Here is a 137500-nt window from a genome sequence, read left to right as displayed (position 1 = left end):
GTATAACCCATCACAGCACTCACTCAAAGCCTCGAGGTAGAGATGGACGAAGTTAATGCGGTCGTCCTCTACGGTCTGGTGCGGTTTCGCGGGAACGTTCAGGTAGCCATAACGTTCTTTATTACACACGTACATCTGTACCTCTGCAGCATCAAAACACACAAGATTTAGTCTCATTAACACACTCAGTGGCATAACATAACATACACCAAAAATATTACACACTGCAGCATCGAAACAACGTTGTGCATTAAGTGTGAAATGCGTGCTGCACAGAACACATACAGCACCATGCATGAGTATTAACCCCTTCATGAGTATTAACCTTCGAACTTTTCTACATTGTGTAGCGTTACAACCTGGAAATGAAGTGGACTTTTTGTACGTTTTGTACGTTTTGTACTCATTGTACGTCACGAATCTATGCAAATTAGTAAGAGTGTAACGATACACTCTGGGCATGATTCGATTCGAATCGATTCACGATACTGGTTTCATGATTCAATTCTCAGAATATTTTGAACAAAATTTGAATGAAGAAAAATGATGACTGAAAAGACTCCTGTTTTAATATCTGAATCATAAACAATGCAAAACAATGTGCAAATAAACATGTAAATAATGTAAATGAGTAAATAAAAAGTATTAAGTATTAAAATGTGTAAAACCATTCTGGACTCAACGCAAAGTGCTCATTATCCCCCTTGTGAAGCATGGTGATGGTAGCATCGTGTTGAGAGTTATCCGAGATCCATGTTGATGTATCATGGCGAAAACTATAGTAATGAATTTTCATGATGGATTTTTGTACCTGAAACTCTGCAGGAGAAGGCAAAGACGATGATGTCGTCGTAGGGCCAGGAGTAATCGGCGTGCGGCGGGTAGAAGGCCAGCTTCTTGGTGCCCTCCTTGCGCAGGTCCAGTAGAATGGTGGAGTGGACCATGGGAACAGGGTAACAGCCTTTCCGGTACCGGTTCCTGGTCGGGAAATATTCGGCTGTGCGACGATAGTAACCCTAAAATACAGCCATAATATATCTAACGAGACGTACCACAGACATCATCGATATAATTTAAGTTAAAGTGGGTGAGATCTACATAGCTGACTGACTGATAGCTAATTTTGTCCCAAGAAAGTGCGCTACCTGACACAAAACTGAATGCTGACCAAAAATATGATGAATTAAAAAAAAAAAACATTTCAAAAACATTTTATTTAAACAATGACACGTCATACTCTTTCTCTGCTTATAGTTCAATTTAATGTTCACAAAACAGGTTAGTTCCTGTTCTCGCTTAGGTTATAGCAGCTATAAACACTCGTTCAATCACCAGCCTCTCTTTTATCTCTCTCCTGAATTTAATAAGAAAAACGCAGCTTGTCATGTTACCGAGAAACCGCAAAGAAGCGTCAACTCCTCTGAAAATGTCAGAAAACTTCAAACAAGTTACAGCTTTACCTCTGACTGTTACACAGCGCTGACACTGGAGACTCCTTCCATAAATGTTAAATAAACATTTATTCTTTTTCTCATTTATTTATTTATTCTCATTTATTAAGAAAACGTCACCATATCAACCATTTTTTAATCTGTTTATGTGGAGTGTGCGCTGTACACATATTAGACCGAGTGCATTAATATAAACCTGCGCTACTGTCAGAGCTGCTGCTATAGAGAATTAATCAACACTTTCTGACCAATCAGAATCCAGAATTCAACACTGTTGTGCTGTAATGGTGTTTTACCTGAGGCGTGATGCCACACCAGTAGTTGGAGTAGGCCGACTGAGAATCCAGCATGGGGGCGATCACTGACTTATTCTCAGCCATGAGGAGGTTCAGAGTGTCCGGGTTGGTCAGGACGTTGTCTGTATCTGCAAACTACAGACCACAAATCACACACACACACACACACACACATAACATAAAATTACCCAACAACTCAGGTAACTGAGCAGAAGTGAGTATGAGAGTCACAGTACTGGAGATTTTATTCAAAATTCAAAGAGACGGTTTCTTTATTGTTTGAGACAGGTTATAGGAAATTAAAAACAGTATGTGTGTGTGTGTGTGTGTGTGTGTGTGAGGCCACAGATGATTAACTTTACCCTACCAGGACATAATCAGCCCAGCGTTTCTTGGCAAAGTTCAGCGCTGCCTGTTTGAGCCTCATGATGTGTTCATAGCGACCGTTACTCCAGTGTTTAGGCCCCATTTCGCCTGCATAAGACCTGCAGAGGGAGAGAAAACACTCACAACCCTCCACTTTATACACCACGGCTGAAGAAACGAGAAAAACACACAAGATGATGTAATTGTTTACCACCGAATAAATACTGAGACTCACACTGAGACACACACTGAGACTCACACTGAGACACACACTGAGACACACTCTGGCAGGTTAAAGCATGTCCACTCATTCCTGAGCTCAGAGAACAGAGCGAGTGAATGTCTGCCTCCCGGGGCAGCTGGGATACGACGCCTCAATCACTGACCCACTCAGACATGTTTTAAAGGAGGCGTGGCCTCTGTGTGTGTCGGTCTCAGTGAAGGAGGCGTGGCCTCTGTGTGTGTCAGTCTCAGTGAAGGAGGCGTGTCCTCTGTGTGTCAGTCTCAGTGAAGGAGGCGTGGCCTCTGTGTGTGTCAGTCTCTGTGAAGGAGGCGTGGCCTCTGTGGCTGTCAGTCTCAGTGAAGGAGGTGTGGTCTCTGTGTGTGTCAGTCTCAGTGAAGGAGGCGTGGCCTCTGTGTGTCAGTCTCTGTGAAGGAGGCGTGTCCTCTGTGTGTCAGTCTCAGTGAAGGAGGCGTGGCCTCTGTGTGTCAGTCTCAGTGAAGGAGGTGTGGACCTCTGTGTCAGTCTCACTGAAGGAGGCGTGGCCTCTGTGTGTGTCAGTCTCAGGGAAGGAGGTGTGGCCTCTGTGTGTCAGTCTCAGTGAAGGAGGTGTGGCCTCTGTGGCAGTCTCAGTGAAGGAGGCGTGGTCTCTGTGTGTGTCAGTCTCAGTGAAGGAGGTGTGGCCTCTGTGTCAGTCTCAGTGAAGGAGGCGTGGCCTCTGTGTGTGTCAGTCTCAGTGAAGGAGGCGTGGCCTCTGTGTGTCAGTCTCAGTGAAGGAGGCGTGGCAACTATTTAAATTGCTTCTCAGTAATATCTAGAGCATTTTCCTTTTTTTCTTTTTACAATATTGGCTAAACTACTCTTTTTTAATATAACCTACTCCACCTTCATAGTCTAAAATCTGATATTTATTTCCTGCATTTGAGAAACAGATGGCAGTGAAAATGAGGAAGCGTTACGTCGGCTTGTCCATGGGCCTCCACTCCACGTAGTGGTAGTACTGCTGCATGACGGTCAGCCATTCCCTCAGGACTGCAGTGGTGTTATCGATGTTGTGGTCTGTCGCCGCCCTGGTGTGGAACAAAGGAAGAACAGATTAGTGTAGCCTGCAGGCTGGCTTTAATATACAGGAGATAGCTTATAATATTAATACTAATTCATTAACTATATATACTCACTACATATAACATAATAGTGCTGCAGAACCTGCAGAAGAAGAAGTGTGGCTCCTTGTGCTTTTGCTGCATTTTACTATGGCTAAAGTATTGGCACCCTTGATGTCTTTCGGCAACAAATTTGTTTACCATAAAACAGCTCCGATATGCCTGGGCTTTTAATTTCTTGGGTAAGGAAAATCAAATTACAAGTTTACTGACTATTGCTTGTCACCGCCCACAATGTGTAGTGAAACTCCTCCCACTTTCACAGATACTGTTATGTGATTGGAAGCAGACAGAGACCCTTGATCTGGGTATGAGCAGCTCTGGATTCAGAATAGTAAATGCACCAAGCTGAACATTAATATCCAGTGGAAGGAAAAACACACTACTAAGTGCAGTTCATACACAAACACAGGGTTTTTTTAGGTATATGTGTCAGTACTCAGAGAAAAATACAGTGCATGATATAATTCCTGATTCCAACGGTCGTTTTCTATCTCCAAGGCTAATACGCAAGTAACACATTTGGTCCCATTTAAAACCAGATCTGGGTGATATGACGATATATTTTTATACAATGATGTTAACATCGTCGGTATCGTCATTGTCAGCGTCGGCGCTTTTATAACTTCACTGAACATTATAACTTCACTGTGACTCGTGGATTATAAGATTGGACATAAAAATTATTTTTTACCAACGGTTACATTTTCTCTCCTTATATTTCCTATTTTATGCTTTATCGTTAGGTTTTTCGATTTGTCTTTATTGAAAATCAACAAATCGTCTGTCATAACAAGCAGCAAACTAAAAATTTGATTGTACAAGACAGATTATGCACAATAAAGTTATTGACTCTTTATCCTTCTGTAAAGATGTAACTGCTCATTATGTGGCTTTACTCATTCTTGGTGTTTTGCTGGGGGGGAAAGAAACATGAAATATTGTGATACACTCTCAGAAATAACTACACCAAACTGTACGCTGTCCTCGTCGCTGAAGTAGACAGCTTAATGTACATAACTGCATTATAAGCATCACTGCTGTAAAAACAAACCCTTAATGGTACCATCTCACCCTTATTTCGGAGAGTGTAATACTGTGTACCGTGATAATGTATCATGTATCGCGATATGATCTTTCTGCCACATCGTGCCCCCCTGATTAAGTGCACAGATGAGGTGGGAATTAATGAGAAGGTCACACCGGGACGCACCGAGTTTGCTCATGGAAAGAGTGTAACTGGAATGTGAATTGAATATGAGCAGCTCAACACAGAGCAAAGTCCTGAAGCCCTGAAACCCTGAAGTCCTGAAGCCCTTGAAGCCCTGAAACTCTGGAACCCTGAATCCCTGAAGCCCTAGAGCCCTGGAACCCAGAAAACCTAAAGCCCTGAAACCCTAACGCCCTGGAGCCCTGAAACTCTGAAACCCTGGGGCCCTGAAGCTCCTGAAGCTCCTGAAGTCCCTGAAGCCCTGGAGCCCAGTCCTACCAGATGGAGATGCGCTCTTTGGGGTAGTTGAGTCTCTCCAGAGCTCCGAGGTAGAAGGGCAGGGAGTGCGCCGCGTTGCGCGCGATGATCGCTATCACCACGGTGGGCGCCTGCATCTCCGACTCCTCCGCGTAGTTCTCCTCCGAAAAGTAACCTTCTGCTCGGGGAAAAAACAGAGAGAAAAGCAACAGCCAGAGCCACATCGTGCCGGAGGTCTTCAGACACAACCCCTCTCTCTATCCGCGTCAGCAATCCTACGCTCCAAGTCTCAAAAACTCCCCCCACTACAACATCCTCCACTCTGAAACCCACCCGTATTCTCACTAACCCCGCCTCCTGTCCTGGGGTGCGTCTGACACCGAACTCACATGCTTCCTATCTCCTGATGAAGCTACTAATCAAGCTGATGCTTTTCGACTGACGAATTGCACATTGTAAACGAATTCTCTGCTCGTGACGTGAGCTCGGCGGTCTCAACGCGACATCATCAGCAGCCGATTGAATCCGGTTTTACGCTGTGCGATTCCAGCGCTCTTTTACGACTATACGAGACGATCCCAATAAAATTCCGTGCGTTAACGCGTGTTCTACGTGTCAGATTATACGAGGTCAGGTTATACGATGAGGATAGCTACTACGTTCTGCCGTACTGTGAGCTCAGCGCCGCAGCACAGCTTTCTAACTCTTCCGCCTGAAAGCATTAAAATCGTTTCACGCTGCAGTAACAGTAAATAAACTCTAGGACCAGAGCGTTCGCATGCTATTTAGCTAGCTACACACGTTTAAACTGTAAATAATCCTGTACTTCTGTCGTGTCCTGTCCTGTTTAAGGTGTGAGGAGACGTTATAGAGACGTTCTGTCTGCTGCTGCAGTTCAGCACACCGCTCTGCTTTCTGTCTTCTTCTCCACTTCTCCATCGCCTCTACTGTGCTTGTAGCTGCTCCGTGAGTTTTACATAATCATATTCCGTCCTCCTATTGGTGGATTTTAGACGAGTGTCATAGTAATCCACCGTAATCCACCAATTATACGTTCTAAGACCAACGATCTCAGCTCACGACCAAAGATGATCCTTTGCGATGTACGACTGAGCGTAAAACCAGGCTGAGTATCGCACGGCGTAAAGCCGCCGTTAGCTGATGTGACACTGAAATGGTCAGTTCTTGTTGAACATCATGTGCTTGGTTCTTATTACATTTCATTTTTAGAGCTTTTAGTGCCAACTTTCTAAGGAAACAACCTGAAATGGATATTCTAGTTTTTTATTTTTATTTTTTTGTGACCCAATCCTCAGCCTTTTGGTTTCTCCTTGTTATTTCCCATCACACTTCACCTCACACACATCAGCATATTTTCATGTTCGTTTTCTTGACATCTGTTCAATTCAATTCAATTCAATTTTATTTGTATAACGCATTTAACAATAACATTGTCACAAAGCAGCTTTACAGAAATAAATGGATTCAAAAAAATAAATTGTAAATGTATAAATTTATCCCTAATGAGCGAGTCAGAGGCGACGGTGGTGAGGAAAAACTCCCTGAGACGATATGAGGAAGGAACATTGAGAGGAACCAGAGTCAGAAGGGAACCCATCCTCATCTGGGTGACACGGGACCGTGCTCTGATCTGTTCATCAGAGTCACTCGATGATGTTGAGGAACTTGCCGAAGTCGATGGATGGAGACATTTGTCCTTTTTTATTGCTGAACTCCTTCGAGTGTCAGGATAGCGAATAAGACTGAAACAGCGTGTACACTCTTCATTTAAATGTGAATCTCAGTAACATCAACAAAATACATCTTCTTAGTTAGAGCGATATTTGTAATATTTGTAATATGAATATTCGTAAATAAAGAGGAGATTGTGAGTGAGTTTCTCTTATGACTCCGTTGGTTTATAAGCCACGAGACCAGGCATGAGGTCACGACCCCTAGTTTAGGTGTAATAATTAAAAGTTACACTTCATGCAGCTTTGTAGGTATAAAAGATGTAGTTCTAGTCTTGAAGTGACAAGGTTCCTGTTCAGTACTTTTTTTTTCTCCCCTGCATGATCCACTTTTCAGTTTCAGACGCACCCAAAGCAGACGCACGTTTCCAATTGGACAGTGTTTGTTTGTGGTGAACTTTAAGCCAATCCTAGCGCAGGAGGCGGGAATTGTCAGAAAACGGGTAGGGAAATTAAAAAACCCCAAAAATTCTCTGGTTTCCTCCGAGGAAAGCCGACGTGTGTGCGGGTTTCATTACGACTTCCGGCTGAGGGCTGAGCAGAGGGAGACGCCTCAGCCAGAAAAACGTGCAAATGTGGCATTTACACACTAAATCCATTAAAAAAAAATCCTGAAATGAAACGAATGAGAAATTATTCTAAAACTAACTCTAAACTTTAAACATTTCACACTTACAAAACTTTTAGTGTTTAAAAAATCCGAGACTCCAAGTTTGTTCCCAGCACAGATTCATTTCATCAATAAATCTCATCATTATAATGCATATGAAACAGATCTGTAGTCATTTATTTCATTTCTTTATTAATGCTAGCTGAACTTTTTATTTAATACAAAAAACATACTAAATTATTATTATTATTATTATTATTATTATTATTATTACTGATAGTTGGATTCAGATTACTGACTTTTATATAATTTATAATAATTAATATAATAATATAATAATTTTATATACAGATTACAACCAGTAATCTGCATATACACTCACTGTCCACTTTAATAGGAACACCTGTACAGCTGCTCATTCATGCAGTTATCTAATCAGCCAATCATGTGACAGCAGCACAATGCATAAACTCCTGCAGATGCAGGTCAAGAGCTTCAATTAATCTTCACATCAAACATCAGAATGAAGAAACGTGTGATCTCTGTGACTTTAACCGTGGCATGGTTGTTGGTGCCAGATGGGTTAGTTTGAGTTTTTCAGAAACTGCTGATCTCCTGCTGGGATTTTCACACACAACAGTCTCTAGAGTTTACACAGACTGGTGCGAAAAGCAAAAAACCTCCTGTGAAACACCTTGTTGGTGAGAGAGATGAGAGGAGAATGACCAGACTGGTCTGAGCTGACAGGAAGTCGATAGTAACTCAAATAATCACTCTTTATATCTGTGATGAGCAGAAAAGCATCTCAGAACACACAACACATCAAACCTTGAGGTGGATGAGCCACAACAGCAGAAGACCACATCAGGTTCCTCTCCTGTCAGCCAAGAACAGGAGTCCGAGGCTCTCATGGGCACAGACTCGCCCACACTGGACAGCTGGAGACTGGAAAAAGACCAGAGGATTTTTTTTATACACTATATAAATTAGATATGATGCAGTAAAGTGAGAAATCCAAACGATCATCTCGAACGATTCCTCGGACCGATCCTACAGTGCGTGTGGTCCGACGTTTCTTCAGTTCTCCATTCACAATTTTAGTTCCTACCTGCAATTAGTTTCCACAAAAACACAAGAGAAATGTCACACCGTGGTTTCATCTTCTCCTGTCATATACAGCCTCTTATTAAATGTGTATAGAGATGATATGAGGAAAAATAAAGCTTGGAAGGAAGTAGCAGAGATCGTTGGTGCTTCTGGTGAGTGTATGTAGCTAGTACAGTTAGCTCGCTTTGCTAATCTAATCTGAGAATGAAGCTAGTATGAAGCCAAGGGTGTAACATGTAACACTGGTTAGAGCATGCTTTAATTTGTGTTTAGGTTGTTAGCTTTAGAAGCTATATATATAGCTATTCCTGTTTCTCACTAGCGTTCTCACTGGAACGCTGAATTAGCCACAGCCACAAGCGACAAACTATAAGCGTCACGAACTTGTCGCTTATTCATTTTGTATGTACACATGCGACACGTAGCTGCGATTTCATAAAAAGCGGGAAGTGACAACTCAACAGCGCAAACAGATTTTCTCAATTCAGTGCAAATTGTGAAGGATGCATTACAGTAACGAACCAAACCTATTGGCCCGAATGATTGGCTCGTAGTAGATTCTTGTAAAATTGTAAATGTGGCTGGAATTTTTAGTTTGGCCATGAAAACATTTACACAACGATGACTGATAAACGATGCCCAACGTGTCAGGCTACATCGTCTCCGCCCATCAGTGGAGAGCGCAGTTAGAGACTAAAGCTACTCTTATGTCCTTCTCTGGGTGGATGGGGTAGAAGAGAGCTGGAACACTGTGCACAGCAATATATACGCTACAGCCAGCAGGTTTACTCTGATAATGTGCTCATGGCAGCTCAGTAAAGTCTGTTTCTCTGGTTTTCAATGAATTACCACAAGAGGGCGGTGTTGAGCTTGAGCAGTCTCAGCCTCCAACTGAGCATCATGTAGCATCTTCTGTGATTAAAACATCTGTGATTTTTTTTTTACTAAAAGAACCAGCAGAAATATTGCTTCTAGTTTAATCTCCAGTCAGTTGGTCATCAGGAGAAGATGTGACTCTGTGTCGGAGATGCAGAAGTGCTGGTGCGTCTTTACTTCACCCAGAGCGCTCACAAAATCTCTACATTGATTCGGTCTCACATTTATCACCGGCTGTCCACTCAGGAAGCTGAACAGAATTGACTAGCGGACATCGGCACTATTGAGAACTAAAGAATGCTGAGACACTAGGAAGGGACAAAGGAAAGAGGAAAAGCACGGCATGGTCTGAATCCGGGGAGAAAACCAAACCAGAGGAACGCTGAAGATGAAGAGATATACAGCTGACAACCAGTTAAACCAATTTCACTTGGCCCCCCGTCACACAATTGAAGCAGGACTGCGCTGGAACCCAGGCCGGGTCAAAGAGGGTGCCATTGTGGCACCTGCTCCCGCCCCTTTAGACACCACCCTGGTCCTGTGAGGGCACTTTCCCAGCAACCCCTGCACACCCACGCTTGAGAGAGTTCATGTGACTCATTGGTAACTTTTCACAGCTGGGTCAAAGGTCAGAGCAGCAGGGCAGCAGGGTGTGGCGGCCCAGTCAGGGCAGACAAGCTGGTCATCCTAACTCAAACATTTATTCAGCGCAGAGCAGAGGGGCCAGGAGGAGAGAGGCGGGGGTACTTTAGAGGGGTCCGAGCACTAGTGGGGGGTCTCAGTGATATAGCTGCTAAAACCACAGCTACAATGGCTGGGGGGTCGTGTCAAAGGAAGATGGTCCAGTGGTCAGCTGCGGCTCCTCTTTTCTTTGGTCAGTCCCAAATCCCTCAGAGGGCGGCAGGGATGCTCTGGGAAACTCTGGAACTGCTTATGGACACATTAATAATCAGCACAGACGTTCTCATGAGCTGTCAATAAGTCACTCCTGCTCCCACGGTCCGTCCAGTTCGAGAAAACTTAATCAGCTGCTCTCATCCTGTACGCAGGGACGAGCAGGATTTCAGATGCGAAATATTATTCTATAGGTTATATCTGATGATCAAAGAAAAATAATCAGTTTGTAACTAGTTAACTAGCAGCCTGTATTTTTGTATTTTTTTAGTAAGTAAACAGCAGATTTTGCTAGCTTGTGGAACAAAATGATTATTTCTGTCATTTTAAAGGAGGATTGAAAGAAATCAGGGTCTCATATTGACACAGAATATTGCAAACAGGACTAACAGTAACTGATTAGTTTCTTTCATGCGATCTGTGTGACTTGCATCACAGCGAATAAGACGTAAGATACGATAAAGACATCTAAATATCTAAATCCTCACCAGTTAAGTAAGGAATAAACCACTGTGCGTGCTGCTGTTGTAGGAAAATAATCAACAACCAGGTCATATGATGAAGTGGCGTTACTGCTGCCGCTCCAGCGATGATCATTTTCCTGTAACAGCACACACATTATTCCTTTTATAACACAGCAATTTGTCAACGATTACAACTTTTAATTTATTAAAGAACATGTCATATTTTTTATCTGTTTAAAGTTAGTTCGTGTTCTCACTTACGTTATAGCAGCTATAAACAGTTGTTCCCTCACCAGAATCACCAGCATCTTATCATGTTACTGAGAAACTGCAAAAGAAGCGTAAACTCCTCAGTCCTGAAGATCACCTCTGACTGTTACAAAGCACTGACACTGGAGACTCCTTCCATAAATGTTATCAGCGATTTGTGCTATAGAAACGATAACGGATTATAATTCGAGTGAGAGCATTCATATAAACCTGTGATTTGCAGCCTCGCTGGTGTCAGAGGTGCTGTTACAGAGGATGAATCAGTGCTATGGAGAGTCTTTATAGATGAATTGACTGGTGACCAGAACGACATCAGCACCTCCACATCCCCTGTGGTCAATAGTGCTGGAGAACTGAAGCACTCAGATAAAATGACCTCGGGAAACGTTTACAAGTGTTTCAGTTTGATTTGTTGGGTCAATAGCATGGATATAAAACAGCAAACCCTCTTTCTATGCATTGAATATATAAAAAAACTAGCATTAATTATTTTAATCAGGGTATGTAGTAAAATATACAGAAAATTCATGAATCATTTTAATGCGGTCAGAGAAGAGCTTGATAAAATATACATATTTATATAAATGTATCATATGTAATAATGTAAACTGTAAACTTTATATTACTTTATATTAAACAGTGAGGTGAAATTCTCACAATATTTCTCTTTTAATCTTAAGAATTCTTACACACTACACACTACCTGATAGATCACAAGATATTTTATGATTATTAATAAGTCCAGAATTATTTAATACAGTCTTCAGCTTAAAATGAATCAGAATGAATCACACCATAAATGTGGAACTAAAATCAGACTGTCTAAATGAAGCTCCAGGTTTGTAGATTATATATAATAAGGTGATGTTATGTATAGCTTTACAGGGTTGCATTTCATAATAAAAGACTTTTGCTCATATTTTTCAGTTCCTGAAAAAAAATAATGCTTTTTGTGGAATATCTTTGCATTAACAACTTCATAATCAATATGATTAGGTTTTTATTATAAAATGAGTAGCCTTAATTAATTAAGTAATTAAATAAGTGATTAATGGGACAGATTTTTTTAGATGTGAATAAAATCATGATCATTTACAATCTTCCACCCAGCTATATGTACTTGATATAATGGATATAAGCCATGCTCTAAAAAAACAAACAAATAAACACAGATCTAGAATTTATTTTAGTGGTATGTTTTAGTGCACGAGTGTTCAGGGTCAAGTCGTATAAAAATCCCCGACTATAAGCGGCTAACATTCTAACGTGATTAGTTAACGGCTATAAATAAAAGAATTTTGATGTTTTTTTTTTTACGCTGGTGTTTCATGTTACCACTTTTAACTAGTGCCGAGGACTCTGAACAGATGAGATATATCGGTTTTGAATTTGACATTGGGAGAATAAATGCATACTTTTCTGACCAATCATCTTTAGATGTTCTGTTTTTATTGTCCACCTTTTTTTTTTTAGACATGCCATGATGTCAGTTTGCTAATCAGACCAGAGAGGATAAATAAAATGAAAAATCTATGAAGGTGTGAAAACTCTCCCCTCTGTGGGCTCATGTCTCTTGCTATATACCTATAGCTAGTCTCTGGTCCAACTAGCTTCCTTCAGCTAAATAACATTAATAACATAAAGACACGTGATTGGTTAAACCACAACAGAGGATCTGCTACAGAAGCTGTGATGGATCGTGTTTAGAAAAATTGAGTCGCTGACCTTCAGCCGTTGATGTTTATCCACTGTTTTATAAAGTACTCAGTTCAGCTGAAACACTTTGCTGGGTCTGAAGCTGAAACCTGATCCGCTAGTTATTTATCTATGATATAAAAATGACAAGCAGGTCAGAAATTTCAGAGTAAACAGGCGCAGTAATGTCAGCTAGCTCAGCGTTTTCACTTGATATTAGCTGGCGGTGGGGGTGGGGTGACAAGACATTTTTCTCCTAACGCATTTTGGATTGCGATGTTGTGAAAAATCGGAAGACATTTACCCTGCGTCCATGCTCGCAAGCAAAACAAAGCGACAGGCGAGGGTTAATTTTCTATGTAAGTGCATGATACAGCGACAGGGAGACAGAGCAACAAGCTACATTTTAATTGCAACTGTTCAATTCTAGTTAGGTATGACACGATAAAGCGACAAATCCAAACATTAGTAAATTTATATTCGACAGAGGAATGTATGCATTTTGGCTACTACCATCACATATCAGAATTTTGAAAGGCGGACAGGCCACGCCCACAAGCGACATGAGCGACTTGCCTCTTGCTAGTGTGAAAGTTTACAGAAACATTTCTATGTCTTTTGAGTAAATGATACAGAGGAATTGAACGCAATATGATCAGCGGCACAAACTGAAATTATTTAGTTTTTTGGTTATAGTCGTTATTGACTGATTCTTGGTTATACAGTTACAGGAATGATATTATATAAAACAGGGGGACATGGTGGTCTTGTACCTCCAGGGTTGGGGGTTTGATTCCCACCTCCACCCTGCGTGTGCAGAGCTTGCATGTTCTCCCTGTGTTTGGAGGTTTCCTCCGGGTACTCTGGTTTCCTCCCCCAGTCCAAAGACATATGTTGTAGGCTGATTGTTTATAGTGTGTGAATGTGTGTGTGTGTATGTGATTGTGCCCTGTAATGGGTTGGCACCCGGTCCAGGGTGTCCCCCGCCCTCCTGGGATAGGCTCCAGGCCCCCCCACAACCCTGTGTAGAAATAAAGCAGTACAGAAAATGGATAGACGAATAAAATGGCTTACAGAATAATATTTTTTTTAAAAAAAGAAAGAAAGAAATGCTATGGAAGTTTGTTTTGTAATCAGAAGCACATGCAGCTTGTTCTATACCCACGTTAGGAACTCTGTGGATTCTCCCAGAAGACGCTTTAACCCGAGTCACCGCCGTTTCTCTTGCGGTCCTTGTTGCCTGGCAACCATCCAGCCACGGTGAAAGAATTCCTTTGCTTTCTTTTCCCCCCTCAACGGAAGGGATGACCGGGGAAAATGGACTAGAGAGCAGAGAGCAGAGAAGTTCCTCAGGCTGGGAGTTATCGAGTTCCTCCCAGTTTGAGTGCTGATTCAGGATCAGCTCCAGGCCAAACAACAATAATCGTATTTATGGGTCAAACACTGTTGCTGGATCAGCACTTTTTTTTTTTTGCTTTTTTGCTCTTGTAGTGTGTGAGTTGCAAACACACACACACACACACAGATTCTGCAGTTCATGTTGTGTTTCTATGACATACTCAAATATTCAGCAATGCAATTTATCACGAATATAAAACAAAACAAACAAAAAAATTCAAGCTTCTGCACCAAAAAGAAACAAAAGAAATTACTCCTTGTTATCAAACCTCTGATATAATTCTGGATCGTGATTGGTCAGAAGGCGTTGATTGATTTTCTGTAATTGAAGCTCTGACTGTAGTGCCGCTAACCCTAGTTCAGGACAGATGAGTTTATGCTTTGCAGTTTAACCGATTAAAAAAATTCTAAACTATATGGAGTATTGAAAAACTTTGGAGTAGCCATGTATTTAAAAAATAAAAAAGACTTCTCACACACACACACACACACACAAATATTTTCTACAGTTTGAACACATTTTCATTCAGCCTAATGGATATTTGACCATTTTCCCAAACCTTTCCAGGATTTCCAGGACCATGGGAATGCTGACATCCCAAGACAAGGCCCAAAAAGTGACAAGACCTCTCATAATCTCACACACTGCAGGTTCAGCAAATCATATTTCAAGTCTTGAATTGTTAAGATAGCAATTCCTGCTACAAACTATTAAAAAGAAAAGCTATTAGAGTAACGGATTCTCTCATGAAGTCATGGAGATGATGATACAGATCAATGAGAAAGACGGCCTTGGGCTGTAGTTTTCACTGTTTATACCCCACACTGTTTATAGATTGCACTTAATGCTGCTTTGACGGAATAAAAGCCGAGGGCGAGAAATGAAAAATAAACCGTGGACACTCTGTGAGAGGAGTATGGGTTTTACTGAAAACTATATTGAGTCGATTTTAGCCAAACATTACTTAAATGGAACAATCTCATTTTTCAGAGAATCAGTAAAACGTGTCGTCCACCCTCTGGGCTGATTTATTTTTATTTTAATTTTTATTTTATTTTAATTCAGACACAGAAGTGTTTACAGACGCAGGATAATGTAGATTTCTTTTCACAGAGCTAATGATGCACAGCCTGTGCGCTCACAGATGTGGAAAACGGCTACACTGATCCAATCAGGCGCTCTGTAGTACATGTGGCCCACTTGAGCTGCCTTAATCTAGAGGAGGCTTATGGCGGGATCCCCGGAGCCCATTGTGTTTGAGAGGCCGTTTCATTGCCCGCTCTGTGGATGTGGCCTCCTGTCCCCCACTGCTCCTTTCAGCTCCCGAGTTAAACATTTATCCATGAATGGGGCCGAGCGCAGCGCCGTGGCGAGTGGCCATCTACTGCTGTCTCTGTGTGCATGACTGGACACCAGCCTTCCCCAGTGGGGCTCGGACATCACAACTGCCTACACTGTGTGTGTGTGTGTGTGTGTTTCTCCATTCTGGCTTAAAAACACACCAATATGACTTCAATAATCTGACAAGAATTACTCACTGTTTAAATCCTAACAGCTAAAGGTCCAGAGTTGCCTTCCTCACCCTCAAAACTTCACACTTTTCCTTCTAACATCGTCATATTTAGTAAATAATTAATAGAAATCTAAGAGTTAAAAGTAAAATGAATCATTTACATTCAGTGGCATTCAAAAGTCTGAGACTACACTGAAAATCTGGGGCTTTTTCTTCTTTCATTTTTTCCAACAGAAAAGCGTTCGTCTTATCATCTGGAGATGCGCCACATCCTCTCTGTGTGGGAGGGGCATACTCTCTCTCTCTCCTGTCAATCACAGAGATGCAAGCCAATCATGAGGCTTCTGTGAGCTCATGTATGAGGAAGAGGGTCGATAGCGCTTTCCTCCGAGTGTGTTCCATTGCCCTGTGATGCAGCATGAGCAGCAGTTTTAAAAAATGTGTTTGGCTGGCTTTGGGTGTCTCAGAAGAAGCACATGTTAGCCTTCGCCCTCCCCAGGTATTAGCAGTCGTGTGATTGGGGGAAGACCTGGATGATGGGTGGGAACTGGCCAAGACCAGGTTATGGAGAAAATAGGGGAAACAAATAAGATGAAAATAAACATTTCGGGTCATTATTTGAAAGTAAGTAAATTTGTGATATTGTGATACTCGAGGAATAAGGTCAGTTTTCCTCGAATCTTATCTCTTCGACTCTGATGGATTTGATCTAACACGGACCGTCACGTGTAGCGTCCATGCCAACTCGAGTGCACGCTGTCTTTACAGCAAAAAATAATATTAAGAAAATCTGAAATTCCTGTAAATATTTCTACTTTTCACTGATAATATCATTTGTAATGAAAATGTTTGTATTAAATTAGAAATTAATGCAAAAGAGAAGCATTGTCATTAGTAATCTTAGACTTTTGGACGCCACTGTATGATTCAAAACCTCATACTAATGCTGCGTTCCACTTGGGTCTGATTTCGGAATTACGTAATTTTCCAGCTTGGTGCGTTCAGACTCCAACGTGGGGAAAAAACATGGAGCCTCCATGAAAGTGTGTTTTGTTAGCAAACTAGCCAGCTACCATTAGTGCTCATGAGTTTATGATGTATTTACTTTCTCAGAACATGAATTTTACAGCCAGTGTTAGCAATTTAACCAACTAATGCGTCTATGTTGCTTGATCTAAAGTTAATACTTCTGTAAGTAGTGAAGTGATATTTTATTTAAGGTTGGCGGTGTGAGCGGCCATGTTGACATGACATCATATGCTGAATTCGGGGTTAAGGAAACCTTTCCCGACATTCCGAGTAGGAATTCAGGAAGTTGAAACCTGCTTTTTTTCCCTAGCTGGATGCTGGAAATTCCAAGTTATGAGCTTTAGTCAAAAACAAACATAAAATTAACAGTTCAGAGTCCAGGTTCACTGCTGCTCTTAGAAGCGCTATTGTTTTTGTGTTTTTGATAGCTAGGTTAAACTTTCAATAATATTACTATATTTCAAATAAATATGTGGTGTTTTATATCATTTTTATGATGACTGGTGTAGGGATCCATTAACAAAATGTTTTAGTTTGAAAGCTGTGGGTTTGCTATTTATAGCGTAAACATCTTTCGATATGAAAATCGAATACATAAAAATACAAAACCTTAGCAGAGTGCTCGTTTATAATCCAAACAAAAAAAGTCTATGTGTGCCGCTAAACTATGAAGCAGTGGCTCAGTGGTTATGGCTTTGGGTAACTGATCAGAAGGTTCTGAGCTCAAATCCCAGCACTGTCTCAACTGTAAGTCACTTATAAATAAAAGCATTAGGCAAGTGAGCAAATGTCAGCGTGACAGTGCCTGCACCATCATCATAAAAGATCATGGTTTAGAAATTATTTGGTGCAGACGCTTATGTTGCATCTTGTCACAGAGATCTGTGGCTTAACAGGGAAATAGTCACAACTGCAAATCCCCATGTAGCTTCATATTAATGTAGGAAAGCGTTAGGTGAAAATAAACCAACAAATCCATGAAAGAAGTTTAAACCAAACAAGATGACTCAGAATTTCATTCCAGAATAAATCATGGCTGTTGTTCAGGGTGGATTTTTCTTTGATTTTGGGTTTCTCTGGGTCAGGAATAAAGAAAAACTCTCCCGTATGATGTTTTATGTATTTACCTGATGTGGTGAATATTTGAATAGCTGAATTATGTTAATAAAATTAATTTGTGCTCTGATCGTAAGAGGGTTCACTGAAAGGGGTTAAAATCAAATCCTGCCCTAAAGAGTGTTTTTGTTTTTTTAGTTAGTTTAGTGTCACAATGAACTGATGAAATGTTTCTCATCCTAAAAATCTTAAACTTAATGGAAATCCTTCAGTTATTTGTGGAAAATGGCTCCTCTATGGGATTGTTTATAGACACCTTTTTAAGAGAGTAGGTTGCCTAATTAAGGATCTCCTTAAGACTCTCGCTCTCGAGACCCAGTGAAGAGGCACACGGGGGAAAAGGAGGAAGTGGTAAGAGTCTCTTTTTTTCCTTCCCCAAAATGAGCAATGAATAGCACACGCCGGGGAACCACAAGGACCAGAAGAAGAGGAGGAGAACGAGGAGGAGGAGGAGGAGGAGGAGGAAGTTAAAACGCACCCACTTAAGAGATGAATGATGAAATGGGCTTCGTTCCAAATCACATGGCCTACTACTGTATGAAATATTAACTTTTGTGTCTAGTTCAGGCCTCCTGAGGGACCCTCAATCTAGGGACCCTGGATTGCCAGTTCCACAATTTCACACACACACACACACACACACTCACACACAAACAAACAGTAACACCCCTGTATAAATATAATAAATAGAACTTATATCAAAGACATGTAACAGAACATCCCCAAGTGTTTTATTCCTCGTATACCACAACAACTTATCAAAGATTATAATTTTATTATTTATTAAACAATAACACATCATACTTTTATGCATTTTTAGCTAATGTTATAGTACGCCTGTGAAACAAGTTCGTTCCTGTTCTCATGTAGCAGCTATAAACAGTCGTTCCCACGCTAGTCTCTTTTTCTTCTCTCTCTTGAAGATAATAAAACAAACAAACAAACAAACAAACAAACAAATGCAGCTTTGTCATGTCACCGAGAAATTGCAAAGAAGTGTAAACTCATCTGTCCTGAAGATTTCGTAAAACTTAAAGTCACAGCTTTACCTCTGACTGTTACAAAGTGCTGACACTGGAGACTCCTTCCATAAATGTTACATAAACATCTATTCTCTTTACAGAAGTTATGTGGAGCGTCCGCTGTACATGTCACTGTGAATGAGCTGTTACTATAGAAACGATAAAGTATTAGAAGGAGTGCATTAATATAAACCTGCACTACTGTCAGAGCTGCTGTTATAGAAAACTAATCAACACCTGACGACCAATCAGAATCCAGAAATCTGTAGCGCTGTAATATAAATATAAAAGTACCATCTAAACTACCAGGAAGAATGGGTTTCATGTAGAACCACTTTAGGAAGTTAAGAACCCTTAAGGAACCCTGTTTTTCTAACACTACCTAGTAATCACCAATGTAACATAATGTTAAAAATGTATTTTATTCTCAAATGTTTTACTCATTTTAACACAAATATTCAACACATGAATTAAACACTGATAATACAAAGAGTGTGCTGTTAATTAACAAAATGCCACCGTAGAATTAACACAGCACTGTGCTGGTTACCTGGTCTTAGTATTTACTAACCTGGACTTTTGGTTCTTTAAGGAAGGGGCGTGGCCAAGAGGCGTGTTTTAGCCAATCGTATATTAGGAGAGGAGGAGCGACAGCGCGCGAGGATGAGACGCAATCGTGACGCGTTAAAGGCAGAAAAATCCTGAACATTATTTTCATTTTTTATTCTTTTTTATAGATTTATTTAAGTGTTCGTTTGGTTTTTAAGTAGCAGAAAATATGCGTAATTATATACATCCTAGCTACGTCATTGCTTTTGAAATGCTGGGATACACACTGTTTTTTTTTTTAAATAATATAATTTTAATGTCGCTCATGAAAATGATTAAGTGTCGCACATACATGAGGAACTACTGTAAATTTATAGCTGTTTAAAATGAAAAAGCATGTGCACTAAATTCCCTAAACAACAGAAAACTGGAGGTGTTATAGTTTATTTCTCTAATAAATATCAGGACACATCCATCTGTTTGTTTCAGCAATATTTTCCAGTGTAGCTCCATTTGTCGGAGATGAATATTTATTAAAATGGTTCTGGTTCAGTGATTCACAGCCTGCTTCCTCTCTCACACTGCACACAGTCAAATGCACAAAATAAAATAAAAATACTTACATTTGTTTTAGTAAAGATTTAAAGTACAGAGGCCCAAAATAACACAAACAGCGCAGACAGCAAGAGTCAATTTACAGTTTACTCTCTCACACAATTTACTGTGAAATTTACACACTATTACCTAAAAACACTGAATAATAATAATAATAATAATAATAATAATAATAATAATTGTTGTTGTTGTTGTTGTTATTATTGTTGTTGTTGTTTTGATAGATATATAAATTAAAGCACTGTAATAAGGAGGATAAAATAAAGTTTCTCTGTATAACAGAGGTAAAAAATATATATTTTTTAAACTTTTATTGTAAAAGATTTGCTGTGTTTCGGCTACATATAAAAAGCCTATTAACACAACATGCATTTATTTTGCAAAGTGAAATGCTTCATCATGTGTCCTTGTCAGAAAAGAGTCAGAACATGCTTTGATATAATTTTAATGCCAAAACTTGCAAAAGAAGAAAAAAAAAAAAAAAAAAGAAAGAAAGAAAAGTGAAAAGCCTAAACCCTCAGGTCTGGTCAGTTGTAGTGGAATTAAATCAAATTCAATAAAACAGAAATATGGGGATTATTTTAATCCTGTTTCCGCGGTATAAACACAGAGAGAAAGCCGTGTAATCACACACACACACACACACACACACACACGCTGACATCAGGAGTACAGTTCTCGCATTGTTGACTACTCCTGAGTCCTGATGGTTTTTTATAGACGGATAAATGAATGTGAACTAACCGGCAGCACGCGCGTCAGATGTCAGTACCGGGTTACAGCATTGCACCGATGGAGAGAGAGAGAGAGAGAGAGAGAGAGAGGGAGAGAGAGAGGGAGAGAGGAAAAAAGGCAGTGTTCATGCATAACAGTGTTGTGATTGTAATCGGTGTCTTCGGGGCGGGGAGGAGGAAAACGGTGCCGTTGTGTCTTTAAGACTCGCTCGCGGGAGACGGTGGAGATTCATGACTCCTCCAGCACAATAGACATTCATCACAGCGCGCGCGGCGTTTTTATTCAAATCCGGTACCACGCGCTGATCGGCGCGCACTCTGCGTTGCGCCGCGCGCCGTGGCGCAGACATGCCCCGGTATTGTCTCTAGTGGAGAAGAAGAAGAAGAGGAAGAAAAAAGAAGAAGAAGAAGAAGAAGAAGAAGCGGATGCGCGCAGGAGAGACCGTCCCATCGAGGCGTTTTGCTAGTGTGTGTGTGTGTGTGTGTGTGTGCATGCGTAAGTGTGAGTGTGCATGCGTGCGTGCGCGTGCATTTCGACCTGCCCAAAAAGCGCCCCCTCCTTCCTCACTATACCCTCCCTTCCCTCCTCCTCCTCCTCCTCCTCCTGCTGCTGCTGTTGCTGCTGCTCGCGATTTCGCTTCTTTTGCCATTTTCACCGGAGCGCGAGGATAACCGACAGCGCGCGAGCTGCTTGCAAAAACAAGCGGACGGACCTCCAGAGAGAGAGAGAGAGAGAGAGAGAGAGAGAGCACGCTGTACCTTTTCATCACTGCACACATTCACTGAGGGGAAAAACAGGAGATACGAGCGGAGTGGAAGGGATTTTTTTTTTCTTTTTTGCGCAGTAGTTTGTTGGTGTTTGAACACAGAAGAAGAAGAAGAAGAAGAAGAAGAAGAAACCCTGTCCTCCTCCTCCTCCTCTTCCTCCTCCTCCTCCTCCTCCTCTCCTGACGCGGTGTGGAAGCGCGCGACTGTGCGACCTTTTTTACAGGTGCAGAAATGGCGAAGCGCTGCATGCATGCTCTACACAAATCTGGACTTTTACAAAAGAGAGAAAAAAAAGCTTACAAGGACCTCGATTGATTTGTTTGATCTTTATAAAGTGCGTGTTTTAGTGCTGCTGCTGTGCTTCAGTGCTGCATAGGGAAATGTGCGGAATGTAAAGAATTGTTAGAGAAAGAAAAATAAGCGCTGTGTGTAACTTACTCCAAACTTTGCACCATTTTTTCCAGCGCTTTGTGCCGCATTTCGGGGTGTTTCAGGCCTGTCTTTGAGCGGGACAGTGTGTGCAACAGGCCTGCTCTGGCTTTAGAGAAGTGCAGCATCCTTCAGGAGTGTTAACTTTCTTTACTTTCTGAAGAATCGCAGGATGTGGATTTCAGGCTGTGATAGATGAATTACAGAACTGATAACTAACCTTGCATTGCGCTTTACTGCTTTATATTCACTTCAAATCCTGCTTCACTTTTTAAAAGAGAATTCACTCAAATCGAAGGAGGATCAAATCTGTTTCATGCAGAAATAAATCCCAGAAATTGTTCATTATTCTACTAAAAAAAAAAAAAAGACAAGAAAATTTCACATGCGCGAATTTGAATTTTCTAAGCTGTATGTTCGTGTAAGCGTCTATACAGGAGATTCTCGCCCGTGTGTGTGTGTGTGTGAGTTTTTTTTGTAGGAAATGTCGTTTTATGACGAGTCCCAGAGACTGATTGTCCAAACGCAATTCTTGTAAAATATAAATTCAACCCAAGAATTGTGCCTGGACATCTGTTGCTGGAGATTCATCCACATCACCATCATCACCATCATCTTCATCATTATGATCCTCATCTTTATTCTGAAGGTTGAAAAAACAAAAGCAGGCCTTTTTTCACTTTTACATGTGATCTAAACATGACATTATTAAGGTAAGATGTCCGAGGGAAGATGCAGAGTGTACATGAAGTGAGATTTACTGTTGGATTGTTTTTAAATCATGAGCTAATGGAAAATAAAATGTATAATGCATTCTAAAAATACTTCCGTTTCATCTGTTTCGTGTGCATTTACATCTGAGAATAATGTGTCGATTTCAACAAGTATATTATCTGATTTTTTAATCTATTTTAATCCTGTTTGGGAAAGAGGACATGAACTTCTCTGAATTCTGCCCACTGTGCTGTTCAATTACTCTACAGGCCTGAGGTGTGTGAAAGCCCAAACACTGCTGTCTGATTATTCAGGTTCTAATGCATGGAGAGCCTTATTTATTTTACTATTATTATTATTATTATTATTATTATTATTATTATTATTATTATTTGCTTTTGTCAAAAGCTTTTCGTCTATCCCTTCAGCTCTGATTTAGACAACACTACGTTCAATAATTTAAAAAAAAAAGTCTAAAAAGGTGTCTTTATAACATGAGATAAAACATCAAATCATTTCACAGGGCAGGATCTTTTCCTTTCTAGCTCTCTAATACAGGCTGAAATATTCTTTTCATTTTCGTTTAATGTTTTATCTGAAACAAAATGATTTGTAGGTTTCATATGTATCTCAGAATGATCTGAAAAATTACAATAACACTGACTGTGTGTGTGTGTGTGTGTGTGTGTGTGTGTGGTGTAATTCAGCAGCACACAATTTCGGGCCTCCAGCTTCTTCTGGAAGTCACAGAGGGAAAAGTGAAAGTGTCTGATTTTGACTGGATTTCATCTTCAGTCTCAGAGTGTCGCTTGATTGTGCCGATAATCTGTCAGCAGCACGCGCTCCAAATCAATACACTGCTAATTACATTGCAAATGAGTTCTGAGTGACGCGCTTGAACAACCGACCACTGGAATTTGGGGAAGGAAAAAAAAAAACAGATAGAGAGAGAGAGAGAGAGAGAGAGAGAGAGAGAGAGTCAGCTGAAGGTGGGGGGATTTTCTTTCCTTTTCTTTTTTGAATGAACCTGAGGTTCTGAGTCGGAATCACTGCTGTCCTGAACAGCACACTCTCACAGATACAGCTTTCTTTCTTCACCTCGTCGCTTGGTGCATCTTCAGCACCTCTGGTGTGGAGGTTTTACCCGGAAAGTGCATGTGGTGAACCTTTAATCAGCTTTTCAGACAAGCCGTAATTAAGATCCAATTCTGCACTTCAGGTTTAAAAACAAAAACATAGTTCTAACTCTTAACTAGAGTTCATTTTAATGTCCTGTTTAAATACTAAATAAATACTACAGCACTCCAGTACTAGCTTACTATACTACTGTGACGGATTATTTATTCTAGTACTGCAGACTCATATCTATATCTATATCTATATCTATATCTATATCATATCTATTACATTTATAGTGTCCTGTGTAAATCCTGCCGCACTAAACAGTGTGTCAAAATAGTACTATCCTATACAAATACATTCAAAACCTGCTTTTTACTCTGTAAACCTAGTACCGTGATTATAAAACAGTAATGGTCATTTTTGACAGAAAAACACAGTCTATAGGTTATACATACACACACGTATAAGATATATATATATATATAATATAATATATTCGTCGTGGTTTATTAATATGAATTAAGCTTCACGGAGAGGTTCATCAGGTTTAATTCAGGTGAACAGGTGAATACAGCCAGTAAACATGACGAATAGTCGAGGTATATAATTCTAATATCATTTCTGAAACATGCCAAAGTGTTATTATTATTATTATTATTATTATTATTATTATTATTATTATTATTATTATTGTATTTAATGGAACATAACATAAACATTTTCCCCCCTAAAAACAATCAGCACTGGCACCTTGTCAATTCAGGTAGCTATATTAATTTGTGTCTGAAATTATTTCTCACATTCTGTAGTTGCAAGGAAACGAATCTCCAAACTATGTCACTCTGTGATGAAAACACTGTCATGACTCATTTCTTCCTCTCAGAATTAAAATAACAAACTAATCAATGTTTCAGGCTCTCTAAAGTCCACACCAACAGCCTTGTCCTGCCCTTAAACCATCTCCAACCAAAGATAAAGCCTAAAAAAATCTCAGATGACGTGTGTAACACCTCAGATTATTTATATAACACACAGTTATTACAACACAGCAGGCTAAAGTGGGCTAATATTAAAATATTAATTAGTCCAAGGCCTTGATGCTGACAGGAATGACCGCCATGACACCTCAGAGAACATCTCACGGTCTGAAATCTCACATTTATAATGTCCTCGAATTGAAATGAAGCTGAACTATGAGGACTGACATTAATCTTACTGTTATAGCTTCTCATATACTCCATATGGCTGGATCTCTCTCCAGCCATTTTGTTCTGGCAGTTTGCTGTATATGAATATGAATATGAATATGAATATGAATACCCCCACCCTGAATTTTACAACTTCACCACCTTCTAAATGAAGCAGAAACCATGGGCTAGGATTGGTGAGGAGAAGTAGGCTGAGAAACCTTCAGGGCTAATTATAGTTTAGCTTTCATGCTGAGGAAATGTCCAGTGTCCTATATAGAGTAGCCTATATACTGTATACATTACGGCTATGACGTAGGCTCCATAGTGTCACACTAATTTATTACCCTGAATTAAAAGGGCTGAATTATTCAGTTCACTTGTAAATGAAGAAAAATACCAGCCCTTCTATAACACTTTGTATAAACAGGATAATAGCCTATCATTTCCCCCCAAAAGCTTTTAATTAGCATACCTTTAGGGTTCTAGTCTACACAAGCTGTACAATACAGACTGCTGGAAAATATATTCACTATCAGTGTGCACCCAGTGGATTGGACCACAAAGCCCCACTCAGTATGTTTTTAATAAACATTTTGCAAATATACACTATTTATTTTATTATTATTGTAAGGCTATAAATGCAGCCTGTATACCAGGAGTTCTCTTTTTTTCTTCTTCAGACCCCTATTAGTGTAAAAACTAAATATATAAAAACTATACTTTATGACCATGTTTTATAAAATGTTAAAATATTAAGCATATGCATAGACTACCATCATGTTTCTTGGAGGCATTAAAGCTTATTATTCGTAAACATTTCACCCAATCCAGTTATCTTAAGTTAAATTTTTAAAAATGTACTAAAATACCAGTTAGATTAACATGAACATCATTTATGCTTTGGGTTAAACCCAATCATTCACCTGTACGTCAGTTAACGTCTATAACAACAACAACGATAGTGGTAGCTCTCAATCTCGGCCATTTTAAAATGTCATGGAGTGTTGTTCATGTTTCACAAACCCCTAATGGAGCTCTCTTGGAAAAGCCAGAGTACTGCAGATGTGTATGTTGTGGTTGTATTCGTGTTTGATGCTGTAGGCTAGCAGGTCACATACGGCGTTCGGCTTGCTGCATGGCCAGACTGTGTAAGCTTTATAAGCTCAGCTGTGTGGGTCTGACGGGTTTTGACTCTCTCAAGTCACCTTAGACAATCCACTTACAGCCAAGGGTACAAGATGTGTACCGTGATCATGTGTTAGCCTAAAAACCAAAACAAACTGAGAAGCACGAGAGTAGAACAGGTCGACATTAATATCATGTACAGGTGACCGAGTGCTGTGAAGTCCAGCCTGCTATTTTAGTCCAAGAAATCTGTTTATTTTCTGCACAGATCAATTTCACAGACGTCCCTCGTCCTCCTAATAGCCAGTAGTTGAGACTTCACGTTGGACTTATTTTATGTCACTTAAAAGCAGGTTCATTTTTGAGTTAGAATCCTTCAGACTGAAAGCAAACTGCTAAAATAAATAAAAACACAACTTTTTACTTTTGAAACCTCACTTTTAAAAGCCATAAAAGGAACTGGCTTTAATAATCAGCCGCCATTTTAACTCCTGACCTCCCTGACAGGTCACGCCGCAGGAGAACAATGTTTACTCTCTTCATCTGCCTGCGCACACACACACACACACACACACACACACACACACAACTCAAACACTGACACTGGGGTGTTTTCTCTCTCCCTCCAGCTCATTAGCATTTGTATTATAGTTAGGCTACACTATTATCATACAGTTTTCCGTTGCAAATCGACTCTTCAGTGGATCCCGCGGGTTCGCCCCTAATGAATATTCCAGGGGACCCCAGGATCAGGAAATGGGTCTTAAAGTAGGATCAAAATCAATCTGCAACAAGAAAGACCATGCAGTGTTTACTGCTATTGTTTCTGTAGGATGTGGAGATGTAAATCAGGCCTGCCATGCTCCAAACTAAAAAAAAAAAAAAAAGATTTAAAAGCTCTGAGGTGAATATATAACAAACTGGATTAATGCTATATAATCCAAAGAAGGGATGAAAACAGAACTGAAAGATTTGAGACACTTTTTCTATCACAGATTCTCTATAAACCACCTCACACTGTGAGTAAATTATATTAAACAATATAATAAATAAATATCAAAAACCTCTCCTTTTCTGCATGTGTAATTTATTAAATAAAACCTAAAATATCTTATAAATTATAATATCAAAGATTTTTTAAAAATAAATCTGCACTTATTGCATTGCAATGCTAAAAAACTGTGTTTGGTCATTTCTAAAAAATATATAAATAAAAGAAATTCTAAAAATGGGATTAAAAAAAACCCAAATTATTCCAAGAATTTCTAAAAATTGTTTCTAAACATGACACAAAGCACTAACAAAAGCATCCTAAATTCTGTCCCTCGCTCAAAGCCACTTTTAAATGGCATGTGTGGTTAAAAAAAAACATTTGTCTAGAACAAAAAATCCTGATCTGGTGACACTGGGTGCAAAAGCTCTACTATAAACCAGCCTAAAGCTGGAGATACCCCGTATCCTTATCTTTTTAAAAAACAGGAGATAAAATGTCAAGGCGATGCGGACAATCCCAGGCAGAAATCGAAGCTCGGAGACAGGCAGCTGAAATGTATTAGACCTAAGCCTTTATATTTGACTTTTTCACGAACCTCAAAATCAATGAGGCGTTTATTAAAACTAGTAGTTTTTCCACAACGAAAAAAAAATGCCATTTAAGTATCTGAGAAATATAATTATAAAAAGCAAATCATATTTATTTATTCAAAAACGAGAGAAAAAACAAAGATGTCCAGACACAAACAAATGGAAATGGAAATTTTTCCGTTTCTTGAGGCGAGAGTGTGAGTGATTGGTGCACGTCTCTGGAGAATCCATCTGGACGTTGGCTAGACGGAATGACCTCTGAATGCGCCCCGATGTGACCCCATCCATCGAACCGAGGGGCAGGTAGAGCGCCGAGACGATCCTGTCTCAGCCCACGCTCCACCGACGTGCTCTTTAATTGGGCTAAAAAATCAAAACAAGTCAAGACTGGCTCGCCAGATTGGTCGAGAGGCTGGAGGATGGAGGATGGGTAGCGTAGAGCATCGAGACCGAAGGCGTGGATATATGGTGTGTATGTATATGTGTGTGTGTGTGTGTGTGTGTGTGTGTGTGTGATGTTTTAGAATCCGTTAACCTCCATGAAGTGTGGAGATGAAAACGATATTGTCCTGGTCCTGAAGCTGGTACTCCAACTCACCCTAGACTCTCACACACACACACACACACACACACACACATTCTGATTAATGATTTCTAGTTATTTACTGAGCAAAAAAAAAAAAAAGCAACACACAATAACACACACACACACACACAAACACACAAAACACCACCATTAGCTTTAATGATCCGTGCCGAATATTTCTTCAAAAGGGCCTTAAAAAGAAAAGCACTTGTTCGATGTTTATTAGCGGCCGCATGAGACAAGGGGCCGAGCTAAAAGCTATTACAAATGAGATTTATGTTAAAGCCATAAAAACGGAGCGACCCGGTACCGAACTTTAAATCAGTGCTTGATTTGTGGGTTTTAGACCATCATCGACAGCTGTGAAGACATCGACTTTTCCCTCATTGACTGTGTTTGCGTAAATTACCAGGAGATGCCGATATGCGGTTTTTCCTGAACGACTGACCCGGAGCGGCCATCCCGCACATCAGACGGATGGAGAAAAGAAGTGACACACGGCCCGAAAAAATGAGCAGGTCATTAAAACAGGGGAAGTGGACTGATCTTCTGATCATGGACACACACACATACACACACACACACACACACACACACACACACGGCTCACCATCAGTTCCCAGTCTGCATCGTTGATCAATACGAGAATGCCGGGTCTCCTGTGGAAGAGAAAGCAGAGACGCTCGTTTACTTGACGTGATCCACACCGATAACACACAAAGCATAAAGCAGCTTACGACAACAATTTATTTAAAAAAAAAAGAAAAAAGAAAAAAGAAGTCAATAGAGAGATAAAGGGGAAAAAATAAAATCACAAAAGCTCTGAAGTAACAAACACTGTATCGGCACGTTTAATAAGTGATTTGCGGAAACAACAACCCAGCTCAGATGTACCTCATCTTCATTCGTTTTATATTATTGTGTTTTAATAATGTTGTCAATTCTCTCTACAAAGACAGTTGGAGTAGATTTATATATTAAAGCTGTATAATTCCTTTAAAAATGCACTCTTCTAATATTTATCTACTTGAGAATATTTACCTGATGTTGTCATGTCAGATAAAAGGTAATGAATTAGAAGTTGTAATGTTTAATACGCATTTTTATTCATTTTTCTACAATAATGTTTTGTTTTAATGATATTTTTCCCCAAATTTCTTATACTACATAAGAGCCATTAAAGAAATGCACCATGTTTACACAGGAATCATTTACACAGTCAGATAAAATCCCAATCAATCACTATATTCATCTCGCTACACAGGGGATAACATAATGCTGTTTCATTTCATTTTTACAGTTACGTTATTTTACACTGGAACAATTCGAATTCAGAGCCGTTTTATTTCTTCAAGCAACACAATTCAGATATTTAGCCAAAGAGTTAAGAAAACATGTTTCAAAGACATAACCTAAGCAGCTAGTAGTGAATTTGTTTAATTTGAATTCATCAATATAATAAAGATTTAAATAGTATTCAAAAAAAAAAATTCTGTCCTGACAAACTAAAAAAAACCTGTTATATAAAACACTAACCAGTGTACACATTTAAAGAATATAATTAGATGTAATATTATAACCTGATATAGTGCTATAGCATACAGCATGTTGTTGTCTGTAGTATAAAATATTATTAAACAATAGCATTAGTGTAGAGATCTGATGCAATGTCATGTACGGGGTTATAATTCTTTTAGATTAAATAATCCCACACATATGATGGATGGATTTCTGCATTAAGGATATAAAATTGTACAGAAATTGTAGTGCAGTGTGTGCAAAAAGCAATACGGTGACACATCCATCATGCTCAGACACAAAACAACTGGGATATTTCATAAAATAGTCATAAATGTAGCTTTTAATCTGTAATATTTTATGCTAGTAATCTGCAATAATCTCAGACAATCTATAAAACACATATAACCTTAATATAACCTTAATACAACATTACTGCAACGTTTCATAATCTAAGATAGTCAATAAGAGTGTATTTCCTTTATCTTTATTCCTTTATACATTGTCCGACAAAAACAATATGTACCTCGTATCCTTGTTTTTTTGCTCGTGCACGTGCGCGCGTATATGTGTGTGTGTGTGTGTGTGTGTGTGTGTGTGTGTGTGTGTGTGTGTGTGTACTTACACAGAATCTCCCTGCACAAAGAGCTCGGGCCTCTCCTTCAGCAGGTTCTCCCGAATCCACACCAGCAGCTGCTTCACGTCCCCTGCAAAAGAGCCACCGAGGGTCAAAGGTTAGAGGTCAGAGTGCAGGGAGAGACAGATACGGTCGAAGTGGCGCGACAGGACTGGCGAGGGTGGGAGGGAGGAGGGGTGATGTATGGAAAAGGAAAACATAAAAAACTGCGACACACCGCAAAATACAGATTCGGATGAAAATACGAGGCCTTTAGTTTCATGGTGGTGTGTGATGCAGAAGGCGAAACGCTACAGGAAGGAGAACGCGGCTGAAATCAGTGTTTTCGGGAACATGGCGTCTCTGTGGTGTCTCTGCGGCGTGGAAATGCGGAGGAGAGCAGGATGATTGATGGATATTAACGTTCAACGCTCCCCGTGTTGAAATTAAAATGAAATGGAGGAACCGTGTGCGTAAAGCACCGTCGTTTCGTTCCTTATTTTTAAATCACGCTATTTAATTTGCCAGTTCATCCAGATGTATAGGCAACCCTAAAAACACTGATGATGAAAAAAAAAAAAAAAACCTGGAACAGTCCAGAGATAATGCAACATTTCATTGCATGCATTGTGTGATGCGCATTATGTGTGTGTGTGTGTGTGTGTGTGTGTGTGTGTGTAGTGTGACAGTGATGGAGAATGTGCGAGTGTGTGTATGTGCATATGGCTATACAGTGAACAGTGACAGAACACACAGCGAGTCTCTGGTCCAGCAACATCAACACAGCATCATCAGCCTCCATTACAGGATTGAACCACTTTCCTCCTCAAAATAGGGGTGAGGGAGACGCAGGAGGAGGGACGGACGGGGAGGGGGAGGAACAGAAATACCTAAACCTTACTGAGAAGGTGCTCTGGTTTGATTAGAGAAGCAGCGGTACAAAAAATGTGTCTTGTTTCGTTAAAAAAACAAAACAACAGACTTTCAGGCTCATCCATATGAAACACAATGAACCTACGCTGGAATGTCGCACCAGGAGCTAAGCCTCGAAATAAACATCCGTCTCTGGTCGAACCTTTAGAGCACGCCCAAACAGCGCTTCACACACACGCCCAATATTCACCGGCGTTCTCCATTATTATCATCAATATTAACATTAGCCAGAATATAATTCGCTAAAATGCTGAAGTGTGTTTGTTACTGCAGTTGATGCATTAAAGGGGATACCTGTGATTTTTTAATGCAGTCAATAACACACCATAAACAATAAGCCGAGACGCTGCGATATTGAATCTGTGTTTAAAATCATCAACACATCACCTGTTTACTTTCAGCAAAATAATCACTCGCTTGCAGTCAGTCAGTCCTTTTATTCCTTCATTCCTTTCTGTCTTTATTTATATCCTTCCAACATTCCTTCCTTCCCTTTTGTCTTTCCTTTTTTTCCACTCCTTACATCCTTACTTTAGTCATTCATTTCTATTTTCCTCCCTCTTTTCTGCCTATTTCCTTTCCTCTCTCCTCTACTGTCCTTGCTTTTTCTTTTCCTTCACTTCCTCCCTTCTACCTTGTTTCCTTCTTTTCTTCATTCCTTCGTGTCTTTCCTTCTTTCTATTTTTCTTTCTTACCTTTCTTCCCTACTTCCTTCCTATTTTCTTCCTTTTCTTCTTTCCTCTCCTTTGTTCCATTGCTTCCTTCTTTTTGTCTTTTCTTTCCTATTTTCCTTACATCATATCCTTCTTTTCCTTCCTTTTTTGCCTTTTTCCTTCCTTCTTTCCTGTCATTTGTTTGTTCCTTCCTTCCTTCCCTCATGTATTGTACTTCATTTATCTCTTCCTTCAGTTACTTTCTTCCTTCTTTTATGCTTTTTTGTCTTTCCTTTCTATTTTTCTTCCTTCCTTCCCCTTCTTTCTATTGCTTTCTTCCTTCTTTTTGTCCTTCCTGTTTCTCTTCTGTCAGTTCCTTCCTCCATTCCTTCCTTCCTATTTTCTGCCTTTTTTCTTCCTTCGTTCTGTCTTTTCCCCTTTCGTTCTATTCCTTTTTTCTGTTGTCCTTCATTTCTTTCTTTTCCTCCTTACTTCTTCTCCTTCCTTTATATTTTAAGTGTGTTTATTCCATTCTTTCCTCCCTTTTTGTATTTATTCCTCCCTCTTTCTCCTTCCTTCCTTCTGCTTTAACTAGCCTCTTTCCTCTACATCACGCTGAGGCGCTTTCCCACGTTCGGTTTTCTCCACACTGAGAGTCACAGAGGAAGATGATGGAGTTCTCTGGAGAGCTGTGAAACCTCCGCAGTGACTCAGAGACCGGGGGAACACAGTGTGGAGGATTTAAGGAAAGGGGTGGGGGAGTGTTTGAGGAGACATGAGACATGAGACATGATGACGCACCAGCGCGGCAGAAGAGTGTCCGCCATTGTGATGCTGTACTGAGTGTAAATAGAGCAGAGAGGAAAGTCAGGAAAGGCGTGCCGTAAGCGCTCAGTACGCTTCTTTTCCCACTAGAGACGGAGCGTTTCAGAGTGTCAGCATCAGCATGCGTGCAAGTGCGCTCCTTCACTCTCAGTGTGAAAGGCAGGAGGCGAGCGATGGAGGCTGTTTCAGGTTAATTGGATCGCTGTCAAGCTCCTCGGCCGTGTAACGATCGGCGTTACCTCGCGGGCCGGCTAGCTCGCGCCCCGGCGTCCATACATAAGAGTGATGCCTGCCTCGGTGCAACGTCCAGGCAATGAATATCGACGCGCACCGAGAGCACGAGGCTAAAAACAGAAGCAATCACTTTTGCGCACATCATTCCTCCACTGGGGCGAGTTTTAATAAAAAGGAAAGCGAGGGCGTGTCCTACAAACTGAGCGGAGATTCCCACCTCTTCATCAATACTTCTTTTTACACTCATAAAAGGGGAGGAAAGGATGAGGAGGAAGAGGTAGAGGTGGAGGAGGAGGGGAAAAAGGGAGCAGTCTGCATCACAGCAGCCATCACAGGTGCATGCTGGGATAGTGGCTGCGAAGGAGGACGAAGGTGTGTAGTGTGTAGTGTGTAGTGTGTAGTGTGTAGTGTGTAGCGTGGCGGCTAAGCTAGGCTCCGTGGGGTTTTTTTTGGCGTGTTTTTGCACAACAATCGTCATTGTTGTTATTATCTGCAGGTGGGAGGAGCTGATGTCATTCATATAGATAGCGATGCGAGAGACATCTGTGTTGTCTGCGACAATGATGTGTGTGTGTGTGTGTGTGTGTGTGTGTGTGTGTGTGTGTGCTGCGAGCTCATCAATCACTCACAGATTTGGAGTATAAAACAGAAATTTGGGGCGGGGATTTCGCTGAGCGATCACAATCAGCCATCCATGACATAGAGTGAGTGAGATATTTGACTTTCTCTCGTTCACACACACACACACACACACACAGGAGCTCCAAGGTCATCCTCTGGCCTCAGGAAGGTCCACATTCCCTCTCAGGGTCCACTTTTGTGGTCCGGTTGTCGTGGCGACTCCAGTACCAAGGCGATGACCCCGCTGCTGTTCTACTCCCGTTGTTTTATGGAGGTTTGGAGGGCCGGTAAAACACACACACCTCCGAATGTTTGCGAACTCAGTGCGTTGGGGAAAAGGCTACACACACAAACACACACACGCACACACACACACGAGGAAACATTTGCCTGACCTTACACACAATTTGTGTTACAGCTAAATAAACAGAACGCTCACAAAGACCAGTTAGACTTTTATACTCAAGTGGAGTATTGCGTCAAAATCTTACTCTAATCCGTCCTCTGCCTGTTACAAAGCGCTGACACTGGAGACTCCTTCCATAAATGTATCAGAAGAAGTTCCAACTAGAGCCATTTTAGAGATCTACAACCAGCACTATCCAAGGAATCTTTAAGAAATGGGTTTTTTTTCGTACTAAAAGTGTAATAAAAATGACATGAGCTCAAATTCTTTTTAAAGCACAAGGGACACAAATAGACAGATCTTAAAAACGGTGATATGGATTTATGTTAAAAGAAAAAAAGTTAAAATGATTAAACATGATTCATTTGATGGCTAGTAAAAGTAATAATCATGAATAATGAGGTTTGAGATTTGTAACAAGTATTCAGAAAGCTAAAACTTAAATAAAATGTAAGGACAAAATGCATAAGTTTTTTTTTTCTTTTCAGAAAAATCTCTAGCTGGAGCGGTGATAAAAATTAGTTTCATAGCTAGCTAGCAGCTTTCTGTCCAAACATGCTCGAATGACATTTTGTGAAAAAGATGTTGTTTTGGTGTTAAAAATACATCACACAGAGCCATTAGATTAATTACTGAACATTACAGAGTGCTCAGAATGACGTGTTAGTGTCGAGTGTGTCAGATTTAACAGCTGTAGTGTAAAATAAGTTCATCTGTTACATATAACAAACGTTCTTATATATCGTATAACCGATTATCGGCACGTTCCTCGTACTGAGTCATCGTTAAACATCTCCTGAAATCACCCCGAGCTCAGCGCTGACCGTGTTCGCTTCACCCTCGCACCACTTTCACCCCGAAGCCTCACTAGGAAGCCTGCAGGAATCTGAAAGAGGAGGATCCTTCTTTCAAAAGCAGAACCCACATCACATCATCCCCCTCTCCAAAAAAAAAAAAAAAAAATGACTGCACACAAAACCAGCACTTGGTGCTTTGTAAGCGTCATCCCTCCCGTCTTTGCTAGGCCTCCTCGCGCCCCTACCCCACTCCATACCTTCAGTGTGACCCCGGCACTGGGCATAAAAGCCCCATCGACAATATCACTGACCGCATTTACAAGTGAAAGAGGCTCCATAATGGAGCAGTTAGAGAGAGAATGGCCGAGGCTGAGGAGGCTCACAGATGTTGGTGGTGGATGGGAGGAGGAGGAGGAGGAGGAGGAGGAGGAGGACAGGGAGAAGGATGGACACAGGGTTCAGCTCTATTGTTGTTTAAGTGAAAGTGAAGGAGATGAGAAAAGCGAGTGAGGAGATTCCTCAGGATTAGGGCTCAACGATATAACGATATAATGACGATATAATGACGATATAATAACGATATAATAACGATATCATGATAAATTTTCACTTTTTGGAGATATTGTAGATGCTGTGATTTTTCAAAATAAAATTTTAATTATTTTTTAAATAATTACAAACTATCTAGATACTAGAATTTTGTAATATAAAAGAGTACAAAAAAAGTAAATGTTATATGCTAAATTTTTTAGATTCATTTTATTTCTCATTTTCACTGTTATTTAGTATAACTAATTTTTTTTTTAATTTAAACTCAGAATTAATTCAAGCTTTACTGAACATTTTTTTTTAAAAACATGCACCACTACTGTATTTCGGGAAATTTGTTTGCAAACCTAAACATCATTCTACGTAAATTTTACGTATCGCAGTGATGTCTGGAGAACTGTGATATTTATTGTGATATGTTTATCATATTGTCTCCTCACTATGCTTGAGCTTTTCTTTTTCTTTTTTTTTTTTTAAAAACATTTTTGGTCCAAGCTAAAATCCAAGAAGAAAAGCCTTTCTCCTGCTCCATCACAGATGAATTCCATCATCGCGTTCCTTCCTCCGCCTCCGGGACAGATACCAGCTGAGATGTATGGAACTAATTAAGCTGTCGATAATGAGAATAATCAAGAATTGATTTAGAGAGAAGGAAGGAAAGTCACTTCTGAAGACACGAGGAGGTCCAATATTGCTCACAGTTATACTGAAGAACTTTCTGAGATCAATCTGCGTGATGTTCACTCGCCTTTAACATGTCAGGAATAAAACAATCGTTCCTATAGCAGCATGTCCACGCACGTTTTATTCCTCTTATACCACACCAACTTACCAATAATTACAATTTATAGCTGCGCTACTGTCAGAGCTGCTGTTCTGGAAAATTAATCAACACCTTCTGACCAGAATCCAGCTGCGCTGTGCGGTAATTTATGCACAATAATCAATCATTGTGTGTTTTTTTTTTGCAATTCCTGTTAAACTACACTCCATCCATCACCCTAAAAGGTCTCTGGAGGTCTTCTCTTTCAGAAGAAGGAGAGATCTAGAACCATTAACCCTCAAAGGAACCCTTGAGGAACCCTTTTTCCTCCAAAAGTGTCCTAAAAATGCCCGAGGAACATCAATACATCTACACACTCTTAGAAAGAAGAATAAATCTAGCACTCTAAAGGGTTCTTGTCTTCCTCTCTATGGCAGGTTCTAGGTAGAACACTACAACAGTGTTCCTCTTTCAGAAGGTTCCAAGTGGAACCCCTTTAGCAAGCCAAGAACCAGTAACTGTCCAGGGAACCTTTAAAGAGACTTTTACCCTCATTAAAAATGCAACACTCTATGAATATACATGGATATGCAAATTAGACCCCCCACCACCACCACCACCATGTCCACTAACATTATATAACGTTACCATGGCAACCACCATCTGTTCATCGCTAACATTAGCTGCATTCGTTTCTACAGCTTAATCTTTCTAGAGTATCATCCACTAATAATTTGCATATGAGACGTGATTGGTTCGAAAGAATCTGAGCCTAGTTTGTGACATCACAAACACAAACGGGTTTTTATACACAAAGTTCCTGCTTTAAATGTAATAAACATTTAACAAAGAAATTTGACCTACACACTGAAATCTATAAAATCAGAACCAACAGGTAAGAGAAATGAATCGTTTGAACAGATATGACACAAATATCATATCACGATTTTCCAAAACATTTCTAGGATAAACGATACGCGTCAGGATATTCAGGTTTGTAAACAAAAGTGATCACTGCTAGAGCTGTATTTTTAAATAAACACCTGTTCAATGATACTTTATTTAATTTTTATTTAAAAAATATATTTATTAAAAATATTTAAGATAAATAAATAACTAAATGAGTGAGTGAGTGAGTGAGTGAGTGAGTGAATGAATAAATAAATAAATAAATAAATAAATACTGAACACTGAAAAGGAGAAGAAAATAAAAACAAAACCAAATAAATTTAATTTTTTTTTTTAATTTTAAAAATTGAATACAAACTTTCAACATCAACATCAGCTGCTTTCAGTCAGTTTGTAATTATTAAGTAAAATAAAATAAAATAAATAATAAAAAGATATCACAGTATCTCAGAAGTGTGTGGTGTCATAATTTATCCCAATATCATTATTATGTCGTCATATCGCTCAGCCCTAATCCCGACACACACACACACACACACACACACACACACACACACATCCTGACGCAATGTGACTGTACTTACAGGGTTCTGATTGGCTGGGAAGTGTCACATGGTGCTCCTTGACTCCATCAAACAGGAGTTCGGCTCCTCCTCTGAAAAAGGAAACAGAAAACATGACAAAACGTTTCTATGAATCTGACATTAATCTGCATCTATTGCACTTTTTTAAACAAACAAAAAAAAAAGCAAGAATTGTTTTTTTTTTCTTAAAATTTGGTAACAATCAAATCTATAAAGCTGTACGAGCTTTAACAACAGCTTTACCTTTGACTGTTACAAAGCGCTGACACTGGAGACTCCTTCCATAAATGTTACATAAATTAAAAAAGAATTCACCATATCAACACTTACACGTACTTTTTTAATCCGTTTATTATCCGTACAAGTCCCTGTGTATGAGCTGTTACTATAGAAACGATAACCTGCTGGAATATTAGAATATTAATATAAACCTGCGCTACTGTCAGAGCTGCTGTTAGAGAACATTAATCAACACCTTCTGACCAATCAGAAGCCAGAATTCGACAGAGCTGTGGGATAAAAGAAACTCTGGTTAATGTAAATTAAAGCTGCACATGAAAGCAGATCAGTTCTCCCACAGAGACTCACACAGATTCGTTCCTAGAACAAAGTGATCTAACAAAAGCACGACTTCCTCTCGTCCGCTTTGCCTTTTCTCAGTCATTAAGAGGACCGGCTCTCTCCACAGTCACTCCGCAGGAAGCTCTCCTCCTCTCAGACCACGTTCTGAAGCTGCTCCGGCTAACATGCTTAATAATAACGAAATAATAACAACGTAATAATAAGGTTATAAGAACGTTATAATGCCTTTATTATCTGATTCCAGTGTTTATTCACGGTTTGTGATAGATAATCAGACTTCTTTCCTCAATTACAGCGAAAATCACTAACTAAGCTCTACGTGGTCACATGGTTTTGGTGAAACGTTGTTAGATTGTTATTTTTCAGCGAATCACAGACGCCATTTTTACACTTGATCAATTTAATGCTGAATTGGGATTATTCACGTAAACGTAGAGTTCATGTAAATGTAAATGTAAGTGTAAATGTACATCTGTCTTTCTAAGCCTCCAAGTTTCTCTCTCTTTTGACAAATCATTGATGACATTTCCGGCTCTTTTAAGTGAGTCACTTCACTAAAGAGTCGACTCTCTGGACTCCCAAATGACTCATTATTATTCACGTGAACATAGTGTTCATGTAAACGTAAACAAAGTGACACTCAAAACAAGTTATACAATCATAAATGTACATCGTTCTCTCTGAGCCACTTTTGACAAATCATTGATGACATTTCCTGCTCTCTTTTTGTTCATAAACCAGACAGAGTTTGCCATATTGTGGCCAGTGTTTGGCTGAAATTGTTCCAAATGTACACAATAACTATTCTGCATTGCATTTTATAAAATCTATTATTATTATTAAATAAATGTTCAATCAGAAAGGCACTATTAAAACAGTGAGAATTCCTGCCTTGTGATCGTGCTTCAATAAACTGATTTATTTCTGTTTAATCCGACAACCGATTGCCTCCAGTAATACACTTGACTACACACAGTATCTCTAACAAGCAGCAGTGCAACGGATCCTACAGAATTTCTTTAAAGGCTCCCCCAGGGGGCCAAGCGAAGAAAATTTATGGGTTCTAAATTTCCGAAGAGTGTATTCGAGGTGAATCTGGAGGACGGTTACTCACCACGGCTTTAGTAAAGGCATTTTTAGGGATTTTTCAGAGCAGATGGACTTCCTGTTAGGTGCCAGGGGCTATAATGAGACTCCTGACCTGCTTGTCACACTCGACAACGAGTTCTCAAAAGAGAAAAACCAACTTCAAGCCATGGAGCGACGTGCAAAATGAACAAAAAAACCTCATTCGGAAACAATCGAATGATCAGATGATTAAAATTAAAAACACCTCCGTGCATACTGTCCTAAACAAACTGCACGTGGGCTTAAACGGACTTAGAATGAAATAAAATGAATGAAAAGGATGAAATTAAACAGAATGTAGGATTCATCTAGGATTTATTGATCTAAATTTTTGATCTAATTTATTTTAAATTTAACCCTGGCTCATTAAATCAGTGATTAAAATCCTTAATTTTGATTAAAACCTTGAGCTGGGATTAATTCTGACCGTTCCTTCCTGAGATCAGATATTATTGATCATTTGTTTTCTTTCCTTTGGAGTGAAAATGGTAAAATCTTTTGAAAAATTGAAGGCAGATTTTTTAAAAGTTTAAAGCAGCTCAGCGTCGGGATTAAAATGAATTCCTGACTGAAATTTAAAATCCAGGAGCAATGGGATTAAAGAGAATGTATATGTTTCCTATAAAATTAAAACCAGGATTAAAATGCTGATTATTCTACACAAGGTTTGGTACAGCGTTGATTTAATCCAGATTAAAGTGGTGTAAGACGTGTGTATGAAAGCGAGATGGTGTTGATGTTAGTGAAGCAGCGCGACGCTGAGGGAGACGTAGCAGCAGGTGCAGGCTCCATAAAGAGCGCTCACATCTCCTGCAGAAAGCCCAGTTGTCCTCCAGATCCTCGGGTTTTGGCCGCTGGCCCGAGTTCGAGCAGCACAGAGAGTCGGAGAGGGTCAGTAAGGCCACTCACACACACCATCACTCTTTTAAACACACACAATGAGCCGCGATTCTGCCGTAACTTAAAAGCCGAGAGACTTTTATACGGTGCCAAGCGTTAACTTTTACAGCACGCGTGACCTCGGGATGAGGTTTGTTCACGCAGATTCTCTGCATTTATTCACTAAACGTAGTCAACTGAAAGAAAGATGATGTGTGTTTTTTTAGCTTCTACATCTGATTTAAGACTCCAGACAGAGCTTAAGTTCAGCCCTCTGAGTGTCTGTGGCACAAATACGGATTAATCTCTAAAGGCCAAAGTGGAAAGAACTGAACTGAACTATTTTATAAAGTACAGCGGTCTGTGTTCTGCAAACTGACATTAATGCATTTAATGCTTCATTTGTTACATCCAATCATCTGTTAGTACAAAATCTATGATGTAGAGTTTAATATCAAGCACAAAGGAAAGGAAGGGAAAGAAAGGAGGGAAGGTAGGAAAGAGGGAAGTTTCTAATGAAGGAGGTTCAGAAGAAAGTTTGTTAAAAAAAAAGTTCAGAAGGAAGGAAGGAAGGAAGGAAGGAAGGAAGGAAGGAAGGAAGGAAGGAAGGAAGGAAGGAAGTTCAGAATGAAACTCAGATGGAAAGAATTTCAGAAGGTAGAAGTTCAGAAGGAAATTCAGAAGAAAGGAAAGAAGTTCAGAAGATAGTCTTAAATTTTGATAGAATGTTTAGAAAGAAGAACGTTTAGAAGGAAAGAAAGAAGTTCAGAAGGAATTTCAAATGTTCAGAAGAAAGTTCGGAAGAAACAAATGAAGTCCAGATGGAAAGAAAGAAAAAAGAAAGAATGAATGAAAGTTTAGAAGGAAGGCGGTTCAGGAGGAAATTCGGAATAAAGAAAGGAAGTTTGGAATGATAATCTAAGATTAAAATAATCTAATGTAATTTTAATCTAAGATTAAAATACATGCCTTTCTTCAGTCTGTAATTTTAATCTTTACTCTTCTATATTTTAACCATGCAGTAAAAAACGAAGTGTCTAATCTCTAGTGTGAAAAGGTTTATTTTATCATTTACGCAGTGACAAGCAGCTGATTGGACGCGTGTTCCACGTGACCGTGAGTCACACAGTCAACAAGAAAACGTTCAAACATCACCAAACAGGACACAACCAATGTTTTCATCCTGAAACAACACACACTGCAGCACAGAGAGGAAACACACAGGACAGATAATACAGCACCACGTAATAAAATTACACAAGAAGAAACTAACTCCAGGCTCCGCCCACTATTACGCAACAGAAGATACAAACAGAACATCATACAGATGCTTTATATCACGATCATCCAGATGTTCAGCTGATTGTCACCAGTGAGCACAATCCTAACAGGCGCACATTCACTTTCATCAAATTTAACAACTGCGTCTGGTCTATAAAAATAAATTCACAAAGAAAAAAGGCATTTGATGGAAAAATATATTTTAAAGTGAACTCAGCTGCTATGTACTGTGAGGAGCACTATGGAGTTCATACAGAGTGAATAAAGTGCTAAAGATTCTCATCACACACTCAGAAAAGACGTGTGTGTGTGTGTGTGTGTGTGTGTGTGTGATTTATGGTAATCATCCCTAATTTTATTATTTTTAAAGCTACTGAATTAAATAGAGAATATATTAATAACTCCACCAACATTAATTATGTGATAGTTAAATTTAAACTCTATTTTCCTTTCTCTTATTATTTTTAATATTCACTCCCTATTTTTAATCATTAATAAAACTAATTATTCAGATTTTTTACTTGCTTTCTTTTCCTTCTTCACTTTTTTGCTGTTTTATTTTTTTCACGTTATCTTCTCTCCAGCTCTTTTAGACATGGCTTTAAAAGTCCAATCAATCAATCAATCAATCAATCAATGATGACACATTATATTGGGATTAAAGTTAACATTACACTGATACTCTGGATCACAGTTTCTAGGTTTCTCATTCTCAAACTCATTATCACTTGAGTTTACTGATTTATTTGAAAGGGACAGATGAATTTAGGTGTTGAATTTTCTGCTATACTTTTCCAAAAAGAGAAAATTAAATAAATATCGCAAATAAATTGGTTTAATGATTAACAAGATCAGAAACCAGAGCTACATCTTTCAAACCTTTCTGTGTCTTTTTGCTGTATTTTGCAGACATTAAAATAAGGAAACAAACTCCTGTTTACACAAACATATAGATTTACAACTTTATATTCTAAAATTATTTCAATAAAATGCATGAAAAGACTCCAGATTAGAAACGTTTAAGAGAAATGCTACAGCACGTGCAAACTTCAGCAGCTAGAACCCTGACCAGGTCCAGGACAGGGGATCACGTCACTCCTACTTCCGTGTCCCTGCACTGGCTCCCTGTCACGTTTCGTGTTGATTTTAAAATCCTCACGCTCAGACACGAGGCTTCGCAGGGTTTAACTCCCCAGTATTTGGCTGAGCTTTTAACCCATTACAGCCCAAATCGTGATCTCCACTCCTCCAGTTCTGCTCTTTAACTGTCTCTCAGACTCGTTTATGTATTTACGGGTGATGGGGCGTTTTCTTTTTTAATTCCTCTTAGAGAAGCCCAGGCTTTTAGTCTATTTAAATCTTCTCCCAAAACTTATTTCTTTAGGATAGGTTTTACTTGATGACTTTTTAAAAATATATATATTATCAAATATATTTTATTAAATATATTATTATTATTAAATTTAAATTCTATTTTCCTTTCTGTCCATTTACTTATTTTTAATTATTAATAAAAAAAATTAATTCAGATTTTTTACTTGCTCCCGTTTCCTTCTTCACTTTTTGTACTGTTTTATTTTTTGCACGTTTTCTCTCTCCAGCTCTTTTAGACGTGGCTTTAACAGTCAAATCAATCAATCAATCAGTAAATCAATGACGACACATTAAAAATCTTCTCCCAAAACGTATTTCTTTAGGATAGCTTTTACTTGATGACTATATATATATATATTATTAGCTGTTTTTGATACATGCTTATATACTTTGTTTTACTATGCACTTGTGAGTACTAATGTACTTCTGTTTCTATTTTCCTTTCCTATGTAAATTACCTTAGAGACCTCTTTAAGGGTGTTATATAAAAGAAAGTATTATTATTATTATTATTACTATACTTGTTAAGAGTAAACATCGCCATTAAGCTGAACCCGAATGTCTCTCTGCTCCCTGTATTAGTGCACTTACACAAGACATACATAAATGCGTCCTGCGCCCTGTGTAGTGCACTAAAGAAGTGCACTAAAGTAGTGCACTACATGTTCAATAAGAGAGTCATTTGGACTTCAGCCTCAGATCTACAGCCGCAGCACAGAAGCAGGACGCGACTTTCTCCAAACGGCTTGTTTAGTTTCAATAAACGCTCGTTACAGGAGTGACAAAAGTGTTACTGTGTCAAAAGAGTCATAAACAACATGTCACGTGATGCAAAACAACAAACAAACAAACTACAACCGCGTATCGAGGCAAAGAAATCATACAAACCCGAACTCCAGATGTATCGCTATGGGCGCCGCCATGACAGGCTCTTCAAACCGGAAGTAGTTAGTTCCGTCACAGGAAGTGACGAATTTTGCGAGGCGCGAGGATAACGCCTAAAATGTTTATTTTTCTTTTCATTTGATCACTCTCATTATTGTTTTAGTTTTTATAGACTGTAATGTTTTTGTCCCTGATATTTAACTCCAATTTACATTTTTATTTTATTTTTTTTTTTTTTACATTTGTTGTTATTTATGTCCCCATTAAATATCATGAAGGAAGAAATAACAACAAGACCTGATACCACGAGAATACACCTGAAGGGATATAATTAATATAATAATAATTTACTAATTTAATAATGTAATAATTTGAGTGATTATTTCAAATTATTAAGATATTTATTTCTGTGCCAGAAACAAACATCTTGTTTGGCCTTTCAAAGGAATAATTTATGTACAAAGATATATAAAAAAATGAAAGAAATGAGAAATCATTTTTGATCATCCCTGATAAATAGTATTATTTTATACTTTATACAGTATATTAGGCTATTTAACAGCATTATTAATGTCACACATGGTAGATGTTTTAATAAATAGTTATAATTAGGTTTTAAATGATTATTAAGCTTGACTATTTAAGAGTCCCTCTCTCTCTCTCTCTCTCTCTCTCTCGGGCTCGGTCCTGATTGGGGGTTGAGCAGATTGAAGATTGAATTGCAAATCCAGTGCCTTCTGTTGGGGTCCGTAGCCACGCTGGCCCGTTGCAGTCGGCCATTCATGTGTTAATGTGGAGCGTGAGGAGGACCGAGGAGGATCGAGGGGCCCGGGAGAGTCAAACAAGGAGCCACCACACACACACACACACACACACACACACACATATCCAGGACACGGAATTGACAAAGTACCATTGGGCTTTTGTGTACATTTTTAATTTGTCTGTGTGAGTGATGAGAAGCTCAAGAAAAAAAAACCTTCAAGATGAAAAATGAAGTTTAAATAATTTTCTACTCATCAAATGTAGTTAATTAGTTAAGACTGAAGATTGCTTCTATAGTTTTGCACAAGCGCTACGAGGTTTATGTTGCTAACAAGTAATGAAAGCTTACAGCTACTGTGCAAACTGCACATCTAAATCATCACACACTCACATCAATAACACTGTACAAAACAAATGCTAATTTTATTATTACCTGAAGCTCTTCTAACATACAAGCTCCGCCTCCAGACTTTAGGCCACACCCCCTACCTGAGTCTCCATCTGAGGTGAAGGGGAATCACGAAGCTGAACTTTTCCTTTAATAGCATAATGGATCCTGTATTTATCGTATATACTGCATGTCACAATATCTCCATATAATATCATTATCATGATCAATATTGTATCAATACTGTTATATCACAGGTATCATCATAACTTTTTTTCTAAAATTTTTATAATTTCTTTAAAAGAATACATTTACCCACAGATTGGAAGTTTGCAATTTGATAACATTTCAAACATTTTTACTTTTCCCTCTTTTTTAAAGACAAATTTGCAAACAAAAATATTATGATGCATAAAAATGATTTTAAGTATTGTATTGTAATATAATATTTAATAATTTTATCATATCGTTCACCACCATATGTATATATATACATTTAATTTCATTATTTTTGAAGGCATCTTTGCTCTACAGCATTTCTTTGCATGTGTCTAAGACTTCTGGACACTACTATATATATATATATATATATATATATATATATATATATATATATATATATATATATATAGATAGATAGATAGATAGACTTTATTGATCCCATGAGGGAAATTCTTGTGTTACAGCAGCGTGGTCAGTAGCAAGATACAACACGTACACATACAAAATATAAAATATAAAATACAATAAGTTAAATTAAATGTAGTAGTGCAGATATGGAACACAGTAGATTTAACCAGATTTACATCAGTACACTGGTGAAAAACTGGCAGTGAATAATGAATATGAAGAACCTTGAGAATGTAGAATATAATGACAGCTTTCTAAACGATAGCTTTCTTGTAGTAGTGTAATATATATATATATATATATATATGTGTGTGTGTGTGTGTGTGTGTGTGTGTAAGTTATGAGGTAGAGAAAGTGGAGACCGTAGAGATATTACAGGACAGAACGCTCTGTCGTGGACAGTGTGTGCCAGCCTCCAAAGCTGAGAGTGTGTATGAGTGTGTATGTGTGTGTTGGCGGTGTCAGTATGTCCTCTCTCTGACTGGCACCCAGCTGCTGTCTACACACACAGCTGTGAGACACACACACACACACACACACACACACACTGAGATTACATCATGGCCTCTGTGAAGTCACTCTTGTCTGTGTTTGTTTCACAGATGCTCTTTCATTGTCATAAACAATGTTAATGTTGCTGTTAATATAATATGTTGATGTTATAGTGTACTATATTTTATTATATTCTTTTTTTATTGTGTCCGTGTGTGTCCGTGTGTGTGTGTGTGTGTGTGTGTGTGTGTCTTAGTTCGTTTTTGGTTCTGTTTGTTGTTGCACTGTGGGACGAGGAACTAAGGAAAAACATTTCACTACATTACATCACATGTATGTCAGATGTATGTGACAAATAAAGAACCTTGAACCTTGAACCTTAATATAAATATAAACCTCACGTGGACAATATGTGAGCACATGTAATAAAGAATTACTCATATACCCTATGTATGAAAAGAAACAGATTTTGTGGAAAGAAATCACGTGAGAATAAAAACACAGGCCCTACCTTACACTACAGAATGCTGACATATAAAATGTAAATTTCACACCTGAATCATGTGATTATTAACATGTGGTGTTTTTCTGTAAGTGTCCCACCTCCCAAAAACACGCTAGTGGGTGGACTTGTGATGCTAAATTGCCCTGAGTGTGTGAATGTGTGTGTGTGTGTGTGTGTTTCCCTGTGTTACCCTGGCCTCCCATCCAGGCTGTATTCCCAGTTCATGGCCCAGCGTTCCCGGGAATGAATCCGGAACCACCGCCACCGGACCAGGAGTTTAATAACAGAATGAATGAGCAGCTGTTTCACTGAAACCCATGTTTCATTTGACCTTCTTGGAACTATAAGGCGAAAAGTATGTGCACCCCGACCATCATATCCACATGTGGTTCTTTTCCAATCTGTTACCACAAACCAGGAAGCACACAATTGTATAGAACGTCTCTGTGTGCTGTAGCTTTACAGTTTCCCTTCACTGGAACTAAGAGGCCCAAACCTGTTCCAGCATGACAATGCCCCTGTGCACAAAGCGAGCTCCATGAAGACATGGTGTGTGAAGGTTGGAGTGGAAGAACTCGAGTGTCCTGCACAGAGCCCTGACCTCAACCCCACTGAACACCTTTGGGATGAACTGGAACACCGACTGAACCCCAGACCTCCTCGACATCCCAACATCAGCGCCTGACCTCACTAATGCTCTTGTAGCTGAATGAACACAAATCCCCACAGCCACGCTCCAACATCTAGTGGAAAGCTTCCCAGAAGAGTGGAGCTTATTATAACAGCAAAGGGGAATAAATCTGGACTGAGATGGTCAACAAGAACATCATGAGTGTGATGAAGACTAGTACAGGATGAGTAAAAAAAATTAAATTGTTTTCCTGGAAGTGACAAAGTCTAAACTTCACATGGGAATATCTCCAAAACTGATATTCTGATACAGGTGTCCATAACACTAAGAGACAGCAGAAAAAGCTCTGAAACTTTAAACAAACAGGAAGTGAAATCACTGGTACAGAAACAACAGGAAAGATAAGCAAAAACAGTTCATGTATGTCTTTTTGCTATGAGTAATGAAACTTTTTATTATTAGTGTTTATTATTAAAGTTATCGAGCAGCTGTAATGTTTAATCAACTAACTGTACAGAGAAACTGTATGTAAATAAAAGTATTAGGATTTGTCAAAGTCTGACTCAATTAAAAGTATCTACATTTATTTAAAAAACTGTAAAAGTTAATATTTTATTTGTTTGTTTATTTAAATATTTTACTGAATCAGACAAATCTAGAATTTGACTTGCTGCTAAGCTAACTGTTGAAATGAATGCTAAGGTAGCATTAGCAACAAAACAAACCTAGCTAGCAAATTCTCCAAGCTTAAAGCTAACTGTAGATTTGATTAGATGTCTTAAAAACCAATTGGAGAAAGCAAAATCACAAATTATTCTCACAGCAGCTCGGCGAGGGATAAATAAATAAATATATATATAAATAAAAACAAGAAGCCATAGCACTGGAGACTTTTAGCAACTACTTTGCAGGCCAGGATGAAAATGTAAAGACTCTTTCTCTTGTAAATTTACTTGAGTAAAAGGATTAAATTTAAATAATACTTGAGTAAAGTACAAACTGAAGTACTTAAGTAGAATAAAGAAGTACAATTACTGAAGTATTTTCCACTCCTGGTTCTACTGGTGTTTGGGTTAATGCTAATTAGCTAAAAGTGTTGGCGACGTTGCTAACATTTAACGTTAGGGAAAGGTTTAAAACTGTGTCAGATTTAGCAGAAAGTGTCAGTCTATATATAATTATAGTTCAAATTACACCAAATGACATTCTGTTTAACTTTTATAGCCATAAAACAGTTTATTTTCACATGCTATCTGCTCCTGTTAGCTGCTGTCGCCATCTGCTGGTCAAACCGAGGAACTCCACTTAATAAACTTTACGTTTTATCAACATTATGACTGTAAAACTTCCCCAAATTTCCCTGAGGGGTTAATAAAGTCTATCTATCTATCTATCTATCTATCTATCTAATATGAGCTGCATGTGACAGGGGTTTAATTTTCAGAATCGAAAGCGTTCATTCTCATGCATTGCTCAATTACATGACTATTAAATAAACATTTAAATCTTATTTTTGTTATATTTATTACTGATTTATTATAGTTATTAGAGTGATCACTAGAATTAACTAGAAGTAAACTGGTTTCAGGCAGATCAGACTAGAAATAATGTATAAATAATAAATAATAATTTGGACCCAATGTGTTCTGTCAGTGGAAAATTCAGGAATAAAAAGCTCTGTGGCTCTAATAAATATTCTTCTTCTTCTTCTTCTTCTTCTTATTATTATTATTATTATACACATTTGAATAATGAGCCTAATATTTAAATAGTTCATAAAGTAAATCTGTGCTGAAGAGATCCATGGATTTTTCCATCTAAATGAACACTTATTTAATTTCAATCTAAAATCTAAAATCAAACATTTATTTAAAATAATAATAATAATAATAATAATAATAATAATAAAATAAATAAATTACCAGACAAACTGTCATTCTGCATGATTGAAAAATATTTAAAATAATTAAATGAAAATAATCTCAGATATCATTTTGAAAGACAACTAAAAGAAAAATCACCCTTGGACGCAAGCTTACTGTATTTTATTTCCTGGAAAAAAGATTGAAAAACATATCACATACTCATATGTACAGCACATAAGAAAGAAGATGCAACCAAAATCAGCTTCAAACATGTTGTCTATCAGAGTTCATTCTCTATTTACACCATGAAATAAACCTCATATCAGTCACAAAACACTCAGTGCAATCCAAACAAATCTGTAAAAATGCCTCTGAGTGTGAGTTTGCACCAACGTGGACTCAGTTTCACCTGGAGTTAATTCACATGTATGTATCTCCAATTCACACCTGCATTTGATTCCGTTAAACCGAATCCTGACTGAGAGTTCTGCTCCATAAATGATGCAAATCTGCTTGTAGTATTGAAATGTAGAAGTGAAAATTAAATACATTTTTAAAATAATATTAAAATTCAATTATAATAATAATAAAAAAAACTATACTCTCCAAAGTAGGATTATGTAAAATATGAAATCTGTCCATGACAACTTTCTAATGTTATTGGTTATTTTCTGTTTTTTTTTAAACATTGTTGTAATTTTATTTATTTATTTATTTATTTATTTGTTTGTTTGTTTATTTATTTATACTCTAGTTTCTACTGCAGCATCTGTGCAGAATTTCATTGTTCAAGATTTATGTCAGGTGAATTAGATTTAAAATTTCTACCTTGGATGACTAATTGATTAATTAATGAAAACTTCATGATATTTAATCCATGTTGGTGCAAATTGTCATGCCTCATTTGCGCTCTCTTTTTTCCCTTAAAATTTTTTTTATTTTGAATTTTTTTTTGCTTGCTATACAGAGCCCTCTTCTGACTCGGAGTGGAATTGCATACAGAGCTCCTCCATTCCTCTATCCTCATCTCAAATTGCTTTTATAAAAAAATTACCTGAAATAGAGCCTCCACCATGTGTTTTTAATCCCCTGGGAATAAAGTTTGCTAAACAGACAGTTAATGGTGGTGATCGCAGAACTACTGAGAAATCAAGAAATCAAGAAATCAAGAAATAAAGGCATCTGTAATTATCATCAGGGGGAAATACGAATACAGGTGAGCTGTAATAATATCAGGAAAGAGAATTACAGTAAGAGGTATATCACTTTGAGTCTGATTGACCTGAACAGTGGGACGAGCGCTGGTTTTAAAGCGAATAAATAAAAAATAAGGAGAGAAAACAGAAGTTCTTTCTCTCACTGTCCTCTGAAACTGAACTACCCAAAAAAATAAACAAAGACTGTCATTATTTTTTTTAAAAAATGTCTAATTTTTTGCTTTATGTTTTATTTCAGGGTTCCAGAGTGGAGCATGCGCTGAGACGGAGCAGGAAAAATAAAACCGCCTCAATCGATGAATATAAATTAAATTATTATAATGTCCAAAATATCACACAGAGAAAATTCACACCATCCAGTTATTACACTGGACTTTATCCAGAAGACCTCACACACACACACACACACACACTTTCCCTCACACACACACTTTCCCTCACACACACACACACACACATGTGTAAAATGGAGAAAATGAAAACGTACTCAAACACACAACAGGTTTACACTCTTCACAGTTTCTCTCCAGTCTTCGCTCTCGGTAAAGCCGTGACAGGAGTAAAGGAGCAACATGCAGCATGTCCACCACCTCAGCGTATCAGTCTGCACAGGAGATCTTCAGAGAGGAGCTTCAACGAGTTCCATAGGGAGATCTTTAAAAGGAATCTGGGGAGGAGCTTTAATAGGAACTAGGATGAGATCCTTACTAGGACTTGTGGTGACATTTTTACCAAGAATCAGGGTGAGATGTTCAACAGTTCTTTAACAGGAACCAGAGAGAGAGAGAGAGAGAGAGAGAGAGAGAGAGAGAGATCTTCAACAAATCTTCAACAGGAACCAGGGTGAGATCCTGATGTGATCTTTGAGAGGAACCAGGGTGAGATCTTTTTTCAACAGATTTTTAACAGGATTTGTGGTGAGAACTTCAACTGGAACTAAGATGAGGTCTTCTACAGAAACTAGGGTGAGATCTTTAAGAGGACCTAGGTTGATAGGTGAGATCTTAAACAGAGCTGGGATGAGACCTTCAACAGATATTTAACAGGAACCAGTGTGAGATCTTTAACAGGAACTACTGTAAAACATTTCCCCTGACTTGTTGTGAGATCTTCAACAGTAACCAGGATGAAAGCTATAATTTTCCAAAGCACCCAAGGTGAGATCTTCAACAGATATCCTCAACTCTTTAACCTGAACCAAGGTGAGATCTTCAATAAATCTTTAACAGGAACCAGAGTGAGATCTTCAACAAATCTTTAACAGGAACCAGGGTGAGATCTTCAACAGATCACCAACAGGAACCAGGGTGAGATCTTCAACAGATCACCAACAGGAACCATTTTGAGTCTCTTTTTTAAATCAGGATTTGTGGTGAGATCTCCAGCAGGAACCAGGGTGAGGTCCAGGATGAGATCCTCAACCTTACACACTCACCCATAGACTACACTGAGATCTCCACCATCTCCACAGCATTGTGTACTGAGTGTGTCGGTTGCCACATATTGCTCCTTGTACGCAGAAATCAAAATAAACATAATAAAAATAATAATAATAATAAAAATGTATAAAAATGAGATGTTTGTAAAGAAAGTGGTTTTGGCAACATACATTAAGACATTAAGACATTAGACGAGTGACTGAGTGTGACGTCTCTCTGAGTGTCCCGGGACGATGGAGTGATGATCATGCAGACTGAGATCACGAAAAAGATGTTTCTCGATCCCTCATCTCCCGAGTCAGAAAAGAGATTTTGGTGTCAGGATTTTAAACTCCGCCCCTGCCGTAGTTCTGCGTTCCGTACGATACGAGGCGCCATCCCGTCTGGATAAACCCCGCCCCCTTTTGTGCCTTATTCGCAGATTCGATTTGATTTGCTCCTTTTCCATTTCCTCTTTCGCTTTCCTCTGTCTCTCCCAGAAGTATAATGGTCTCTCCCAGAAGTGGGAAAGACAGTGAGGTGACGGACAGTACCAATGTGCCAGACGGGGGTGGGGGGTGGTGCTATAGCTCGCTGTGGCGTACAGGAGGCTCCAGCTTGTGCGAAAGAGCCGTGAGGACTTTGTCGAACTTCTCGTAGCGTTCGCTCTGGCTCCCCTCGGAACCTCGGCTTCCCCAGAGCAGCCTCATCTGGAATTCCGTGCAGAAGATCTCCGACACTTCCTCTCTCTCCTGGAAGTCTACACACACACACACACACACACACACACACACACACACAGGTTAACACACTTCAGTGAAAGTCGTTGCCTTTCTCTAATCAACCCCGTATTCACGATTTGCCTTACGAGTAGCCTTTTAAGGAAAAGGGGCGGGGCTAATTTGCTGTTAGGTCTTCTGGAGGTGGAGCTATTATACATTTATAAGCTTGAAATGAAGAAACTATCCAGATTTATAGCATTACAATTCTGCAAATCACATTTCTTTCAATTCTTTAATCATTAATTATTACCCAATACAGCTTTAAACTCATTTAAATTGTTAGTAACAGACATTATATTTATGGATAAAATACAAAAAAACTCCCATGTGTACATATCATTAAGATAATTACACAGAATTATGATCATTACAAGTTTACAAAACCATTCACATCTTCATTAAACTAAAAAAAAACCTTGAAATTTCCTGATTTAACTTGATTTAATAATGATTTTACTAGTAATGACCTCACAGTAAATAATAATATCATAATTTGACAACTTATTTACAAATCTGAGAAGATTACAATCATTTCAGCATGATCTGAAGACATTATTATTAATTTTAATACGATTAATAATTTAATATTTGTATATTCATCATTAATAATATTAATTGATTCATATTTATAGACGCCAAAAATGTTTTAACGCTTTTATTTTACTGTGTTAAAGTCAAACGTGAAAATGGACTGAGGAAGGTTTTGTAATATAAATGTGATTTTTTTTAAATGAAAAAAAAAAAAGTTTAAAAATATTTTAAAACTGTTTTTTTTGTAAAGTTGAACTTTTTTACTATTTAAAAATGATTTAAAAGTGATTTAATTTTTAAAAAATCAAGAATTAAAATTATTAATTAAACATATTTTTAATAAAGATGTGATTTTTTTTAGAAAAAAGAACACAAAATTAAGATTTTAAAATAGTGATTTTACATAAAAATGAATAAAATAAAATAAAACAAAAAATAAAGATGAATTGAACTACACTAGACTGGCATGGTGGCGTCTCTTTGTATTCGTTACAGGAACATGGCATTGTGGGAAGTAAAATGCGCTGAAACACAGCGAGTACCGTGAAGCTTGCTCTCGGCGTTGGTGTGGTACAGGCCTCCGTGGTGTGCAATGCTGCGTGCTGCCTCTAGGTGGCTCATGACCACGTCCACGCCACATTCTGAAGCATCCCACGGCTCTGGCCCCTCCCCCACGGCCACGCCCTTCTCCAACAGACACAACACGGGCACCACATGTGGGAAAGACGTACTCGACAGCACAGAGCTCTCTGAGAGACGAACACACACGTAAACACAGGCGATGTGACAAAAGCAACACCATACACCATTTTTAATAAGATGGCAAAGTAAAGATTAAAGATTATCCATGTAAACATACAGCCCTATTCGGACGGGATTAGTTTCTCTAGACGACGTCTGTAGTAACTTTTTTTTTACACGTGATAAAAGTCTCACATCCGAAAAGTAATTCAATTAATGCAGGACGGACGAGTTTGTCTACAAACCTGGATAACAGCATCACCAAGGTCATGTGATCATATTTAATTATTTGGCTGCGTCCAGTGTTAAATTATTAAATGCTGAACTTTCGGTAAAATTAAAAATAAAACTGCTCATTCGGTTATTTCTAGAAAACGAAACATTTCATAAAATTGCAGTATAAGTGAATTTAAAGTGGCTTTACACCTGTAGCTATCATTATAACATCCTCTTTCATTTTTTCTCTCAGTGACACTTCAGTAATTTTATGTCTACAAAAATAAATTCACAGTGAAAAAGGAGAAAAACGTTTTTTTAAAAAAGCTATAAAAATTTTACAAATACTTTGTACAATTTTTAAAGAATTAAAACAGTTGAAAAAATGTAACATTAAAGCCAAATCAGCTGTATTCAGAGTGTGTAATTTATATAAAAAAAACATTTTAAAAATGTAGAAAAAGATATGAAAATACCTGCGATATCTCAGAAGTGTAATTTATGATATAATTTATAATGATATCAGTATAATATCGTTATATCATCCACCTCTATATTTACCTTAAATAAGCTGAAATAGTAATGCTTCAAGCCGTGCCGAGGATTATCTAGATTTTATTTATTTATGCTACATCGATTACTCATTTTTAATCTCTGTTTCTTTTAATCCTTTTATTCTTCCATAATTCCATAATTGTCTTAAAATTCCTAATTTTCAAAAATTAAGGAACCTTCACATTATCTTCGCACTTTTTTTTTTTTAAAGTTTTATTTTCCTTAAAATGATTCGACTTCACATTAAAGTAGTGTATAAAATAAGAGGAATTTTTTTTTTAATACTTATTATAATTATTTCTTTCAGAGCATTTTCTTTATTTTTTTTCTTGCGTATTATCAGTGAACTGATTTTATATCAAAGAACAATAGAGTGGAGCTGTTAAAATTTATTAATCATCTATTTTTGTCTATTTATTGTAAATCATACAACTGCTATGCTCATTATTTAATTTATTACAGCATAAAAAATATAATTGCATAAAGAATAACTGTTTTCGGATTAAAAAATGTGCAAAATGTAGATTATATTCTTGAAAATTAATGTTACAAACAGCAATTAATAAGAAAGTGCGCATGTTTACTTTTCAAGACTCTACATTTTAATGAAAACTAAAAAAATATTAGGTAACGGATGAAAGATTGTATATACAAATTACTAGCTAGCTCTAATATTCACCTTTGCCTTCATTTAAGCCCTTCATGAAGGGTTTGAGCTTCTTCTCGTACAAGATGGCTCCCTCCGTGTGTCTCTGCCTCAGCGTCATCCACGTCTGGTCCAAGCGTGAGATCTGAGAAACACACCATGTTAAATTTAAGATGCTCCGTTAGATGCTCCTGAAGAAATGAAGATGTTTTAAGAGACTTAAGAACTCCTGTTTCTCGTCTGACCTGCGGAAGTTCCAGCGCTCTCATGATGGCGGCGAATCCGAACATATTTCCCATGGTGCTCTTGAGCTCGGCTGCCAGCTGGATGGTCTTATAGAGCAGAGCGGCTCGTTCCTCCGTACTGCCCGTACAGCCCAGCAGGTCCACCGCCATCATTATGGACATGGTGTAGAACCTGCAGAGAAGAACACAAGGAACGCAGCATAGATGGCTATCAGGTCAGATCAGATCATCTAGAACGTTCTGTCTGGTACTAAAAGAACCGAAGGGAACCTGCTGAGAGAAGAGACAGCATCCTGAAACATTAAAACAACTAGTGTGTGTTGGTGTTTACTTTCTGCAAAATCGTAATTAAAAACGAAATGACATTTTATGCAAATGAGGTCCACCTACCACGCTGTTTTTAGCCAATCAGAGTCAGGGTAAAAACTGAATAATGAACTAGGACGACCTTTAATACAATTAATGCAACAATTAGCATAATCAAGCAACTTAATTTGTCATAGCATATCACAGTCATAGAAAATAATAATTACATCTAGATTAGGACTTATAAGTAGAAAACTACAATTGTTAACCACAAAAAAATATTAAAGAACCCATTTTTCTAAGCGTGTATGACAGAACGTTTTTTTTTTTTTTTGTATTATGATGTATTTTTGCTGAATTTGATTTGTCTGCTAGTAACAATAAACAAGCTAGCTACACGTTTTCTACATGCTACCTAGCTTTTTCCGTCTGTCCTTCTTTGGGAATCCTTAAAGAATCGAGAATCATAGAAGAATAATATTAAATAAAGCTATAAAATATAAAACAAAAATAAATAAAACAATTTCAAATGGTTTGTTTGACAAAAAAAAACACATGTTCGATATGGTTTAATATATATTTAAATCCTGTCAGATTAGCTTATGCTAGCATCAGCAGTGAAGATACGTATAATATGACTTTAAGCCACTTAAAAAATCTCATTAGTTTAGCTTATTTCAGCTAGCTAAAATTAACAGTGAATATTATAAACATTTATGAATATTATATTAACAAACATTAACATAGTTAGCTAAAATTAGCAGTGATAATTATGAACAGTTACGAATATAATAAAAATCCTCTCAGAAGTTAGCCAAGCTTATGAACTTTACATGATATGAGTTCAAATTCTCTGAAGTATTCTGTAAAGTTACTTTAGGTTAGCTAGCTGTCTAGCAGCAAAAATCATAAATATTCATGAATATGACTTTAAAAAAAGAAAATACTCTCAGAAATCCTGTCAGGTTAAATAATGATAGCCTAAATGATAAACATTTATGAATATAACTTAAAAATCCTCAGATGTTTTTTCAAATTAGCTCGTTAGCCAGCTGGGTAGCTTCAGCGTTGATGATCGTGAACATAATATGGCTTAAAAATCACGTTGTTGGCTAACATTAGCAGAGAAGATTATAAACCGTTATGAATACGACTAACATTCTTTCGGACATTTTGTTAAATTAGCTAGAATCCTAGTGATAATTATAATATAATTATGGCAAGTTAGCCAGTTATCTAGCACGAGCAGTGAAGATCAAATGTTTATTAAGAAATCCTCCGAAATCCTGTCAGGTTAGCTAATGATAGCCAGCGAGCTGTAGAAATTATAATATAACTTATGGATATAAGTTAAAAATTCATCAGAAATCTGATCAAGTTAGCTCATGTTAGTCAGCTAGCTAAGATGAATACTGAGGACTTAAAATGCATATATGAATGCTAATAACTTCCTTGTTTCTACTTCCATATATGGAATTAGAAGGCTCTTATTTCCATATATAGACTCAGGGACATGCCATGTATAGTAGATCCCTTTACATCTCCATGTACATGTGTGTGTGTGTGTGTGTGTGTGTGTGTGTGTTACCTCTCGAGCAGGTCCAGTCTCAGCTGATGGCCATGTGGTAGAGTCAGCAACTCCAGCCCCGAACTAACTCCCATCATCCTTTGCATCTCCTTGGTAACGCCCAGTATCCTAGCAACCTGCAGATGGCCACACAGTTGCCAGAGGAACATTTAATCTCGGTCTTGCTATTCAAATTTATTCACACACTCGGGACCAGCGACATTTAATTAATCCGTATTTCAGTTCTTATTGCATAATGACGACTTTAAGCTGATTGGATGGAGGAAGAATTGGAAGAAGTGGGCGTGTCCTCTGAGAGGATGTTAACCAGAGATGACGGAACATATGTAAGTTTGCTGAAGTGTGAGATGTTAGAGGTGCATTCACTGTTCCCAGATGTTACCAATCAGCAGTGTGTGTGTGTGTGTGTGTGTGTGTGTGTGTGTGCTATGAATAGGGAACTATTAAGCTATTCAGTCTGCAGGAGTTTATTGAGAGGTTAGCAAACATGGCTTCTGCACCGCACCACAACACGCAATTAAAGGATTCAGCTTAAAGAAATACACAAACAACAAAAAAAGCTAATTTTACTAATGACGAATGAAAGCTAGCAGCTATTAATTAGCATAATTAGCATAATTATTATTCATTAATAGCCAAGCAAAAACGCTCTACGTATCTGGTGTGCATATTTTTTTGCAGTGGTTCCTGAAATGTTTAACATTATTTATGTGAAAGTAGGTCTGTTTGTACCTTATGTTTCATTCAAAACAAAACTGCAAGTTTCTACTTGATGGTTCTGATTTTTGAGGAAATATTTAACTATCCAAAGTCCACTCTAACTCTCTAACTATTTTCCTTTTATGGTCATTGTTTCCTGTTTTCATTTAGCCCTGACTCTTTCTGCTGCTGGCTTCCACTTGGTTCTTGTTTCCTACTTTCCATATTTGGTCATGACTTCCTTTTCCCATTAACTCACTCTTGCAGGTGATTGGTTCCTTCAGTTGCTGCTTTGTTTTCTGTTTCCTTTATGAATCCTAATGTATTTATTTGATGTTTCTGTTTGATGCTAAACTCTAAATAAAATGAAAGCGAACTCCTGATGGTATGAGCCTTCATAGATTAGACGTGTGTGATTTAACACTCCTATTATACATTATGAATACGTTTTAATGATTCGCTGATTCTCGTTTTCGTACCATGCAGTCAGCCTTGGTGATGTGTTTGGCTGCTGTTTTAGGGTCCACCTCAGCCAGCAGTTCCTTCACCCTCTTCAGGACCCCCATCTCCAGGGGCTTATTCTCTGCAGGAAGCAGGGTTGATTGGTACCGCCCGGGTCTGAAGCACGAACTGCTCTCCACCAGAGGCATGGTGAAGCTTTCTCCTCCATCGCTAGGGGCGGAGCCTGGTGCTCGGCCCTCCTCCACCCTCAGCCTCTCCACGTAGCTCTTAGATGGAGGCGTTGGGGGCTGGCCCGGCCTCAGCTCGCAGTAACTGCCCCCTCCTTCTGAGCCATCTGAGGGGTAGCCATGAGCGTTGGGGGGCGTGTCCGAGCACGGGACATTGTTACTGGAGGAGGAGGGGGAGAGGTGGGGCTCGCTGGATCGTCGCATCACCGGCGAAGGTGGAATGACGGCTAAGACACGCCCACCCGAGCCATGTCTGTGACGGGAAACTGGGGAAGGAAGAAAGAGAGAGAGAAGGAAAGTTATTAATGAGAGATACAGTGAGAAAGACAATTGCAGAGAGAGACAGACAGAAAAAGTGTAAGAGAGAAGTCAAGAGACAGAGAGAGAGAGAGAGAGAGACAAGAAAGAAAGAAAGAAAGAAAGAAAGAAAGAAAGAAAGAAAGAAAGTGATGGAGAGATAAACACAGGGAGACAGTCACAAAGACACATCACTAAAAAGAGACTGACAGAAAGAGAGAGAAATAATTAAAGAAACAAGTAGAGAGACAGAGAAAAAGAGAGACAGATGAAGACAGGAAGACAGAAAAAATAATAGAGAGAGAGAGAAAAATAGTAATGGAGTGACTGATGCAGGAAGAGAGAAAAGGAATCTTTAATCATCTCATCAATATTAATTAAAATATCTGATGCAGTCTGTGTCTCATTGGTGCAACCTGTGAAAGAACCAGGGACCTGCTCTGTGTGTGTGTGTGTGTGTGTGTGTGTGTGTGTGTGTGTGTGGACATACTGGAGGTGTAGGCAGGTGAGAGAGGAGCTTCTCCTACAGGGGACAGGGGACAGCGCATCTCCTGGATCTGGTCCATACTGAGCGCACAGTTCCTCATGGCGTCTTTATGGTGAACTGTGGATGGACTGGAGTGACACACACACACACACACACACACACACATTAAAAACACAACGTAACACACTCCTTCTTCACATTAGAGCTGCTATCCTGTATGGTGAAGCTACGACTAGCACGACACACGTCTAGCTAAGCTCGTGCTGCTACAAGACTAAACGAGCTCGTGACACATTCAGTGCTGAGATCAGACGCAATGCATGCTGGGACTTGAAGTGCAAAAACAACCACTGTGGAGAGAAGAGTGAGAATGAGGGAGAGGTCTATACTAGAACACACACACACACACACACACATGCACGAACTCCAACACACACACACCAGCTGCATCCCTGCTCCGTCTTCGCTTTGGTGTCTGATACTCGAGAGTCGGCCGCTTCACTCGACTCGCCATCGCTGATGACGCAAGATGGACAGTTAGACTTCGTTCACATCACACCAGCGAGCCTTCAGAAAACTTTTTAATCTCTTTGTAGAATTCCTTTGATAAAAAATTTACTCTTTGCTTTGTGTAGACAATTTAAAAAATGGGGGCATTTAATATCAGTTACTGTAACACAAAAAAAGGTAAGTAATAAAACGCTGTGTGTGTTGTGTTCTTATAGAAAACTAATGAGTGATGTAGTGGTGTGATAAAGTTACGCTTACCACACTAAAGCTGATTATTATCCAACTGCACATCCTGAGTGTTTTATTCCTCTTATACCACAGCGATTAGCCAACGATTACAGTTTTTATTAATCGGAGAAGAAGAAGTCATACTTTTTATCCGTTTGTAGTTACATTTAATGTTTGTGATACAAGTTAGTTCCTGTTCTCACTTACGTTACAGCAGCTATAAACAGTTGTTCCATCACCATCGCCTCTATAAACCTGTTCTTCATCATTATCATCATCATCATTATCTTTTCCCTCGCTCACCTGTGTGGGATGATCTTCTCGGTGGTCAGGCCGTCCGTCATGGTGACGCTGCGTCTCTTGATGTGCGCCCCCCGCTGAGCGGATGGTGAATGTGACCCCGATCTCCCGCTCGCCAGGGCAAACGTGGCCTCCAGGTACCTGAGGGGCAGCGTGCGGTTGACGGGGCACAGCAGCTGAGCGCCGGAGCGCGGGCACACGGGCCGGCCGGTGCCAGCGTGGTGCCGGATCAGAGTGGGCAGCGAGTCGAAGGTCTCATCCTCCAGGAGGAACTGCACCTTCGTCTGTCCGCTCTTCACCAGAACCTTACTGATGCGGCAGTGCACCACTTCCTGCTGCCAGCGACACGTGATCACGTAATCGCCCGCGTTGGCCAGAGAGTCTCGCACCAGGAAATCCCCGCTGCGCAGAGCCAGCGTCTCCGACACCTGCAGACATGTTTTAAATGTTATATGTTATATGTTATGTTTATTGTTATACATGTACAGAAACTGTAAGAACTGTACAGCTGTAAAAGCAATGATTTTAATCAGAACAATCATCAAACTAATGAATAATTCCTGCTTCAAGTTCCAGATGTAAATGGCTGTGCTATAAATTAAAGCATATATCTTAATTTATTAAATTATTTCCATAATGTGCATTTTGCAATGTATTATAATATACGATAATAAACATTATATTACTGTATTATATCTATAATATGATCTATAAATTAATAATGTGTATCTAATATAGTTATCTATAATCTAATAACAATAATAATGATAATCAATTATCTGGCTCAAAAGCCACGCCTCCTTCTTTTGGACACACACAGAGGCCACACCTCCTTTAGTAAGACTGACAGACACACAAACCCTGCCTTCTACCTTCAAACTGACAGGTACAGAAGCCACGCCTCCTACCTTTGAACTGATTTCCACGGAGGCCACGCCTCCTACCTTTGAACTAATAGACACAGAGGCTATGTCTCTTTTCTTTTACCTTACACCTATATACACAGAGGCCACTCCTACTTTCTTTGAGCCCAAATACACAGAGGCCCCGCCTCCTTTCTTTGAACCTATATACAGAGGCCCCGCCTCCTTTCTTTGAACCTATATACACATAAGTCACGCCCCTTTCCTTTGAAGTGACAGGCACAGAGGCCGGACTGACAGACACAGGGAAGCCACACCTCTTTCACTGGGAGCAACAGGCACAAAACTCAAGCCTCCTACCTTAGAACTGACAGAAACAAAGGCCACGCCCCTTTCCTTTGAACTAATTCACACAGGTGCCACACCTCCTACTTTTGGACTGACAGAAACACAGAAGCCACACCTTCTTCACTGGGAATGACAACCACTGAGGCCACGCCTCCTTCCTTTGGACTGACAGATACAGAGACCACGCCTCCTTACTCGGAGTAACAGACACATAGGCCACACCTCTTTGACCCAATTTTTTCCATCATATGCACTAGATTGTGTCATAAATATTGGCACCCCTTCCTCACCATCCAAATGCTGCAGCTATAACGCCTAAACCAGAACTCTCCACCAGAGGGCGCTGTGAGCACGGCGCTGTTTTACTGCAGCATCATGACCAGATCAGGCTTAAAGAGGAGGATGTGGAGATTCCTGTCCTCCAGCTGGACTGACACCAACACACAGATGGCTGTAGTCACACCACAGACAGTGTGGGCAGCTAACAGAGTGCTTTATGCTAACTAACACACACACACACACACACACACACACACGATTAGGCTAATACCATCATCAGTATTTACCTGTTAGTCTCTAATCCTAACCTGCACATAATGAAAGTATAGAAACGCATAAATGTACATGTGCATATAATTAGTGAGGATTTATAATTAGGATATATTTTGCAAAAAGAATGCTAGAATAAATTAATGACTTGTAAAGCATGCTAAAAATGAACCTCAGTGTTCAGCCAAAAATAAAATTTACAAATTTATCTCAGATGCAGTCAGCCTATCCTGGCCTGGTGTCTGAAATGAGCTTTTATAGTTTTGCAGTAATAAAGCTAACAAGTAATAGTAATGTAAACTAGAAGCTTATAGCCTCCAGCTTAGCAGCACCAACGCAAACCTTGCCACAAACAGCTTTGGGGAACTTTTTAATAGGATCTTTATGCAAAATTGTATTGAAATTGTGTGTTTTAAGGTGAGTGTGTAGCTAATTAAGCTTTCACAAGACATTCATGCTAAACTGGTAGCTATAGGCTTTTAGTACTTTGTTAGCAACATTAGCCTTGTAGTAGAAATATCTCGGCTTCATCGTATCAGCTACATCTGGTGTAAAAAAAATAAGAATAAAATTCTGTACATTTTATTTTTAGGCTGAATCTTCAAAATAATGTCAGGAAAAAAACATGTACAGATAAAGATATAATATTAAAACCATAAATTGTAATAAAAAATTCTTGTGACATATATTGTGCTTACATAAATAAAGTACTTACTGTATTTACTTGTATTTACTTATAAGTGTATTTATTTTATTATTTTATTATTCATTGCTGTGTGTTTATTGATATTACTTTGTGTTATATTTCTTTGCAAAGTGACCTTGGGGTGTTAGAAAGGTGCTAGATAAATTTAATATATGAAGAAATAAATAAATAATACTATACTGTACTGTACATATTATATGCACACACACACACACACACACACCTCTCGTGGGATGCGGCCATGGTACCAGCCGTGGCTCCTCAGGTCACTGCTGCTGAGTTTGAGTTCCTCCTCCAGCTCCTTCCTCAGCTTCTCTGGGGGAGACTCCAACAGGTACTTCTCCTTGGAGAACTATACACACACACACACACACACACACACACACACAAACAAGCATGATTTAAGAGGTATCCAATTTCTTCCATCAATTATTTTCACTCTTATTTTCATGGAAATTAGAAGAAATATAAAGACAGCTTGTGAACTTTTTTAAGTAAACATTGCACACAGTATAATACAACATAAATAAATAACAAAATACAATATAATTTTATGCACACACACACACACACACACACACACACACACACACACACACACGCACACGCACGCACATATATATATATATATATATATATATATTAGTTTATATCTAATAGACATAAAATAAAAACAGGACATGAATTAATTTCCAAATTCATTTTTAGTTTTTTTTTTCTTTTAAAATATTATTAAGATGACAAGCTTATCCTATTTAAAGTAGTAAAAGTGTCTTTAATGTTTAATGAATAACATCTCAAGCATTTTCATTCCAAAGATGCCTGTGTTTTTTCTAAATTTATTTTCTAAATAATGAACAGAACACGAAGGTTAAAGAAAACTCCATTGTCTCAGTCAGAACATAAATAAATTCCTTTGCATGTGAATCGGGAAAGTGAAAATAAAAACTTCATGCGGTTCATCATCACTTCTCTTCTCACCTAATACCCACAGAGCCGAGCTTTAAATATCTCCTATACCACATCATGCACACACACATAAATATAAATATCTCCTATACCACATCATGCACACACACACACACACACACACACACACACATGTAGAAGCTCAGATGGTCTGATGTATTAAAGACTTCCTCGTGTCACACAGAAACAGTGGAAGTGATAATGGACGAGAGGAGAGAGAGAGAGTTTCAGGACAACAGACGCTTTGTGTGTTGCAGCTGATGAAGTTCAGGCACAGTGTCAGAGTGTAAGACCACAGCCTCGAACAAAACACACACACACACACACACACACACACACACACACACACACACACACACACACACACTGCCTGCTTTGTGTTAGAGTCAATAAAGGAGACAGTGACTGGAACAGGGGGGATAGAGATTATTATTATTATTATTAATGAAGGAATTATGTCCCGTTTCTCTAAAAACTTTGTGTACTAAAAGTTTGTGCCCCCCATATGTTCTGGGTCAAATATGGATGAAAACATCAGTCTATTTCATACTTTACATGTGAATCCTTCAATAAGACAACAATCCAAAAGAAAAGAAAATAAAAATAAAGATAGAAAAGGCTGTTCAGGCTGATCACTGAAAGACTGGAAGGGATTTCTAAAGTTATTAGAAATGTTTAATTTTAAATTTTTCAACTTAATATTTGAATATACATTTTTTCTCAATGAAACTCAATACACTAAATATCCCATTGTTATCATTTAAATTTCTTAAAATTCAAATTATTATTATTATTATTATTATTATTATTATTATTATTATTTCTCTGGAAACTTTGCATTGAATAAGTAGCTTTATGATAAAAGTACTTAGCTGTACTTTTGGGCTATATGATATTACAATATGCTATATTTACATGAAATATATCTGAAATAAAACAAAAAACAAAAATTAAAAACTACAATTGAAAAAGAAACTTCATACAGTATACTAGTCCTGAAACTAACTAAAATAATACAGGTAATATAATATAATATAAATACAGAAGAAAGCACAATATAGATTACATTAAATCTAATAGGCACATAATAATAGCTATAAATTAATTATGAATTAAATTCTTTTTTGTTGCTGTTGTTGTTGTTGTTGAAACAGTACTAAGGTGACAGAATTATTGAATATACTAATATTTAAAGTACTAAAATTAACCATGAATGATACCTCTAACTTTTGGTTATTGGTTATTAATTGCAATATATTTATAATTTCAAAATAAATAATAAAAAACTGATTTACAAAATTATAATCCTGACAGAAATATTTCATAATTTTATAATAAATACAGTAAAACAAATCAAAAGTACAGTAGCACTGGAGTTGAGGGAAATTGAACAGTAAAGCTGTGTGAAGACTAAAAATACACCAAGATGTGGGTAGATGTGACTCTGTGACTCTGTGTGTGTGTGTGTGTGTGTGTGTGTGTGTGTGTGTGGGTGTGGGTGTGCGTGTGGGTGTGTGTGTTCTGGGTCACTCTGCTCTTTGCTCTTTGCATGTGTGTCTTTTTCTCTCTCTAAAGTGAGACGTGGATGTAGGAGGTGAAGCGGAGTGGCGGTGGTCTCAGCTCGGTTTCGATTAACTCCCTGAGTGTGTGTGTGTGTGTGTGTGTGTGTGTGTGTAGCATGCGTAAAAGAGCAGCAGGGTCAAGTGGATGAAGTTATTGCTTTTGCCTTCATGCCTCAGGGGAACAGGAGCACGTCCATCCACACACTCCGTCCCTGCGTAATCTCATACTGCTGTAATTGACTTTGGCTGCTGAGAGGAGACACACACTCACACAGGGGTGTTTGGGCCTCGAGCTCTGAAACAATAATCTGGTGTTGCGACCACAGGGAAAAAACAGATCTGAACATGAGCCACTTAATGGTCGGGGAGAGGAGGAGGAAGAGGAGGAAGGCTAGAGTGGAGGAGGCGAGAGGCGGAGGAAGAGGAGGAGTAGAGTGGAGGAGGAGAGAGGAGGAAGAGAGGGGCAGAGAGGAATAGAGTGGAAGAGGAGAGAGGAGGAGGAGAGAGGAAGAGGAGAGAGTAGGAGGAAGAGGAGAGAGGAAGAGGAGAGAGTAGGAGGAAGAGGAGAGAGGAGGAGAGAAGAGGAGAGAGGAGGAGGAGAGTGGAGGAGGAGAGAGGAGGAGGAGGAGAGAGGAGGAGAGTGGAGGAGGAGAGAGGAGGAGGAGAGTGGAGGAGGAGAGAGGAGGAGGAGGAGAGAGGAGGAGAAGAGAGTAGGAGGAAGAGGAGAGAGGAGGAAGAGGAGGAGTGGAGGAGGAGAGTGGAGGAGGAGAGAGGAGGAGGAGAGTAGAAGAGAGAGGAGGAGGAGAGAAGAGGAGGAGATTGGAGGAGGAGAGAGGAGGAGGAGAGATGAGGAGGAGGAGAGTAGAAGAGAGAGGAGGAGGAGAGAAGAGGAGGAGATTGGAGGAGGAGAGTGGAGGAGGAGAGAGGAGGAGGAGAGAAGAGGAGGAGATTGGCGGAGGAGAGTAGAAGAGGAGAGGAGAGGAGAAAGTGCAGCGCTCGTCTCAGAGTTTTCTCGTCAGTACACTTTATTATTCGTGCGAGCTGGCTGAGCCGAGAGGATTCGGATTTATTGTGTTTGTTTATACGACTGTGACGGTGTTACTGCTCTGAACAATAATCTATCAGGAAGAGGAGAGAAGTAAAGAGGCAAAAAGAGAAGAAGACAGAAAGAGAATTAAAGACAGAAGAGTAGAAGAACAGAGAAGAGGAGAGAAGAACAAAAATCAAGAAGTGAAAGAAGAAGAAGAGGAGAGACAGTAGGAGAAGAGAAAGAAGAAAAAAGAAGAAAGAAGGATAGAAAAGTGAAGTGAAGAAAAATAGAGAAGGAAAGAGGTGATAAAAAGAAAAAAGAAAAATACAGAAGAGAAGAGAAGAGAAGAGGTCAGCATGACCTGAATAAAGGAAAGTCTTCGCGGTTTGATAAAAGATCTTAGATGAAGGTGTTTTGCTGTGGTTCTGTCTCTCCACCAGGGAACGACTGTAATCTCTGGAGTTCATTCATTCAAAAGAGAACAACAGGGAGTCAAGCAGAGAGCTGGGAGAGTTCTGTAAAAATCAGTCCAGGGGACGAGAGAGAGAGAGAACACAGAGAACTCCTTGAGCCTTACATCTTAACCCACTCTTAAAGCATTTAACCCACACTTAACCCTAACTTAACCCTAATTTAACCCTCACTTAACACACTTAACCCACACTTAACCCTCACTTAACCCTCACTTAACACACTTAACCCTCACTTAACCCACACAACACACACTTAACACTAACTTAACCCACACAACACACACTTAACACATTTAAAGCATTTAACTCACACTTAACCCTAACTTAACCCTAACTTAACACACTTAACCCACACAACACACACTTAACACATTTAAAACACTTAACTCACACTTAGCCCACTCTTAAAGCATTTAACCCACACTTAACACACACTTAACCCACACTTAACCCTAACTTAATCCTAACTTAACACACTCAACCCACAGTTAACCCACTCAACCCACTCTTAACCCACACTTACGCACTTAACACACTTAACACACTCAACCCACACTTAACCCACACTCAACCCACACTTAACCCACACTCACTTGACACACTCAACCCACACTTAACCCACACATACGCACTTAACACACTTAACCCACTCAACCCACTCTTAACCCACACTTAACCCACACTCAACTCACAGTTAACCCACACTTAACCCACACTCAACTCACAGTTAACCCACACTTATGCACTTAACACACTTAACACACTCAACCCACACTTAACACACATAACACACACTTAACCCACACTTAACCCATACGTAACACACTTAACCAGCCACACGTAAGCCACATTCTTAATGACTTGAGACTGGATGTGGAGTGTAAAAAGCTTAATAAATAATCATTTCTTTAACATGCACGTAACATATATTCATATAACTCACAGGCAGATCCTGATTTACACTCCTCACTCTCGCAACTAGCTATCAGATAAAATGCTGAAATAAAAAAAATGAATAAAAATATGAGTTTACTTGGGACTTTAATTTTGGATTCAACATTAAAGAGCAGCTTATAGATTTTGGACCTGACTTGGACATGAGAGAGAGATGATTTAGACTTGACTTATTTTAAACTTCACTTAGACTTAAAGTGAAATGACTATCACACCGATCAGATTTAAAAAAAAAAAAATCATTCTGGATAAATGAGAGAGAGAGAGAGAGAGAGAGAGAGAGAGAGAGAGAGAGAAGGGTCTGCGTTTCATTCTTCACACGCAGCTGAAGAACAGCCTTGTTTCTTTTTGTCTTTACTCTGTCCCACATAGAGCAAGTCCTCTAGCAGGCCTAGTTTCCTGCAGGGACACGTCACCTCTGCCTGCACCCACACACACACACACACACACACACTAAATTAATTCAGCCTTGCTAGCAGCAGAAATACAGACGGGGCAGAAGGCTATAAGACTATAAGGCTATAAGACTGATAGAGAGTATACACAGTGGTCTAATCTGAAAAACAAAAATGGGAGAGTGATGGTGGAGTCTAATGATAGCAATTATCCAATCAGCCAATCACATGTCAGCGGCTCAATGCATAAAATCATGCAGATACAGGTCAAGAGCTTCGGTTAATGTTCACATCAAACATCAAACAACAGAGAAAAAATCTCAGAGATCTCAGTGATTTGACCGGGGCAGATGGGCAGGTTTGACTATTTCAGAAATCTCCAGGGATTTTTACACACAGGAGTGTCTTCATTTTTACAGTGAATGGTGTGAAAAACAAAAACATCCAGTGAGCAGCAGTTCCATGGACAGAAATGCCTTGCTGATGAGAGAGTTCAGCAGAGAATGTCCAGGAGAAGAATGATTCAGGCTGATGGGAAGGCTACAGTAACTCAAATAGCTACTCTTCACAACCGTGGTGAGCAGAAAAGCATCTCAGAAACGCACAACACAGCAGAACACAACAGCAGAAGACCACACAGTGTTCCACAGGCTCACTGAAACTGGACAGATGTATACATACAGCATATACTGTATATACGCCTGTTAGTTCTCCTACTACAACTATTTCCTTCACACAAATTTAAAAAATTGTATTACTCTTTGTTACATACTTTGTATAGCAACCTCGGGTATTAGGTAAGTATAAGGATGCGTATAAGGATGCTAGTAAGGAAGTGAGTAAGTAACAACCTAAATAGTACATGTGAGGTGTGATTAAATATTAAGCGGAACCAGGCTGACACTGCTGCTCATGCTGCTCACAGTGTAGTGAAACACACTCAGAGGAACATGCTATCTGCCCTCTTCCACATACATGAGCTCTCAAAAGACTAGTGTCGCTGTGATTGACAGGAGAGAGAGCGACTAGGCCCCTCCCACCCAGAGAGAATGGGCAATTTTGCCCTCTCGACTGTGGCATCATCATTAGGATGATAGCGCGAACGCTTTTCTGCTCTGCCCTCATACCTGTCCACAAACTGTGTTTTTTTTCTCGTTTTTTAAAATTTATAACACACTGCACCTCCATCACTCCATCCATTTCAACATGACTCCTCCTCAGCACTGCGCTAGTGATTTACCCTGATATAAATCCATGACGTAAATCCACCCAGGACATGCAGAAAAACAAACTAAACCAAAAAAAAACATGAAACAGTGGCTAACTAGGACTGTGTTTTTCGCCTGAGCAAAAATAACACATCTGGGTTGTTCGTAAATCTCACACATGGATGGAATAAAATAGTGATTTCACATAACATCAGGTTATTTTCGTTCGTGTGTTAGAGTGCAGCTGTAGTCCTGTGTTCGCTATGAAGCTTTAATGCTCACAGAAAGAAAGAGAGCAAAAGAAAGAAATAAAGCCGTATTTATTTATAAATATGTTGTCCAAACAATGGGTTATGTACTGCTAAGAGTTTTAGTGCTTTATCTTTCCATTATCCGCTCACACACACACACGCACACAGAAGCACAGCCTGATGCACAGACTAATTCAGGCAGATTATTGATCCTACACAGACGACTAGCATCATCACAATCAGATAGAAAACAGACTCCTACATGCTAGCACTCTCTCCATCTCTGTTAGAGAAACCCGGTTAAACTCGCTCCTAAAGAAAAGTCACGAAAACTTTACATGTGAAATAATCACATCATTCACGCCAGAAATTTACACACATGGTTTGTAGACACATCTCACACATTTTACACATGAACCTGTACACATGATTCATTTCTTATTACACAAGACTTTAAAAAAAAAATCATGCATTTATCTTCACTTGGTTTTTTTTTTATTTACATTATTAATTTATTTTCACGTAATTTTTACAATGATTCACTTCTTTTCATGTTTGAATTTTTTTTTTACACAAACATTCTGTTATATATTTTAATGTGATTTTACACATGATTTATGTTATTTAAAATGTGAATCATATAAATCATATGATCATTCATTAAAAATATGATTTTTTTTAACGCGATTCATTTAATTTCATGTGACTTTTTTGAACATATGATTCATCTCTTATGTAAAATGTGAATCAAATGAATAATATGATTCATTCACATGTGATTTTTTTTTTTTCATGTGATTCATTTATTTTCACGTGACTTTTACATAGGATTTTTATCTTGTTTAAAATATGAATCACATGAATCACATGATTCATGCGACATTATTATTATTATTATTATTATTATTTACAATTGATTCATTTGTTTTCATGTTATTTTTTTGACATGATTCATTTATTTTCACATGTATCTTTTGTACACTTTTTTATCTACCTTCACGTGAGATTTTTTTTGCATGATTCATTTCTTTTCACGCGTGCCTTTGTTGCACATGATTTATTTATTTTTACACAATCGCATATCATTCACATTATGTCACATGTACTTACTTGAGCTCACGTGTGCAAATATCAGGTATGAAATGACTGAAATGCACCTTCACATGGCCACATGTTAAAAACACATGATCACGTGATTATTTTTTACTAAAGTGATTTATGATCTCAGCTTGGGACAGTGACCTGCACAAAAAAAAAAAAAAAAAAATCCACAAAAAGCAAGATAAGGAAGCAGAAATGGCAAGTGGTGAGGGCTTTAATGTAGCCATATGATGTGTGGCCATGTATCTCCACACACACACACACACACACACACACACACACACTGAGAGTAATGGGGTCGACACCCCCACTGGCTGTCATGAGTACACTCCAAGCATGATTCATCACCCGATTCCCATCAGACAGCCCCTTTAGACCCCGACACCCTCCACTCCTCTCCACCAGCCAATCAGAGCGCGCTCACGGGGACTGAGTGCAGCTGCCGCGCTGGGGTGAAGCTCCCAGAACGGCCTGGACGCAGAACGCCATTAGAGCGTCCGGCAGTGAGGAGATGTCCTGCAGGGAGTCATGGGTCAGTGGACACTTTCTGAAGCCGCTCTCTGGGGAAGAGCTAATTCTCCGAGCTCCAGAGAGGAACCTGACGCCCGTGACGCAGGGGCCGTGCGTGAGACGCAGCTGCTGCTCTGAATTAGACGTGTGATTAATCGTATCGTCAATGTGTATAAAGAGGTTCGGGCTCGAGTAATTATAGCAAAACTCCATGCGTCTGGGAAGGAAATTGGAAACGCACCTCGAGACTGATTCCATTACAGCTCAGTGTGATGCTCTTTGTTGAACATTTTGTTAAGAAAATTGATTTTAATGTGATATTCAAGAACAGCCTTTTGTGTGAAGTAAGGAATAAAACACTCAGTATCATGCTGTTATAGGAAATTAATCAAAAACAGGCTAGTGACAAAGTGGAGTTACTGTTTAATTCCTCATATTATTCCTCCCACCACAGCACTTTACCAATTATTGTTTTTATTTATGTTTATTAATGTTGATTAAATATAACATTCTAAAATAAATATAAACCTGTGATTTGCAGCTGCACTACTATCAGAGCTGCTGTTATAGAAAATGAATCAACAGCTTCTGACCAATCAGAATCCAGAGCAAGAAAGAAAGAAAAACAGACAGAAAGAAAGACAGAAAGTGGTGAAATGGGTGTGGCTGTGAGACTTGAGTAGGTATGGTGGGCGTGGCTGTTTCTCAGGTGGGTATGGCTATGATTTTAAGCGGGCGTGGTTATGATTTTCAAGTGGGCGTGGCTGCGAGACTCAGGATGACTGGTGAAGTGGAGAAATGAGACTGACACACGCTGCTACAGTACATTAGGACCTCCACGCACTTCTTCACTAACACACTTCCACTTCTGCGCTGAGCTTTCTTACTGACACACACACACACACACACTCTCACTCGCTCTCTCTATTCTGCCCGCTGTGGAGACACTCTTTACACTAATTCTTCCTGACACTGAAGTCTGGAGGTGTACTCCCACTCCCCACACACACCACCACTGCTTCCACAGCCTGAGGAGCCTCACACACACACACACACACACACACACACACACACACTGTCAGACTCTTACAAAGGAGCATGGGATATGAATGCTGGCAAATGAACAAAAATAGGGAGAAACCACAGAGAAGCATAGCAATAAAGACTTATGATTTATTTATACAGCATACACACACACACACACACACACACACACACACACGCACACAAACACACCCACACACCCACGCACACACACACACACACACTGTCAGATACAATCCGTCAGCAACCTGCTGCAGGGAGTTTTGTTTGTCTGTATGTTTCCTAAAGGAAAAGATAAGAAGATAAATTGTGTGTGTGTGTGTGTGCATGTGTGTGTGTGTGTGTGTGTCTGTGTGTGTGTGTGTGTGTGTGTGTGTATTCGAGTTATTCACTCCACCACCATGACCCTGACTTCTCAGGAGAGCACACCTGGTCATGGTGTCATAATGGAAACATGACTCCGCCCCCTCCCCCAAGATCAGTGTGTAGTGTGTTTTGGTCATGTTTGTGTATGTGTGTGTTTATGTGTGTGTGTGTGTGTGTGTGTGTGTTGGCTGAAGTGTCAAAAAGGAAATGAGGTGGAACAGAAGCAGAAATTTGGACACCTTTCAGCTCCCTGGTGATCTGTCTCACACACACACACACACACACACACAAACAGAGAAGAGGATGACATGGTGTGAAGGAGAAAAGAGAGCAAGCGATGATGAGTGAATTTGGTAGTTGACAGCCTACACACACACACACACACACACACACACACACACACACACACACTACAGCTGCTATTGCACTTTATTATGTATTATACTTTTTGCTAAGTAGTCTAGGTATAATCGCTTACGCTACATTCATGCTAGCAATTAATGAGTCTCTTGCATCGTTTGTAGAGACTGTCGATGTGGGCGTGGCCTGTTCTCTTGGGGGCGTGTCCTGTCCAGCATTTTTTAAAGTTCTGATGAGAAACAGTTTCATACTAGCTTCATTCTCAGATAAGATTTTCAAAGCGAGCTAACTTTACTAGCTATGTACACTCAACGGAGGCACCAACGATCTCTGCAACTTCCTTCCAAGCTTTATTTTTCTTCGTGATGTCTCTATAAACATTTAATGATGATAAATGATGATACACATTTAAGAAAGAAAGAAAGAAAGAAAAAGAAATGATCCCTTGTCATTTTGCTGCTTGCTAGCTTTAATGTAGGCTAAGCTGCTATGATCGCTAACACATGGGAGAAAATTATTCCAGCAGGTTGATATTTGTGGTGGCGTCATGTCTCAGAGATGTCAGTAACTTTTTTCGTTGTTGTTTTTGGATAGTATAGAGCACTGGTGTGATTTCTGAGAGAACCTAGCATTAGCTACTAGATAAATCTCATCATGCTGTAATTTGAATTGATTTATTCTTCGGTACTACAGTTTCAGTATTTAGTAGTTTGGTTCCACGTATTTCATTAGATTTTTTGAAAACAGGCTAAAACAAGATTTTAGATGTATTTTTTTTCTGCATTGTATTTTTCGACACAGAGTAGTAACATCTGAGCAAAGTTGTCCTGTCCACACCTCATGAGTCATCTCAGTGCTGAAAATAATACAGAATATGGAAATTTTTCCTGGATCTCACCGCTATTCCGGGATGCCTGGGTATCATAATTACAGAGCTTGCATGCAGTGGTATTGACCTGGTCGTTCTGTGTGTGCGTGTGTGTGTGTGTGTGTGTGTGTGTGTGTGCATTCTCATTGCTTTTTCTGCAAATGTGCAGCGTTAATATTGCATCGGCGGAGCAGGTATAACGGCGAGTGCTGCATATTAATGTGAACTGGATGCTGACTGTTGGCTGCCATATTCACTCATTATCGCTGCTTCTGTTTCTCACCCAGCAGCTCACCATCCTCTCTCTCTCACCTCTGGATCTGTGTGTGTGTGTGTGTTTGTGTGTGTGTGTGTGTGTTTGTGTGAGGGTTTAATGACAGTCTGGCCTATTACAGTGACAAGAGGAGTTGCAACACCCTGATCCCTGTCCCCTGTCTGGAATAATGAGGAGAGACAGCAAGATGGTAGGAAAAGATTTTGGGTCTGTGGAGGTCTGTGGGGGTCTGTGAGGTTCTTTTAGCATTGTTGAGGTCAGTGGGGGTTTTGTGGAGGTCCCTGGAGGTCTGTAGTGGTTTGTGTGGATCCATGGGGGTCTGTGAAGGTGTGTGGAGGGTCTGTGGATATCCGTGGGGGTCTTTAGGGGTTTGTGGGGGTTTGTCTAAGGTGCGTGGCGGTCTGCAGAGGTATGTGAAGGTGTGTGGGGGCTCTGTGGATATCCATGGGATGGCTTTCGAGGACTGTGTGGGTCTGTATGGGTATTAGGGTATATGTGGAGGTCTGTGGAGGTCCGTGGATGTCTGTAGGGGGTCTGTGGGTTGTTTCTGGAGGTATACGGGTGTGTGTAACGATCTGTATGGTTCTGTGGAGGTCTGTGGATGAATGTGGGGGTCTGTATGGGTCTGTGGGTGGTTTGTGGGTGAATGTTGGAGTCTTTATGGGTCTGCGGGTGGTTTATGGGTGAATGTTGGAGTCTTTATGGGTCTGCGGGTGGTTTGTGGGTGAATGTTGGAGTCTGTATGGGTCTGCGGGTGGTTTATGGGTGAATGTTGGAGTCTTTATGGGTCTGCGGGTGGTTTGTGGGTGAATGTGGGAGTCTTTATGGGTCTGCGGGTGGTTTGTTGGTGAATGTGGGAGTCTGTATGGGTCTGCGGGTGGTTTGAGGGTGAATGTGGGAGTCTGTATGGGTCTGCGGGTGGTTTGAGGGTGAATGTGGGAGTCTGTATGGGTCTGCTGGTGGTTTGTTGGTGAATGTGGGAGTCTGTATGGGTCTGCGGGTGGTTTGTGGGTGAATGTTGGAGTCTGTATGGGTCTGCGGGTGGTTTGAGGGTGAATGTGGGAGTCTGTATGGGTCTGCGGGTGGTTTGAGGGTGAATGTGGGAGTCTGTATGGGTCTGCGGGTGGTTTGTGGGTGAATGTGGGAGTCTGTATGGGTCTGCGGGTGGTTTGAGGGTGAATGTGGGAGTCTGTATGGGTCTGCGGGTGGTTTGTGGGTGAATGTTGGAGTCTGTATGGGTCTGCGGGTGGTTTGTTGGTGAATGTTGGAGTCTGTATGGGTCTGCGGGTGGTTTGAGGGTGAATGTGGGAGTCTGTATGGGTCTGCGGGTGGTTTGAGGGTGAATGTGGGAGTCTGTATGGGTCTGCGGGTGGTTTGAGGGTGAATGTGGGAGTCTGTATGGGTCTGCGGGTGGTTTGTGGGTGAATGTGGGAGTCTTTATGGGTCTGCGGGTGGTTTGTTGGTGAATGTTGGAGTCTGTATGGGTCTGCGGGTGGTTTGAGAATGAATGTGGGAGTCTGTATGGGTCTGCGGGTGGTTTGTGGGTGAATGTGGGAGTCTTTATGGGTCTGCGGGTGGTTTGTTGGTGAATGTGGGAGTCTGTATGGGTCTGCGGGTGGTTTGAGAATGAATGTGGGAGTCTTTATGGGTCTGCGGGTGGTTTGAGGGTGAATGTGGGAGTCTGTATGGGTCTGCGGGTGGTTTGAGGGTGAATGTGGGAGTCTGTATGGGTCTGCGGGTGGTTTGTGGGTGAATGTGGGAGTCTTTATGGGTCTGCGGGTGGTTTGTTGGTGAATGTTGGAGTCTGTATGGGTCTGCGGGTGGTTTGAGAATGAATGTGGGAGTCTGTATGGGTCTGCGGGTGGTTTGTGGGTGAATGTTGGAGTCTGTATGGGTCTGCTGGTAGTTTGTTGGTGAATGTTGGAGTCTTTATGGGTCTGCGGGTGATTTGTGGGTGAATGTGGGAGTCTTTATGGGTCTGTGTAGGTCCATGAAGCTCTGTGTGTGTTGCAATGACAGAACAGGATGGTATGAGAGAGATAAGGAGAAGCATAACTGCACTCCTGAGCATGTGGAGCATATGGTGTCCTACAGGGGGGGTCAGTAGAACAGATCCAGCACATCCTTTACCGTGGCCTGGAAAAGTCCTCATAAGCAGGTCTGTCGACTTGGACTGAAAACAAATTTTTCAGGTTACTGCATGTGGTCATGGTGATCATTAGAGCAGAGGGTGGGTCTAATCCCTACATATGTGCACTGAATAGGTTATAACACAAATGCTTCTACACCTCATGTGCTATCTGGATAATTAGAAACTATTCACGATTCACTAGGTATAGTGCTGCTGGAATTCCCTGGAAATGTATTCCCATCGCTGTTCATGTCATGAATATTCATCTCAGTCATTGTCTAGCTAGTCAGTTTGCTAACTGCTAATTCACAATAAACTGTCTTCTATCTCCTCAGAGGCCACGCCCCCTTCATCGCAACTAATAAGCACAGAGTCCATGCCCCCTTCCCCAAAACTGACACACAAGCCACGCCCCCTTCACTGCTCATGTCTGATGATGATTCAGTGCTAGTCCTGATGCACGTGTCTTTGCATCCATCAGCTCGCAAAATGAGCGGTCATAACAATGTTCACCTTCACCCTCCCCCTCCTTTTTAAACAGAGCGCCCAATTAAGGGTCAATTTACAGCCGCTGAAAGGTCAAAGGTTAGGAGCAGTGATGGATTGTGGGTCGTGGGGGCGCATTAATATTACCTTTTCACTCTGTGCCTAGAAATACGCAGCTGAGCATGAAGGATTTAGCTACAGCCTTTTTTTATTGTGATGTCTTCCTGTGTGTGCATGTGTGTATGTGTGTGTGAGATACAGCCTACAGGGATCTAACCACTTTATGCCATGACGAGTGTGTGCTTATGTGTGTGCCTTTGTGTGCAAGTGTGAAGTGTGAAAGCGCAAGGCCAGAGGCTTTTACACGCTCAGATAAACCGCACATCCCACGAAGCAATGCTGCCATGCTGCGTTCGGCTCCTGTGGAGGAAGAAAGCGAGCCAAGGAGCTCAGAGATGCTTCGTATTAATCAATACGTGTCAGTGAGAGATTAATTGTGCAGCCTGGAAGACTGTCTGGAATTATGAAGACAGACAATCCAATAACGAAGTTCGGACTGCGACTCTGAGATGATGAAAAACACTCATGTGGGTTAAAAAGCTGAGTCACTCGGTCAGTGCGGGTCATAATTCCTGACCATACAAAATAAAATAAACCCTTTAAAATTAAACTTTTAACATAGACATGTTCAGAAGATCTTTCTTTAAAACTGGAATAACTTCTAAGTCATCAAAATGCTTCAAAATTTTATGTTAAATGTAGAGTAGTGTTCTCCAACATTATGCAACTTTAATAGGAACCTTTTTTAAGAACTTTTGCTGCGTTCCTTCCAGGAACCTTTCTTTAGTTCCTGGTCCAGAGTTTATTAGTTTCTTAAGAGCCTGGAGCTATCTGGGTGGAGCCTGTTATTTTGAAGGTTGCTGATTGGTCAAACCCAAGAAGAAGGTTATACAAAAGACATTCTGCTGGTCAGACGTTTCACATCAACACACACAGAATGCATTCTTGCACATAAACACATACACACACACACACACACAGACACACACACACTATTTGGAAGGACTCCAGGCGAGAATAGATGTGGCCTGACACTAAACACACACCCGATACACAAATGCAGCAAAGCATTGCCCTTATTGACAAGCTGACAGAGTTTAATACTCCTCATCATTACAGAGAGAGAGAGACGAAGAGAGAGGCACTGAGACAGAGAGAGACAGAGAAAGACAGAAAGAGAGACACACAACAGAAAAAGAGACGCACAGACAAAAATAAAGAGAGATGGACAAACACAGACAGACTGACAGACACAGAGATAGACACAGAGATAGAGACAGACAGAAAAAAGAGACAGAGATAGACAGACAAACACAGAGAGAGAGAGAGAGAGAGAGAGAGAGAAACAGACAGACAGAAGGTAGTAATGACAATCAGATATAGAATAGAGGAGGAAGAGAAAGTGTGACAGATTACAATAGAGAGAACAAGAGAGAGAGAAAGAGAGAGAGAGAGGTGGAGCATTTCTTCCTCCCTCTTTTAACCCAAGCTGATGGGATCATATGGAGGCGTGACGCTTGTGTTCGGGTCGGACTGATGGAGCTGAATGCTAATACGAACTGAGGATCGAAAATCCCCGACAGACGCATGCTGTAAGCTTTCAAACTGACCAGCATCAGCGAACTATACTGCAGTCACACACACACTAGTCAGTGTAATGCTTGTCAACTAGTTGTATTTAAATCTGAAATCAAAATAGCTTAAATTGTGTACAATGCATCAAAATTCCTGCTTCTTCATAATCCTTCATCAAAATGCGTTGATTTTTGAACAGATCACAGTGTGACCACAGGCACGGAAAAATATTAGCCAATAATGCTAGGTCAATTTTCACAATCCAGTTAAATTAAATAAGCAACATACTATGGAAAAGTTTCACATTTGCATCGTTTTTAAATTCCTAGCTAGTTACTTCAGTGGCAAAGCTAGCTAGCTTATTGGATAACAATCTGATGCTAGTCAGATTTTCCCTAGTTTTTACAATTTATTATAATGTAGTATATAATTAAGACAGCTGTGTGATACCATGTGAGCTTTAGCATTAACGATTTAGTCATAAAAGCAAGACAGGAGTCGCTAATCGGTGTCAACTTAGTCTAAACAAGTCTCATGGAGCTTAGGAGTCTCACTAACCAACTTTCCAGTTGTGAGGCTGCATCTGTAATGTTTTAGATCCACTACTTAGTAATTAATAAGACTATTTTATAGGCTGAGTAGTGTACCGTTATAGCACTGATAAAACTATATATTGATATATTTCAATTAATTGTCTTTTAGGTTGTCTGTTAGTTTGAGTCAAAATGACTTCAGCACGTTTCTGGCTAACCACAACTAACTGTTTACGAGAAGAAACACTATTTATAATTAGCAGAAGATGCAACAATCATGGATGTACCGTGAACTTTTACCATATAGCTTGTGGTGTATCTTTAGCTAACTACATTAAAAGAAATTTTTACTTTAGCTAAAAACTAGTCCAGTGTTAACTTTATCTTCATTTTTACCTGCGTTTTGTCCTTTAAAACTCACAGTGATCTCCATAAGGGGAGGAAAAGACTGTGTAAAGAAATCAGACATCTGGTCCTAGTTTTAATTAAACTTTACATGATTAAATAAATTAAATTAATTTAATTAAATGAGCAAGCAAGTAAAAAAACACAGTTTGACACATCCATAATGGTTCCTATTCACTATATATGCTCACTACATAGGGTATAACTTAATGACGTTGTGCTCTACATGTTCTCTGGAACTAATTCGGTGGTTCAGTGACAGAAAAAGCACGACTTTTGGAAATGAATTCATCTAGTGTTGGCTAGATCCCTTTTCTGGCCTAGTAAATAAATTAGAGTACATCGTGAGGTTTTTTTTCACCTCACCTCAACTATTTTCATTACAGGGAATTTTTTATTACTATTTTCATTACAGGGGATTTTCTATTTTAACTATTTTCATTACAGGGGACTTTCTATTTTAATTATTTTCATTACAGGGGATTTTCTATTTTAATTATTTTCATTATAGGGGATTTTCTATTTTAACTATTTTCATTACAGGGGATTTCTATTTTAACTATTTATCCATGTGTTTGGATTCGTTTATGTTTAATGCCTAGATGCTATACACTCCAAATTATACATCTTTGAAAATCTGTAATGGAAAGGTCAGAGTCTACTGAACAGGACTAACTACGATATAATAACTTTAAAAACATATTGTTATTGATTTTAAAGTAGCTGCTCCTGTTACATCAGCGCTGTTTGTTCTGACTGAGATGTACAATCGATTAGATAATGAGCTCATATGTTTATAGATAAACATTTTATCAGTCGATTATTTCTAGTTGAGTGCGGTTCATTTCCCTTTCATGGACTCTTGTGGTCATCGCTAATCTTTGACGTAGGTGAGCGATTTCAGCCTTGTAGTCTCTCTTATATACAACTGTATGCTTCATTTTAAAACTGCAGTTTTACCAGAATTTAGTGAAACACATGAATCAAGAGTTTATCACCGGGACATTTGAAATAATTTTGTAGAACGAGTATTCAATTAATTGATGATGATTTTATGTGTGTGGAATTAATTTTGCTTCACTAAAAAGAAAATAAACTATACATGACTGAATGAATTAAAATGAATTCACTATTGACTATATATGCTCACTACATAGGGTATAACACAATGATATTATGCACTATATGTCCACTAGAACTAATTTGGACATTCAGGACACGTGAAAAAGCATGATTATTGGCAAATTAACTGCTTATATACAGTATATTTTATACTATTGATTACATGAAATAGTATATTTTGTGCAATTAATTAGAAAAAAAGATAAATTCCTGCTTAAAACTGCACGAGTGAAAAAGGGTTATGAGGATGCTTCGACTGGCAAATCTCTGAGTGACTCCTATCTCATTCACACACACACACACACACACACACACACACCTGCTCCCTGTCTCCTCTGATAACACCCTGAATGCTTTTCAAGTTACCGAGTTGTTTCAGGTCACTGCCCAATCTAGCGTTCACACTGACAGACAGTATATCACGACTTGCTCGGTGTCATCACCTGTCTCTCCTCATCACCCGTCTCACCTCCTCATCTCCTGTCTGTCTCCATCACTGTCTCGCCCTGCATCACATCCTCTCTCTCTCTCTCTCTTTCTCTCTCTCTCTTTCTCCTCAACTCTCTGTTCAGGCTGCAGCAGAAGGCCCTGGCCCCGGAGCTAGCACGCTATTGGCTGCAGATGATGTCATCCCTTCCAGCGCTCCCTGCAGCGCCACGTGCTATTGGCTGGAGAGCGAGAGAGCGACGGATTGCTGACTGAGCTTTCGCTTTCATTCATGCAGAGCCGGGCTTTGTGCTGCTGGAGGCGGGGCCAAGCACTTGACGGACAGCACATAACAACACACACCAGGTCAATGGAGACATCAGGGTATTGAGACAATACAGGGATTTGAGACTATTGTGACTGAGGCATCATGGGAAAAAAGGGGAGGAGGATTAATAAGAGAGATACCACACCCTATTGTATACACTACTGCACTATTCTGAGTATCCCATAATGCACTGGGATAGGATGGCAGCCATACTGCATTTGTGCTCATAATGCACTTCTTTATTTGTTATTTATCAAGAGTAGAAGGGGAATTTGGGGGATAGCAATTTTACCACACACACACACACACACACACACACACACACGAGTTAATCAGTGTCATGCTGATGGGGGTTGGAATAAAGAAGGGGGAGTGGATATACTATCTCGAGTATGATGCTGTCGCCATGGTGATATTCACATGAGCACATGGGGTGCTCCCCAAAGAGGGGGGGTGGAGTTTAGTGCTAAGGAGGGGCACACACACACACACACACACACACGAACACACACACACGAACACACATACACAGGCATCCCACAAATGTCTACAAACATTCCCCCTCCACCCTCTCCCATGCTCTGTGTGTGTGTGTGTGTGTGTGTGTGTGTGTGTGTGTGTGTGTGTGAGTGTGTTTGACCTCACCCAATACACAGAGGTGTCATTAGATCAACCTCACTCACACACTTATACACGTGCACACAAATATCCATAAATATTCACCCTCCACCCTCTCCCATGGTGTGTGTGTGTGTGTGTGTGTGTGTGTGTGTCCATGTATGTGTGTGATCTAATGACACCTCGGTGTATTGGGTGAGGTCACACACTTTCTCTCTCTTTCTTTCTCCACCCTGTACATGATGTCATTGTTGTTTTCTGTTGTTGCCATGGCTCCATCTGGATGTGTTTCCCTCGAGCATCTCAGCTCACACACACACACAAACACACACACACACACACACACACTGACTCCTCCTCTTCCTCCCACAGCCGCTGATGTTGGATCCCCCTCTTGAATGCAGCACACAGATATGGGACAAAGCCGTTCCCTCGTACACACTCACACACTAACACTCTCTCTCTCTCTCTCTCTCTCTCTCACACACACACACAGACAAAAATCTGGGTTAATTTAATTTACTCCACAATAAAAACCTGGAGATTACACGCTCCAAACAGCCTCCAACAAAGATTACTAATCCAATCTGCTCGTTCTCCGTCTCCTTCATTCCAGCGAGGATTTCTTGCGTGTTATCTCGTCACGTCCACGAGGCACAGCACACGAGAATTCATTTACAGTAATTATCCAGCGTATCTGCTCATCGTATCGTTTTTTTTCTGCAATCTTGAGCTTTTGTTGCAAATCGCCTCCATTTCTGCTGTGCGTTTAATATTAACAACATTCTGATCCATTTTATTTTTTCCAGAGATGATCTATTGTGTTTGGGGCAATAAATAATACATTTGATTATTTATTATTCATCAACTAGTAAATCAGCGTTCTGGCACGTTCAGGGCAACGTGAGGGGTAATAAAGCATAGGGGTGGAGGGTGGAGGGGTATTGGGGTGGAGGGGTATTGGGGTGGAGTGTGGAGGGGTATTGGGGTGGAGGGGTATTGGGGTGGAGTGTGAAGGGGTATTGGGGTGGAGGGGTATTGGGGTGGAGGGTGGAGGGGTATTGGGGTGGAGGGGTATTGGGGTGGAGTGTGGAGGGGTATTGGGGTGGAGGGTGGAGGGGTATTGGGGTGGAGGGGTATTGGGGTGGAGGGTGGAGGGGTATTGGGGTGGAGGAGTATTGGGGTGGAGGGTGGAGGGGTATTGGGGTGGAGGGGTATTGGGGTGGAGGGTGGAGGGGTATTGGGGTGGAGGGGTATTGGGGCGGAGTGTGGAGGGGTATTGGGGTGGAGGGGTATTGGGGTGGAGGGTGGAGGGGTATTGGGGTGGAGGGTGGAGGGGTATTGGGGTGGAGGGGTATTGGGGTGGAGTGTGGAGGGGTATTGGGGTGGAGGGGTATTGGGGTGGAGGGTGGAGGGGTATTGGGGTAGGCTCTGTGAGGGGGTTCAAACATGGGGTCTAACACAAGCATCAAATGTCGGTGCCTTTGATATAAAATAAGCTTTGAGTAGATGGATGGATGGACAAATGGAAGGATGAATGGAGGGATGGATGGTTGGATGGATTGACAGACAAGAAGACGGATGGATTGGTGGAAGGATGGATAAATGGAGGTACAAGAGGATGGACAGACGGATGGTTGGATGGATGAGTGGATGGATAGACAAGTGGATGCATGATGAGTGGATGGTTTGAAGGATGGATGAATGAATGGAGGGATGGATGGTTGGATGGATGGACAAGTGGACGGACGGATGGACAGATGAGTGGATAGATGGATGGATGGTTGGTTGGATGAATGGATAGATGGATGGATGGACAGATGAGTGAATGGAAGAATGGTTGGAGTTAACAGTTTTATTGTCATTCTAGTCATATACAAGATACAGTAGAATGAAATAGACTTCTCCACTTCTTTGGTATAATATACGGATGGATAGATGGATGGATGGTTGGATGGATGGATGGATAAATGGATAGACAGACAGACTTTACTGAGAGAAAAAGGTGACAGACATCTCTCTCAGTTAAATGCTAAACTGCCTTGATTTTAATCCGCCTCACTTGAAGGTCGCTTTGGATAAAAGTAATAATAAAAAGTCGGTATCTATAAATGTGGTGAATGTCCTCGTAAAAAAATATGAGCTCACCACATCTAAAAGGTTCGAGGATAAAAGCCCCCATCACTACAAAGCAGTGTTAGCGTGTAGCGTGTGTGTGCGTGTTGTGTGTTGCGTGTTCATGCCTGACTGATCCTCCTGACTCGTCCCTGCTTCACTGAGCTTCTTGAAGTCACGCTGTCTTTTCTGTGACCAAAACACAGGTTTAATAAAGTTCTCTAACCGCTTGTTTGTTTAAAGTCTGTCTTCTGTCTCCGTACACACGCCGAGACACGGGCGGAGCGGCGCTGATCCACGCGATGAGCGCAGGAACCAATTTCCTGAGTGACCTCTAAGGTCGCAGCTGGACACTGAGGTCAAGTGGAGCTACAATAGCGCCTTTCTGTGTCTAAAGTCAGAGGCAGATCTCGTAACTCTGACACAAAAACACTCGGGGTTGATAGCTTTACGAACTGCTGAGCGATACTCCGCAATGCTTTAGCTATAAATTATTACTATTTTATGATCAGCTGAGATACAGAGACATGGTCCTGTGATAACATTCTCGTTCTGACCTGTAAAGATGAACGGGTGATTGGAGGAGGAGAAGATCGGGGGATGGAGGAGAAAAATGAAGCCAGAGTCCTAACAGCTGGGCTGAGAAATGAGTTAACAGTCTCTCTCTCTCTTTTTCTGTCTGTCTGTCTTTCTGTGACTCTCTCTTTCTCTCTCTCTGTCTATCTTGCTCTGTCACTCAGTACCTGTCTCTCTCTCTCTTTTGTGTCTGTCTCTCTGTCTGTCTGTCTGTCTGTCTCTCTCTCTCTCTCTCTCTCTCTGTCATTCTGTTTTTTGGTCTCTCTGTCTCTCTTTCTGTCTCTCTCTCTATTTCTATCTCTGTGCCTCTCCCTTTATTTCTCTGTTTCTCTCTCTGCTTTTCTTTCTGTCACTCTCTATATTCAGTATCTATCTGATCTTTTGTTCCTCTAGTCTTTTAAAGACACTTAGAGCACAAAAGGCCTGTGACGGTCACGCCGACACCACATCTCTCCCTTTGATCTCTGTCCTGAAAAAAAAAATCACTGACAAAATCACCACCACCACCACCCTCATCATCATCATCATCATCATCATCATCATCATCTTCATCATCACCACTTTACTAATCCACATCCAGAAAAGTATTTGGATCAGAGACTCCCAATAGCTTATGTATCATAAAATCACCTTCACTAGGAGAGAGAGAGAGAGTTCAATGTGATGCTCGCTCGGCCGTTTAACTCTGATCATCTAGGAAACTCCACCCAAATCTTAATGTTCACGTGTAGCAAAAGGTTCAGCTGATGCTAGCTTTACAGGGCGAGACCTTAAAGATCAAGCCGACATTCAAATTTATACCACTTTCACTCACTACTCAAATGTAACCAAGACTTTCTCTTGGTTCAAGTTCAAGTTTTTTACGTGTTTCTATAACTTCACTACAACGTTGCTGCAACATTTTAGCTGTAGGATTGCTAACACAATGTTATTTGAGTATTGTTACAACATTGTAGAAACTTTATTTTCTTATTAAAGCAAATGGTTTTCCCCTGTGGTAGAAAAACGCTATTGCAAGCTACTCATGGAATAATATTTATAATATGCTAAACATCTGGGAGAGGCGAATAATACAAATTCAGCTGTGTCCCAAACCACATTCTGTGCACTAAATAGTATCGATAGACACCATTAGTGTACTGACACATTGCTTAGTGTGGTACAAGTCTTTGGTTTATATGTATATACATATAAATCAAGTGGTTGTGTTTTAGTCAGTGTGCTAATGGTAACCGGTTAGCTCGCTAATATTGGCTGTTTTGTACGTTGTATTTGTGTTTGTAGTTCACTGACACAACCCCAAGGTATAATTGTGTCTTTGTTCTTTGAGATCTGAACTCCCCACAAAGCTGAATGTACCATCAAGCTAAAATACAAGGTGGTGTTGAAGCTAAAAGACTTCTCAGTTATAATTCACCAGCAAACCTTTGGCTGTACTACTTTCACATCTGAGCTGGCGTACGATGTGTGTGTTTAAAAATTCTGTCAATTACTGTGAATTACTATTACAGAAATGTCAGGGTGGAGCACCACATTATTCACAGTGAATTTATTTTTACTTTAATGCTTTTTTAAGCATTAAATAAAATCCAGTGCACTCCAGCTTTCAATACTGAACATTCTGATGATGGTCTTTGTTAGCTGGGATCTCACACAAAATCTGTTTGGTAAAAATCTGCCTGAAATGTGAAATGTACTGGAATGTTTTTGTGGCAATCTCTTTTTATAAATAAGTAAAGAAGAAATGATCGAGTGAACTGGTTGAAAGCTTCAGACAAAATCTAGCGCACCAGCTCATCAACGTCTGCTTCAAACCAAACAACCAATCAAACAAACAAACAAACAAACAAACAGACAGGCAAACAAACAGGAGTCATTTTTGCTAGATTCCTCCTCCTCTATTTAAAACACACACAGTATCACCTGGCAAATGACACCATAGACATGAATCTGAGCTTCAAATCTGCGCTCTCGAGTCCTCCTTCTGTACATCAGACTGAGGAGAGCAAACATAATTAACTCGAGTGCTAGGCACAAAACGAATGAATGCTAATCCCAGCTCGGGGGGTTTCCTGAGCTTTATGCTGCGTTCATCAAAACCAACAGGCCTCCTCACTCACTCTCTCCTGAATGAATGAAGCCTGAACAGAGGGAGTTTTTACAGTTTAGGGCGGCTCATTAGGAGAGAAAAGTGCACTGTGTAATTAGGACAACCTCTTTCTCTTCCTCTTTCTCTTCCTCTCTCTCTCAGACAGATTTACTCTTGAACTTTACTGTTAACAGGCGCTCAGCCGTCGTCGTCGCAGCCTCCCGGCGGGAAATGACAGTGGTTCCAAAGAGGATTTTCAAGAAATGCAGTGAGAGAGAGAGAGAGAGAGAAAGAGAGAGAGAGAAAACTGCTGAAAGCCCAGAAAGTCGTATTACTTTTATTACAGTAATAGGATATTATATCATAGTGCTTCCACAAATGCATTAGGGAAAGAAAGAGATGGAAAGAGAGGGAAAAAATGCAAAAGATGCCATAAATATTGTTAAATTGCACCCTGTGCACCTTGTTATTCTTGCAATCTCTAGAGTACTTCATCCAGCTCTAAAACACTGACTCAAACGCTAAAATAAAAAGGCGAGCAATGCGAATCTAAGTACAGGATAATAAGGCAATGGACCCTGAACCATCCTGAACACAAAAATGTGGCGGTGGGGTGACAGAGGAGAAACTGAATAGAGGGATTATGCGCAAGCACAGAAAGGCAGATGGAAGATTTGGAGTTTGGAGTTAAAGCAAACACACAATGCAGTGGACCGAATACACCCTGCACACATTTACTCTTCTAATGAGGCACAGAACGGCTCCGAGCAATAAACACCCACAAAACAGACTTCATGCAAACTTCAACTTTGTTTCATGAGCTGCCACTAGGAGAAACTTCTGTAGAAGAAATAAGAAGGTTGCAAGTTGAAACCCTGATGGCACGGCCTTTAACCCTGTATATTGCTCATTTTTATCCATAACCACTCTCCACTGACTACAGTGTCTAACAAGTGTAAAGTGTTTTATTTCTATTGTACCACAACAATCTGCCAATGATTACTATTTTTATTTTATTAAAAAACAGGTCACATTGTACTAGTGGAACGTCTGCAAAACAAGTTAGTTCATGTTCTCCTAGCCGCTATAAACAGTCATTCCCTCACCAGCCTCTTGCTTAATTTAATAAGATTTTAAAAAATGCAGCTTTTCATGTTACCACGAAACCGCAAAAAGCACAAACAACTCTGTCCTGAAGATGTCGGAAAAGTTACGGCTTTACATCCCACTGTTACAAAGCGCTGACACTGGAGACTCCTTCCATAAATATTAAATATGTTTATGCAGAGCGTTCGCCGTCCACGTCCCTGTAATGAGCTGTTACTATAGAAACGATAACGTAATATAGACCTGTGCTACTATCAGAGCTGCTGCTACAGAAAATAAATCAACACTTTCTGACTAATCAGAATCCAGAATACAGCAGTGTTGTGGCAGAATGTCCCGAGTCCAGTCATGCATTTTGTACTCTAGAATAAACACTGGCCTTAAACACCAGAACAATCTTTCAGCTCCATTGAGTTAGTGGCTTTGTGACGCCTAAACAAACACAAAGCCTCTCTCTCTCTCTCTCTCTCTCTCTCTCTCCCTCTCTCTCTCACTCTCTCTCTCCCTCTCTCTCTCTCCTGTGTCTGCATCTCGCTGTGAACATCGACCAAAAACCCCATTACCAACCTCCAGCTGAGACTCATCGTGCTCAGGTGGCTCGAATTACATACGCATAAAATTACTACACACGACCCGTAGGGGCATGATTACACACCCGTAACCCACAGCTGTCTATTGCGTTACACTGCTATCATAAATAGTGATGCTGTTCCTGGTCTAGGTGATGTTTTCTATCTGTTCTCTGATGTCATTGTTTTGGTGCATATGGATGGCATAAGTGGATTTTTAAGCAGATCGATTGAATGCGTGTGTAAGCAGGGAGGAAGACGATCTAACTTAGTGCTATAGTGATATAAAATAGAGCCTCCTCCCTACAGCTGCTTCCTAAAGTCCTCTTAAAAGCACACTGTGGACTGTTGAGTCATTTTGGCACATTTGTTTTGGAGAGAGGAGCGACAAGCGAGATCAATTTATTAGGTTTACGAAGCCAAGCGTGAAATCAGCACTTCCTGAAGAAAACCCGTGAGAGAAAAATTGAGAGATTTGTGAGCTTATATAAGAGTTTGTAAAGCTCTAAAAGATTTACTGAGGTATATCTATCTGAAAAGAAAATTGCACATTAATCTAAAGGCTCTCCTGATTAAATGTGAACTTTTTTACGTTCGTAATTGGTCACATGATCAAAGCCATCTGCTTCAAGCTTGTACCTGAGACACCTGTACTGATGCTCTAGAATAGAAGCAGGTTAAAACTTATTATAACACACATACGACTGTAAAATTTGATTCATATAATTTTTAAAGGTCTAATATTGATGATATGATTATAGATTATTGCCACATTTAGGCTATATCACAGAAACTACTGGGATAACACAACACTCGGAGTAAATACTCTGAAAAAGGGTTTCTTACGTGACTAAAAGAGGTTCTACATAAAGAACTCTGTTGTAGGGTTTTACATACAACCTTTAATGCTTCCTCCAGAGGGAGGATTATATAATTGACTTGATTAATAATCCTATACATAATGCACTAATTTATAACTCCATGTTGTGCTGTTACAGTAATACACTGAGTGATGAGGCAGAGTTACTGTATCCACGCTGAAGTTGATTATTTTCCTATAGCAGCAAGTGTTTTATTCCTCTTATACCACAGAAATTTACCAACAACTACAGTTTCCATTTATGAGAGAATTAGACATTGAACTTGTACCTATTTTTACTGCATTTAATGTTGTGAAACATCATTATCACATTATAGCAGCTATAAACAGTCATTCCCTCACGTCCTCTCTTTTTCTCTGTCTGAAAGTTAACAAGACAAAAAAAAGTGTAAACTCCTCTGTCCTGAAGACAGTTTGTAAAGTTTGCAAAGTTGAAGTTTGTAAAGTTACAGCTTTACAAAGCATCGATACTGGAGACTCCTTCCATAAATGTTACATAAACATTTATACTTCTTACAGAAAACTTCACCATGTCAGTGATGTTTTTACGTGGAGTGTTTATGTGAAGAGTTAGTAAAAGTCCCTGTGAATGACCTGTTACTATAGAAACCATAGCATAGAGCTTCTGTTATAGAAAATTAATCAACACCTTCTGACCAATCAGAATCCAGAATTGAACAGCGAGTGAGTGAGTGTGTTAGTACTCCTAATGATCCATATCGACTTTTTAGAACAGTGGGCTGTAATTGAACAACACTTTCACAAGTGAGGAAGAATAAAACGTATCTGGATATAACTTCTGCAACACACTTTCTCACACTCACAAGAATGATCTGGAAATATTTTAGGATTAAATGACAATGCAGAGTCTAAGTTCTCCATCATGCTGCTGAAAAGTGTGTGCAGGATCGTGTGTCAGGCTCGGACAGATTTGGGCTCAGCTCTCAGGATCTGTGAAACCGTATCTCCTCTCTGAAAACTAAAGCATGACCTCCAGGTCGGCGTTTTTGACGCGTTCTTTGGTTTCGCCCCGAGTCTCGAGCTCGGTGACAACCCACTACACGACCACAGGATGACAACACACGCCACTGTGTCCAGCCTGCACACACTCAGCACTGTGAACACACACCACTGACTCCAGCCTGCACACACTCAGCACTGTGAACACACTCCACTGACTCCAGCCTGCACACACTCAGCACTGTGAACACACACCACTGACTCCAGCCTGCACACACTCAGCACTGTGAGATCATCACCACCACCATCATCATCATCATCATCATCAGAAATGCACGTGAGCGTGGATGCGCTCAACAACAACACAACACAACAACAGTGCAATAACACACACACACACACACACACACACATCTACAAACGTGTGCATCAGACATACACTGTGAGTACTAGACACTGAAAATCATTAAAGATGCGATGAACATGCATGATGATGTCATGCAATCCCATACCTGCCCTCAAACCCCCTCACACACACACACACACACACACACACACACACTCCTGCACCTGCATGAACGATCCCCTGTAGAAGCAGCAGGCGGCTGCAGACAGGGCGCTCCACAGACTGCATCTCTCCGTCATGCTTCCTCTTTTCCTCCTCCTGTCTCCCTCTATCCAGTTCTCTTTTTCGTCTTAGGGTCCACTAGAAGGTCCGGGTCATGCCCCTCGTCGCTCACACTCACACACACATGCACACACACACACACACACACACATGCACACACAGACGCACACACTCAGGATACGTACAAGAGTGTGTGAGCACAGAGCCGCACTGTCTATGCTTCAGAGAGCTGGCAGGGATTACCTCATCGCTCTCGGATGAAAGGAGGAGGTGGGGGGGAGAGAGAGAGAGAGAGAGAGAGAGAGAGAGAGAGAGAGAGGGATGGATAGAACGGGGGAGGGAGGAAAGCCAGAGAGATTCTAGCAGCCACTGAGACCCCACCCACTCCCTCCTCAACACCCTCCACCAGGGTTTCAAACAATACTGATAGAGAGACACAGAGACAGAGAGAGAGAGAGAGAGAGAGAGAGAGAGAGAGAGAGAGAATGCCCCTCATGCATTCAGCACCTTCTGAAAGGAATTTTCCCTTTTATTCCTTCTAAAAGAAAGCAAAGTAGGGTGGGCTTAAGTGGGGGAGGACAAGACCAGGCTTTATACACTCTTCCTCTGAGTTCACACACACACACACACACACACACACACTTGCTTGTAAGCAGTATACAGCATAAGCTGAGCATGTGTGTTCAATGTGTTCTACGTTGTCTTCCAGGAACATGACAGAACCCTGTTAACAAGCTCCACAAGCTAGAACACTGCTGCAACCCTGCTCAGGTTCCCATCAGAGCAGTGGTCGGTAAAGGTACTGCAGTGGGTCTGTGGCCAAAAAAAGTGCACACTTTTAACAATGCAAAGCCTTAAACTGTCTAAAACACATGCATATATTTCATAAACTACACCACCTTGCTGTTGAAGGTGGTGATTAATTCTCTATAGCAGCAGCTCTGAGAGTAACGCAGGTTTATATTAATGCACTCACTCTAATACGTTATCGTTTCTATAGTAACAGCTCATTCACAGGGACGTGTAATAAATAGATTAAAAAATTGTTGATATGGTGAAGTTTTCTGTAAACAGATGTTTAAGTAACATTTATGGAAGGAGTCTCCAGTGTCAGGGAGACTGTTTATAGCTGCTCTAACGTAAGTGATGATGCTTGACTACTTCGGAAAATGTTCAATTTTGGTGTGCAAGTTTTTTGCTGGAGTTTTTTTATATTAATTTCGCACCTAACTGTTCAAGTACAATGAGGCAGAGACATTTTTTGCTTATTAAGTCTCAAAATTCTGTCAGAGATCTTCATAGTAGCTACAACTAACCTTTTCCTATTTCCTTATACTTCCATATATGGATTCAAAGGCACGCCCTCATTTCCATATACGGTCTTTAAAGAGCCGCTATCATTTCCATATAAGGATTTAAAGACGCTGATATTTCCTTCTGTCTTTTGTGTTCTACAGACACACTTTATTGGACAGATGGAAGATATCATGTAGAATTAGCATGTAGAATTACACAAGTGTGCTTTTGTAGCTTTGATGCTAATCTTGTAAGTACGTGCTTTATGTTCCACTCGTTCCAGGGGATAACGCACTGATCCTTTGTCATGTGTGTGACGTGCATGTGTGTGTTTTGGCTCAGGAATTATACACATATGCAAAAGTATGATCAGCTAGTAGTACATTCTTCCTAATATTCACCTGCATGCTTTAATATCTGTCTCTCAATCGCACTCTCTCTCTCTCTCTCTCTCTCTCTCTCTCTCTCTGTTTTGACCTTCTTGTACCCCCCTGTCCTACTTCTTAGCGTCTGTTTGTTCTTTTTCTCTCCCCCTTTATCCCTCTCTCTTGTTTTCTCTCTCCTGCACACAGATCCATATTTCTGTGCCAAGCACAACTCTATCCCAAACCCCTCCTCACGCTTTCAATCAATCCCTCTCCCTCTTTCCCTTTTCTCTCCGTGTTAAACATTAATTATTCCGGCTACATCCTGAAGGCAGAAACGAGAAGACGAGTGGAGAGCTTGCGAGTTCTGAGTGGTCATGAATCTCTCTCTCTCTCTTTCTCTGAGTTTGCCTACAGGGTCCAGCTCCCTCACTTTCCCATTCTTTCATTGACATTAATTAGACTCGAGAAGCCTGAATGGAATTCTGGGTAATGGAGTTTTTTTTTTTTTTCCCCTGTGGCTCCTGTCCAAGCTGAGGTCTGATTTCCTCATGAGCATCTCCGTATTTGATCTGTTGAAGTCATCCAAAACCATGACAAGTCAATTTACAGACCTAATCAATGTGTCCGCGCATGATGAGGAATAAAACACTGTGTGTGGTGCTGTTCTAGTAAAATAATCAATGACACGGTGGTGTGATAAAGCAGATAAAGCAGAGCATATTTCTAGGATTTACAATTACATTGTGGAATTTTGGTAGCATTTAAGTACGTATGATTAAATAGTAGTCAATGATGTGTACTGATCTGTAAAAGAATTTCAAAACCATGTTTGTGCATTTGTGTGTGTGTGTGTGTGTGTGTGTGTGTGTGTGGGAAGGGGGTTGTCTTGGAGAGTCGCTAGGCCGTGTGCCAGAGACACATTAATTAGCTTCGCATAAACCCACCCTTCCCATTTATACCATTACCCACTCATCTCCTCCACCCATCTCTCTCTCTCTCTCTCTCTCTATCTATCTATCCTCAGTGCCAGACCCATTACCCACCACGATCCATCCATTTCCCTCCATCTGACCATAAATCTATCTATACATACACACTTACATAACAATATCCTGTATGAAGATCTTGTTTCACTGCACTGCTGCTCGATTCTCTTCATGTTGTCGTCATATGAATCAATCTCTCTCTCTCTCTCTCTCTTTATCACTCTTTCTCTCTCCCAGTCCTGCATCTGTCATGCTTTCCACCATATCGCCACTGTTAACATTTCCATCTCATTTTCTCTCTCACACCTTCTCCTCTTAGCGACTGACGCTGATGACATCACCACCATGCGCTGGCTACAAACAAATTTATTCATAAATTCAACATTTTAATTCCTTCATTTGCAGGAGCATTTACACGAGAGATGTGGTGGTCATGAAAATCAGATTATTTGGGGGAAAACTTTTAGTATCCTACGTTTCTCTCCAGACTTTGCGTAAATGTTGCGTAAGGAGACTCACGTGAACCTCGACTGATCGACTTCAGATCTGAATAACCGAATAAATGAGTTACTGAGATTTAAATACGGATTACGCTGTCAAATTTAACTCATTTATTTTAACATTTTGCAAAACTCGGCTGTTATGACACAAAAGAAAGTGATTCCAAAGCAAATCTATAAATTAAGACAGTAAGATTAGTATTGCACGCAGGACAAAAGTAATTTCACCCTACAAAAAGAGTAAGAGTTAGTGTGTGTGTGTGTGTGGTAGCTGCAATGGCTGAGCTGCGTTACTGGAAAACTTAGCACATGATGTGCTTAGGAGGCGCTCTTTTACCTTTTAGACACCACTTGTTTAAAAGGTTCAGGAACTGTTTATTTCTTCAGAATATTCTGAAAGGCTTTAGTTCTTTTAAAAGGTTTTTAGAAATCTTTAGTTCTTCAAAGGGTTCCAGAACTGTTTAGTATTTCTAAAGGGTTTGGAAATGTTTATTTGTTTATAAGGTTCAAATTAACAATATCCAGTACCGCAAACTCCACCTCTATAGTCCCTGACCTGAAAAACAACAACAACAACAACAACAACAACAACTCAGGAGGTGGAACTGAAACAGTTCCTAGAACTAAAATCGTCCTAATCTTGTACAGTACCAAAAGCCACACAAGTGGAACCTTTAGCATGGGACGGGTGGCTAATGGAAAAAGCACAGCTGCTTTTCCAAAAAGTTCTAGTATGTTGTGGAGCAGGAAAAAAATTCTAATTTGTTCCTCAGCTCCAGCACCACACGGAGTCTGTTTGTAGCTTCCTGCTGCGCTGCTGCCATTCAGAGAAACTCGTCTCGCTGTAAAGCATTCAGGCCGCATCCTCAGCTCGATGTAGCGCCATTAAAGTTTTACACGGATGGGGAAAAAAGAAGACGGGGAGAGAGAGAGAGAGAGAGAGAGAGAGAGAGCAGGAGAGACTGTACCAGAGATGAAGGAGGAGAAACACTGGAGATGGAGGAACTATAAATAACAGCACATCAAAACACTAGAGAAATAAACCGCCCTAAATTGCTAACATGGCTAATTAATTAGAGCTGATTCACTTGATCTCATTCATCATTAGCAATGCTAGCAACTGCTCTGAATACACTCCTGTAAAGATGAACTGCTGATCCAAAATGTGTGAAAGAATGAAAAAGTAAACAACGTGTGAGTTTTGTGCTTTCAGTGTGTGTTAATGTTCATGTAAAAGTCATGATCACTCCTGACACGCTCCTGAGGTCAGAATAAACTGTATTTGCAGCACCATCTAGTGGCCAAAAGCTGCATTACAACTAAACTCTCAAGAGGAATTCATTAGCTAAACTGCCTGGTAAATGTCTTAAGACAGCAGAACTATTAAAGTGCAGTTCATCAGCAGCCAAAAAGACCCACATGGATTTTATTACATTCCTAAATGCTGCTTTTAAGATAATGATAATGATAATTAAAGTGCTGAATTAAAAACATGCACTGACTTTGGGGGAAAAACACTGAGTCAAATGAAGAGTAAAAGACATAAACCAAAACCTCAGTGCCCACCCACCCACCCACACACACACACACACACACACACACACACACACACACACACCACAGTGATGTGATGTGATGTGAAAATAGTACATGTACAAGATGAGAATTCAGTTCCACAAGCTAATCATTATTAAATTCCTAATGATTCATATTTAGCAGAGTCATCTGAGCACAGGATCAAAACATTTAACATTTGTGCATGAAAAGGGGGAATGTGTCCTCCTGTTTCACAATTTATATACAAATTCAACAAACTCAAAGATGTTTAAAATGATGAAGAAGAGAGTGAGTGCAGTCTATGTTTCAGCAGACAAGTTATTCAAAACTATTTATATTATATTCAGGAAGGAAAACACAGTTTGAACTGATATAATTGTGTTTTTTTTTTTTTTGCTATTAATATCTCTCTCTAAATCTTGAAATGTTGCTATCTATCTTGTTAATTTTGCATCCAGCAGTTAATAGTTAAGAATTAATAGAGGTGAAAAATCAAAATTGAAGAAGGAAAACAACACACACAAGGACAGACAGACATGCAGGCAGACAGACAGACAGACAGACAGACAGACAGATGTCTTACCTCTACATACTCTCCTTGACTGTCTGTGGTTCCCTTTTGACTGAAGAGAGAAAAAAAATAATCTTAAGAATTTTCACTCTGGTGTTTTTACACACGAACAGAAGAAGCGATGCGATGCCACCAATAACAGCATAAAAAACACACACACACGCATCTGAACACAATAACACACATCTCACAAAATGTCCACATGTCCACAAAAATACTGAAAATATATTACAAATTATTTCATGTATATTTTAATATTTAAATATTGCATGAAATCACCATGTAATGAACTATATCAGTACTTTAGATGTATGTGATTACTCCACAGTTACTGTTTTCCTGATTTGTAATTTCCTCTGATGGAACTCGTACTAGTTTTATACAGAAATCTGAAACAGGTTTTAAAAAAAACAAAAACAAACAAAAAACAAAACAGTTTTTTGGAAGTACTGAACCCTTAATTATATAATGATCCCTTAAAAACCCTTGAAGAATAATTTAACATAAGAGTGTGTGTATAAACTGGGTAAGTGTGTGAACTCCAAATTATTGCTCATTATTTTTCTTTTATTTTCATTATTTTCTTTTTTGTTTAAAATCTTGGTACTTGGTACATTTTTAGAAGTAAGAGCAGAGTTAAGGACATCCTGCTGAAAAATTTGTTGCGCCTCCGAACCACTCGGTTGAGTTTTATGATTTTTGTTCTTTAGTTTTTCATTTTTTATTATTTTGATTGCTTTTACATAGAGCTTTCATACGTATTTATAATGTACTTTACTTTTTTTGGTATTTTTGACGAGTTTTTTTTCCATAGAAAATAATTATCTTTTGTTTTAATAATAATAACAATAATAATAATAATAATAAATATATAATACATTACAGATTAAATACTACTACTACTACTAATAATAATAATAAAATATATATTATATAATAGATTAAAAATTAAATACTACTACTACTACTACTACTACTAATAATAATAATAAAATCTATATTATATAATAGATTAAAAATTAAATACTACTACTACTAATAATAATAATAATAATAATAAAATCTATATTATATAATAGATTAAAAATTAAATACTACTACTACTAATAATAATAATAACAATAATAAAAATAATAACAGATATATTATATAATACATTACAGATTAAATACTACTACTACTACTACTACTAATAATAATAATAAAATCTATATTATATAATAGATTAAAAATTAAATACTACTACTACTACTACTACTAATAATAATAATAATAAAATCTATATTATATAATAGATTAAAAATTAAATACTACTACTACTACTAATAATAATAATAATAATAACAATAATAAAAATAATAACAGATATATTATATAATACATTACAGATTAAATACTACTACTACTACTACTACTAATAATAAAATATATATTATATAATAGATTAAAATTAAATACTACTACTACTACTACTACTAATAATAATAATAAAATCTATATTATATAATAGATTAAAAATTAAATACTACTACTACTACTAATAATAATAATAACAATAATACAAATAATAACAGATATATTATATAATACATTACAGATTAAATACTACTACTACTACTAATAATAATAATAAAATCTATATTATATAATAGATTAAAATTAAATACTACTACTACTACTAATAATAATAATAACAATAATACAAATAATAACAGATATATTATATAATACATTACAGATTAAATACTACTACTACTACTAATAATAATAATAATAAAATCTATATTATATAATAGATTAAAAATTAAATACTACTACTACTACTACTAATAATAATAATAAAATATATATTATATAATAGATTAAAAATTAAATACTACTACTACTACTACTAATAATAATAATAAAATATATATTATATAATAGATTAAAAATTAAATACTGCTACTACTAATAATAATAATAATAATAATAATAGTAATAATAATTCAGAATAATTTACAAGACTGAAATTAAATTTGAGTGTTTATTGCATTATACATCTGAACCTCATGCCCCTGAGGTCAGAGGAAAGTGTAAAACAGGCGGTGTGTTTTCAGCACAGCGCCTCCTGAGGAGCAGCTACAGTTTATTATTGTTATATCTGGCGCCCTCTAATGGACATGAAGTGGAATAGCAGTGACTTTTCTCACTGTGATCTTTCAGAATGAAGTTTGTTCAGAGAAACAGATGAGTCCCAACATCAGGCAGCCTCCATGATTTAACCTTAATGACTGATTTATTCGCAGGACACAAATTTTTCTTTATTATTTGGATATTAAATGATGAAAAAACAGAGAATGATGCAAACTACGCCCTGCTTTTGGGTGGGGTTGAGTACGGAGTGTGTATAGTATGTCATTTACACTTGTATGTGAAGTGTGAATAACACATAAAACTCTGTGGTACTGTATCCCACAATGCAATGCGGCCAGTTGTAAGAAATGCTTGTTAAGAAAAGTTCAGGGAGGGGATCCACAGAGCAAGCTAACTCGGACCAGTTTTCTTATATATGCTTTTAGATAAACCTGTCTGATAGAAACATAATAGATGCTATCCTAGCGCATCTGTGTAAGGAATAAAACATGATGGGGAGCGCTCTTCTAGGAAAACAATCAACAACAGTTATTGCTAGCACTTCAAAGTTAATTATTTTCCTAGAACAACACACCATGAAGTGCTTTATTCCTCTTATACCACAACAATTTATCAACGATTACAATTTTTAAAATTTATTATAGATCATACTTTTTAATAAATAAAACTGTGCTGTAGCAGCTTCAAACCATCGCTCCTTCACTAGCCACATTTTTCTCTATCGGATCTGCTGTTATAGGAAATTAATCAACACCTTCTGACCAATCAGAGTCCGGAATTCAGCAGAGCAGTGGTAATAATGTTACGCTACGTATTGCGTAGCTTTATTGCTCGGTACCCGAGTGTGTAAAGCATTCTTACCTTTCAGGATCTGGACTTGTTTTTCTTTTCTCTTCTTCTTTCTGTTGATGATGCTCACTGACGGTGGAAGTGTTTTCCTCCTGCAGGTCCACAGAGATCTTTACAGGGAGACTACTCTTCCTAGGCAGTGCTGGTTTCTCCTGGAGAGCATCCGGAGGTGGATCTGGATCTTCTGCGGGTTTTGAGTGTGTGTTATCCGGATCTTTATGGCTCTGCTCAGTGATCACAGCTTCAGGTTCTTCCTTGGACTCAGCTTTCTGGTGTTGTGGTGTGAGCTTGTTGTCTACCTTGTTCTCGTGCAGGCTTGAGAGCGCTTTGCCATTGAGAGCGCTGAGGAGAGGCGACTCGATCACGTAGTCCGAACATCTCATGCTCTGACTCCGGCTCAAGGGGCTGCTCTTGGTCTTGGTTTTATTTTTAAGACTCTTCTGATCCTGACTTTTAGACTTGATGCTCTTATCTTTCTTTTTCTTAGGGCGAGGCATGGTGCCCATGTGGGTGTACATTTCACTGGAACGGGCGTAGCTCGGGCAGCGAGGGCGCATTTCATCATCATCGATGGGCGCCAAGTCATCCTTTTGGGAAGCTTCCTTTGCTGCGTCCGACTTGCGACGAAAGGAAAGGTTACCCAGACTCCCAAACCACTTAAAACCTGGTGACAAGCAGACAAAGAATTAGCTATCATCCTTTAAATGGTGAAAAAAAGAGTAATGAAAGCAGTCTTAATATTAAAATATTATCGGTGCTGAACTGCGTAGCTTACATATAAACTGTAAGACCAGAAAGAAAGCAAAGTTTGTTTTAATTTGAACTTGTAAATTAATTTTCTAAACCACTGATGAGCTCAAAAACTCCCCTTTGAGAGGTGTTGATTAACCTTCACACCACTGCAGCTGCAAATCACAGGTTTATATTAATATGTTAATATGTTATTGTTTATAGAGTAACTGCTCATTCACAAGAATGTGTACAGCGGATGCTCCACTATTAATAAAAAGATTTAAATAACATGTAATCGTTGATCGGTGAGACGTTTAGTTAACATTTATGGAAGGAGTCTCCAGTGTCAGTGCTGTGTAACAGTTACAGGCAAAGCTGTAACTTGAAGTTTTCCGAGATGAGAAAATAAACGCAAATTCACCTGTAAATAAAGCTCTGAATTATCGGGGTTGTGAATGATCACTGCTAATAGTAATGTGTAACGTTAGCTACATAAACATGACTATCACTGGCAAATATATAGTAATATAAAATAAAATCTAAACATTATAAACAATATATAATATCTAAAAATCATAATTTTTTTAAACATTTCTTTTAACCAAAGTGTCATAGAACTGCGGTAAATAAATAACACCTGGAACTAGATGTACTGACCCACAACAAGCACTTTTTCTACAGTAAAATTCTTTTCTATTGTTTATTTTATTTACTATTTATCTAGTATTTCCTTTATAAGATTACAATATACCAAATATATTTGGTATTAAACCTTTTGTCTAGACATTTTTACTAATTTGACTAAAAGGTTTAAATTTTCTTGGCAGATAATTTTGCATCTTTCTAGAAATAAACTAAAATTAGCTGAAGACTATTTCAAGCTTGAAATTAGCAAAAAATGTCTAGAAATGGGTTTAATAATCATCATATATTTTGTTTATTGTAATCTTATAATAGGAAATACTAGATCAATTTGACTATATTCAAGATATTTTCACTTGATGTCACTGAGATGGTTATGATAATGAAAGCATTTAAGTAAATTAAAAGATAGTGCGTGTTAACTGGGTAAGCGCGAGGTATAGAAAGGGTTTTTCAACGGGTCACTGAATAAGTAATGGTTCTTAGCATCCTACAAGTTTTACTTGAACTTTTGATTCCTTTCTGATAGGAAAACACTCTGCTGTAGGGTTCCAAAGTGTATAATGATGCGGATGGATGTGTGTGAACACGCAAAAAAGATATTTCATTATTTCTCTTCCACAAACCCGTCCATGAGTAAAGTCTAATTTTGTAACTTCACTAAAATCACATTTATGAGCTTCTGCGGTGGTTCCACGTGCCTCCTGTGGTCAAAACATAAGGCTTGTATCATATGGAAGCTTATGATTGTGTGTTTTCCCACACCTTCATCATGTATCTTACGCATGAAGCAATAGTTTGCCATCAATGGCGCTTAATAACTGTTTTATGAATCACACAATTCCATAGATGAATTATCTACAACTTTACAATGATCACAGAGACACAGAGATATGACGCAGATCCAGTTTAAAGCTGTTTGAAATGACAGAGTTGTGGTGTTACCGTGATCAAATTGTAGTTATTTGACTCATAAATTAAATGTTTTTAGTTTAAACTCCAGGAAACACTGCTTTTGCTCTCAGTAGCAAGAAAACAACACAGAACAGACGTCTCTATGTTGTGTATCATTTAAGTTTTGCAGGAAATCAGAATGAAGTTCATGGGAGTTTATAGTCTAACATTTCATACAGCCCACCACGGAGGAAACCACACACACACACACACATACACACACACACACACACACACACACACACAACGGTAGTCATAAAAATACTTACTCAGTTTGTGCTTGAGCATGTTGTCCCTTTGTCAGGATGTAGATGTTTATGTTCTTTCCTAGATAGTTCTGAATAACCTGCTTCCTTCTCGTATGTCCTTGTGTGTGTGTGTGTGTGTGTGTGTGTGTGTGTGTGTGTGTGTGGACAGAAGAGCTGGTGCAGTGTAAGAAGTGTCAGTGTAACACTTCCTGTGTTGAGCTGCACAGATATGAGCAGCCCTGGGTTTGTGGTGGAGCCAACGCAAACCTCGCTCTCATATAAGACGGACAAATGTACTGAAGTCAGAAAGGCTTCAGAGCTACAGCAATTACAGCAATTACAATTTCTCTGACTGTCTCCAACTGTCTCCAACTGTCTCCAACTGTCCCTGACTGTCTCCAACTGTCTCCAACTGTCCCTGACTGTCTCCAACTGTCTCCAACTGTCTCCAACTCTCTTCAACTGTCCCTGACTGTCTCCAACTCTCTCCAACTGTCCCTGACTGTCTCCAACTGTCTCCAACTCTCTCCAACTGTCCCTGACTGTCTCCAACTGTCTCTGTCTCCAACTGTATCTGTCTCCAACTGTCTCCAACTGTCTCTGTCTCCAACTGTATCTGTCTCCAACTGTCTCCAACTGTCTCTGTCTCCAACTGTCTCCAACTGTCTCTGTCTCCAACTGTCCCTGACTGTCTCTGACTGACCTCTGACTGTCTCCAGCTTTCTTTATCTGCCTTCAACTCTCCTTAACTGTCTATGACATAAATTATCTCCAACTATCTCTGACTTTCTCCAGCTGTTTCTGCCTCAGACTGTCTCCAGCTCTCTCCACGTGTCTCAGACAGTGTCCAGCTATCTAGAATTTTCTCCAACTGACTGTATCTGTCGCCAACTGCCTCTGACAGTCTCTGATTATGCTTGTCTCAGACTGCCTCCTTCTGTCTCCAACTGTCTCTGTCTCTGACTGTCTCTGTCTTTCTCCACCTGTGTGTGACTGCCTTCAGCTTTCTCCAACTATCTCTGATTGTCTCCACCTTTTTCTGACTGCAGGTTTTGTCTTTCGTATATTTTGAGGGTAAAAATTGGGCTGCATTCCAAATAATCAGCCCTCTGATGGTGTTTCTGTGTCAGAGTGCAGGAAGTTGTGTCAGTATTGCAATGTGCATCACTTTCTGATTGCAGTCAGATTACTAGTGAAAAAGCAAGAAAAGTAATTTCTTCTTTGTAGAAGTTCTTTCATTATAACAAGGAACAAAAAATGGTCAAATAGTGCAGGTCAGACATTTATAGTCAACAAAATCAAAATGATATCTGTGCAAAAAAAATATATCTGATCTAAATATACTATAAAAACTGGCATGTCCACACTTGAACTTTATAGCTGCCCTAAACCTCTTTCACATCCTCTAACCAGCTTTTGGATCCTATCAGTTGTAATATTTAGTTAAAAATGAAGCATTTTAAAACCTCAGACCACTATTTAAGAATAAACAAGAAAGAATAAACTAGTTTTGGACTTTCAGCTTCTCTGCATTAGTAATATTTCAATACTAACTTGTACGGGAACAGAAGAAGGATTTGAATACTTCATAGAAGCGTTGCACCTCACTTCCTCTTTTACAGATCTGTTTTGATCTGGGTGTGACTTCCTGCAGGAAGCTACGTTGTGTGTGTGTGTGTGTGTGAGCACATTTATGAAAAAACCCACACCTGTTTCTCAATAAAACAATCTCTAAGTTTCATCTACACCCCAAAACTGTAAACATTAAAAACAAGTAGCAGATGATCTTTAATGACTTCTGAGAATTTCTCTGTTTTTAGTTTTTAGCACATTTCATTCTAGTTCTTACCAGTAAAAGAGTGAATATACATCATAAAACACAAACTACTCAGAATATATCATTATTTCTCCACTTGAAGGAATATTTTGAAAATATTTAAACATTTATTTCCTCCTGCACTTCAAATGTGGTCATATTTGGGGGAATTTGCTTCTTTACTTCTCTAAGCTCTACTGTACGTCTAAGCCGTCTGTCTAAGCTCTAAAGTCTAGGCTCCAAAACCTTTTCAATTCATTCCATTCATGTCCAAATCTTTAAACCCTCACAATAAAGGACATCATCAACCTTTAAGCTCTGCAGTCTTGCTTTTAACAATGAATTTGTACAATAACAGGATAGGTGTAACAATAACAAACTATGATGAGGGAAAAAAGGAATTAAGGCTGTCTGAGATTCTTAACAGATAATTAGAAAATAAATAACAGTGATTTTTTTTTTCATGTTTATAGATAACAGGAAGTCCTACTGGGTCCTAAACCACATCAGAATGGCATTACTGAAAAACTGGATGTGGTTTGAGGGTGAGGTTTACAGTAAAGACATTTCAGGTGTTATTTATTTATTTATTTATTTGCTTATGGTATTTTTATTGGAGTTCATTTATAACTAACACAATACAAACAATGAATTAACTACAACAACAATTATAACAACTGTAACAACTATTATAGATGTTATACTTATGGCAACTGTACTTTCATTACTACACTTCTTCCATCTTTTCTATCTTGAAGAAGATGCATATCTTCACAGATCCAGGGAGGGAGGGAATGGTCTCTTTTCCAGTTCCTGGAAAGTGAGATCTTCTGATGGTACACCAAAAAGTCCAATTAAAGGACAAGGTTTATGTATTATTCCTGAAATATTTGAAGATTCGAATTAGAGGTCCAGAATGGCATCAAGCTTGGCCAAGACCAGAAACTATGACAGAGAGGGTCTGAAGTGTGTTTACATCAGACACATATAGAGCTTATTTCTGTGAAAATTTTGGAAAACTTGGCCTTACTCATATAAAGGCAATATACACCATTAAATTTAATATGACCATGGCTCAATGTGTATACAAATAGCATTTTTGCACACTGAGTCTCTCTTTAGTTCTGTACCCATATCCTGCTCCCAACTGGCCTTTATAGAAAGATATATATATATAAGCTAGTTGAATATATCTTTGTGATAATGCTGCTTGTCTCTGGTTTAGAGTCTAAAATTAAATTCAAAGCTGAAGCAAATGGTAGAACAGGAAATGGAAACTGTATCGAAAGATGTGCTGTGGTGGCAGATCGAATTTGGCTTGTTCAAATGAAAATCTAAAAACTGTGTCAAATCAAATATGAGGACCAATGATTGGCTTTGGCGACCCCTAATGGGAGCAGCCGAAACAACAACAACAACAACAACAACAACAACAACAATATGCTAATATTCAAGACACCCTTACTGTACTGCGGGTTAAAAGTGCCATCACTGAGAGAGAATGGAAGCAGATGATTATCTGTAATGAGGGCTTTAACTGACATAGCAACTAAACCAAAATGTTTCCTAAATTGGCACCAAACTTTCAAAGAATGTAACAACTGGGTTTTGGCAGGACTGTGGGGAATATAAAGGCACGTTTGAGCATACATAAAACAATAGATAATGAGACATTTACATTATTTGTTAGCTATTACTACCCTTTGTTTTCTGGTGATGTCACAAAAATGTGTGTACTTTGCTGTCAGCCATTTTGATTCCCTACATAAATGCCACATTTCTCTATGATAATCACCACACAGTGTAGTAAATATGCAGTAACATATGGATCAGTCAACCAGGTCGACAAAACGATTTAATATTCTTCAAGGTTCCGAATGTTATTATTAATCAGGGCCCTGAGACGATCCACAACTCTATAGATATGGTGGATTAATCAAACAAACAAGACGCTGCTAATGTACATATAGATAAACTGTCACCTGGGGAGAACAAGTTAAATGAAGGACAATTTCATGAACATGTATTTCCTGTTGTGTTTTAATAAAGTGGAAAGTTTTTTTTTTTTCAAAAAGAAATTAAATGAAATATTTTGAATTTCAGGTAAGAAGCCCTAAACAGAGGAGTGTAGCTCCAGTATAAAATTATAAAAAAGCTAACATCGGAGGTTAAACATGTCCTGGCTGATTGAGTACATTAGAAAAGGTAAACTGTGTATATTTGACTTTTTGGTAAAGCCTTCCTTTAATGCTGAAATGACTGAATGTTTATGTATAACCTTCGAAAGGTCAAAGGTCTCTCTACTGAATGAAAAAAATCATCTTACAAGATCCACTTTTCTATAAATAAATAAATAAATCCCAAAACCCCACACTGAGAGGTCAAATCTACCCTTTACAGATGACAGGAATCGTAGAAAATAGCAGAAAGGTTTTCAGTACATTCAGTCAAAGGGTCAAAGGCACACATGTAGAACAGGTCCATATTTCGTGATATTAGCATGGTTTGCTCAGGTGACATCATTTTGTGGTTCATTACTTCCTCCTCACTGTGGAAGTGTAAATATCAGCACTACCACATTTTAGTAGTACACAATGAAGCATGAAGACATGTATTTCTATTCATAACTATCATTTACGTTTCTATTCATCCTTCATTACAACTTTCCTCATGAAAGATTGCATTTTGTGCTAATGTGGAATTTGAAAGGTTTTGTTTGATTGTTAAGATCTATCCAATAGGATGCGTCTAATCTGATCACATGATGTAGAAGTAGCAGTTTAATTAGACAGTTTGCTTTAGTGAAGTTCTTGGTTTGTAACAGTGCTTTAGTCAAAACCGGATGAATTTGGATGAGAAACATAAAAATGCAGCTCAAAAAGGAACAGAAGGAAAGGAGGAGAAGAAGAGTGTCAGGATTAGAGAAATATTTTACACCTGGACCTTCTGCTCCCTCGTCTCTTTCCTGTCCTCTCCTCTCTGAATGTAAGTGCTCAAACTCTCTCTGACTCACTGACTGACTGTGTGTTATGTGTGTGTTGATGTCATGATGAATGAGTTGCTGCTTGTTTTATGCTTTGCTGTGATGGTGCTAGATGCTAATGGTGGCGCAGGTGTAGACAGCACTGCTCAACACAGCTGAACACACAACTGATCTGGAAAGGCAGTGTGAGTAGAACCTGAATGTAATGTAATGATGGACCTGGAGAACATTAGGACAAAGTTCTCCCACTGACTTGGTGGAAGGAGTGGCAATCTTCTACATGACCACTAGATGGCACTACAACAATGTAATTCCTCAGCCACTAGGTATTATGAAACACTTCTCTGAATGCATCATGTCGTAGAACATTCATTCTTCAGTATGTGTCCTTCTGCAATCTGCACCACACTTCATCAAAGCTCAGACTCCTGGTAGATGACCTGAGACTAAAATGTGACTAGAACATTAACAGCATACGTATGTATTACATATTTCTTATGAATCTTCTAACGAAAGCTGACCACAAGGCATTAGATATAGTGTTATATCATTACAAGCTCACAGGTGCAGGTTTAATCCAGGACAGGAGGTCATGTGATCGAGGGTGTCCGATCTAATCGGATTGATATGAGCTGAAAACAGTGTGATATTTGCGTGTGGCTCTGAAGTGACAGTGATGACACACAGAGAGCACCGTGGTCTGAACACTGTCGTCTCGCTTTGACGTGGCCTTGTCAGACAATCACTGAGAAGCCGAGGGCCAAAACCTGGCATCAGTTCTGTCTCTAAAATAATAACAGATCGAGGTTCAGATGTGTGCTTCAGTAAACACTGTTTTATTTTAAATTCACTCGACTAAGCCAGATCCTTAATTCACCAGTTTTCCCTGAAGTAGTTATGACTTTCTCTTTATGATGAAAATGTGTAGTTCAGAGGTCGAGCTGGAGGAAGGAGGAAATTGTTGTAGTGCTGTTGAATTCTGAATTCTGGATTCTGATTGGTCAGAAGGTGTTGATTAGTTCTCTATAACAGCAGCTCTGACAGTAGTGCAGGTTTATATTAATGCACTCGTTTTAATACGTTATCGTTTCTATAGTAACAGCTCATTCACAGGGATGTGTACAAGCGGATGCTCCACATAAACAGATTAAAGATATGGTGAAGTTTTCTATAAGGAGATTAAAGGTTTGTTTAACATTTATTGAAGGAGTCTCCAGTGTCAGCGCTTTGTAACAGTCAGAGGTAAAGCTGTAACTAAGTTTTCCAACATCTTCAGGACAGAGGAGTTTACGCTTCTTTGCGGTTTCTCAGCAACGTGCGTAACAAGCTGCGTTTTTTTTTTTTGGTCTTATTAACTTCAAGAGAGAGAAAAAAGAGAGACTGGTGAGGGAACGACTGTTTATATCCGCTATAACGTAAGTGAGACCAAGAAATGAAGTGTTTCGCAAACAGTAAATGTAACTATAAACAGATAAAAAGTTTGTGTCATTCTTTAATAAATAAAAATTGTAATAGTTGGTAAATTGCTGTTGTGTAAGACGAATAAAACACATGGGGACATGCTGTTAGAGGAAAATAATCAACTTTGTGGTGGTGACAGGAACTCTGCTTCGTCACACCGTCCTGTCACTCTTCCACTCCCTCAATAGCATTTTAAAATATAAAAATGATTCATCAAACACGGGTAGTTTTTGTCACTCTATCTGATTTGTAAAAGTTATGAAATAAAGAAGAGAGGCCAGTTGAAGAGGCAGTCATGTTGGAAATGAAACCCTGCAGGAATTCATAACATTCACTAACCTGGAAGTGAAATCAGGAAGATAATCAGACCTTACAGTACCGGTGTGTTTTGTATATATATTCTGGTGCCATGTTTTTATATCATTCACATCATTTCCTATTATTTTATCACCCAATCGTCGTATTACACTCACTCTGTACTCTCTCTGTACATGCTTTTTAAAAACATGACCTTGCTGATGAGTGATGTATTTGTCAGGCTGCCAGCGAGAGAGCGAGTTTGTAAATAATTGATATCGTTTTTTTTCTCCAGTGAAATCAGAAGAGCCAGCAGAAAGACGGGAACATTTAGCTCTTCTCTGCTTGGACGTGACTGAGGTGGAAGATTCCACTACGACGCTGACGTGGTCACAAATTCACTCCATGTTCGGTCAGATATGTCCCTGAAAATTCCTTCCATAAATATTAAATAAACGTTTCCTTACCGAAAACTTCACTGTCTCAATGATTACACACAAGTGTCCGCTGTTAGGTCCCTGTGAATGAGCTGTAACTATGGAAACAATAACGTATTAGAACGAGCGCATTAATATAAACCTGCACTACTGTCAGAGCTGCTGTTATAGAAAATTAATCAACACCTTCTGACCAATCAGAATCCAGAATTCAGCAGCACTGTTCCTCTACATACACAAACATTTAAACAGTAAAACAAACCGCACACCATATGGCTGCCGTACACCAGATGTGATTACACACACACACACACACACACACACACACACACACTGCACCAGACCCTCAGGCCTTGCAGCTAATCCAGCACCAATTAAACACATCCTGGCCTTCTGTACTGACCACTTTAATTCCCTCAGCACACGATTAATCCAACACTAACAAGGTCTGATTAGTGCAGAGATTGGACACAGCAGCATGGCTCGATGCTGTGAGCACTGATGCTTGACACCATAATCAGCCAGGGGACAGAGGAAAAAGAGGCGTGGCCTCAGCATCTGTCAGTTTTCAATCTCAGGTTGAGCTTTGACTCATCATGTGATTGAAGTTCTTTACATTTAATTGCTTTTAATTGATTCATTTTCCTTAACAGCAGCTCTGACAGTAGTGCAGCTACAAATCACAGGTTTATAATAATGCGCTCATTCTAATATGTTATTGTTTCTATGGTAACAGCTTACACGGGGACTTGTATGGTGGATGCCCTGCGTAAACATTTTAAAAAGATTGTTGACATCTATGGAAGGAGTCTGCAGTGTCAGTCCAGAGTCTCCAGTGCTCTTGCAATGTCAGGGGGCGGCGTAACACACTTGGAGGAAAGTGCTATTTATCCGCCCACTTCTGCATGCATGAGCTCACAGACGCCCATGATTGGCTAATGTCACTGTGATTGATGGGGAGAGAGAGTATGCCAGTTTTGCTCTTTTGGACTCTCAGCCAGAGATGGATGTGGCATCATCAAGATTTAAACTCAAGCTCTCCAGATGGGAGGGTGAACGCTTTTCTGTTGTGCCACTCAGGAACCCCACATGTTTTATTTCTTACATATTGTACACTGTATGGCCAGAAGTTTGTGGACATCACACACCTATCTGTCCATAAACATCCCATTCCGAAACCATAAGCATTCCCCCCTTTGCTGTTATAATGAGCTCCACTCTTCTGCGAAGTCTTTCCACTAGATGTTGGAGCGTGGCTGTGGGGATTTGTGTTCATTCAGCTACAAGAGCATTAGTGAGATCAGGCGCTGATGTTGGGATGTCGAGGAGGTCTGGGGTTCAGTCGGTGTTCCAGTTCATCCCAAAGGTGTTCAGTGGGGTTGAGGTCAGGGCTCTGTGCAGGACACTCGAGTTCTTCCACTCCAACCTTCACACACCATGTCTTCATGGAGCTCGCTTTGTGCACAGGGGCATTGTCATGCTGGAACAGGTTTGAGTCTCTTAGTTCCAGTGAAGGGAAATTGTAAAGCTACAGCACACAGAGACATTCTATACAATTGTGTGCTTCCTGCTTTGTGGAAACAGTTTGGGGAAGAAATGCATGGATGTGATGGTCAGGGGAGCTCATACCTTTAGCTGTATAGAGTATGTTAATGAGCAGGTTATGATTAAACATGATGGAAACTATAACACTATATTAAAAAGTGAAAATGTGTTGAATGGATTTGTAAACGAGCAAAAGCACATTATTTTTAGTCGTGTTTGAGCTACAGATGGGATGAGCTCTGGTGTGTGTAGAGAACGTGTCGTGTCGTGAACGCTGGCATGAAGCTGGCTCGGCGTTTGAATAATGTTTGTCTGGCTGCTGTAGAGCCACTTGGCCTGCACTCAGACGTGGTAATGAAGGTCTGTGTGGGTGTCGGGCCAGAAGTGCTCCATTCAGAAAGTCCTCAGACAGAGGCGATGATGATGATGAGGACGAAGATAATAATCCAGTGAAGAGGTGTGATTGGTGAAAGCGTCTGGTGGGTATCTGTACGTCTTTATGTGTGTCTTGGTATTAATCTGTCATTTCATGAGTAGGTTTATTCTGGTGTAGTGCTGAAGATAAAGTCAATATACCAAAGGGACTAAAATCCACACACACACACACACACACACACACACAGCATAAGAGCAGTTTAAGTATAGGACTCTTTTCCAAGTGGAAGATTATACACCAGCTATTCTCACCTTCAGGGCGGCTTTATAATGACACACACAAAACATTTCTAGCAAAGTGTTCAAATAAACTCACTCACGCACACACAAAAATAATATTAAAGGTGCAGTCTGTGATGTTTAAAGGTGCTTTCAAACGTATAACAATCATAATTATCATAATCGTAAATAAAACATACCATTAAAATTAAAACATGAATTGCAATGTTTCCATTCAATCTGTCTCTCTAGTTTCTTCAAATTTCATTTCAGAATTTCATTTCAGAACCCAATGGGAGTAAAACTACATATGCTTAATTTTTGTATTTATTGTTTACAACATTCGCTCATCTACATGTTCACATTTACGCTCTATGCATTTTCTCAGCCGCTGTATCATGTTTTCGCAGATTTTGCTCGACATATTCTGATCGAAATATTTGCTCGACATGTTGCCTTTGGTTCCTGAACACCCTGTAGTCATCAGCTCAGACAGAGCTGGGGATCATGAGTGGATTCCTGTGATTGCGGTTCACCTCTCAGATAGCAGAGGGCGCTAAAAAATTCCACACTGCTGCTTTAATTCAGCATATTCAGTAAAATAAAATGATTCTCTAAAAAAGTTCTTGTATTTGACTTGCATTAGTTAAATAACTAATTTCAAGCACAAAAAACTCATAGACCTGATTCTAATAATATTGGCACCCTTTCTAAGAGGGAGCAGGGAATTCTAGAAAAACTGGATGCTGGAAATTCCTCGGTATTTTACTATATCAGAACGACTTGAGTGAGTGATTGAGTGCTTTATTCCATAGTTATACTCACGTTACATGGGGCGGACATACAGTACATCACATGACTTATATGACAGTCAGCTCCCAGGATAAAACTGGATTAAAGATCATTCCAAAAGTCAGTCGAAGTGAGTTTTTCTGTTTGCTTCACATCCCAGAGTGTTTGTTCTTTTGTTATTAATCAGGTTTAGTTATACTGATGACCACATGATGGCGCTAAATGTCACAGCCCTGATGCTCCTCCTCTCTCTCACTCCATATAGAGCTACAGTGAAGAGTCTGATTTACTTTGGGGCTCACTTTAGCTTTGTTTTCTTTTTTTTTTTGTCTTCCTTGTTTGTGTTCTCTCATGTTTCATATTATGACACAGTTCACCTTTATCTCTCAGCGATAGCATCAGCTGAACTCAACACGCCACCAAAATACCAAACTGTCAGCCCCCCTCCCACCTTTCTGGAAGTGGAGAGGTTGTTTCAGATAGTTTCTTCCTTATAAAGGAGCTTTAAGCCACACAGGAGAAAAGAATACAAAGGATGTACTCTGCAGGTTTTCTTCTGACTTCATCTGATGAGAAAATTCTGACCAGTCATGGTGCAAAGTAGTAGAGAGGAACAGACAGACTGGAACCATGTTACGCATTTGAACAGAACCCAGAGCTCTACTTTCACGAGACATGGCACCATAGTGACGTTTAAGAGCGCATGCTTTATCTGCATGTTTTTTTTATAGGACTTTTTTGCTGATCTCTCCTTTCGTCCTGTAAGCCTTAAGGGTTTTGAAAAACAAAATAAAATATGAGTGGGATATGAACAGGTGGGAAATCACAGTAACACCCGTCATTGGATCCAGAACAGCGTAGAAACATGGTACGAATTTCCCCGTCTAAGATGATACAAGCTCGAACAATACCGTTTTTTGCAGATCAAAAAGGGTTTGCAGTGAGAAAGTGACCTGAACAAAGGCCACACCTACTTCATTGTGACTGACAGGAGCAGAGGCCACACCTCCTTTACTGTGATTGACAGATGCAGAGGCCACGCCCCCTTTACTGTGATTTAGGTACAGAGGCTACTTACAGGGACTGATGGGGACAGAGACCACACCTCTTTCACTGTGGCAGGAACAGCCATCATAAAGGCCACACTTCCTTCACTATGACTGACACAAGCATAGGCCACACCTCCTTCACTATGACTGACATGACCATAAGCCACACCTCCTTCACTATGACTGACATGACCATAAGCCACACCTCCTTCACTATGACTGACACAAGCATAGGCCACACCTCCCTGACAGTGATAGACAGCATAGAGGCCATGCCTCCTCTGTGCCACCTTCAATGAATTAACAGGATCACAGGCCACACCCCTTTTTACCAGAATTAACAGGTTCACAGGCCACGCCCCCTTTACTGAAATTAACAAGCACACAAGGCCTTGTTTATCATTAGATTCATGATAAGTGCCCGCGTCTTTAAAAAAGGTGTGTTTATACTCTCAGTGTTTGCTGTGTGTTTGCTTGAGTGTTAATCCGTGTGTGTAGTTACTGCTCCTGCTGACATCATCTAGCCTCGTGGCCCATCAATGCCCGATGCGCTCTGGGAATGCTGCTGGATCTTCTCATACGGTCTTCTGCAGTTTCCCCAGGTGATGCTGCCTGTCTGAGATCCAGCAGCGCAGGATTGATGGGCTTGTGTGTGTGTGTGTGTGTGTGTGAGTGGAGGATGGGGCATTATTATCTGCTCATAAATCATGCACAAAGAGGTCCCCATGGGAAGGGAACCATGAGAGTGTCTTTCTTGCTCTCTCTCTCTCACACACACAGACACACACACACACACACACACACACACACACCTGCGACTGGCTCAGAGCTGCCAGGCCATGCTGGATCGAGCTGTGTTAAGTGGGAATGTGGAGAGGTCTGGGTGTTGGAGTGCTCTCGGTGCTGGAGCGCTCTGGGCTGGAGCAGTGAGAGAGGGAACAGATGGGTGAAGGCTGCAGCCAGGCCTTTCTTTAAGCTCCAGTGTAATCCAGAGACGCAAACGTGTCAGACTGAGATGTTATTCTGGGAGAGCAGCACCAGACAAGCGCTGGAGGAGGAGAAGCTGCTCAAATCCCTCACTCACACTGCCAGGAGTCCAGATCAGGCCGTCTACAAACACACACACACACACACACACACACACAAACACACACACACACACACACACACAAACACACAAACACATACAAAGTGTCACTTTATTCACAGTCATGATGGCAGCTAAACATGAATTTCTCTAAAAGTGTAAGAATATGATAATAAACAAGGCCTTTATTTAAAATGCTAGTGCTTGGAACATTGTTATACAATCTCTGCCTTCAGACATTAGGCCATTGTTTAGGCCACACCCCCTACCTGTTCCTACGTCACACTAGCAGGGGACAAATCGCTTATAGTTGTTGTCCAGTGTTTTTTTTGTTGATGAGATTGCAGCTGTGTGTTGCACTCGTACACAGAAAATGAATGATTGCCTGCCGCTTTGTCTGATTATATTCTAGACGGAGCTGCAAGTATATTAGCTCTGTGACATTGTTTTGTCAATGTTTATAGACAAGTGTGTCATACAGAGACAGAAACATCATCAACAAGTCTGTTTGAGACACCAAACACCTCCACAAAGCTGACTGAGTAGACATCACTGTGGGAGGATTTACACATGCACATTTAATGCACCATGTGAAACTGGAGGCTTCTTTTATCATTAGCATCTTTTAAGTCATATCTTAAAAGCATTTCCAGATATATATCTGTTAAGTAATGCTGTCGGAGGACTTCTGTAGTAATTCTGATCACGTCCTAGAGGATAAGTGATCTCTGTATAAATCACAGAGATGGGCGTGTCTCAAACAAAAACATTCCATGCCTTCTATACACACCTCATTTTAAAATAAACTAATTGTTTTGACCTTTATTATAAGTGCTTGTTGTAGGGGGCGTGACCTTCATTAGTAGGTCACATGACCATACCATTCTCTCTAGGCTGTAGTTGCACTAGGAACTCAATATCCTAAAACCCCTGGAAGCAGCGCTTCTCTGACGCATCCATTTTAACCGTTGTCTATATTTTATTGTTCTCTGTTGTAAAATTTAAAAGAGCGAGCTCTTCCTGGAGCGTCTTTATACTGAAGAAAAAGTGCAAAACCTCTTTTCCTACAGGATATAACACAATCTCTGCCAACAAGTCAACTCAGACAGGAGATATATATGTATATTACCTGGGGTTATTTCTACGGCGTAAACATTCCACACAAGTACATAAAAATGACTGACATGACAGATTCGGATGAAACTAAAATCCCAGAGATACTCCTGGAATAAAACTAATCCCATCTGAATAGGGGCTTTTGCTGATGGATTTGAGGTAAGGAGAGAATTGTGTTCATTTTGGATTGGATTCCACCTCACTTTTAACTTGTTTCAGATAAAATTTCTCACACTTGGTTGCCAGGAATGTTTCATATTGCATTACTCCTAAAAGTCTGACTCCTTAAAATACACAACAGTTTATTTTTAGTCAGTCAGTTCACTCCTAAAAGTCAGGGAAGATGATATAAATGATACAACACTTTTCTAATTGCATTTGGAGGACTTAGGAAGTGGAACTCATTGAGAGCACAGACTGTCCTGTCAGAACAGCTACGACTGCCTGCAGGCGCCCGCTCTCTCTCTCTCTCTCTCTCTCTCTCTCTCTCTCTCATTTCTTTCTCTCACTCTGTCTGTCTCTCTCATCTCTGTCCTCAGCTCATGTTTCAGTTAAGAACTCTCTCGTTCTGTCTCTGCTCTCCATCTGTCTCCTTTTTTCTCCCTATCTCCAACACACCAGCGATTTCCCTTCATTTTCTCTCTTCCTCTTCCTCCCCCTCGCTCATTCATCTCTCTCTCTTTTCACACACATAAAGATGAAGAGCGCTCGCTCGAGTAAGTTGGTGCGAAATGTGTCAGCTGGATCTCCTGAAGGAATGGGGTCATTTGTACGCCTACACAACATAATAGCCGCTCTACACACATACACTCACATACACACACACACACACACTGAATGGGAGGTTGAGCATGTGTGTGGGTGTGTGTGAGTGTTCCTCTTCATCACCCGTGTAGTAAATCCCAGCTTCCAGCATTTACAGCATGAGTTATAAAGACAGCCTGAAGATTTCTACTTGGCTCATCGGTTGCCTAAGGAACACCACAGCCCCGCCTTTTACTCATGTCCCCTCCCCCCGAGGGAAGTGATGCGTCACCCTGTAACCTTGAGTGCCTTTGGCGCTGAGACAGGGAGCACCGAATCATCAAATATTTATGTCAAGATCTAATAAGAGTGAGGAGGTTCAGAGGACTTGAGAACTGAGCATGCTCAGAGCATATGCTCCGCCCCTCCCCTCTTCTCCTCCCACTGAGCATGCTCAATCAATCCGTCTGTCAATGAGACCGACTTCAAGACACCAGAGCCGAGAATCACAAACAACAACAGCCAACAAACAACACAGCATGAGGGACAGCGGAGATGAATAGATGAACTCAAGGACGCTCTGCAGTTATTGCTTCTCCGCCTGTGGTACTGAGAGTGATTTATTGTCTTGGCGGGATGAAACTGTTAGAAGATATTATCAAACCAGTGCAATGGAATGCTTCCACTCTTTCCATCCTCAGGCCACAAAATTTTCCTTCTGCCATTGTGAGGCCCACAATTTACTACGCCTGTTCCAGTCATTATGATGGCCACAAGCTACAACCTCTGCCATCTTGAGACCCACAAGATCATCCTTCTCCTGTCTTGAGGCCCACAAGCTTCGAATCCTTCCATTCCCAGGCCACAATCTCCTAATTCTGAGGCCCAGAAGCTCCAACTCCTAGAGCACAAGCTTCTATGTATCTCATCTCCCGTCCTGATATACACAAGCTTCAACTGCTGCCATCTTGAGGTCATAAGATTCTAATCCTTCCATTCTCAGGCCACAAGCTCCAACTCCCAGCTTCAGGCCCATTGTAGTCATTCAAATGACCACAAGTTTCAGCGTCTGCCATCTGCAGGACTCCTGTCATCGTGAGGCCCATAAGCTCCAAATCCTGTCATATCGAGGAACATAAGCTCCCACACCTGCCATCTTATGGCATACAAGCTCTTACTACTGCAGTTCTCAGGCCACAAGCTCTTACTACTACCATTTTAAGGCCCACAATCTTCTACATCTATTCCAGTTATCCTGATTGCCACAAGTTCTTACTTCTGCCGTCATCAGGCTCACAGGCTCTTTCTTCTACCATTATGAGAGACACAAGCTCTTACTTCTGCCATGTTGTGGACCTCCTCTTTCAATCTTGAGGCTACAAGCTTCTAATCCTGCCATCCTCGGGCCAAAAGCTCCTACTTCTGCTATCCTGAGGCCCACAAACTGCTATGCTCATACCATTCATCCTGATGGCCACAAACTCCTCCTTCTGCCACTCTGAAGCCAACAAGCTTCTTCTTTTCCCATCCTCAGACAACTAGCTCCTCCTCCTGTCATTAAGACCCACAAGCTCTTACTTGAGGCCATGAGCACCTCCAACTGCCATCCTGAGGGCCACAAGCTCCTACTTCTACCATCTTTAGGCCCATAACATTCTAGTCCATCCATTCTCAGACCACAAGCACTTTTACTTGTGCCATAATTAGGCTCATAAGCTCCTCCTCCATTTTGGGACACATAAGGTTCTCCTTCTCCCATCCTGAGGCCCACAAATTCATGCTCATTCCAGAAGGTCTACTCCTGCCATCCTGAAGCTACAAGCTTCTCCTTCTCACATCCTGAGGCCCACAATTTCATACTCCTGCCATGCTTATGCCAAAAGCTCCTACTCCTGCCACCCTGAGGTCCACTAGCTCCTATTCCTCAAGCTCCTGATCATACTCCTGCCATACTGAGACCCACAAGCTCATTCTCCTGTTCTGAGGCCTATAAGCTCCCGCTCTAAGCCCACAAACTTTTACTCCTTACATTCTGAATCCCACAAGCTCCTGCCATGTTCTGACCTCTTTTCAACCGATCTGTGCCCTTTAATTATAACGTATTTATTCCTAGCATTTTTTTTTAAATGGTATTCTATTCGCTAAACATGAACTTTCTTTACATTATATAAGCCCACAAGCTCAATTTTCCCATCCTGAAACCTACAAGTTCCTGATCCTGCCACCCACAAGCTCCTCCTCTCATCCTGAGCCTGAGACTCTACAAGCTCTTGCCTCATTTAGTCCCTACTCCTGTCATCCCAAGGTCCACAGATACTATACATTCTAACCTTTTCCCTCATGACAATTATTTTTAATATATTTCTTTCTTATTGCTAACAAAGTCTATTTCATGGAGGTCGGGTGAGGACGGACTCCTGAGTCTTGCTTCCTCTCAAGCTTTCTTCCTCCTTAGCTTAGTCAGGATGTTTGTCCCTGCTGTACTGTAAAAATCACTAGGAAAATAAAATCCTCCTCCATTATATTTAAACTGTACGAAATTGTAAAGAGGAGTTTGGAGGTTTCAGATCCTCATCTATTAAGTGTGTGGAGAAAATCAATTCAGCGTCGTAGTCATCAGTCAGTCTGTCAGTGTACAGTATACGGTTATTTTCACAGATATAGAGAGCAAGAGAGAGAGAAAGAGAGAGAGTTGATTTGTGTTCTGTTGAGTGAGAATGTCCTTGATTTAGAACAAAACACTGGCTTCTGTTTTTATTTTATTTTTCACATTGACTGCAGCATCGTGTGTGACTCACACTTCCAGGGTCAGAAGTCACACTGTTTATAGCAAGGCACATACAGACTGGTGATGAAGGAAAATCCAATATAATATGTGTTAGTGAGGTGTGTATAGTAGGTAAGCACAGTGGATATGTAAGGACGTGACCACTATGCGTTGTGCTGTTATTGGAAAATAATCAACGACAAGGTGGTGGGTTTTTTTTTCTCCCTATAACAGCATGTTCCTGAGTGTTTTAATTCCTCTTATACCACTTAAAGTTACAGCTTCACCTCTGTCTGCTACAAAGCACTGACACTGGAGACTCCTTCCATAAATGTTACATAAATATTTATTCTCCTTACAGAAAACTTCGCCATATCAATGTTTTTTAATTCTGTATTAATAATGTATTAGAATGAGCGCATTAATATAAACCTGTGCTACTGTCAGAGCTGTTATGGAAAATTAATCAACACCTGATGACCAATCAGAATTCAAAATTCAACAGCGCTGTGGTGTAAGTACAAATTTTGAATATTATGTTTGTAATTACATTATGATCTCTCCGTCTTTGTCTCGCTCTTTCTCTCTTCTTATATGGCACTGTGTAATTGTTTAACTACATTTCCCCTGATCTGTGAGCACTCTGCACTCCTGCAGTGAGCCAAAACTAATCAATACACACTAACAGTAGCCACTGTTTTCTCTTCTTAAAGCAGTGGTTTGAAAGGCTTCGATTTAGGATGATGAAAGTACAACTGGCAATGCCTGCCAACATTGGCATTGTGTGTGTGTGTGTGTGTGTGTGTGTGTGCATGAGATGTTTGCGAAGTTGCCTGCCGATTCATAATTAAACACCGTGCCGTCAGATGGCCGTATTTACTCTGCTGCTTCATTGCCTTGTGGTGAAGGAAGCTGCAGAAGTCCTCATTAAAAGAGCTGTGTGTGTGTGTGTGTGTGTGTGTGTGTGTGTGTGTGGTGTCAGCTACAGAGTGTGAGTGTATGACAGAATGAAGGCTAACGTGTCCAAACATGTACACACACAATTGCATGTTTATTGTCTGAAGAGACTAAATTTGGAGTTTGATTGCTTTTAGTCACCACCTATTCACATCCTCTAAATAACTAACACACACACACACACACACACACACTCAGCCAACGCAGGCCCACCCCTTAATCAGAGTGATGCAACAGGGAAATAAATTCAGTCCTGTCGCGTGAGCTACAGTGTCCTCGCTGTCTGTGCTGTCAGTCGTGTGAGGCAGCTGCAGCTCTGTCATTAACACTCTGAGTTATAAAACGCTCAACATGGTGACCATTAGAGCATTCTGTGTGTGTGTGTGTGTGTGTGTTTTATTTTCCATATAAAGGGCCCTGATAGATTAGCATGTGACCTGTGTCTAATTTTCTAACAGTGACCTCCTGGTAATAATCTGTGGTTTTATTATCAGTTCAGATTAGTCCTTAGTCCTTATCTGAGTTCTGCAATATTCAGATATCTGAAATTATTCTATAATTATAAATTATAAAAGTAATACCCATTTTTGATTAGTATCAAGACTTTAAAACCATTCAGCACTGACAGGAAATGTTTAATGGACACCATCAGGCCAATTCCCATTAGGAAGTGAACATTTGTTTTATTACTGCTTGGGAATTATTACCACCTGCTAGGTGTCGGATCTACAACAAACAAACAAACAAACAAACAAACAAACAAGAAAAATCCCAGTTCACCATTTACTGGCTTGAAGCCAGATACTTTTTGGTGTTTGAACCAGTGAGGTTTTGAGCTGCATCATTTCGTTTCTTTTTCATGACCACTTTTCATGAACAGACGTCATTTTTTAATTCTTAAAAAATTCTCATGTATCAGTGGTTTGAAAAAAAAAAAAAACTTGCAACCCGTATAGTGATAGCTACATTGCTAATGCTATTGTAAACTTTTTTATTTAGCCTTAACCCTTCCCAATTGGTTGCGGTCCTATGATAGCGGAGAGCTGGCTGGGGAAGACAATGGTAGGAAAAAAACAGAAGAAGAAATCCCTGGTAAACTATCAGTTTACTAGCAATTGAACAAACTTGGTGGTAGCTACATTGCTAATGCGAATGTGAAGTTTATTGTTCAGTTACACTGTAGACTGTATTCAGAGTTGCGTTCAGTCTACAGTGAGAATGTAATATTGAAATTGCGCACATCAGTATTCAGACCTCAGAATATTCAGAAATTGTGTAAGAGTTATGCACATGGGGGCGGGGTTTGTCTACAGTTTTTTAGATCATTATTTTGAGATCCTGAGTCATAATTTCCCAAAACTTTCTCATTATTATTCTTAAGACTTAAATGGTTTAATTTTTGTCTTTGGATGGCAGAAATTCATTTATACAAATTTAATACTTGCCCTTCAGTTGTACTAAGTGCACACAATCTCTGTTCCCAAAGCGACTTTCAGGTGCCGTTAAATCACAATGCTATATTAATTCATTAATTCCACCAACTATTTTACACTTTTAAGCAGAAAAACACTTTCATTAACTGCTCATATTCATTAAAGCTACATACAAGATGGATGTGAAGAATCTCAGTGAATCCTGTTGGTAAAATGTTTTTTGCACACACGGCACAAAACGCTGTTTACGCTGCATAAATATTGTGTGTAAAAGGTCAGGGAGTGTTCAGTACAGCGTGTTTACACACTTTCAGACATTCACAGACACCGTGAATGAAGCTGTAGACGGCGCTATGATTAGCATGCTGTGAAGTCCACACATTTATGCAACCCAATCACTGCGATTATCGGAGTGTAGCCATGAGAGGCTGACACACACACACACAAACACACACACACACAAACAAAAAGCATAATGCATCTCTGGCTGATTGTTCGGCGGCGTGTAACATGAACCGGCCTGCATTAACATTTCAGGCCCCTGTTTGTGTATTTGTGTGTTTGTGTGTGTGTGTGTGTGTGTGTGTGTGTGTGTGTGTGTTCTGAGCGTCCGGATGGCTTGTAATGGATCCAGTCTTGATTTACTGGATCCTGTCTCGCTCTCCTGCTGCAGTGTCCTCGCTCTTCTATTGATTTGTGAGGTGAGAGCGAGAGGTCACCGTTCATGCAGTTGTGTCGAGGTGTGTGTCTGAAATCTGCACTTAAAGTTTTACTCCAGGGTTTTTTAATCTTAATCTCTATCCACTGTATCTGGTGTGTGTGTGTGTGTGTGTGTGTGAGTGAGAGAGAGAGAGAGAGATTACAATGGATGGGAATGTGGACTCGTTTCCCTGCACTGAGAAAAGAAACAGAAAGTCATTTTACTCCAAACTCACCTAGAACAGGAGTCTAAAGTCTGATCTTTAAATCTCTTCATTAACATTTATTGAATAATTTACATTTTCAAACAAAAAGTTCATTTATTCTTCAGTCAGACATGTTGGTATATACAGTGCCCTGCAGAATTATTGGCACACTTAATGAAAATGAGCAGAAAGTAATTCTTAATTTTTTAAATTTTTTGGTTTTAGACAAAAAAAATTAACTGCTTATGAATATGGATAACTAATTTATTCATATCGACAACAAACCATCACCTGTCTGTCTGTGTCTTTTGTGTTAAAGGTTCGTTTTCTCATCATTGTAATGGATGACAGAAATTTTACATGTGTGTAACCTCATATTTATATTTATATTTATATCAGTTTCTGGGGACTGAAAGCAATTTTATGATGCATTTATTTAAAATATTCTGTAGACATGTCAATAATTTTGGCACTTATATTATTAAGAGAAAATAAAGTGTGTCCCAAAAGTCTCCATATGTAGCGGAAATTAACACTTTTTGCAAAATGTAACTTTAGTTATAAAACCTCCTCTACATGATTTACATGAGTCGTCTCTCCTACTCGTGATGAACTCGTGTTAACACATCTGCTCTTATACATGTAATTGCAGCTCCTTCGCAACCTTGCGACAGCTTCCCCTTCCAGCCATGAGAATGATTTCAATACGTTCTTCTTTTCGCAAAGGAGTTCTTAAAGACTATCTGAAAAAAAAAATATATATATATATATATATATATAAAAAGTGTTAATTTCCCCTATACATGGAGACTTTTGGGACACGCTGTAGTACTATAAAAACATAGCTCTATAAATGGAGATTAATTTTAGTAAGAGTAAAGATAAATAGTTTCTCTGATTGTTTAAGTGGAAAATATTTATATGATGGTGTCAGCTATAAATATATCAATAGTCAGAGATGGAACTACTTTTTCAGGGGGAAGAATCTGTGGTAGTTATGAGGCTTTGGTGGCGGATCGACACAACAAAACCTTCAGGAAAGGGTAAAGTAACCGGAACTACTTTTCCCTGGATTGTTCCAATGTTGGGACGCTTTCAGACTTGGAGTGTTTTTGCAGAAAAATTGTGAAATTGTGCTGTTATGCATGTAATCGCATCTCCATCGCAACCCTGCGACAGCTTCCCACCACAAGAGTGATTTCAGTACCTTCTTCTTTTCGCAAAGGAGTTCTTAAACGCTATCTGAAAAAAAAATATATAATATAAACTAAGTAGGAAAAATGTTAGAAGACATTTTGCTAAAAATTTCACCTGTGTGTGGAGACTTTTGGGACACGCTGTAGTACTATTTTAAACATGTAGCTCTGTGAAAAAAATGATATAAATAAAATACGTCTGGTGTCTCACACAATGCATGCACTGTAACCATGACAACGCTCTTACCATTCCTAGCTAGTAACTCCTGGCAGTTTACTAACTAGCCTAGCTTTGCTCTATACATTAGATTCATTAGTAGATCAGTAATGCAGATGAAATAAAGGTTGGTGATGAGGAGGTTGTTCAACTTCAGGCAGAAAATCGAGAGTTTCAGCTGACAGTTAAAGTGGGATGTCACATCAGATACTAGTGAACATTCCACACGTACACATGCTGTTATTTTTAGTTACGGGAATATTTTCGATTCAACGTGTCGTAAAACTCTGCATGTAAATATTTGCTCACTAACAAGACTCACCAGCACTGTGTTTGTTTTTCTCACTCAACCCTTAACTTGTGATCTGATTGGCCAGGATTGGACAGCACTCTTTGGAATCTGCACTGTGAGAGGAAAAAAAACCTTTTTAAAAGCCGACACATTCCTGTAGGATTGCGTCTAAAACGTGCACTGGCCTCCTTCCTTTTTAACAGCTTTGCGTTACACAGTCGAAAGTCTTAAACATTTATTGACCGATTTCAGCAGTCAATTAGACTTCCATTACGAGTGAGTTTGGCGTAAACAGGTTTTCCAGTTTGTGTGCATATAAACTTAGTAGTTAGAGGAAGAGTTTAATGTGTTCATTCTTTGCAAATGGCATTAAATACTTAGTGTTGTTCAATAACGACAAATGTATACTGCATTATTATATCATCAAACTATAATTCCCATGCTGTGCAATACAAGTGCAGTATTGTTTGCCAATAAAGCTGGCGAAATTAAATTGATGAGAGATGGAGAGAGAGAGGGAGAGACAGAGAAGAGACGGACAGGCTCGGCGCGGTCTCCTGAGTGTTCAGGATGTGCTGACGGCGTCTGGATCGCGGTGATATTTGATCATCCTGCTGAGCTCAGAGCTCTGCTAAAACATATATATATATATATATATATATATATATATATATATATATACTGCTAAAACACTGTCCAGTGATTCGGCTGTATAGATGTGTGTGCGTGTGTGTGTGTGTGTGTGTGTGTGTGTGAGAGAGAGAGAGAGAGAGAGAGAGAGAGAGAGGTCACGAGGTGAAACTCTCATGAGACAGATAGAAATGCTGAGAGAGAGGAATGATGGAGCGATTGAGTGGAGAAGAAAGAAATGCCTCATCTTTTTTTCAAATTCTCTCTGTCTTCTTCTCCATCTCTCTCTAACGCTTTTTCCTGAACATGCTGTTCATTTATTATTCAGCAGTCACTTGTGCAAAATATCCCGAGCTTGTCCTGTTTTAGTGCTTCAAATAATTCATGAACTAAATTCATTTAATTCATTAATGCATTCGATATGTTTTAGTGAGGAATCAAATTTTCTTATCATCAGCCTCTTTTTTTTCTCCCTCTTGAAGTTAATAAGACAAAAAAAAAAAAAAAAACAGAACGCAGCTTTGTCATGTTACCGAGAAACGCAAGAAGAAGCGTAAACTCCTCTGACTGTTACAAAGCGCTGACACTGGAGACTCCTTCCATAAATGTTACATAACAGAAAACTAAATCGAAAATTCCACGTTTTTTTAAATCCACTTATTACTAGTGGAGCATTCACCATACACATCTCTGTGAATGAGCCGTTACTATAGAAACAATACCGCATTAGAACGAGCGCATTAATATAAACCTGCGCTACTGTCAGAGCTGCTGTTATAGAGAATTAATCAACTCCTTCTGACCAATCACAATCCAGAATTCAACATCGCTGTGGGATAAACTGTGGGATAATCTAGGACATGCTATTTTGAAATATCTTCACTCTTCTCAGTTTCATTCAGGCTCCATATAAGCCAGAAGCCTCATGTTGGGAAGAAACCAGAATTCCCGCTTCCAGCAAGACCCCATGTTGGAGGAGGCCCCATGGTGATCAGAAGCCTCATGTTAGTCAAGTCCCCATATTGGATGAGGTCCCATGTTGGACAGAAACTTTGTATTTGGAAAAAAATAGGTTTCCTGCTTTGAACGAGAAGCCATGTTGGGCAGAAACTCCATAATGGGCAGAGGCCCCGTGGTGGACAATGAAGTACCATGTTGGTTGAGTTTTGATTTTGGAATCTCCATGCTGGGCAAGGACCCATGTTGGTCAGAAACCCCATGCTGGTAGAGGTCCCATGGTGGCCAGACGCCCCTTGTTGGGCAGAAGCCCTGTGTGGGCGAGGCGATGTTTTAGGCAGAAGCCACACAGGCCTAAAATATCTATAAAAGTTCTCTAAGATTAGACAGAACTGTTTCAGAACAATGTAGTCATCTATTTAAAATACTCTTCATATCTTGATAATCTTGTGATAAAAATAATGGCTAATCAATATCACTCTCAAATTTCACCCTGAGAAGGGAAAACATCCCATTTTTCCTGAAATCCGTCCTGCTAATTTATCTAAATAATAACATTACTATAAAGAGTTATAGTAAATATGAATTTTTTAATGACTGTATATTGATGGAGTTCAGCAGCTGCTCATAGACTTTCATTCCATCTGATGAAAAGCAGGATGACCTTGAAGACGTGGTGGAAGGTCAAAGCCTGACATGATTTGGTTAATACAGTGAGGAAGATGTATGAGACGAGGGAACCGAATCAATCACGTGAAATAAAATTGACATGAACTAAACATGGGATGGTCATGAATTAAACAGTGGAGCAGAGAGAGAGAGAGAAAACTGTAGAAGATAAAAAATAAATGAGTGCGTTTTATACCTCAGCAGCTGCAACTCACAGGTTGCATTATGTTAATGCACTCGTTCTAATACGTTATTGTTTCTATAGTAACAGCTCATACACAGCGACTCGGACAGAGGTGAAGCTGTAACTTTAGGTTTTCCGACATCTTCAAGACAGAGGAGTTTACGCTTCTTTGCAGTTTCTCTGTAACATGACAAGCTGCATTTGTTTGTGTCTTTAACTTCAAGAGAGAGCAAAAAGAGAGGCTGGTAAGAGAATGACTGTTTACAGCTGCTATAACGTAAGTGTCAAGTAAGTGTAACTATAAATGGCTAAAAAGTATGATGTGTTGTTCATTATTAATAAAAAGAAATGCTGGTAAATTGCTGTAGTAAGGAGGAATAAAACTCTTCAGGACTTGCTTATAATCATAGAAAATAATCAACTTCTAGGTGGCAGCAGTAACTCTGCTTTATCACATCACATGTTGTTGATTATTTTCCTATAACAGCATCACACACAGTGGGTAATTCCTTACTCAGCATCTGCTACTTTCCATTCTCTTGCTTTTTCTTTCTGTACGTCTTTCGCTATCCTCCTCATCTTGTTTTAAAAGCATCTCTCTCTCTCTCTCTGTGTGAACTCAGTGCCTCTCTCTCCTACGACTCTGCCCCATCAGTACTGATACAGACACAGGGTAAAATAAAAGCTGTGCATAATTCAGGTGATATTAGGACGTGAAAATCAGGAGCAGAACCCAGAGGAAGTGCAGCAGAAGGTGAGAATGAGAATGAGAGAAAGGTGTGAGGTTGTGGAGAGCGCTCACGCTGGATGGTGTATGCTGAGGAGTGTGTGAGGTGTGTGTGCTGCGGAATAAATAAGCTCTGCACTCACACGGCACTGGCTGAGTAATGAGCAGTGTGGGGCTTTAATTAGAAGCTGAACCACTCGAGACAGAGTTAAGAAACTAGGGGAAGAGGAGAAAAGAGCAGCCGTTCATCAATCTCCATCACTCTTTCCTTTCTTACGTTTTATTCATCTCTTCTTCTGCCTGTGTCCCTTATGCTAATGCTAAAAAATCTGAATTTAATACACTGTTTAGGTGAGAATACACCACTATCATATCCTACAGGACAGAGGAGTCACTAGATCAAATAATGTAGCAAAGCCCCGTGCTGGACAATAGCTCATGGGAGGCACCAAGTTGGTTGAGGTCCTAGGTTGGGCACAAACCCTGTTTTGGGCGAGGCCCCATGTTGGGCAGAATCTCTGCTTTGGTTTAAAAAAAAAAAAAAAAAAAAAAAGCCTGTGTTGGACAGAATCTTTATGTTGCAGAGAGGCCCCTTGTTGGGCAGAAGCCCCATGTTGGCTGGAGACACATAATGTAAACCTCTGCTAGGGAAAGAACTCCTGCAGGTCAAGGCTTAATATTAATGTTTGGTGAGGCCTCATGTTGGGCAAATTGGCGAGGTCCTGTGTTGGGCGATGTCCCGTGCTGGATAGAAACCTTGTGTTGGGAAGAAACCAGAATCCCAATGCTGGAAGAGGCCCTGTTTTGGGCGAGGCCCCATGTTGGACTGAAGCCCCATGTTGGACAGTAGTCCCCTGTTAGGTGAGACCCCATGTTGAGCTGAATCCCAGTGTTGCATGAGCTCATGTTGAACAGAAAACTTGTGTTGGGAAGAAACCAGAATCCCTGCTTTGGGCAAGACCCCATCATGGGCAGGAGCTCCATGTTGAGTAGAAGCCCCGTACTGGGCAAAGCCCAATGTTGGGGGGAAAAGCTCCTGATTGGATGGATGCCCTAGAAGCCCCAGATTGGGCAGAAGCTACATGTTCAGCAGAAACTCCATGCTGGGCAATGTCTCATGTTGGTCAGAAGCCCTGTGTTGGGCAGAAGTATTATGATGGGTAAGGCCCCACACTGGACAAAGGCCCCATGTTAGGCATAAGCATCTGTTTAGGGTAGAGACCATTCTTAGTCAAAAACCTCAGGCTGGTCAAACTTCAATGATGGGCAGAAATCTTTTCCCCAGCTGACCAAAAGCCTACTCCTGGGCAAAGCCCCATAATGGACAAAAGTCCCATGCTGGGCCAAGCCCCTACTCCATTACGGTGCTACAGGGAATGTTTTATTCTACGGGTGTAAAAATAAAGAACACTGAAATCAGGCTAGAACGGTTTCTATGCAAGGAATTTATTTTTACATGGTTGACATCTTATATGAACACTAACATACACCAGTACATCCTCACAGATGGTGACAGTCAGTCATACACACACACACACACACACGCACACACACACACACACACACACACACACGTCCACCTTCACTGTGTGTCCTGGTTTAGTGTCACTGTACGTCTCTCATCTGTTCATCGTCACCGCAATCTGTCACATCGCTCAGCTTCAGCAGACGTCCAGCTCTCGCGTCCAAAACCTGGGAGCGCTTATTTTAATTAAAAAAAATGACTTACATAAGAGACAAACAGGACACTGAGGTTTTCAGAAATATGATGAAGTGTTTAAAAACAAAAATGCAACAAAACTTAACAGCCGAATTTTGATTTTAAGTAAAATAATTCAGGTTCCGGTTTCACAGCCTGCAATAAAAATAATCCTGGCGATTAATAAATAAAGATTCATACAAGCAAGTTAATTCAACATAATAAATTATTTAGGTATGTTTAATTCAACATGAAAATGTTTTTTTAATTCCAGACTCATTTTTTAATTTAATTTTGCTTCCACTCATCGAGACACTGAAAAGAGAGAAAATCTCTCCTGTCATATTTGCACCATATAGTAAAAACAATCAAGATGAAAAAGATTGAATAATTAGTACTTTTTTCCTCTCCTACTCACTGAAATTGTTTTTACGCAATGTTTTAAACTATAAATTAGGTGATTATCTTTGTAGCATGCTAGCCTAACACGCTTGGTGCAGCTAGCTAGCTAATGTACAGAATTTTAAACCTAAAAAATTATTATTATAAAAGAGTAGATGGAACGTAAAGTTAAACTTCACCCTTAAACATATGATGTGTCTGATGTGTTTAGTGATTCTGGTGCTAATTTGTAGGTTGGTGTTGTATTTTCATTATTCCCGTAAGACGTTAGCGGATGTGTGTCGTGATGATTCAACAATATTATTACATTATTATTACTGTTATTGCTACAGTAGCGCGGTTACCATGGTTACCATTTAATAAGAACAAAATTCAACGATCTTAAACACAAAACCATGATAACAGTCTAATTTCACTGTTAGCTCTTAAAAACAGAACTTATACCTATCAGTCTTTATTTTCCAGCTACGTTCATCATCATATTAATGAGATATCCAGTACAGAAGTATTGGAGACATTGGAGCAAATTCTGGACTCAGTGTCCCAGAATGCAATGCAGATAAACGACACGGCTATGACGAGTTATGACAGAGACTCCGCACGGCTAGTTAGTTAGCGATCTATGAGATGATGAGCGAGTGTGATCGCAGTGTATACTCTGTGTGTAACTTTACCCTCTACTGCCATTCCTCTCTCTCTCTCTCTCTCTCTCTCTCTCTCTCTCTCATATGGTTTTCCATCTCTTGTAAATATTTTAATCTGTTATTCTAAAGCTGTGATTCTGGCAAGGGTTGGTTTTGATTTCCACATAATTCAGTTACAGTTAAATTAAACGCAGGAATGTCGGTCTGAAAGAAAGTGGAGAGAAGGAAAAGAAAACTCTCCACTGTTGGAAGGTTAAAAATAGATCTAGGTGCGTTCTAGCTCCTGCTGATTCCCAGTCTGTCTCCTCTCCACAGCAGAGATGATGGATTTGCTGTGATTTTCATTTATTTATTGATTTTTTTTAACGTAGATTAAACACCATCATACTAAAGAACCAGAGACATTTTAAGAGAAACATATAGAAACACCTCCCATGAACAAAAAGGGAGAGCGACAGAACTCAGACTCAGATTAGGATGAATATTTGACTAGAGTCAAAATGCAGTTTACGGGAATCAAGACAAACAGCAGAAAGTTATGAAATGCATTTTAGAAAACTTGGCATGAAATCGATAACAGAATATTTTAGATGTACATCACCTCAATTCTGGTGTGCAATCACATATCAATTGACATTGATTGTTTTTTTTTTTTTCATTTTTAATGTATACTTGTATCTTATTGCCTGTTGTTACAGTTGATGCTGCTTGTCATTACATGTTTCTACCAAAGAGGGCGCCAAATCCCCAACTCCTCATAGGTTATACACTGCTCCTTTACATTCTGACCGAGCTCTAATCTATAATTGCAGTAAAAGGTCTTTTGGCAAAATACGCAGCACAAAGTATGAATAATTACTGATTCTATAAAAGATACATGTTCTAGAAATGATTCCCGCCTCAATTTCTTTTCCTTTTTTAATACAACACTGATGATTGCATCATAAATCAACCATTTTCAATATTTTAAACTCTAGAAAATGTTAATTAAAAACTCAAAACCTCAGGGTTTCTTGTCCAACATGCAGGATGAATTCAAAAACATTTCAATGATTCAAACATCTCAAAAACATTTCACTTACACCACAGCACTGTTGAGTTCTAGATTGTGATTGGTCAGAAGATGTTGATTAATTTTCTCTAAGAGCAGCTCTGACGGTAGTAAAGGTTTATAGTAATGCACTCTTTCTAATACATTATCGTTTCCATAGTAACAGCTCATTCACAGAGACTTGCTCCACTATTAATGAACGGGTTAAAAAAAATGTATAATCGTTGACATGGTGATGGAGACGTTTATTATCATATATGGAAGGAGTCTCCAGTTCCAGGGCTTTGCAACAGAGGTAAAATTTTACATTTTCTGACATCTTCAGGACAGAGAAGTTTACACTTTGCGGTTTTTACATTTCTTATTCACTTCAAGACATATAAAAAAGAGAGGCTGGTGAATGAATGACTGTTTATAGCTGCTATAAAGTAAGTGAGAACAGGAACTAACTTGTTTCCACAACATGAAATGTAACTATAAATGGATAAAAAATAAGATGTCTGTGGTGTAAGAGGAATAAAACACTCTTCAGGGTAGTGACAGTAACTCCGCTTCATCAAACCAACTAAAAGTTGATTATTTTCCTCCAACAGCACCACACACAGTGGTTTATTCATTACTTATCCATCAAAACTCCATCATCTGACCTGAACCTGAAGGTAAAAACGTCTGACAAAGCCTCACCACGGAAACCTCAAGGCTTGAGCAAGACCTTCAGCTGTTCAGCTCCATGAAATGACTGGAGTGAAATCAGTTCAAATAAAAGCGTCTGCCAAATGAATAGATGTAAATAGCGAGCGTCTGGAGATGTGCATCAGGAGGCAGACTCCACTGCCAAACATTTGCAAGCGGGTACAAAACATGAGCGTTTTATTTCATGTAGTGTTTATTTGTCCACTTATTCTGGATTTCTCAAAATAGATAAGCTCATATATGATATATATATATCAGAAGGAGCGTGATGGCTACATACCTCCCACAATACAGACATAAATATCAGCAAATGAAAGCAGACGTTCTGTTTAACATCAGAGCTTCATTTTGACTCCAGTGCAGACAAAACAAGAACTGTGTCACTGTTGAATTATTTATAGCACACACTCCATCTGTTTTTACCTCCTCCCAGTCTGCTTCGCCTTTCCTGTGTTTACAGTCAGCTCCAAAATTATTGGCACCCTTCATTTAAATGAGCAACCAGAAAATTTCTGTACACTAAATGATATTTGTCAGTTGTTTTTCTAAAACATTAACATTTCCTTTACTGCAGTTTTTATCAGCAACTCTGCAGTTAATATCAGGAGAGAACTGACTAACAACGTTAATACAGTGTTTACAGGATAGCTCTAAATTATTTTAAAATTTTTAAAAATATTTGAATATTTAAAATAATAATAATAATAATAATAATAATAATAATAATAATAATAAAAGCCTGATCCTGAAATCCTGTGCAGGTCAACAACCTTCTTTCTTTTGTGTTGAGGGTGATGAATATAATGTAATGTGACAGAGTTAAAAAAAATTAAATATGAATCATTCTTGTATTCATATCTTTAGGGTCGTCTTTAACTTTAATTAATTTTGCATATTTTTGAGGGAAATATATGAGCATATTTGTATTCTAATATGACTGAAAATACTTTTATTACCATCACTACTATTATCTATCTATCTATTTATTTATTTATTTATAATTCTTATGAAAATAATGTTATGTTGGAGAATAAGTAGCTATTTTCTCTAATATTATGCTTAAAAAGAAATTTTGCATGTGATGTGTGATGATTTTCTATGGTCATTTTCCGCCTGTTATTTTTTGGAAGGGTGCCAATAGTTTTGGAGGTGATGGTAGAGCTATTGAAATCTGTGTTTTGCAGGAAATAATTGCACTACTTGAGAAAACGCAATGTTTGAAAACTACCGACATATCACTTATTGTGTGGCTATTTTGTAAATTCATGTTCATGAAGGGTGCCAATACTTTTAGAGCTCCTTCTCAGAAAACTTTCTCTTATCGTAATTTCTCTAGTTTTAATTCTAATTGTGATTTGCACCAAAACAACGTGAACTTGCTGTTAATTACAGTTAAACGTCTCTCTCTGAGAGAACGCAATCCAATATGGCCGCCGCGACGAGATTGTGATATTAGCATCATGCTTAGCACGCGTGTTTAGCACACGACCTGAAGCGCTGCTCTTACACCGCCTTTCGATATTTGTGCTATAAATATCGGCACCCTGAGTAGGAAAGATCTACTGAGAAGTGATAATGTGATATCAGAGTCAGTAAGTGTGTTATGAGTGAGATAAGTGATGAACATAAAAGCCCGTGTTTTAAAGCTTTTGCTCACTTTGCTTTGGCAGACGTGTCCGTATACACGCTAAAATACGATCATTTCACAGAGCCAGAGGTGCTTCTGCATCGACCCTGAATTATTAATCTGTTTATTTATTTCCCCGGAGCAGCAGAGTCAGCACAAACAGACCACGCTGGAGCTGTAAAAGCACCGAGCCTTTCAGGGGCACAAATAACCACAACAAGGAAACGTAGTACATTCACTCAGGACCAAACTAAGAGCTGAGTTAAGCGTGCTTTGTGAGGATTAACACTGAAATTGTGTACATCAGACGTAACTATATCTCACTTACGCTCAATTAAAAGTAAGAGTGAGTGTTTGTGTGAGATATCGGCTCGAGCGATGAGCAGGAAGTCCAGCGTCACTGTCTGATGTCACACTGAAATTTACGCTTTGGCTATAAATACGCTAAAAAAAAAAAAAATAGAATGTCATTCAAGGTCAGTTTTAAATACATAAATATGTAAGGAATCCATTCAAATAACTGTGCGATTGTATGAAAATAATCTAACCAGGGAAAGGTGAAAAAAAAAAAACACTACTATTTTTCAGTCCGTATTTTCTATCCCTGATTTTTTTGGGAGTTTAAAGGTGAGTGCTTGTGTTTAAAGATGGTGGTTTAGACGCTATTTACGCTTCTACTCATCCGGCGACAAATCTGGCAACCTCAGAGGTGTGAACTCCACACAGGTGATTTTTATTAATCTAAATGTGGAGCTCAGAAAATCCACTTAAGCAGCTGCGTAACCTGATTCTGAATACCTGGAACTTTCCTCATGGAAATATTGATGTAACAAAGTCGCTGAAGTCCTGGCACATGGTGAATGTTTGCGAGTAATGGAAGCTTATGGCTACCAGTTTAGCATGTGTAGTGTCTGTGAAAAGGACAAAGTCACAGAGTCTAAGATGTAAAAGCTGAATCACTTGCTTTCTTCCTCAGCATGTAGTCTGGTGTCAGTCTGTGCTCAGGTAAGGGGGCGTGGCCTAAAGTATGATGATAGAAGCAGTTTTATGAAACTGTTTACACACATATGGTCTGAAAAAATTTTAAACATAACATTTCAAAACTTAAACAAACTAAAGATGGAAAAATTTAAATAATATGGAATATTGAATAAGATTAGAGACAAGACAGATTCTGCGCCTCTCTCTACTGACATGTATTAGCACTTAGAGCTAATCAGAGAAATATTTCTCTTTTTAATCTTTTAATCTTCATGTCCCGCACTGCATGACTTCACATGTTAATGGCTTTCAAAGGTGCTTAAGAAAAAAACACGCTCAGCTCAAGATTTCTAATTACCCCCAGTAGTAAAAGTGGGCGTGGTCACGGATAATAAACTGAAAATCTACAGATGCCATGTTTTATGAGACGGTGGAACGAGATGTTCATTTCTATACAAATGGATCAGATACACATTAATGAGCTTAAATCCTTTTCAGATAATCTCTGTGAAGAGGCTTAAACTCACATCTCACATCATACCTCGATTCTTCTTTCTCACCTTTATTAGTTTTTTATTTTCTGTGCTCTGTTTTTTTTTCTTGCTTGCCCTTCATGTGAACAGTCTGCAAAATAAAAAAGTAAGAGATTGATTGACATTTACAGATATGACATGTTGAAAGACTAGACAGCGGATCTGTGGGTTAAATATAAATATAAAGAATGTGAAATGCTCAGTTTGCTCCTGTCTCTCGCACATATTCCGCACTGTAATCTGTATTTCGTTTGGATATAATCGCTGATTTTGAGCCGCATGGAATCAGGTGTAGTGTTTAACCCGTGATATGTAGTTTTTGCGATATGGGATGTTAGATCACACCTGAGATTGAACATCTCCGTGTAATTATTTTGCAGATCCAAAGAGCTCTGTGTGGTAATTGTTTTTTTTTTTTGCTGAACACCAGATTCAGAACAGATGGCGTTTCGTTCACTTCCCTCGTTGTTTGAGAATAACGAGACTCATTTGCATGTCTCGGCTCGTCACGGGCCTCAAGCTGGTAAGAGAAATGAGCCTGATTCCATGATGGCTGTGCCATTTAGCCCTCGTAAGTCTTAGTTTTGATTATTTTTCAACATTGAATCTAAGAAATCAAGCATTTGACCATTTGGAAAAACCCGTCTCAGGTGAAAATCTCATTCTCTTTGCTGACGACGGCTGCATTTTGCTCTTAAATGAGGAGCAGTGTTAAAGTTTTTAGCATATCATTAGCAAATACACCAAATTTCATCATAAAACTAGCGTCTATAATTTGGGTAACAGTGTTGTACTTTTAAAGTGACCTCATTAGTCAGTATTACATCATCATAAATATAGAAAATGCACAATAAATAATGAAAGAATATACTTTTCTTCTTCACATGATCTTCACGAAATTATAGACGGAATGTAAATGATTAATTAATTTATTAATTTAAATTAAAACATTTTAACTAAATCGTTATAATGTCCTTGATGTCCTCGTGACATTAGCATGGATGCTTGTTAACCTCATTTTGCTCTTAAATAAGTACCAGGGTTTTTTAGCTTAGCATTAGCAAACACACATAATGTGGTTAAAAAGCAGCCATGCTAATGGCACAAGAACGTTAAGGACAATTTAGCAATTTATTTAACATTGTTATTTTTTTAATTAACAATTTACTCTCAATGTATAATTTGAGTAACAGGATTGTACTTTTACATCATAACATCATAAATATAGAAAATAAACAAAAAAGAATGAGAGAGTGCACTTTTCTTCTTCACGTGATCTTTAGGAAATTCATATGATGCAACTTCCTGTTTATGTGACTTGCAGAATGTTCCAAATATTTCATAGGGAATAGGGAATGTGTTCAGGTAGCAGGGTGTAATGAATGAACTAAAATAATAATAATTTTTTTTTAAATTACATTTTTCATCACTTTTAATGGACGACTCGTATAAAATGTTTCAAGCAGACATTTGAAGTATTTTAATGATTATTTTCGTGGAGTTATAGCGGACTGGGACGAGCAAAAAATGCTGTTTTCTTTTTCAGTAATTTATCTGAAACACGCACAGAGGTAGCTGTGAAGGAAACGTCACTTGTGTTTAAAATGTCTTTTAGCTCATGTTGTGGAGTCACACATTAACGTCCCGTGTGTTGTTGTGCAGCTCTAAAGCGGAAGCTTGCTGTTTTAGAGCAGTTTATGGATCGTTTGGTGTTAATTTGTGCAGTTCTGACCAGTGTGACGTGGAAAACAGGGATTATAAACGATTTAGTTCTCATTTTGGTTTGCTAAGAACTGAAACCATATTTTAACGTTCCTCTTCAAGCGTATTTACATACGATCTCCGACTCTGCTTATAGGAATCCTATGTGTGTGTTTATTTTTAACATTTTCAGAGTGTTCTTATACTCTGCAGTGTGATTCGCTGCTTACAGAATCGTAGGAAAAAATACCTGCCGAAGCGTCATCTTCAAAACCCGGCTAAAGCGGCTAGCTAGCTTCATATCTGCCGTCCAGGCAGGAAGTGAGGAACTCTGGACGGGAATTTAGGCCTGTTGAGAAAATGTTTAGGGTTAGGTTATACTTTCTTTATATTACAATGAAATGAAAAATAACCTTATTAACCACTTTTTTAAAATAACATTTTCAAGCTGGAACAGTTTAGGGTGATTTTGTTCATGTTTTTGATTAAATTCAACGAAAAACTTTTTTGTTTTGGTTTTATTCCCTGTAACGTTTCTAATCCCTGATGGAAAATACTGTTTGCATTTAATCTTCTTTATGCACACACACACACACACACACACACAATTATCGAGTTTATTTTTTCAAAAATACTCAAATATAATAGCATCACATGTATTTCACATCATTTGTGAGTACTTCACTTGCAAATTGGCAGTCGTACACACACACACACACCACAAACACACCACAAACACATACACACCTGCAGTCATTAGCAACTTTTTAAGTATGGAATCAAAGTGATGCAGCGTGGAACCAGAATCCATTCCCATACACACACACACACACACACACACACACACACACCACTGACGGTGACACATCAACCCGTTTTCACTCTCTGTATCTGCCTCCGACTGTGTGCTATTTACGGAGGTGTGTATGTGTGTGACATGGTCACATATACGTGAGTGAGAGATTCGTGAGTGGTGTGTTGTTCACAAACAGAGTCACAAAAGAGTCGACTCTTTGAATCAGTTCTTTTAGATGAACTTTGGGAGTCAACTTGCTTCTGAAGAGTTGTTTTTAATTTTTTTTTTTGTTTTTTTCTGGAGCAGAATTAAGGACAAGACAAATAAATCCTGTGACGCTCTGATTGAAAATTCATCAGCTTTTTGTATTCAAATAAAAAGATCAAAAAGGATCCAGTGAATCTTATTAACATCTGACTCGCATGAGACAGAATAATGATGTAGAGTCAGTTCTAGCGAGAATATGCTGCGTTCAATACTTTTTTGTTTTGAAATTTTAAAAAAAATTATAAACAAGATGCAAACGAGATGTTCAGAACAGATTTTGACTTTAAAATAATAAATATTACAAAAGAACCTTAATAATTAATCAAATTTTGAATTAAATTGTTTTGGAAATAAAATTAATTCAAGATTTGAAAAAGTAATTCAAATTTTATTCAATTAATTTTATATAAACAAAATGAGGTCAGACTCATGCTGGCATTTTTTAAAATCTTTTGATTCATGAATATTTCATTAAATAATTTTATGGAAAAATGAATTAATTTCCTGTTGTAGTTTTAT

General features: G+C 39.3%; 3 protein-coding genes across 6 annotated transcripts in view; all 3 read right to left on the bottom strand.

Annotated features, from left to right (window-relative positions):
- cercam (cerebral endothelial cell adhesion molecule) overlaps window positions 1–5289 on the bottom strand; it is a 13922-nt gene extending 8633 nt beyond the window's left edge. Inside the window, exons 1-6 of the mRNA XM_026942864.3 lie at window positions 4986–5289; window positions 3293–3403; window positions 2115–2232; window positions 1748–1882; window positions 812–1016; window positions 24–143 (exon numbers count right to left, since the gene is read on the bottom strand). Of these exons, the coding sequence (XP_026798665.3) occupies window positions 24–143; window positions 812–1016; window positions 1748–1882; window positions 2115–2232; window positions 3293–3403; window positions 4986–5188 (892 nt within the window). The 5' untranslated portion in view covers window positions 5189–5289. The remainder of the gene's footprint in view (window positions 1–23; window positions 144–811; window positions 1017–1747; window positions 1883–2114; window positions 2233–3292; window positions 3404–4985) is intronic.
- A 22335-nt stretch (window positions 5290–27624) lies between these two features.
- On the bottom strand, window positions 27625–43774 carry urm1 (ubiquitin related modifier 1). Of its 2 annotated transcripts, none has more exons than XM_034312337.2 (5): window positions 43667–43774; window positions 37535–37605; window positions 30270–30351; window positions 28737–28785; window positions 27625–28146 (listed from the first exon to the last, which is right to left on the bottom strand). In XM_034312337.2, the coding sequence occupies exons 1-5, from the start codon at window positions 43699–43701 to the stop codon at window positions 28135–28137; spliced, it is 249 nt and encodes an 82-aa protein (XP_034168228.1). In that variant the 5' UTR covers window positions 43702–43774; the 3' UTR covers window positions 27625–28134. The 2 variants fall into 2 exon arrangements, with proteins under 2 accessions (XP_034168228.1, XP_026798320.1); XM_026942519.3 differs by having other exon boundaries at window positions 27625–28139; window positions 43667–43771.
- A 5329-nt stretch (window positions 43775–49103) lies between these two features.
- On the bottom strand, window positions 49104–103227 carry sh2d3ca (SH2 domain containing 3Ca). Of its 3 annotated transcripts, XM_026942654.3 has the most exons (13): window positions 101694–103227; window positions 99109–99760; window positions 96124–96163; window positions 63084–63212; window positions 60398–60822; window positions 59798–59872; window positions 59360–59484; window positions 58363–58838; window positions 57185–57300; window positions 55291–55462; window positions 55079–55190; window positions 53430–53636; window positions 49104–52334 (listed from the first exon to the last, which is right to left on the bottom strand). In XM_026942654.3, exons 1-13 carry the CDS (start codon window positions 101710–101712, stop codon window positions 52159–52161), a joined length of 2724 nt encoding a protein of 907 aa, XP_026798455.2. In that variant the 5' UTR covers window positions 101713–103227; the 3' UTR covers window positions 49104–52158. The 3 variants fall into 3 exon arrangements, with proteins under 3 accessions (XP_026798455.2, XP_026798456.2, XP_026798458.1); XM_026942655.3 differs by lacking the exon at window positions 59798–59872 and having other exon boundaries at window positions 101694–103222; XM_026942657.3 differs by lacking the exons at window positions 96124–96163; window positions 99109–99760; window positions 101694–103227 and adding an exon at window positions 90776–91107.
- Between the last annotated feature and the right edge of the window lie 34273 nt (window positions 103228–137500).

This window comes from Pangasianodon hypophthalmus, chromosome 17, assembly GCF_027358585.1.
Source record: "Pangasianodon hypophthalmus isolate fPanHyp1 chromosome 17, fPanHyp1.pri, whole genome shotgun sequence".
NCBI classification, from domain to species: Eukaryota; Metazoa; Chordata; class Actinopteri; order Siluriformes; family Pangasiidae; genus Pangasianodon; species Pangasianodon hypophthalmus.
The sequence above is the reverse complement of the archived record's forward strand: the minus strand, read 5'-3'. Positions and strand labels throughout refer to the sequence as shown.

Excerpts from the sequence above, each read along its gene's own strand:
- sh2d3ca (XM_026942654.3), bottom strand. Across the intron at positions 96,164-99,108 it reads ACAAGTCCAGATCCTGAAAG|TCAAAAGGGAACCACAGACA; the intron begins GTAAGAATGCTT and ends TTCTCTCTTCAG. Across the intron at positions 60,823-63,083 it reads ATGGCCGCATCCCACGAGAG|GTGTCGGAGACGCTGGCTCT; the intron begins GTGTGTGTGTGT and ends ACATGTCTGCAG.
- urm1 (XM_026942519.3), bottom strand. The coding sequence starts at position 43,701 with ATGGCGGCGCCCATAGCGATACATCTGGAGTTCGG. Across the intron at positions 30,352-37,534 it reads TCCCAGCCAATCAGAACCCT|GGGACGTGAAGCAGCTGCTG; the intron begins GTAAGTACAGTC and ends GCTCTTTTGCAG. Across the intron at positions 28,140-28,736 it reads ATGCAGACTGGGAACTGATG|GGTGAGTTGGAGTACCAGCT; the intron begins GTGAGCCGTGTG and ends GTGAGAGTCTAG.